The 126,633-nt window shown below is 37.6% G+C and overlaps 2 protein-coding genes and 2 pseudogenes across 3 annotated transcripts; 3 read left to right on the top strand and 1 right to left on the bottom strand.

Annotated features, from left to right (window-relative positions):
- Window positions 1–22,556: 22,556 nt before the first annotated feature.
- On the bottom strand, window positions 22,557–32,392 carry LOC111819001 (uncharacterized). Of its 2 annotated transcripts, none has more exons than XM_023724348.1 (2): window positions 32,162–32,392; window positions 22,557–26,667 (listed from the first exon to the last, which is right to left on the bottom strand). In XM_023724348.1, the coding sequence occupies exon 2, from the start codon at window positions 26,590–26,592 to the stop codon at window positions 25,558–25,560; it is 1,035 nt and encodes a 344-aa protein (XP_023580116.1). In that variant the 5' UTR covers window positions 26,593–26,667; window positions 32,162–32,392; the 3' UTR covers window positions 22,557–25,557. The 2 variants fall into 2 exon arrangements, with proteins under 2 accessions (XP_023580116.1, XP_023580115.1); XM_023724347.1 differs by lacking the exon at window positions 32,162–32,392 and adding an exon at window positions 31,944–32,095.
- Window positions 32,393–33,709: 1,317 nt separating this feature from the next.
- Window positions 33,710–35,193, top strand: LOC101359244 (protein FAM204A pseudogene; annotated as a pseudogene).
- Window positions 35,194–55,022: 19,829 nt separating this feature from the next.
- VWDE (von Willebrand factor D and EGF domains) lies at window positions 55,023–110,773 on the top strand. Its single transcript, XM_023724357.1, is given in 28 exon segments — window positions 55,023–55,089; window positions 58,578–58,762; window positions 60,550–60,781; window positions 62,143–62,202; window positions 62,858–63,105; window positions 63,871–63,960; window positions 68,975–69,119; window positions 72,696–72,913; window positions 76,940–77,148; window positions 77,299–78,266; window positions 79,505–79,641; window positions 82,984–83,019; window positions 83,021–83,140; window positions 83,323–83,427; window positions 85,484–85,598; window positions 87,764–88,014; window positions 88,839–89,090; window positions 94,366–94,480; window positions 97,743–98,309; window positions 99,657–99,752; window positions 100,023–100,118; window positions 101,136–101,231; window positions 101,758–101,853; window positions 103,489–103,584; window positions 106,971–107,066; window positions 107,161–107,256; window positions 107,796–107,891; window positions 110,661–110,773. Coding segments are annotated over 28 exon segments (5,001 nt in total).
- On the top strand, window positions 64,396–66,174 carry LOC101356690 (plastin-3 pseudogene; annotated as a pseudogene).
- Window positions 110,774–126,633: the final 15,860 nt, after the last annotated feature.

Here is a 126,633-nt window from a genome sequence, read left to right as displayed (position 1 = left end):
CCTTTGATTTTTAATAAATTTACCTCTTTGTTTCTAAGGTGTGTCTCTTGTAGACAGCATACTGATGGATCCAGTTGTTTTATCCATTCTGTCACTCTCCATCTCTTTATGGGTGCATTTAGGCCATTTACATTCAGTGTAATTATTGATAGGTGTGAGTTTATTGCTGTCATTTTGTAGTGGTTTTTTTGTGTGTGTGTGGTGCTATCGTTTCTTTGTTCCTCTTACTCTCCTGTGCTGAATTCTTTTTGTTTGTGAATGTTTTTCATTTCTTTTGTTTTTGTAGGTTTTGTTTTTACTGAGACTTTATGTTTTTTTCTTTATTTTGATGAGTAGGTTTGTTAACTTTCATTGTGGTTACCTTGAAATTTACCCTTATCTTCCTAGGTTTGAACCAGTCTATTATGACTTGGTATCACCTTGCCTTCCTTTCTATTAAAAGGTTCTATACCTACACCATTTATTCCCTGTTTTATTGTTCTGGTGCTGTTGTCAATTACAGATTAACCTCTCTTGTTCCCTGTTGTAATTCTTTTGGTGTTGCATAGTCCTTAAGTGTTCATTTCCTAGGTTGGTATCTGGCTAGTACAATCCTGTGTCCTATATTCAGCCTGTGGTCTGACGTTGTTTCGTCTCAGATTGAAGGACTCCCTATAATAAGTCTTGTAAATTTGGTTTGGTTTTTACATAGTCCCTTAATTTCTTTTATCTGTAAATGACCTAATTTCACCCATCATATTTGAACAAGAGTTTTGCAGGATATATTATTCTTGACGGGTAATTTTTCTCGTTCAAGTTTTTATATGTGTCATCCCATTGCCTTCTTGCCTGCATGGTTTCTGCCGAATAATCCGAGCTTAGTCTTATTGTTTCTCCTCTGTATGTGACTTTTTGTTTTTCTCGAGCTGCTGTCAGGATTCTTTGTCTGTCTTTGGTTTTAGCGAGTGTGATTATGATATGCCTTGGTGATTTTCTTTTGGGGTCTATCCTATATGGGGTTTGTTGAGCTTCTTGGATGCTTTCTTGGATGGCATCTTTCATGATATTGGGGAAGTTTTCTGTCAGCAATTCTTCAATGATCTTCTCTGTGTTTTCTGTTTTCTCCCCGTTCTGGAACTTTGATCACTTGCAGACTTTTGCTTTTGATTGTATCCCAGATAATTCTCAGGGTCTCTTCATTTTTCTTTGTTCTTTTTTCTGAGTTTTCCCCAGAGTTGTATCCAAGTGCTTGTCTTCAATTGTGCTGATCCTCTCTTCCATTGTTTCAAACCCGCTTCTCAGCCCTTCTATGACAATGTCCATTTCTGAAATCTTTTTTTTATCTTTTGGATTTCTAATTGTTGTTTTTGTATGATTTCTAGCTGTGAATTTATTTTAGTATTTTTTTCCTGTATTATTTTCTTGAATTGTTCTATTTTTTGTCTGTATTTTCCATGAATTCTTCTCCCTTTTCCATGAATTTGTCTATTTTTTCCTCATTTTTGTCTGCTTTTTGCTTCAACTCTTGGATAGCTCTGAATATTAGCGATTTTAATTCCCTATCAGGTAGTTCTAGTGCATTTTCTTCTATTGAAATGTCATCTGGTGTTTTCCTTTGGACTCCTACTGGAACCATCCTGTCCTGTTTTTGTACATGTTTTGATATTGTCTGCTGTCTTCGGGACATTCAGTAGTTATTTTCCTCGTTTATTGATTGTAGATTTGTTAGTTTCATCCTGCATTTTTGTTTTATTTGGTTATGTCTGAGCAGGAAGGCTTTGAGTTCTTTGTTGTTTTCTTGTCTGTGATCATGATACTTTTCACCTCCTTCTCCAATGGGCAGGGTCAGTCACTCAGGTATGGTACAGCAGGGCAAGTCCAGCTTAAGGAGAGTTGCTGTGATGGGTTCTTTGTGGCACATACTATGGCTAACAGGGTGGACCGGGAATCAGTGCAGGGCAGGTTCTGGTAGGCTGTGCCTGTGCTGTTTGGGAGTGTGACATTCAGCGCATGGTGCAGGTAGGCAGGAAGGAGGGGGTAGACTGTGATGTGTGGAGCTAAGATGGGTATGGGAAAGATGAGAGAGAGGAGAGAGGAATAGGATCCATAAATATACACACAAACAAAAAAGAGTGCTAAGGGAGCTTGCTATTGGAGTGGAGAGATAAGAGACTGAGAAATGAAGAAAAACAAACGTGAAAAAAGAAAAACAAAAAGGGTAAAAGAAAAAAATGAATAAAAAAATTAGAGGAAAAAAAGAAAGAAAGAAAAGCCCCCAGGGATCCCACCAGTGTAGCTGCTAGGTCTGGTGATGTTGCTCCCAGGCCATGAAATACAACCTGGCTAGAAGAGGTAGAGGTGTCACACAGTGTCAGGTATTCAGGAGACAGGAAGAGAAGGTAAGTATAGAGAGACGCAAAACTGAAAATGAAGAAAGAGGAAAAGGGAAAAAGAAAAAGAAGAAAACAAAACAAACAAACAAAAAAAACAAAAAAGAAAATAAAAATGCTCCCAGGTTTCACTGTGCGTCTGCGCAGAGTAAGGGAGTAACTTCCAAGCTGCATGGTACTGCCCCACTAGAAGGGGCTCCCAAGTTGAGAAAAGAAAAAGAAAACAAACAAATCAGAACAAACAAACAAACAAAAGTCCTGGGTGTCCCACCAGCTTGGCGGCACGGGCTGGGAAGCAGTTTCACAGTTGAGCGGTGTTCACAGACTTTCAGGAAGATGCAAAGATGGCACACGGAGCCAGGTATTTGAGAGAAAGGAGGAGGTGGTGAGAGGTAAGGAAGAAATCTAAAGAAGCAGAGAAAAGCAACACCAGCAGCCAACAAATGGCACTCAGGGAGCTGGCCAGTGCAGGCAGGTGGAATCCAAGCGACACCGGGGTGAAGCCAGTGCTTCCTGGCCAAGAGACTGTGGTTGCAGGAAGCAGAGGAGGCCGAGCGGGGTTGTAGAGGAGGCCGAGTGGGGGTGAAGAAGGTGGGGGGTGGGAAAGCATATATTGCTGTTTACCGGTTGTTCTGTCTCCTGCTGGAAGCTCCATGAATCTGCTTTCTCATACACCCTGTTCGCCAGTCTCTGATAGGAGTCCAAGATGGTGGATCCGTGCTGCAGTAGCTGATGGGGACCTCTGCAGGTATCTCTCCTCGCTCTCTGTTCTCTGTCAGTTTCTCATTCCATCTGGTGCTTGGCTGAGTTCTTTATCTCTTCCTTTGATGCTTAGGGTTTCAGGATTGACACGTGGCTCTATTTAACTTAGTTTTTTGGATCTTTGCTGTGGAGGGATGGCGCGGTGCTTCTGTCTATAGCGCTATGTTGCCCAGAAGTCCTCAATATATTTAAATATTAAGGAAGGAAAAAATTCACTATGTATAAGATGAGTAGGAAATAACATATACAACCTTTTAGGAATTTGTGAGGGACCAGGAAAGTATAGCCCACAAGTCAAATTTGACTGTTGTGTTTTCTGAATAAAGTTTCATTGGAACACAATCATATATATTTCTTTTTGTATTGTCTACAACTATTTTTGCTCTACAATAACAGAGTAAAGCAGTAGCAACAGAGATCATATGGCCCTCAAAGCTGAAAGTATTTGCTTTCTGGCCATTACCAAAAAAGTTTATTGAACCTGCTGCAAAACTAGATAGCACCCATATTGCAGAATGGTTCTAGCACAGTTGGGGACTATTGTTAGGTGCCAGTTGAGTTGGTTTCAACTCATAGTGACCATATGTACCACACAATGAAACACTACCTGGTCCTGTGCCATCCTCACAATCCCTTTATTTGAGCCCATTGTTGCAGCCACCGTGTCAATTCATCTCTTTGAAGGCTGTCCTCTTTTACACTGACCCTCTACTTTACCAAGTATGATGTCTTGTCCAGGGACTGGTCCCTCCTGACAGTATGTCCAAAGTACGAAGTCTCATCATCCTCCCTTTTAAGGAGCATTCTGGCTGTACTTCTTCCAAGACAGATTTGTTCATTCTTCTGGTAGTCCATGATATATTCAATATTCTTCACCAACACCATAATTCAAATGCATCAGTTCTTCTTTGGTGTTTCAGGGTTAAGTGATGACTAAGGCAGTTCCCTGTCCACTTAGATCTCATGTTCTAAATAGTATATTTACTTTGTCACAAACAATTGAATAGAATATTTCAATTATTGTGTTTGCAAATAATATCAAAAATTTCAGTCAATTGTTGAGTATTTGACAGGCGTTATGCTAACTATTGGAGCCCTGGTGTTGCAGTGATTAAAAGCTACAGCTGCTAACCAAAAGGTCGGCAGTTTGAATCCACTAGTCACTCATTGGAAACCCTATTAGGGCAGTTCTACTCTGTCCTATAGGGTTGCTATGAGTCAGAATTTACTTGATGGCAAAGAGTTTGTTTGTTTTTTTATGCTAAACATTATATATATAAATAAATACATGTATGTGTATACATACGAATAAATGTATAATTTAATTTTCATACCATCCCAATAATTACTCCTTGCTGTCGAGTCAATTGCAACTCATAGCAACCCTATAGGACAGAGTAGAACTGCCCCATAAGGTTTCCAAGACTGTTCTTTACAGAAGCAGACTGCCACATATGTCTCCCACAGAGCAGCAGGTGAGTTTGAATCTCTGACCTTTTGGTGAGCAGCTGAGTGCTAAAACATTTTTCCACCAGGGTTCCTATCCCAAAAATAGACACTGCTATATAATTTTTATTTTCCACATAGTTTAACTAACATGCGTAATGTCACATTTAAATCTGGGCATCAATGTCCAGAGCCTCAGCTCTTAAGAACAAAGTAGGGGGTCTTGGGTGCATATGATGGGAGTGGGGCTATGTCCTCAAAAGCAGAGATGTTTGCTAGAGGTGATGTATTAGCTAAATTGTAAGGAATGAATGTGAGTTAACCAGAAAAACAAGAGAGAGAGAAAGATTATTGCCATGGGAAATCTCTAAATTTCCTGATAATTTCCTATAATTTAGTCTACTTCAGACTGCGGTGAAAAGTTATGCTGAGATAATGGGGTTGCATTGACAGGCTACATAAGAAATAATACAACAACAAAAATCTCAGTCATTTGTTGAGTGTGTTCTACAAGCCATGTGTGCTAAAGTTTCACATGTATTGTTTTATTTTACCCACACAATAACTTTATTAGGCAAACACTGCTTTATGAACTCTATTTTACAGATAGAAAAACAAAGGTAAAGCATTTTGCTCAGAGCTACCTAGATGAGAAGTGGCAAGACAGGTTTTAAAACAAGATGTTCTTCTTCCATAGTGTATGGTCTTAGCCACTGCATAAACTGTCTCACATCATTCCTTCAGTATAATGCCTCCTTCAGCATAATGTGGTAGCTCTCACAGAAATAGAATTCTGGTGGCTACCTTCCCATGTTGAGAATTCAAATTCTCCAAAGGTGAGGGCATGATGGGTTCAGAGAATCAGCATGTCTCCCATGTGCCAGCATTACCATGCATCTTTCTGTGGGTCAAGTAGGGATTCTTGGGCCAACTAGCTGCAACCAGAGTAACACGTTCAAAACATTAGGAAATCACAGGGGTGAGTGTGGCACTTTACAAATCAAGAATTCAATTTTATGAGCTCTTAAGTAACTTGCACAAAGTCATCCAGCTTTTAAACGTGTCAGATTCCAAATGTTAATCAATGTCAGTTTAATCCAATAATGTTTTGTTCTTTTTTCTATATTATGATAATTCACACACATGCACAAAATTTAATTTCTTGATACTTAAAATATCAGAAAATCTAGAATTTACTTATGCATACTAAAGCCTTCGATTTTTCTTTTAATGATTTAAACTGTATTTTAAGCCTGAAGGTGTTGCTAATAGGCAAATATTATGGGGAAAAAAAAAGCCAAAAATTTCAGAAACAGTAAATTTTCATGTGCAATATTTATGATAGTTTTAGAACCTTTTAGAGGCTTTGAGACTATCTTCAAAACTTGTCATTCCTCCAATTTTACATTAACAGCAAACTTTAAGAGATTTTACTTAGCTTTATTTCATTAGTATGAAGTGAAACACGTTGACATTTTTCAGGCAATCAGGGTTGTTGTTGTTTTGACATCATAGCTAAACATATTATAACATTTTTACCAAGAAGGATTCAAAATTAAATCACAGAAGAAAACAAGAGACCTAATTTTATGATCAAACCTGTTTTTAGAGATTTTTATTTTGAAGGAAAATAAATGCAAGCTGAGAACACACATACGATAATTGAATTTCTTTTCCCTCCTAAACCAAATTTGTTTGGAAAATAGTATGGAAGTTTCTTAAAGCTAAACATAAACTTAATATATGACCCAGCAACTTCATTCTTAGATATCTACTCAAGGATAATGAATATACATACACACACAAAAACTTAGACTCAAATGTTCATAGCAGCATTATTCACAATGGCCAAAAAGTGAAAAAAATAAAATAAAATTACCATCAACTGGTTAACGGATAAACAAAATGTGATATAATGATACAATGGAAACTTATTTGGCAATAAAAAGAAATAAATGACTGATATAGCTACAACATGAATAACCTCAAAGAGTGGAAGTATCCAATCACAAAAGAATACTGTGATGGTTAATGTTATATGTCAACTTGTCCAGGCCATGATTCTCAGTATTATGTAATTATCCTCCATTTTGTGATCTGAGGTAAGGGGCGTTTCCTTGGGGGTGTGGCCTGCATCCAATATATATGGACATTCTGGCAAAGCTCACTCACTCTCAATCCCGCATCCAACTTGTCATCCATCCTCCGACCTGCGGTTCATGGGATATCAGCTTGCTGCCTTTCCTGCAGATTTTGGGATTCACTAGCTTCCGCAACCCTGTGAGCCAGCAGCCTTCAGCCTGACCTGTTGATTTTGGGTTCGTCGGTCTCTGCAACTATGTAAGTCAGGAAAAGCCTTTGGCTTGATGCCTGACCCATGGATTTGGGACTTGCCAGCCTCCACATCTGCGTGAGACATTTCCTTGAAATAAATTTCTCTCTATGTATTTATATCTATATATGCTTCACTGTTTTGGAGCCCTGGTTAGCAGTTCGAATCCACCAGCCTGTCCTTGGAAACCCTATTAGGGCAGTTCTACTCTGTCCTATAGGGTTGCTATGAGTTGGAATCAACTCCAAGGCAATGGGTTTTTTGTTTTTGTTTTTTTAGTTTCACTGGTTTTGCTCCTCTAGAGAACCCAGCCTGAGACAGTTGGTACTGAGAGTGGTTCCAGAGGAACAAAGTCTAAAGGATGAGTTTTCTGAATTTGTTCTCAAGTCTGGCTAGACCTAAATACACTGATGACTCTAATTCCAGTAGGGAAGGGGGCACTGCTAATACATAATGTGAGGTGGCAGTAGAGAAAAGTAAAATATCACCACCATTGGATCAAATATTTGTGAGAAACAAGGCTCTGGGTGACTGCACACTTGACCCTTTTCTACAATTTTGTCAGAATAAGTATAGGGAGGCTGATTGGTTGATCCTGCTTCACTAAACAAAGTGGTGAAAGAAAGAGATGAGCTCAGGGATTCAGAATCACAGCTCAAGAAAAAAGTGCCTGAAAGTTTCCATTTGTGCCCTGAAAGAAAGCCTTATTTCCTGTAGTAACAGAGCCAATATTGCCGAAAACCAAACCAAGAGTCTCATCGTAAGAGTGGCTGAATTACAACACCAGTTGAATTTCCAAGTTTGAATGGTGTCTGAAGTTAGAGTGAGGGCATTGATTGGGAAGAAATGGTATCCTGAAAATTGGGATAGGGACATATGGGCAGATAATCAGGAAGATGGGGACACTGAGACCCTAAATTCCACAGAATCACTCCTGCCAAAAGCACTAGCCCTCCTTCTCCCATCTGAAGAGATTACTCTGTCTTTGTCTGCTAAGCAACCTTCCCCAGTAAAACCATTATTCCTTTCACCTCCGTCTAATGAGATTAGCCCAGTTGAGCTATCCCCTGGGATGGCGTCTGGGGCATTGCCTGGAGCATCGCCTGAGGCAGATACTGTACAAGACATTGCTGAATGGCCCCAGGACCCACCAACCCCCACCCATTTTTGCTTCTAGACCTATAACTAGACTTAAGTTCCAATGAGCCCCGAGAGGAGAAGTACAAAGTGTGACTCAGGAGGGGGTATGCTATACTCCAAAAGAATTGCTTGATTTTTCTCATATATACAAACAGAAACCTGGGGAATATGTGTGGAAATGGCTACTAAGGGTGTGGGATAGTGATGCAAGGAACATACTGTTAGATCAGTCTGAGTTTATTGACAGGGGTCCACTAAGCACAGATTCTTCATTCAATGTTTCAGCTCGAGAGGCTAGTAAAGGATCTAATAGTTTATTTGGTTGGTTCACTGAAGCATGGATTAAGTGGTAGCTTACAATAAATCAAGTTGAAATGGAGACCTGCCCTTGTATACTATAGAAGAAGGTATCAAAAGGCTTAGGGAAATTGGCATGTTAGAGTGGATTTATCAGTTGGACCCACAGACCCAACCATAGAGTGCCCAGAGGACACACCTTTCACCACAATGCTGAGGAACAAATTTGTGAAGGGAGTTCCAGCATCCTTGAAGACTGCTGTAATTGCTATTTTATGTAAGCCAGATTTGACAGTGGGAACTGCCCTAACTGAATTAAGACACCTAATTACAAAAAGGCGGATTGGACCCCTGAGTGGTAGGGGCCAAGTCATCACCAAAGACAAGGTGAGTGTGGTTACCATAATGCACAGCAGGGTCAAAGCAGTAATCAGAATAATCTGACTTGTATGGACTTTGGCATTGGCTACTTAGTCATGGTGTCCACAGGAGTGAAATAGATCGGAAATCTACTAAATATTTACTTGATCTGTACAAGCAGAAGAATTCTAGGTCAAGTGAACAGCAGTCTAACTCAAATCGCTGGAATAGAGTGTCACAGCCACTCAGTCAATTCCCAGACTTGAGCCAGTTTAGAGACCCACAACCCTTTGAATGAAGGGGAGGTCAGGACTCCTTGAGGAAAAAATTTTTACTGTTAAATCATTCTCCCGGTCTCCCAAAGGGGAAGTTACTGTTATGAGAGTGACTGTTCACTGGGAAAAAGGAAATAATCAGACTTTTGGGGATTACTGGACATTGGCTCTGAACTGACACTTAATTCCAGGAGACCCAAAATGTCACTTTGGCCCACCAGACAGAGTGGGGGCATATGAAGGTCAGGTTATTAATGGAGTCTTAGTTCAGGTCTGTCTTACAGTGAGTCCAGTGGGTCCCTGAATTTGTCCGGTAGTGATTTCCACAGTTCCAGAATGCATAATTGGAATAGACATACTCAGTAACTGGCAGAACCCTACACTGGATCCCTGACAAGTAGCGTAAGGGCTATTAAGATAGGAAAGGTAGGAAAGGCCAATTGGAAGCCATTAGAACTGACCTTACATAGGAAAATAGTAAACCAAAAGCAATACCACATTCTTGGAAGGATTGCTGAGATTACTGCCACCATCAAGGACTTGAAGGATGCAGGGGTGGTGATTTCCACCACATCCTCATTCAACTTGCCTATTTGGCCTGTGCAAAAAACAGATGGATCTTAGAGAATGACAGTGGATTATCGTAAACTTAACCAGGTGATGACTCCAATTGCAGCTGCTTTTCTAGATGTGGTTTCATTGCTTGAGCAAATTAATACAACTGCTGGTACCTCTATGAGTCAGAATTGACCTGATGGCAACGGGTTTGGTTTTTTTTTTTTTTTTTTTTTTTTTTGCTGGTACCTGTATGCAGCTGCTGATCTGGCCAATACATTTTTCTCAATTCCAGTTTTGAAGGAACACCAGAAGCAGTTTGACTTCAGCTGTCAAGGCCAGCAATACACCTTCACTGTCCTACCTCAGCGGTGTATCAACTCCCCGGCCGTATGTCATAATTTAGTCCATAGGGATCTTGATCGCCTTTCCTTTCCACAAGACGTCACACTGGTCCATTACATTGATGACATTATGCTGACTGGACCTAGTAAGGAAGAAGTATCCGTGAATCTAGACTTATCGGTAAGACATTAATGTGCTAGAGGGAGGGAAATTAACCCGACAAAAATTCAGGTGCCTTCCCCCTCAGTGAAATTTCTAGGGGTCCTGTGGTGTGTAGCATATCAAGGTGTTACTTCTAAAGTGAAGGATAAGGTGTTGCATCTGGCCCCTCCTACAACTAAAAAGGAAGCACAATGCCTGGTGTACCTCTTTGGATTTTGGAGGCAACATATCCCTCATTTGGGTGTACTACTCTGGCTGGCCTGTTTATCAAGTGCCTTGTAAAGCTGCTAGTTTTGTGTGGGACCCAGAACAAGAGATGTTTCTGAAACAAGTTCAGGCTGCTGTGCAAACCGCTCTGCCACTTGGGCCATATGATCTGGCTGAACCAATACTCCTTGAAGTGGCAGTGGCAGATAGAGATGCTGTTCGGAGTCTTTGGCAGGCTCTGTTAGTGAATCACATTGCAGTCCCTTAGGATTTTGCAGCAAAACTCTATCATCCTCTACAGATAACTGCTCTCTTTTTAAGAAACAGCTTTTGGCTTGTTACTGAGCCTTAGTAGAGATTGAATGCTTAATCATAGACCACCAAGTCACCATGTGGCCTGAGCTTCCTATGTGAACTGGGTGTTGTCTGACCCACAGAGTCATAAAGTCGGACATGCACAGCAACATTCCATCACTAAATGGAAGTGGTATATATGAAATGGGGCTCAAGCAGGACCTGAAGGTACAAGTAAGTTGCATGAGGAAGTGGCCCAAATGCCCCTGGTCTCCACTTCTGTCATATCACCTTACTTTTCCCAGTCTGCACCTATGGCCTCATAGGGAGTTCCTTATGAAAAATTGACTAAGGAAGAAAACTTGTGCCTGGTTTACAGATGGTTCTGTGCAATATGCAGGTACCACTCGAAAGTAGACAGCGGCAGCACTGGAGTCCCTTTCTGGGACCTCCCTGAAAGACAGTGGTGAAGGGAAATTGTCCCAATGGACAGAACTCTGAGCAGGGCACCTGGTTGTTCACTTTGTTTGGGAAGGAGAAATGGCCAGATGTGCGATTGTATACTAATTATTGGGCTGTAGCCAATTGTTTGGCTGGATGGTTAGGGACTTGGAAAGAATATGATGAGAAAACTGGTGACAAGGAGATATGGATAAGAGGTGTGTGCATAGACCTCTCTGAATGGGCCAAAGAAGTGAAGATATTTGTGTCTCATATGAATGCGCACCAAAGGGTGACCTCAGAAGAGGAGGATTTTAACAATCAAGTGGATAGGAAACCAGTCATCCTCTTTCCTCAGCCACTCCTGTCATTGCCAAATGGACCCATGAACAAAGTGGCCATGATGGCAGGGATAGAGGTTATTCATGGGCTCAGCAACATGGACTTCCACTTACCAAGGCCTACTTGGCTACAGTCACTGCTGAATGTCCAATTTGCCAGCAGTAGAGACCAACAGTGGGTCCCCAATATGGCATCATTCTTCAGGTGACCAGCCAGCAACCTGGTGGCAGGTTGGTTACATTGGACCACTCCCATCATGGAAAATGCAGTGTTTATGTTCTTACTGGGATAGACACTTTGGATATGGAGTTGTCTTCCTTGCATGCAATGCTTCTGCCAAAACTACCATCCATGGACTTACAGAATGCCTTATTCACCATTGTGGTATCCTACACAGCAATTGCCTCAGATCAAGGGATTCACTTCACAGCAAATGAAGTGTGTCATGGGTCCATGCTCATGGAATTCACTGGTCTTACTATGTTCCCCATCATCCTGAAGCAGCTGGCTTGATAGAACAATGGAATGGCCTTCTAAAGACACAATTACAGCACCAGTTAGGTTGCAATACTTTGTAGGGTTGGGCAATGTTCTCCAGGAGGCTGTATATGCTCTAAACCAGTGTCCAATATATGGTGCTGTATCTCCATAGCCAGGACTCATGGGCCCAAAAACAAGGGGTGGAAATGGCAGTGGCACTACTCACTATTCTCCCTCATGACCCGCTCACAAAAATTTTGCTTCCTGTCCCTCTGACCCTATGCTTTGCAGGTCTAGAAATCTTAGTTCTAAAGGGAGGAATGTTCCCACCTGGAAACACAACACTGATTCCATTGAACTGGAAGTTAAGAATGCCACCCAACCACTTTGGGCTCCTCTGGCCTCTGGATCAACAGACGAAGGAGTTACCATATTGGGTGGTGTGATTGATCCTGATTACCAAGGGGAAATCAGATTTATATTACAAAATGGAGCTAAAGAAGAGTATGTCCGGAATACAGGAGATCCCTTAGGACATCTCACAGTACTACCATGCCCTGTGATTGAAGTCAATGGAAAACTATAGCAACCCAATTCCAACATGACTACTAATGGCACAGACCCTTTGAGAATGAAGGTTTGGGTCACCCCACGAGACAAAGAACCATGACCAGCTGAGGTGCTTGCTGAGGGTAAAGGGAATATGGAATGGGTAGTGGAAGAAGGTAGTTCTAAATACCAGTTATGACCATGTGAGCAATTGCAGAAACAAGGACTGTATTTGTTATGAGCATTTCTTCCTTGTTCTGTAATATTTGTATTTGTGCATATATATACATATACGTATATGTATATATCAAATATTTTTGTTTTCTTCATTCCCTTATCCCATTACTTACAAAATATAAGATGAAAACAGAGCCTGTGCGCTTTTTATTGTGTGCATGTTAGTTGTATCATGTTGGGTGCCAGTATGATTTTATAATTGTATTTATTTAGAAATTATGTATGGTTTAAGGACATGTGTACAGGTACCAAGGTGACAAAGGGGTGGACTGTAATGTTTATTGTTATGTGTCATTGGCTAGGCCATGATTCTCAGTATTATGTAATTATCCTCCATTTTGTGATCTGATGTAAGGGGAGTTTCACTGAGGGTGTGGCCTGCACCCAATATATACGGACTTCCTGACAAAGCTCACTTGCTCTCAATGCTACATCTCACTTGTCATCCTCTGACCTCGGTTCTTGGATGTGACCTGCAGATTTTAGGAATCTCCACCCCCCCCAAACTGCATGAGCCATTTCCTTGAAATAAATCTCTCTATATTTATATATGGAGCCCTGGTGGCACAGTGGTTGAGAGCTACAGTGAGCTATGGCTGCTAACCGAAAGGTTGGCAGTTCAAATCCACCAGTCGCTCCTTGAAAACCCTGTGGGGGCAGTTCTACTCTGTCCTACAAGGTCACTATGAGTCAGAATTGGCTTGACAGCAATGGGTTTAGTTTGTATATATACACACACACATCACTGGTTTTGCTGTAGCAAACCCAGCCTAAGACAAATACATACTTATGATTCCATTTAAATGAAATTCCAAAAGGCAAATATTTAGAGACAGAAAATAGATCAGTTGTTGCCTATGGCTGAAGATTGGAATGGGGAATGAATGTAAATTGGCATGAGGTTTCTCCTTAGAGTGATGGAAATGTTTTAAAATTAAATTGTGGTAATGTTTCTACCCTGTAAATATACCAAAATTCATTGAATTATACACTTATAAACCGGTAAATTTTGTGGTATACTAATTACATATCATTAACCAAACCCATTGCCGTTGAGTCAATTTCGACTCATAGCAACCCTATAGGACAAAGTAGAACTGCCCCATAGAGTTTCCAAGGAGTGCCTGGTGTATTCGACTGCCCACCTTTTGGTTAGCAACCATAGCACTTAACCACTATGCCCCCAAGCTGTTTGAAAAATGAGTTTGTATCTTCTAAAATATCTAGCTCACTTCACACTGAATTAGGATAACTGTTTGGGATCACCAAGGACAAAAACTAAATTCACTGATACTTATTAGACTGTTTTGTAAATCTAACAAATTATTTCCTAAATAATGACACTACTGCTCAAATATTATCAAATATTCCTCCTATAGTTATAAAATTTAACAAATTATATATTATAAGTTACATGGTTTAAATGCTTTGTGATTTAGAAAGGAATGATAATGTAAATCGCGTAAACAAAATCAGATATGTCACATTGCTTTACCACCTTCTACGACATTTTATTTAAAGCTTTCAGAAGAGTCTAAACAGAATATTCAAATATAGCCATGACAGAAAAGGAAAAATAAATAGAAATTTCATGATTAAAGACTTTGAAATATATGCAATGGAAATAAATACATAAATTACTTATCAGCCAGACACTTCAATTTCAAAGGTATTTCATAATGCATATTTCACATTAAACAGTGTTACTTGATATATATGGATGACTGTTGAAAGGAAAAAGATAAACCTTTGTTTAACTTCATTCAAAGGAACATTAGTATTCAAAGCTCCTTTTTAAATCACATTGTAGGAAATATTAAATTGAAACAAGTTATGCTCTTTATTAAAAGTTGCTTTTATTTTATAAAAATGACAGAAATAAAACATTGAAAAGTAATTTCTCAGTCTTCTGTAGCATTGGGCTATTTTTCCACATTCAAATTTTATGATAAAAAGAGTCCATTGCACTCTTACAGTACAATTCTTTCATTTTGCTGTTGAAAGCTATGCATTAATGGCAGCTATGAATTTTTTTTTCTGATAAATACATAAATTTACATTTCTACTTCTGGGCTAGCTGTGTATTAGCACTTCAACATGTCTGTTGGAGATTGTGAAAGCTCAAGTATAGTAGACAGAATGACCCTGCCAATATATGTCAATATTCTAATTCCTGGAACCTGTAAATATGTTACCTAGGTGCAGTGGTTAAGAACTCGGCTCCTACCCAAAATGTTGACAGTTCCAACCCACAAGTGGCTCCTTAGAAACCCTACAAACCCGTTCTACTCTGTCTTATAGGGTCGCTATGAGTTGGAATTGGCAACAAGTTTACAGGTAGATGATAAAGGGGCTTTGCAGATGTGATGAAGTTAAGGATCTTTAGATGTGGAGGTTATCCTGGATTATCTAGATAGGTCCAGTATAATCACAAAGGTCCTTATAGAAGAAGGCAGGAGGATCAGAGTCAGGGAGAGATGTAAGGACCTAAGCAGAGGTCAGAGAGGACAGAAGATGCTATGCTGTTGGTTTTGAAGATGCAGGGACAGGCCATGAGCCTAGGAATGCAGTAGGTCTTTAGAAGCTGGAAAAGGCAAAGAAACAAATTCTTTCCCTAGAGTCTCCAGAAGGAGATTACTGGCCTTCTGACAACTTAATTTTAGCCAAGTGAAACTGATTTTGTACTTCTGACCTCCAGACCTGTAACATAATAAGATAATAAGGTAATCAATTCATGTTGTTTTAAGTCATTAGATTTCTAGTGGGTTGTCTGGGTGGCACAAACTTTAAGTTCTCAACTACTAGCCAAAAGGTTGACAATTCGAATCCATCCAGAGGCACCTTGAAAGACACGCCTGGTGATCTGCTTCTGAAAAATCAGTGTTGAAAACCCTACTGAGCAGTTCTGTTCTGCACACGTGGAGTCATCATGAGTTGGAATCAACTTGATGGCAACTAACACGACCACCAACAGTGGGTTTGTGGTAATTTGTTAAAATAGTAATGGGAATCTAATACAATGTTTAAAGAACTAAGATTATCATAGAAGCTTCATAGACACATCCAAACTCCCTCAGGGATTGATTTACTGGGCTGAGGGATGTGGACCATGGTCTTGGAGCACATCTAGCTCAATTGGCATAACGTAGTATATAAAGAAAATGTTCCACATCTTACTTTGGTGAGTAGTGTCTGGGGTCTTAAAAGCTTGTGAGTGGCCATCTAAGATACTTTACTGGTCTCAGTCTGTCTGGAGCAAGGGACATGAAGAAAACCAAAGATACATGGGAAGATTAGTCCAAAGGACTAATGAGCCACAACTATCACAGCCTCCACCAGACTGAGTCCAGTACAACTAGATGGTGCCCAGCTACCACCGACTCTCTGACAGGGATCACAACAGAGGGTCCCGGACAGAGCTGGAGCAAAATGTAGAACAAAATTCTAACTCACAAAAAAGGATCAGACTTACTGATCTGACAGAGACTGGAGAAACCCCGAGTGAATGAACCCAGACACCCTTTTAACTCGGTACTGAGGTTACTCCTGAGGTTCACCCTTTAGCCAAAGATTAGATAGGCCCATAAAACAAACAGTAATACACGTAGCTCAACCTTGTATACGAGACTAAACGGGCACACCAGCCACCCTAGGGGCAAGAATGAGAAGACAGGAGAAGACAGGAAAACTGGACAAATGGAAATGGGGAACCCATGGTTGAGAAGGGGAGAGTGTTGACATAGCACGGGGTTGGGAACCAATGTCACAAAACAGTATGTGCATTAATTGTTTAACGAGAAGGTAATTTGCTCTGTAAACCTTCATCTAAAGCACAATTTAAAAAAAAATAAAAGAGCTGACGCCACAAGGGGGAAAGAAAAGAACGAAGATTAGTATCTAGCATAGTAAATGTACTGTGAATACTTTTTTTTTTTAACCTTAATCTAAATCAATTGTGATGTTTCAGGTGAATTATTTTAATTTCAAGTATAGAGAAACTGGACTGAGATCTCAACTACCTCTGGTAATGTGGACATTTTTTGAGTTCTATCGCTTAAAAACACTAATCATAGATCTATTCATGCCAGGGATACAGAGGTAAAGGAATGAGTCATGATCTGTTTACAGCTTACCTTCTAGAGGGGTGGGGGCAGATAACAAACAAGGATACAGATAAAATATTTAAGTTCTAAAAAAAAAAAAAAAAACAAACCCCTTGCCGTCGAGTTGATTCCGACTCATAGTGACCCTATAGGACAGAGCAGAACTGCCCCGTAGAGTTTCCAAGAAGCACCTGGTGGATTCCAATAGCGGACCTTTTGGTTGGCAGCCATAGCTCTTAACCACTATGCCACCAGGGTTTCAATTTAAGTTCTAAGAAGGACATAAATCGTGCAGTGCTAGAGAATGTCCCGTTTGTGAAAGAGTGTTCAGGAGGTGAAATTCAGCTGAGATCTGTAGGATAAGCAGTCAATCATGTCAAGGATAATGTTTGGCTTATTTTTGGAACTGTCAGCAGGTCAGTGGGTGGAGGCTGAGTAGGGATAGTAGGCTTATGGGAGGAAATAAAAACATTTATAGGTAAACAGATAAGCAAGATTCAAGTCTTGTAGATAACAGTACTACTTGTGTGTTTACCCATTATGACTGGGAGATCAGTGAAAAATTTTGGGGTAGAGACACAGTATGATTAACATTGTGAAAGCTTACTGTGGCTGTTGTATGTCAGAGATAGACATTGGATGGGGTCAGAAGCACTGAAAACAAGTACAGGCAGTCCCAGATCACGAACAAGTTCCATTCTTAAGACTGTCTTTAAATCAAATTTGTAGGTAAGTTGGAACAGTAAGGTACGGTTCGTATGTAATGTTCAGTTAGTCAAATGTTTATCTTTGTGTATTGTGTACCTTTCTATGCATAAAAAAATTGAAGAATCACTTCCAGATACACTAAAACATCTTTAACATAATACAGAAAAAATGTTTTGATGTGTGTAGCAAAGTAGTGCCCGTTTGTTATTATGAATTAATGTACGTACCTTGAATTTTTAATATAATAGGCTTTACGGAGCTTAGTTTGTAACTATGGGCTGCACAAAAGTCAGATGTTTGTAACTCAGGACTGCCTGTACGGTTTTTTTTGAAGTGATCCACATGAGCAATAGTGGTGGCTTGACCCAGGGTGGTGGCAGAGGTATACAGAGGAATAGACGGATTTGAGGTCTAGCTATCTTTTTCATGGACTGAACACAGAGGTGGAGCAGTGACTAACAGAAAGAAAGGAAGCCCAAAGCCGGCTTCCTGGTTTATAACTGGAGGGACCATGAAAAGAGGTGCTATTTACTGGGTAGGAAGACTAGGGGAGAAAATGGGGTTTAAAAGGGCTTTCCAGAAACAACTAAACAAATGGTTCACTTTATCTTCCTTTTGAAATTTACTAGGGTGTCCTAGTTCTACATTAAGTAGGTATATATATCATAGGCAAAACATATTTATAATGTTTATTTGGGTGCATCATCTTCCCAGCTATCAACTGATTTTCTTTATGAATATATTTTAATGAAACAAAGCTTGGTCACACTTCCTTCTCGTCTGGCTTGCTATGAGCCACAGCCAGAATGATTAAATAATTAAAAATAAAATAAAAGAATATAAGAAACAGTTTTAATTCTCCTGGAATCCAGACTTCTGGGCCTGTGAAGTTGGGGTGACCACTTACCCTTAGTGTCCTTTTGAACCTTAAGTCTTTAAGGAACTGGTTTTCCTGGAATCACCTTGTCTTAGTCATCTAGTGCTGCTATAACAGAAATACCACAAGTGGATGGTTTTAACAAAGAGAAGTTTATTTCCTTACAGTAAAGTAGGCTAAAAGTCCAAATTCAGGGTGTCAGCTCCAGGGGAAGGCTTTCTCTCTCTCTTGGCCTTCTCATCAGTTTTCCCAGGACTAGGAGCTTCTCGGTATAGGGACCCCAGTCCAAAGGACACGCTCTGCTCCTGGAACTGCTTTCTTGATGATATGAGGTCACCAACTCTCTTCTTGCTTCTTTTTCCTTTTATCTCTTGAGAGATAAAAGGTGGTGCAGGCCACACCCCAAGGAAACTCACTTTACATTGGATAAGGGATGTGACCTGGGTAAGGGTGGTGCTACAATCCCACCCTAAACCTCTTTAACATAAAATTACAATCACAAAATGGAGGCCAACCACACAATTCTGGGAATCATGGCCCAGTCAAATCGATACACATATTTTTTGGGGGACATAATTCAATCCATGACACACCTTCAGGTCAAACAATAGCTTAGTAAGCAGCTTCCAGAAAACTAAACCCATTGCCATCGACTCAATTCTGACTCATAGTGACCCTACAGGACAGAGTAGAACTGCCCCATATGGTTTCCAAGGAACGCCTGGTGGATTCAAACTGCCGGCCTTTTGGTTAGCAGCCGTAGCTCTTAACCACTGCACCACCAGGGTTTCCATAAGCAGCTTAGCAGAGACCATTTTGACATAGGCATTCGGCTGTTTTAGAGAATTATCAATGTGCAGCCCAGCTTTGAGAAGCAGGAACTCCAGGGTCTGACCAGAAGCACAGGGCATGTCCTTAGTGACTGTTTCTACAAATGATCTACCCTGGAATCTGGCATGTGTTTTGATGCTATCGCCTGAGAAATTAACATGACAATGACCTATATAACTCGTTCTCATTATCCCCTCTTTCACTGAGCACTTTCCCAATACTTTCAGGTTGAGGCTGCTTGACTTGGAATCAGTAATCTACTCACAATAAATAAAGTGTTACACTAATTTCTGGTGTTTTTGACAAATACTATTATTTAAAAGAAAATCAGGAATGAGAGAAAGTTCAGCCTATGAATGAGAATTAAAGATAGGATATATTTGGCAAATTTCATTTGTTGGAATTCATTGAGAAAGTTTTAATTCTCCTGTAATCCAGACTTCTGGGGTCCATGGAGTTGGGGTGATCCACCCAGACCATTTCCCTCAGATCTTCTTTTGAACCTGGAGCCTTGAGCAAACTGGTTTCTAAAAGTCATCTTTGAGCCAAATAATGGTCTAGATAAATTAGATGGAAGTCCGGTTTGCCTTAGACATTATGCTCTTTTTAATAATTATCTATGTGCAGTCAGTTCCAAGAAACAGAAATGCCAATGGTCAGAATAGAGGTGTTTTAGCATAAGTCAGTAATTATACTGTTCAAGACAATGCTGTATGAAATCCTTCCTGAACCACAAATTATTTTATCAGTTTTGTTGCAGCCCTTTTTCCATGGCAATGTTGGTAAGATAGTGTTGCCCGATTAGGGTCTGTGCCCTGGAGCAGTTGAGACAATGAAATGTACTCTAAGAAATAGAAAGTTTATTAGGAGGTGACACCAACGGGGAGTCCGACAGCAACACAGGCTGTCTTTATGGAGTCCGGAAGGCAATTTTACATTACAGCTTGTATATGGGTGTTACAAAGGTTAGAACTGTCTTTTTGGCACATAGCCCGCAGATGGCACGGCCAGATGAGTTATTCATTACAAGAGACTATCAGACTAAAGAGATACATGCTGGACATCTCCTTATGAGGCTAAAGATTTACAGACCAGACATCCGGGCTCTAATCTTTATGTGGGGGGTCATAAGTGACAGGTGGCCAGACAGAACAAAACAAAGCCATTAACAAAAGTATGTGGAAAGGAGAAGACAGGTAGAAAAAAACTTTTAGGTTCACTGTGGCATCAGTTATGTCAAGCTCTCCATTGCCCATTTTGAAAGAGAGAAAACATGTTGCAAAGTACGAGGGTCACAAGAGGGTGTAAAAATCTTTGGAGTTTCTCATCTTCGAAACCCTTTCAACTCTCTAATCGAAATGCTACTCCGATTTGCAAATCGTATATTCAATAAACTTCAATCAATTTCTATTATTGGCTTAATATGATTTTTGTTTTAACAATTGTCAGTGCATCTTATCTCTTTCCTGTATTTTCAGATACAATCTCTATAATTGATTGCGATGAAACTGTTGATCATATATAGGTAGTCACCAGACTCTTGGAAAGCAAAGCAGCTACACTGTTCTGGTCTTTCCAGCAGTGAATTATCTTGTGAAAGATATTGAGCCTATCTGCTGAATTTCTTACTCTGAAATGAGCAAACCAAACCATCTTGATTGGATAGGTTCTGCTTAGCAAACAACCGGTTTATTTTTCCCCATAAACAAAGGAATACCACACATAGATATAAATTATGACTGCATGATTTACACCTTCTTTACTAAAATAAAGTCCCTGGGTGGCCCAACTGGCTTATGCACAACTACTAACCTAAAGGTGAAACAAAAGACATACACTAAAAAAAACTCTGGGTTTTCATCCTTCCCACACTAAATTCTTCCTCCATAATTAGGCTTAAAGATGAAAATCATCTGTCCCCCACCAAAAAGTTCTATTTCGTTTTTATCCAGTAAGATCGGGTGCCTTTTCTCAGTGTAAAAGGGAGGCTACACACATATGTTGTCCAGCATCAAGACATTTTTTTCCCAGGTGGATTAATATTTTATTTTGAAAGATAAGTTTTAAACTTAGTAATTTTACTTCAAATAAAAAGTTATAAAAGTTTTAAAACTCTCGTTTATGCATTGAGCCATATTCTGCCCTCACTCATGCTTAGTTCAAGTGTTCATTCTCAAATCTGTATGAGGACCTGTGGCCTGAACCTTGTGCCCAACAGGGCTCCCAGGCTACTCTCTGTTAATCATTGTCTCTTTTCCACTCAGGGAGTGCAGTTGCTGAGGGCAACATCCCAAGTGATGGCCAAGGGGGCACCCTTATTTCCCATTGAACCTTGCAAAGCTTCCTTTGCTGAACGTCCATCTCAGCAGTTTCTAGGATTACCAAGTGTTCTCAAAACATTTATTAAGACAGTGAGACTCGAGATGCCAAACTTCATCTCCGGAGCTTGTCCCCTGGCTGTGCAACTGCAGAAATGATGTGCAAAGTGCTGGAGCCACAGCCAGGACTTAAAGGCACACCTCGGTTTCCTAGAGGCAGGCGGTTGTGGCTTTCTGACTGGCGGCAGGAGGACGGCAGGGTCGTGGAGCTGCTGCGGGAAAAGGTCCGTCATCGTGCCCAGAAAGGCCTGGCTGCTCCTCAGAGCCAAGAAATGCAGCTCCCCTGAAGGCAGAGCGGGAATAGAGGGACAAAGTTCAAAGATACGAGGGCGGAGGGGCTTAGAGGGCCCCAGGCTGAGGAAAATTCCACTGCCTCAAGCAGCTTGCTTGGCACCCTGCATAGCTTTACATTAACATCTTGGTTCCCTTGCTTGACACGCCCGCCCCATAGCTTTACATTAATATCCTGGTTGTCCTTTCCTTAACTGCTGCCCAGAACTACAGGAAATCGGTGGAAACTGGTTTAGGCGCTGTGATGGTTAATGCTGTGTCAGCTTGGCTGGGCCATGATTCTCAGTGGTTTGGCAGTTGTATGATGTTGTGATCACCTCCATAATGGGATCTGCTGTGAGCAGTCAATCAGTTGAAAAGGGAGTTTTCTTCAATATGCGCCCTGCATAGAATACAAATGGACGTTCTGACAAGGCTCGTGGGCTTTTGCTCACTCTGGATCCTGTTTGTCTGACCTCTAGTTCTTGGGACTTGAGCCGGCAGCTTACCTGCTGATCTTGAGATTCGTCGATCTTCACAGCCTGTGAGCAACAGCCCTGCTCTCTGATCTGCCCATCTTGGGTTCACCAGCCCCTGCAGCTGTGTGAATCGGGAGAAGCCTCTATCCTGACCCATGGACTTGGGACATTCCAGCCTCTACAACTGCATGAGCCATTTCCTTGGTATAAACCTCTATACATACATTTAAACACTTTACTGGCTTTGCTTCTCCAGAGAACCCAGCCAAGGACACCTATATAGCCTAAATTTTTTCGTAAATGTAAAATGCATAGGCTTTTTTTTTTTTTTTTAATGTCAGAATGCCAGTTTACTATTTTACAAAGAAACAGCCAGTTATCTAATGTTGTGCTGGGATTTTCAGCACATTTCTCCCCCAAAGTCAACTTACATGGGATGCCAGATCATAACCCACCTGCTTTTATAATTTACTGTGAGAAATTATTGTCTGGGAGACCTCATATCACCAGGAAAAGTAGTGCCAGGAGAAGAGCACATCCTTTGAACATGAGGTCCCTGCACTAAGCAGAGCAGACAGAAAGAGAAAGCCTTCCCCTGGAGCTGACACCCTGAATTTGGACTTCTAATCTGGAAAACCGTGACAGAATAAACTTCCGTTTGTTGAAGGCATCCACTTGTGGTACTTGTTGCCGCAGCACTAGATAACTAAGACAGGCACCCTGCTGACATCCTGGATAACTTTTTAGTTCATTAAGTACCTCATTCACAGTTAACTTTCCTGCCTCTGGGTAAAGTTTAACTGCCATTTTCTGAACATTTGATGCATGAAGTTATACGTAAACCCCATTGCACCTGCATATTAGGAATGTTGATGTAACTTCCTGCTTATAAACCCCTCACCCTCGCTGAGCAGTCTTGAAGGCAGCAGCTCCGACTGTTCCTTTCCTTGTGCAATGAAATAAAGGTGCCTTTCTCATCTCCCATCTCTTGCTTATTGGCTGTGACAAGTCACACTGAGTAAAACCTGGGGTTTCCACCCAGCAAGACAGCAGTGGTGACCCTATCCTCCCCCATTAGCAGTGGGGACCCTGGACGTCTTTGGCCCCTACAGCGATGAGTGGTAGCGCCTGGGCTCTGGCTCTGCTGCTTCTAGCCCTGGGAAGTCTGAGAGGTAGGGGGCTGGTAGCTGGGGCTCTGAGATACCACCTGGAGCACAGGGGGAGGGGAGGTGACTTCTCTGATGACACACAGTGCCCCTGTGCATCCTGATGGCTACATATGATATTTGGTGCTAACAGCCACCCTATCCTTCTCCTGTGTTTGCAATGGTCACTTTGTCACTCAAGCTCTTTGGTTTTCCATTGTATGCAAACAATTGCTGCTCCTTCTCTTGCTCTGATGGCTCGGTGCTGTTTTGTTGTTGGGGTAGCTGTTTGCTGTTGATATCCTGTTCCTTGAAGTCCCTGTAATTTCCTGTAAGAAACTTTGATCTGTCAGGTATACTACTGGCAAGTGGATTTGAATTATTAGAAGATTCAGTATCCAAATGCATATTGCACTATTTCTACCCTCTGCCCTGCAGAAATTATTAATTGGGGAATATTTTGTCTCTACAATAAGTCAGTAAAAGTTTTTCATGTATCTGTTAGAATCAGTTTTGCTACTGTAAGAGATCTCTGAGAGAATGGCTCACTTTCAAGTTTAGTCCTTAACAAAGAAAAGTTTAAAATACAGTGAAGTCAGGAAAAAAAAAAATAAAAGAATTTCATTAGCCTGTCCTACTTGCGTTCAACTAGGGATACTAAATAAAAGCTGACTTGTTCTTATTTTCCAAGTTTTCTGTCCTGTGTACAAGTATTTGCATCTTGGGAAAAAAAAATGTGAGCAATAGTTCTGTTTAGGATACAACGTTGTCCTTTGATCATCTTGTTGACCTTAATCTGCTTTATTAAGTTTTGCTTTCTAAAAAGTGGGAGCAAGCATCCCCTGACCTGAAATTTGCTAAATATTAAAACCCAATTTATTAGGTCATTTCCTGAAACACTACACCTTATCATCGAATCACTGATCCCTGCCTTCTTCGTCTTGCTTAGATTTAACAGGTCATCAAGAACTTTTAAGACTGCATGAATATAACACATCAAGTATTAGACAAAATGTTCTCTGAAAAATCCACCAATATTCATAAACGTGCTTCAGGGTTTACTAGGTTGCATAACCCTTTTTTGCTTCTATATGAGACTTACAATCTGTCTAAATCTGTAGGCTCTAAGGTCCTAAATTATTAACTTCTTTATGTTTAACAGAACGTGAGTGGCAAATGTTTATTCATTTTTTTTTAAAACAGCTTTATTGACAGTTCACATCCCATTTAAAGTGTACAATTCAATGGCTTTTGGTATGTTCAGATGTGCAATCACCAACTTTAGAACGTATCTATAAATCTCAAAAATAATCCTGTAAAAAAAAAAATATAAAAAATAAACCTATACCCTTAACTATCACTCTCCTACCCCATTCCCCACAGCCTGAAGCAACCACTAATCTACTTCCCCTCTCAATAGATTTACTTATTCTAGATATTAACATAAAGAGTCATATAGTAGGTGGTCTTTTGTGATTGACTTCTTGCACTAGCATGTTTTCAATGTTTGCTCATGTTACTACTTGAAGAATTTTCTTATAACGCCCTCAGAACCACCTGTACAGCTCTTGAAACATGACATATCCACATGCTCAATCTCACTATGACCAGCCCTTTTTGCGCCTCCTCATCCCAGAGTACTGAAGTACTCAATTTGAAAAATATTTACATTAACTCATCTTTGAATATATTGTTCCACTATTTAAAATTAAGAAAGCAGATTAAAAAAAGAAAAAAACTTTCTATGTCTTTGCTATTCCTCTAACTTCCTCCTGAAATGTAACTCTTCCATCCCTCACTCTTTCCAGTTTCCATAATGGAAATTTCTTATCTTCAAGGTTACCCTCCACAGCTAGTTTCAAGAAACTATTTCCTGATCTTGCCAACACACAATCCTCTGCTGAAAGCCTACAGCACCCTTTTTTGTTTCCACGTCTTACATGTCACTTAATCTCTCCCTCATATTCTAGTCATTCAAAAAATTATCATTTTACTTTTTGCTCTACTCTCTCCTCCTCACTTCCTTTCTAAATGCCTTGATGGATCCAATCTTAGTATGCCTCACAGCAGCTATTAAATTGCCTCCTACAGATTTTTTGTTTCTTTTTTGAGTTTGTATTTATTTGTTTGTTTAAGGGGGGGTTATGGTTTTTTTTTTACTAAACAAAAACTCTTAATCATCATCCATGGATGACTCTGCCTCTGTCGGTGATTGTGACACCTGGTCACTCACCTCACCAGTGATGCCTGAGGAGTATAGCGTTGCCCGCTCTTCACGTGAGATTTTGCGCTCAAAAGCACTTTTGAGTGTTGTTTCAGGGAGCCCTCCCCTAATGTGTTTCCCTGCTCTATAGTTTCGCATAGTTGGTGTTGTCTCTGCTGCATGGTACAGGGCTGCCGATGCCAGGTTTGGAAATGCTGCCGTCTTCACTTTCTGGGCTTCAGGGTGTTTGATTGCCTTGGCATAAGGAAACCATTCTCCAGTTTTTTCACGAAGTCTCTCATATGCTTCATGGAACTTGGGTATCTCCTCTTTTACTTCAGGTATTAGGATCAAGCTCGAGTCACACTCGTTAAGGAACCTTTTAATAGCATTGAGGGTAGTCATCTGTGACCATCGAGCCACCATATGGACTTGCACCATCATCTGTTCGGCTGGACCTGTGAATTTGGTACTTAAAATTCTACGCAAGACTCTATGACACCAGGGCTGAAGAGACAAGTAGATGACATAAGCAGACACATTAATAGCAGGATATGGTGTGTGCTCCATGTCTGTATTGACTGCTGCCTTGAATGCCTTGAACCTGTTTTCTGCAGTCCTCATATGGCTATTGTCCCGTGAGTCCTTGAACAATGCGACGAGAATGTTCAGCGTTGCATGGTATAACCCAAGTCTATGTTCTGGATCATCGGGAACTTCAGGGATTGACAACAGAGGGGTGCCATATAACTGCATTTGCCAAGTAACTGTTTGTCCATCAATGACAGGTTTGACCTTGACGACAGGACCTTTGAAGGTCGGGAAAACAGCAGCTAAGACAGTCATGCACAGGGTCCTAATAGTTCGTTTTCGCCTCATTTCTGGAGAGTATAACATTGCCAGGCCAAGCCGATGTCTATCAGCAGCAGGCAGAGCAACGATCCTCTTGGCCTCTCTGGAAAAAGGGTGCACAGGCACTGCATCATCATCTGAACAAGTTGCCATCTGTCGGATGCAATTAGGCTTGTAGAGGAAATCCTCTGCAGAAGTTTTATGAAAGTTTCTGAGTATTTTAACTACCTAAATTGAGAAACAAGAGTAAAATGGTTTATTAAAAAACAAAATAAAACAACACCAAAAAATTTACTATTATCACTGCTACCAAGCCCATTCTGTCGTCTGAGCAAACAAAGCAGTTCCCACTCACTCACTCTGGACTTCCTGGAACCTGAGAAGAGTGGTGGTCACTACTAGATTACCTAACAGGTAACTTAAGTACATTTTAAGGTACCTACAACACACAAAAACACTCAAAAGCTGTATGAAGACTTCAATGATCATGATTAAAAATTCTGAATTTTGTTGGCTTTTCTTATCCTTCAGTGTTGTTTTTGTTTTTAATTATTTATGGAGGGTAAGCTATAAATAAGCCCTAGTTGTGAATATAAGAAACAGTGTTCTACATTACTTTGCATTCAAAGTTTATAGCCATAACTAATAGTACTTAATCTGGTGGGACAAAAATTAACATTCCACATAGTATTTCATCCCAAATTGAAAAATTGTCTAATTCACTATCTCAATACATAGTTCACCATTATAAAATTCATCAATGATAATTTTTCTTATGGCTCTAGGGACAGTGCCTGGATCTTGGGAGATATATAGTAAGGATGACGTTATGAGTGTTGTGTGCTGCATTGGGAGTTAAGTTAGAATTCTCCTATCATTTCCTACCTTAAGTACTTTGGGCAATTTACTTTTTTCCTCATTTATAAAATTTAAAAATCCAGGCTCTTATAACTACCTACCTACTGAACATAGCCACCTAGACATCAAGTTTATGTCTCTCGAAACTTTCATGCCTAAAAGTGAGCTCTTAATCTCTCCTCTAATGCACACACCCAAACGAAGTTTTCTCCATTTCAGGAAAGGGCTGCTCCATTCTTTCAGTTGCTTCTTTTCTCTATAATCCATATCCAAGAAACAAAAAAAGGCCATCTGGCCATACCTTAAAAACACATCCAGATTGGTAAAACAGTACTTTTTCCCCCCTACCTTAGTATGGTACATTAATCCTTTTAACTATAATAATCCTTGTATTCTCAAACTCTTATTCTTGCAAAGATAAAGCTGTCACACACTCAAACTGCAATCTTCCCCAGGGTACTTCTCATAGCTTTTGTACACACTGTGCAAACTGTAACTCTGTCCTTCTATCTCTCCAGGGTCACATATCAACTTTAGCTAACCAGACAATGAGACGAGCACAGGGTACCTTCATGATTTCCACTTGTTGCCACTGCTACTTAAGTAGCCTGGAATAAAAATTGCCTCTAACACAAAATATAGCAAAGAACTGATATTCCCTCTATAGATCCCAAATAGTACTAAAAATTTTCACTCAAGAGACAGATGAATGTACTGTAATAGTAGGTGGGAAAGGGAAAATACTGGGGACAGAGGAGTGGTTTCCATTATTACTGTTTTACCATTGCCGTCCAGTCAATTCTGACTCAAGGCAACCCTATAGGACAGAGCAGAACTGCTCCACAGGGTTTCCAAGGCTGTAATCTTCATGGAAGCGGACTGCCACTCTTCCTCCAGTAAAGGGGATGGTGGGTTCAAATCTCCAACTTTTGGTTAGCAACTGAGTGCTTCAACCACTGTGCCACCAGGACTACTTAATATTAATTTTTTTTTCCTTTCAGCCTTTTGACTAAAGACAACTGACAGGAAGTTTTAACTTTAATTCCAAGGGTTTTTAGACCATAAAGAAAAGCTTAGATGCAGGGTTTTATGATGTCTGAGCAAATGAATGCAATCATTCTTTAGAGAAAAAACAATGCAGTAACACATTCTTCCTGTTTCTTGACAAGTGGGATAAGTGACACTATCTCTTTCTCTGAATTCCACATAAAGAAACTTAGAGACAGCTCCACTTTTTCCATCTTTATTATGGACTTCACTACTAACCAATCCATTCTCATACTTTCAGTTGATATGACTCCATCATAAGCATTGTCTTTATTTGAACACAAAAGCAAAGGAGGAAAAGACTTTCCTATGTCTACACAAAAAAAAAAACCTTACAGTAAACTTCAAGAAAAAAGTACACTAAAAATCATTATTAGATGTTTGTAATGATTTAATTAATTTGGAACAAATTTCAAGGAGTGTTCAAATTCTTTTTTGGAATAAGAATTATATTCTATTGAAATAACATCTAAAACAAGTAAACCATTTACTAGAGTTTAGAAGTGGTTTTCCAACAAATTATGAAATTCTGTCAGTCTTGTGGTAATTAAACGTTCAAACACTGACAAAGGTCTACACTTTCTTAGGATTTTCTGAAGAGAATCATGTAGGCTTTGTTTGCCTGAGAATAAAACAAAAACATATTCTACATTTGAAACGATTACTACTAAAGGCAAAAGTTGCTTTGGGCAGATTACAAATAAAAACAAACAAACAAACCCATAGCCGTGGAGTTGATTCCGACTCATAACAACCCTACAGGACAGAGTAGAACTGCTCCATTGGGTTTCCAAGGAGTGCCTGGTGGATTCGAACTGCCGACCTTTTGGTTAGTAGCTGCAGCTCTTAACCACTATGCCACCAGGGTTTCCAGATTATAAGCAGGTATAGTTAAATGTACTACCAGGTAATTTCAAAGTAGTATTTCTCAACCTTTTAAATTTCATGCCCCTTTGTAGTAAGTAACATTGATAATCCTTCTCACCCTCCATTCCATCCTCAGACTTCCATCCTCACAACTCAAAACACAAATCCTGCAGATTTTTCTTTCAACAGCTGGCAGTTAAAATTATGAAGATAAATTCCAAAATAGTATCTATAATTCATTAATACTAAGCAGCAGAATTTGGAACATTAATTTCAAAATTTTCAGATGACAGTGTCAAAAATAGCAAAGAGAAGTAACTATGAATTTAAAAGCCATGTAAGAAAAAGTAACTGATACCTATACAAAAAATAACCTCTGCAGGTAAGTAATACAGTAACATTGCAGTTAAGAATTCTAAGACTGAGAGGAATTTAAAAGTCGAATAATCTGACAACAAAAGCAAGCAGCAACAGACAAAATAGATAAATGGGAACTCATAAAGATTATTTTTGTTCAAAAGTGAAAAGATACCCTACAGAATGGGACAAAAATCTCTGGAACCATTTATCTGATAATGCTCTAATATCCAACATATACTTAAAAACTTCTACAATTTAACAAAAAGACAACACAATTAAAAAATGGGCAAAGGACTTGAACAGACATTTCACCAGAGAAGATACTCAAACAGCCAACAACGCATAAAAAGTTGCTCAGTATCATTAGCCATTAGAGATGCAAATCAAAACTACAACGAGATACTACCTCACCCCGCTGGAATGGCAATGATTAAAAAATAAAAAAGGAAAATAGGTGTGGCAAAACTGGAACCCTCATCCATTGCTGGTGGGGATGTAAAATGGTACAACCACTGTGGAAAAGTTGGGCAGTTCCTCAAAAAGTTGGCACAGAACTACCATGTGATCCAGCAATCCTAATCCTAGGTACATACCCAGAAGTGAAGGTTCACTGCAGCACTTTTCACAACAGCCAAAAGGCAGAAACAACTGAAATGTCCATCAACAGATGAATACTCAAAAAAAATCAAACCCACCGCAGTCAAGTCGATTCTGAATCATAGTGACCCGACAGGGTAGAGTAGAACTGGCCCAAAGGGTTTCCAAGGAGCAGCTGGTGGAGTCCAACTGCTCACCTTATGGTTAGTAGCTGAACTTAATACTGCACCACCAGGGTTCCATAAACAGATGACTAGATACACCAAATCTGGTATATACACTCTCTGCCATAAAAAGAAATGCATGCCACAACAAGGATGAACCTTCAAAACATTCCGCTGAGTGAAATAAGTCAGTTGCAAAAGGACAAGTACAGTATAATCTCATTTACAGGAAATAAGGAAATGTATATATTAATTGTTAACAGGGGAGGATGGAGAGTATAAGGGAGTTTTTGCTTAGAGGCATTGAGTTTATGTTAATGGTTATGGAATGATTTGGAAAAGAATAGAAAGAATGGGTGCACAACTTCAAAATTGTAATCAATGGTACATGTAGTAACTGTAAAAATGGCATATATTATGTACCTTATCACAATAAAAGACAAAGTTATATAATTCAATCTGCTGATTTCATTCATTTGCTGCAGTCACTCATAGAACAAACAATGCGGGAAAACTATACCACTAAATAGACAAACTTTTAAAAACTGTCGAGTGAGGAATAAAGTTGATGTTTCATTGTTGCGACTAAAAAATCTGTGTACAAGTTGTCCATGAGTTCATAACAAATGATTTATAACCTCTAAAAAAACCTATCTTCTCTTGATTTGGCTCAATTACATTAAATTCGAGCCAAACCAATACTACGGGTGGTTCAGAGGTGAATTAGCACACCCTGGTGACACACTGATCAAGAGCTCAGCTGCTAACCAAAGGTCAGCAGTTGGAATCCACCAGCCTCTCCTTGGAAACCCGATGGGGCAATTCTACTCTGTCCTATAGGGTCACTATGAGTTAGAAATACTCCATGGCAACATGTTTGGTTTTCTGGTCCCCACACTTGACCTTGGGGCCTAGCGGAATACCAACCACATGAGCTGGGTTCAGTGGGCCTTACAGCCCGGCCTCAGAGGCACCGGCTCCAGTATCTCAGTTAATGCAGGCTGCGGTGTAAGGTGCAGCCCATGGGAAGGCCTTGTGGGGAAAAGACATAGACGGCAAAGCCAAAAAGGCTCTCAGCCGGGCCTGTTTTCTATCCTTACCGAACTGCCCGATAGGTTCTGCCTCGGACACGTGTCTCATCAAAGCTAACAGACAAGCGCCAGCCTTTATCGGGTACTAGACACCCCTGCCTCCTTGCCAGATTTTCTTCTGAGCACTGTGAGTTAAATTACGTTTATTCTTGGAGAGACGCTGATTTATTAAGAGGTGTCAGACACCTTTTTCTCTTCCCTATGCTGTTTTTATCACAGTCTTAATTTACTGAAAACCAACACGGATCTCAAACTCATAATAGGAAAAATTAATAAAAATATAACACCTCTTTCTTAATAGGTGCACAAAACTCTGATTTTAGTTCTGAAAGGGCTTGAAATATAGGGAAAGCACCTTTCAAAAGCGTTTTAAACAAAACGTTGCACACGGCCTACTCGGCAAGGGTTAAAAAATAAAAATTAAAAAAAAAAAAGGAACCACGGGAAAAAAAAAAAACCACAGGGAAAAAAAAAGCTAGAGGCCTGCTGGCGGCTCATGGCGTGGCGACATGGAACCCACCCCAACGGCCCGACTTGCGCCGAACCGGGAGGCCCTCTCCAAGCGGCGCAGCCCTGCAGAGGTTAAGTCACGCGACAACTCCACCTCCGAGCACTGCTCGCCGCCCGGCCCCCGACGGCCTCCCCTCCTCCTCCTCATGATCAGGCCCAGTTCTTCCATGACGCCGCCGCTGGCCTCGCTCCAGGAGACCTGAAGGCTGCGAGTCCAGGGTCGCTCACCGGCACGCAGGGCGCTGCGCAGTCCCCGGCTGCTTCGACGCGAACAGGCCAGAAGATTGCTCACGAAATCCGCACTCCTACACTCGAGGCTGGGAGCACAGGGGCTACAGAGTGGGGCTCCAGAGTGGGGCTCCGCTGGCTCCAGGCGGGGGAGGGGCAGCATGAATACGTCATCACCTCAGGCCCACGCCTGCGCAGAACGCTCCCTAAAGATGCAGAATCGAGCACAACGCGTGCGTCCTTCGTTAGCGTTTTTTAATCCAGAGAGCGCTGCGCAAGTATTTGTGCGATTTACCTGTCTCCACAACTCCGTCTTTCTATACTTCAGAGTAAAATATTGCCACTCTAATGCTTCAAGCTTTGAAAGTAGTACCTCCTCCTTTCGTAACAGGCGGTTTCCTCTTCTATACACGCTCTCAGTTGTGCAGCCTCTGGCCCACGCTCTTGGAGTCATCCCTCACACCTGTCTCAGACGCACGTACGGCAGCCAAAAAATTCCATCTATTTTAACCTAGCACTTCTTGTCCACTAGAAAAGGGAAACTGCAAGTGAACAGCACCCCTGGTTTTTGTTTGGTTTTGCTCATGCTCTGTTTTCTTATATGCACGCAGATTAACTGCTTTAATAAACCGTATATAATAATTTCTTTATACTTTTTTGACATGCGTTAAACAGTAACTGAAAGCAAGATGGAATGGACATCAGAATCTACAATGTAAAAATACGATGTAATCACATATAAACGGTTTCTATGTGCCTTGAAATGGAAGGAAATACACAAATTGTAAACAGTTGGTTACTATAGTTTGTGAGGCTGTTTAGAAAAAAGTTAAAGTCCTCAAAATGTGGGATCAATCAAATTCCCATTTTCCCCTTCTCTCTTCAGTCTGACACCAGCTGCCACTCAGTACTTCTTTCTCGGACGTAACCACTCAGACTTAGGTCAGATCTCGCAAGTTGATAGCACACCGTCTTTTAAATTGTTAAATACGCGGGCGCCAGCCATAGGATAGGAGGTCTAGAGGACACCCTTACTTCTTCTTACCTGCTGAGCACAAATTCGGGGTTTTGCAACTAGCCCTTCAGAATGCCAGCAAGTCAGGTGCTTCCTCTGGCTTCCCCCTCACTTTTGACTTGCTGTCTCCCACTGCTCCTTTTGGTTTGATAATTCACTTGAAGGTCTCAGGAATATGCTATACTTAAATTTATGGCTTTGCTGTAGGGAAATAACTTTCACCAAAGCCTTCTGCAACAAAGAGATTTTTATTGTGACATTCCAGAAAACAAAAATGGGAAATTGACTGTAAGCACTCAGACTATAAACAGACTAAAATCCAAAGAAGTACAATCTATAAGTGCTTTCTATACATTTTTGACAGTTGCTGATTCATTATGAGTAAGAGTCTTTCAACATGCCCTTTACAATCATTGGAATATGTACCCATTAGTAAATTACTTACAGACTATGATTGGTCAAAGTAAAGACAACTAAGATGATGATTGGGTGCACTTTTCTTTTACTTTTCTAACAATTTGGTCTCTTGCCTCAGGGGTCCTATGTCTGTCATATGTCATATGTTTTATTTGTTACATGGGCTACATGTGATATTGGTGTACCTATAACTCGTTTCTTGGGGTAAATTGTTATTTAGTTTTTACATGCACATCCACAGTCCATTGAACTGGTTAGAGCACTCTGTCCTCCTCCTTTGATGTAGTTTCCTGTTGTGGAAGTCCTAAAGATTCTGACAAACAAGTTAGCCTTTTTTGGTTACAGCCTGCTGTGGTTAGGTTAACCCTTTATCACTCCCTCTTTTTGATCACTGATTACTGTAAGTACGTAGATGATCACAACATGATGCCTGGGCTTTTCTGGGCTCCTAGATGGTAGCCATGGTAGGCACTTTAAACTTACAGTCAGGTTTTCACCAGATACTATCTTCTACTTCACCAAGGTTGCTAGGTGAGGATTAAAGCTCCACTGATTGTATTCCAGATGTGGGCGGAATCAGTATACATTGTTGGTTCTAGATTTGGACACGCTCTAGGGTGCTGGCATTTATTAATTCCAGTGACCACATATTTGAACAATATATAGATTAAGCCAGTTAATATTATTATCATTAAAACGCCTTGCAGGGGAGGTCTTAAGATGGCTGCTGGATGGCTACTTCCTGACTTCAGGCCTAAAACTACCAAGCAGAGCCTCTGATGAACATGAGGTGAAGAATATTGCTTCACTAAATAAGAAAAGATGTGGAGTGCGCTTCTACCTCCTGGTCTAAATGAAAGTGTTGTTGAGTTGAATTCTGAAGATGAAGCCACATCATAAAGTTCTGGACTTCACTTACAGGGAGCTAAAAAAGATCACATGACTAGAAAAACAGAAATCTCAAATTTCCCTACAGATGGACCAAAGACTGAAACAGAGACAAATGTAAATGCATATGAAGAGTGTTCTTCCAGAATTTCCTTAAATATGTGGAATAAATTTCAAAAATTACATAAAAAACATTCTGATCAGAAAACTTCAACCTCAAGATTCAGGAGGAAAGAAAGGAAATACTCCAGGAAGGTGTTTATTTTAATTCAGGTAAATTGAAGAATGAAGAGACATGTCATAGTGAAAGATTCTCAAATGAAACCCAGTGGAAGGCACTTACTCCATATTTTGGAGTCAATAAAAGGCTTGATCCCCCTGTAAAAAAGAAAAAAAAGACAAGTCAGGTCTTAAAAAGAATATAGACTAGGCTGTGGAAGAGTTGAATATTGAGAAGGCAGAGGAAGTCAGCAATCAGCTGGCTACTTAACAGGTTAGTGTTAAAATTGCCAAAGTTATTCCTGCTACAACTTTGTAAAAGCCAAAAAGGAATCTGAAAATTCACAGGTTGTTCAGAAAAGAGAAGAAACTTGCATGGAGATTTGAAGCAAAGAAGAGATGGAAAACGAAAAGCAACATGGGAATGAAACTTCAAGATCTTTCTAGACTCCAAGTACTCGATCTACTAAAAAGATTTTCCTGTGTATGCTAAATATGTCAAGAAACTGATAGAAGTAGAAAAAACTAAGCATAAAATTTGGGGGTTGATTATCAAACCTTTTCAAACTTTTTCTAAGGAGCTTATTCTGTTGAAGTGGAGCATTCTGTTATTGGTATAAGAAAGCTAAGCATACACACAGAAAGAAATGATAAGATTCATTTATTTATTTACGTAGACCTATAGTATAAAGTCAGTTTTACTTTTTATCCCTTTGGTATAGCATAGCCAGTGAGCTCCTTGTACTTTTTTGTCTGTGCTTTGTTTAATTGCACTTACTCTGGAATTTGGTTTGTAAGATTGATATTTGTTTATGATGGATGGTCATAAGTGCTAAGGAAGTCTCACTTGATTCTTTTACCAATGACTTTAATTACCTTACTGTTATAAAAATAATTATTGACTCTTTATTGGGAGGCAGTAGATATTTCACAGTAACATGGTAAAAGCGACCGAGTAATTTTTGTGTACCTCCAGATAAACTGTTTCAATAAAAAAATCATAGACTGTAAAAAACAACAACAAAAACAAAACAAAAAATGCCTTGTAAGAACGAGTGAGCCCAAGATCCTATCCCCTGGGGGAGCCATCCAAATAAATCTAGCGTTTGTAAAAGGGGAATAGAGTAGAGCCAAAAAGCTTGCTGTCTAATTTTATGGATATTTTGTTCTACAATTCCAGAGGTATTTATGCAAGAGCAATAGGATGTATTGGCTACCACACGTACCCCTCCTTGTTGTGCCAATAAGAAGTCTAACATAATCCGATTGTCCAAGATCATCTTTGCCAGAGAACTTGTTGCCGTCAAGTCGATTCTGTGTCATGGCGACCATATAGGACAGAGTAGAACAGCCCCATAGGGTTTCCAAGGAGCGGCTGGTGGATTCAAACTGCTGACCTTTTGGTTAGCAGCCAAACACTTAACCACTGTGCCACCAGGGCTCAACAAAATGTCAGCCCACAGTGTTGGCCAGGAATTGAACCTAGATCAACTGCTTGGAAGGCAGCTGTGCTCACCACTATACTATCAATGCCATTGCTATGAGTCAGAATCAACTCGACAGTAATGGGTTTGCCAGAGAGGTTAATGATTTTTGTTGAACTGACATTCCGTTAGCAACATTATCAGCTATTTATGCCATTGTGGCAGAAGGATTTCTTAAAGATTTTTCTAATTCTACTATACCATGTGAGTGAGTTAATGCTCTTAAAAATGATCAACCCCACCCTGGCTGTTCTGCTATGGGATTTTCATATACTTTCCTTTGGGTTATTGAATTAATTTGATACAGCTCATCCAATGTTGACTAGTGCTTTTGGAATAAATGTCAAAAGGGACACCTGTTTACACTAAGGTTGATTACCCTTGCATTCTCCACCCATCTACACACGGAATAGCCCATGCATAAGGGCTATTCCTAGGAAAGGGGTTGTTTAAACCACTGTAATTAAATCCCTCACATCGGAACACATGACCATAAGGGGCACGAATGACAGTATTGGTACAAGGCTCAGGAACAGGAAAATTTACATGCGTTAGCCATGTTTTAACTAGATTGTTATTGCATATTTGAAGTCTTCCAAACTTGAGTTCTAACTTAGTGTAATTCTCAGAACAGGGGTTGTCATAAATAGTTTTATTGTATTTGTCATATTTAGAATATGGTTCATTTAAACAATTGATATCAATTCTGATATCAATGATCATAATACCTAGGTGATTCAAGATAGTATTCAATAAAATATAGTCCTAATTCACCTTCCTGTACACATGAAACTTGGGGGTTAACTACGTTTTCTCCTTTACAATCTCTAACTAGGCGTGGTATACCTGTGAGATTGTAGCAAGGAATATTTGGGTAAAATGGCATGTTAGGGGGATGCCACAATTTAATCCTATTGCTCGTTTTAGGGCAGAGCTAGAATTTGTTGGTGAAGGGATAACATAGTAGTTTAATATTGGGGAAGCTAAGGGAGCTGAATTGTTTTGTACAGATTTAGGATTATGATGACATATCCAACAAACAGTTAAATTCCCTGGACCAGCAACTGATTGAGCTAATTTTACAAATGCATTTTCTTCCCAGGCTAAAGTTAAGATACATATTGAGAAGATTAGCATTATCTTAATTAAACCCATAACAACATAGATGAATAACAGACAATGGATAAAATATAGTGACTATCAGGATTATTGCTATGATTAAACAGACTAAACCACAAACTTCAACCTAATGTATTTAATGCTTCTGTTTTCAATATACAATAATTACAATAGAAAATAAGGTAAATTAGCATAAGTCCTACTAATTCAGCCAACTCTTTTTTTCTGTTCCTTCGCTTTCCGGTATAGGTTGGAGGGAAGGTTTGGCCTTTGGTGGAGGACCATTAGTGGTGGTGTGCAGGCAGCATTTAAACTTCAATTTTAGTCTTCCTGCTGGTTCAGTAACCCAGTTAGGAACTTTGGTTTTCTTCAGCTGGGATAGAAGTATCCACGATTTTACTCCCTGTAATTTAGTAGTACAATCATTATTTGGTAGCACTAAATAAGATTTTTTCCATCAAGGTTAGAGGAAATCCTTAATCTGATGATGTCTTCAATACACATAATCTCCTGATGCAAACATATAATGTGAGGAATTGGAAATAGTGTGCTTATCTGATATGCTTGTTGCAGCTGGTAAGCATGATCTTTAGCATATTAAACTAATCCTTGACAATATTTTAGCAGATTAGTAGAAAGGAGATGTGACTGAATATTATTAACCCCATAAGGCAGAGCCAGAGGGCGGCCATTTGTAATTTCAAAAGGGGTTGTTTGTGAGGACCAAAGGGAGTTATCTTAAAGTCAGTAACACCAGAGGAAGAGCTTGAGGCCAAACTCTAGCCCTAATTGGTTCTTTACAAATATCATTGGTTCTTTCTACCAGTCCTGAGGATTGAGGATGATATGGACAGTGCAAGCGCTGTAGGATGGGAAAAATTTTGCACATAGCATTTACTACTTACCCAGTAAAATGAGTTCCTTGATCACTACAGAGAATTCCTGGAGTACTCCAAGAGAAATTATATTTTCTAAAAGCTTCTTTGCCACAAAGGTGGCAGTGGAATTCCTACAAGGAAAAACCTCTATCCAATGAGAATATCTACAAATCATGACTAAAACATATTTGTATCCCTGTGAGAAAGTTAATTGAATAAAATCCATTTGCCATTCCAACATAGGTCTGGTGGAAAAGGGTACCTGCCAACAGGGGGTCTTAGTGCTTTTGCTGGATGAAATTCAGCACAGGTTGGGCATTGTCTGACTACCTTATCTGTAGCCCTCCAAAAGTGACCTCAATAGTATTTCTTCATTATTTGCACTGCCTTATGCCATCCTAAATGATCTCTTAAATGAAAACTAGTAGCCACTGGGATGTGTAAATCTTAGGGCATACATACTGATTATTTGGTCCCATCCACAACTTGTTTGCTGGTTTATCTGGCATCCTTCAGCTTTCCATTGATCTTGTTCAGAAGAAGGGGCAGCTTTTTGATGTAATGACAGGCTATGCCATTTTTCTTCCCCCTCTTTCCCTGGATCCTCAAACCGAGGTTCAGGTAAAGGAATATTTTGTGCATTATAACAAAGCTGGCATAGGTCTCATCCAAAAAACGTATATGGGGAGTGATCTCTTTTTATTTTTAGTTCCTCCAGCCATTAACATTAGTCTAAATTCTGACACTAGTCCATTTCCTACCTCATGCAAATAACAGGCTGCTGCCTTAAAATTTCCCCAGAAACTTTGATCTAAAAAGGCAATAAGATCTTCCTTCCATATAGATTTGATTTCAAATAGGTTAACTTAGGTGGAGACCTTGCAGTATTACTGATCTGTTTCCAGGTCCCATCCATAATTGTGTGGTGGCATTTAGATAACATTCTCTTGAGACCTAACTAAGTACCTCTCTTCTGGAGCTAATTGCTGGTGTTGTTTTATTATTTGAAAACATACGTAAGTTATGGATGGTGACCGGGAGTTAACAAGAGGAGGGGGAAGACCTCTAATTCTTTGATCTTGAATTTTTGGGGATCCAGTGCTAATTCCCTTCAAATGAGTTGAGCTCCATTTTGTTCAGTTGTTGAGACTAAATATTCCTGAATGGGGGTCTGAGCAACCAGTTTAGCAGCTTTGTCAGCCAATCTATTTCCCTTTACTTCCTCTGTTTGGGCACCCCGTTTAGCTTGTATTTTTATTAATGTTATTTCAGTAGCTAATAAGAGAACTACCAGCAAATCAGCTGCTAAAGTACCATTCTTTTCAGGTTGTCCTGAGGAAGTTAAAAATCCCCTCTGGTTTCCATAACATTCTGAAATTGAAAATTTTTCCATAGACATAATGAGAATTGGTGTATATATTGACTCACTGGCCTTTTGCCAACTTACATGCTCTTGTTAAGGCTATAAGCTCGGCATTTGGGCCTATGTTACCTCAGGCAAGGGTCCACTTTCCAATACCTCTACTGCAGTAGTGACAAAGTATCCTCCTTGATATCTAGAAGTAGCAGCTTCAGGTTTTAGGTAGGAGCCATCTACAAACAGCACAAATGAAGGATTGGAGAGCGGAGTCTCTTGCAGATCTAGTCTAGGAGAGAAAAGTTGACCTGTTAAATCAAAATAGTCATGATCAATGTCATTATCATTGAGATTAGGCATGAGGGTAACTGGATTTAAGGCTCTTAGGGTGTGTAATCTAAGGTTGGGCAACAAGAAGAAGAGCTTCATATGATGTTAGTCAGCTAGCAGAGAGGTGTTGGGTTAGAGTAGAATTTAAGATGGCAGAAACTGCATATGGGACATAGATTATTTCCCAATAGTATATCAATTGATTCTACTAATTTGGCGGTGCCTGCAATCACTCAAAGACATGGAGGATAAGCTCTGGCTACTAGAGCTAATTGTGTACTGTAGTACCCTACAGGTCTCTGTCTGTCACCATACTTCTGAGTTAAGACTCCTAAGGCATTCCCTTGTCTTTCACAAAGGAAAAGAGAGACATCTAAATGATGGTTAGGGAATCCAAGAGCTGGCATGTGAGTTAGAGATTCTTTTAATTTAGTTATGGCTTCCACAGCTTCCATAGACAACTCAGAAAACAGTTTAGAGATATTACCCTTAAGATATACATAAAGAGGTTGTGCTAACTAAGAGAAATTTGAAAGCCAAGCTCTACAATATTCATATAATCCTAAAAATCCCCTTAACTGTTTCTCTGTTATAGGTACAGGGTAAAAAAAGATAGCTTCTTTTTGTTTTGGGTCGATTGAGATTCCTTCTGCTGAGATTAAATGACCAAGATATTTTATTTGTGGAAGGGCAAACTGTAATTTTGCTCTGGACATCTTATGCCTCTAAGAGCCAGATGATATAATAACAGAAGACCATCCTGTATGTTTGCTTGCTTGGTGTTAGAACAGACTACGAGACTATCAACATACTAGAGTAACACAGATTTATGTTCAAACTGTAAAGGTGACAAGTCAAGCTTGTAAAATCTGGAAAATGTAGTGGGGCTCTCAGTGAATCCTTGGGGTATAACAGTCCAAGAATATTGTTGATTATCCATATAAAGGCAAACAAAATTTGGCTCTCTAGATGAACCAGAATACTGAAAAAAGCACTACAGAGGTCAATGGCTGTAAACCACGTGGCATCTGGTGGAATCTGAGCTTATAGCAAATGTGGATTGGAACAACAGGGGTTCGAGGGATAATAATGTAATTAATAGCTCTAAGATCTTGTACAAATCACCAACTGTGGTTATTAGGTTTTCTAACAGGAAATAATGGGGTATTACAAGGGCTAGTACATGAAATGATTAATCCCTTCTGTAAAAAATCTTGGATGATAGGTTTCAGTTCTTCCTTTGCTTCAGGTTTTAAAAGGTGTTGAACTACTTTAGGTAAGGGTTTAGTGGGGTTTGTTTGGACTTTAATAGGTTCAGTCAACAAGGAAGCCCATAATTGTGATGGTATTTGATTAAGAATTTGAGTCTCTTTTTCTAACGGCAGGGTATCATTGCCCTTCGATACCAAAAGACCTTGTAATAAACAAAGAGTTTATTCCACTCAGGCATCCGGGTCTTACCTTCTTTTTCAACATCAGGGAAATTGAGTAATATATCCCCTGCGTCTGCAAACTGAATATGACATTTCCGTTTGGAAAGAAAGTCACGCCCTAACAAACTTACAGGAGTACTATCACTTAGTAAAAACGGGTGGAAGTCTGCTATTAGCCCTAAAGAAACTGATGTGGGTAAAGAATGGGTTAAAATGTGTTCCTCATTGGAAATCCTTACCATAGGAGAAGTCTGAGTACTCCAGGGAAGAAGCCTTTGCAAACTCACACCCGTGTCCACAAGGAAGGTACAAGGCTTTGCATTTACCTGGAGCATTGTTTCTCCCTGTTGGGACAAGAGGACTACTGTCAAATTCTCTACAAGATACCTGCAGCATCATCACACTGATTTTTCTAAAGGTGGATTTGAAGGAGTCACCTTTTGTTTATTCTTAAGCTTAAAACAATACATTTTAAAGTGACCAGCTTTCTTGCAATAGTTACAGACCATGGGAGCAGTATTATTGGTGAGAGAATTCCCTTGCTTTGGCTTTGCTCCCATAGGTTTCTGTAATTGGCTGCAGTTGGAGAGCCATTAAATTTTCTTTGTTTTCTTTGTTTTTTTTCTGAGTCTCTTTCTTTTGCTTTCTGTGGTTTGGTTTAATTTGTAGGCTAAAGTGGCTAATTCAGAAGTATCAGTACTTTCCCAATTTAACTGATGCCTTTTTACCATTTGGGCTAATTCAAGATTCAGTCCACCTACAAATCATGAATTAAAGGCGACCTTAGCCCCTTCATCAGTAATTTTTAACCCTGAATGTTCTATAAACATTTTAGTTAACCTATCTCTATAATTATAGATAGATTCATCTTTTTCTTGATTGCAAGCTTGTAATTTTGCCTAATTTATTTTTGGAGGTAGAACTTTGAAGAAACAGTCTATAACTTCTCCTATTTAATCTCTTGGTTTCTGTTCTAACAGTTGTACCTGAGGCACCTACATGGATACTTAAAGTTTTTTCAGGATCTACCCATTTGGCTGCTGCCATCCACTGATGGGCATCACCGGGACCTAACAACATGTTTATTAAAGTATAGATATTAGCAGGACCGACATCATATGTTTCAGCTAAATATCCTAAATTCATTAATAAAGTTGTGGGGATTTTCCCTTGGATCAGGGAATTATTTTACAGTGGCCTTAAGTTCAGCCTTAGACCATGGGTGGAAGGAGACTTCAGGGTTCCCATCTTTGGCCCTTTGCTTAACTACCAAGGGCCTGGTGGGCCCAATATCTTCTGACCTAGCAAATAACATTTCAGACAAAGCCAAATTCTCTAAGTCTGGGTAGAGATTGGAAGACAATGATTTGACTGAGTCCACTGTTGTATTATCTTCCAATCTTTTTTGCAATATTTGAATTTTTTGGCTTGCTTAGATACTACTTCCTATAGGGAGGAAAATTTGTCATGATGTTGTCATCGAGATGACTCAATATACCAATTGTAAAAAATTTCCCACTGTGGTTGCTTTACACGATACCTTTAACTTTCTAGTTTACATCTCATCTCAAATATAATATTTTAGCCAAATTAAAACTTCCCCATAGGGACCACTGTTCAGCCTCATGGTCCTTGGTGAGATTGTGCCATTTTTCTAAATGCTAACTGGCAGTGGCACCAATTTTAAACCATGTAAGACCAGGGGTCCCAGACTGGGGAGGGAGGGGATCTTGTCACTCTTGTTATTTCTATTTCCCACTTTCTTTTGTTAGCTAACAGAAAAGAACAGGAGACAAAAAAAGAGAAACACAACCATAAAATCAAGAACTACAGTTTTAGCAAAAGACCTCCAGATGGAGCTCTCAAACAAAAATCTGAAAACAAAGCTTCAAACAAAAGTTACCAAATTGTTTTTTTTTAACAAAAATATCCAGCAATAATATTTCTTATTCTGCAGAAAAGCAATAAAGTTCATATTAGATAGAGCTTATTTCAGTGGCAGAATCTCTAAAGGAGACGCAGAGTATAAGATCCGCTGTGGCACCAAGAAGCAGTCTAGGTCTCCTGGAGATCCAACGAGGAATTCACTAGTGAAGACTGTGCTTATGCTGTGCCAATCTGTTGTAGGGAAACAGCTTTCACCAAAGCCTTCTGCAACAAAGAGATTTTTATTGTGATATATCGGAAAACAAAAATGGGAAATTGGCTGCAAGCACTCAGCTGTAAACAGACCAGAACCCAAAGAAGTACAATCTATAGGTGCTTTTTATACAATTTTGACAGAAGCTGAGTCATTATGAGTAAGGATGTTTCAACAGGCCTTTTACAATCATTGGAACATGTACCTGTGAGTAATTTACTTACAGACTATGACTGGTTAAAGTAAAGACAAAGAACTAAGTTCGTGATTGGGTGAACTTTTCCTGTTTTACTTTTCTAACAATTTGGTCTCTTGGCTCAGGGGTCCTGGGTCTGTCCCATGATGATTGTTTTTTATTTGTTATGTGGGCTACGAAAGGTATTGGGTAGATCTTTAACTTGCTTCTTGGGAGTTAACTGTTATTTAGTTTTGGCATACACGTTCACAGTCCATGGAACCAGTTACAGTACTCTGTCCTACTCCTTTGAAGTAGCTTCCTATTGTTTGAAGTCTTACAGATTCTGACAAACAAGATGGTCTTTTGTGATTATGGCCTGCTGTGGTTAGGTTAACTCTTTATCAGATAATAGCAATAGGATCAAAATGAGGATCAGTATGGAGAAGTTAAGCATGGGGAGAGGGGTCTGGGAGGGTTCCCAACGCGAAGGTTGAGCATCCAAAAAAGAGGAAGCTACCCTCAAATGTTCATACATGTCTTTCACCAACCGGGGAAACGCATGGAGCAGTGTCCAGAGCTTTTACTGGCTTCATTACATAGGCATGATTGATTGAATTGCGCTTCCCTCCCCAAGGTCAGCTGGTATCAAGCCATGATGATGGTCTTCTCAGGTCAGGCCAGCCCCCACTCATTAGCATAAATCCTCAGGAGATGCCCAGAGGTTTTAAGTATAAAGGCACCATATTTGCACAGTAAATTCCAGTGGTTATCTCTTAGCAACCAAGGAAAAAGGCCAAACTGCTCTCTGTAAAGTGATTCACACAGCCAGAATCCATATGATGGCAACGGGGTTTGGGTGAGTTGAATTTTCTAATTTTTGTATAATTTAACGTGCATTATTTTTCAATGGAAAAAAGTTACTTTTTTTAATCCTAAGGCTTAACCACTTTTCTCTCAATTAACTTTATTACTTAACTTAAAACACATTGGCCAAACCATTGGAATTTACGCAGGCATAAACCTTTCTAAGAGAAAATTTCTTTAAAAAGCAGTGTAGTGCATGGTCAGGGTCACAGACTTAGGAGCCAGACTCCATGCAGATGAGCCCCAGCCCAACCAGGACTTACTAACAGAGTTAGTGGAACAGTGAGCAAAATGCTTAACTTCTTTATACAGAAATATTAATATTATCTGTAAAATGGAGATGGTAATAGTACATACCTCATAGGGTTGTACAAGTTCAGTAGCCTGACACTTGGAAGGCACTCAGTAAATATTAAATATTATTAAGACAAAATTACAGTCTATAGAGAAATGAAGTATTTTAAAGACAGATATTGAAAACTGAGTGCATTTCCTGCTGTACTCCCATTTTTCAACATTAAAGCATATTTTGAAAGAAAAAATTTTCTGAAAACTTTCCAATTGTTCGGTTAACAGCGATTTACTGAATTCTGATTTCAGTAGCAGTGTATGTGCTATCAAATATGAGGGTCATGATTTTAAGGTTGTTGGGGAAGGCATTGAAACTGAAATTTACTCCCAACCCAGAAAACCACTCCACAAAAATAAAAGAGAAAGAACAGTTTTATATTGAATAAGGATTAATTCAGAACATCATGCATCACAAGTTTGTTGAAACTAGAGCAAAAGCTAGATAGCACTCACACTGAAGAATGATTCTAGCTTAACTGGGGACCGTTGTTGCTAAGTGCCAATCAAGCAGGTTCTGACTGATAGCGACCCTATGTACTAGAGGATGAAACACTGCCTGGTCCTGCGCCATCCTCCCAATCGTTGCTATATTTGAGCCCGTTGTTGCAGCCACCATGTCAATTCATCTCATTGAGGGTCTTCGTGTTTTTTGCTAAGTCTCTGTTTTAGCAGGTATGATGTCCTTCTCCAGGGACTGGTTCCTCCTGATAACATGTCCAAAGTATGTAAGACCAAGTCTCACCATCCTCCCTTGAAAGGAGCATTCTGGCTGTACTTCTTCCAAGACAGATTTGTTTGTTCTTCTGGCAGTCCATGGTATATTTAATATCCTTCACCAACGTCATATTCAAATGCATGAATTCTTCTTTGGTGTTCCAGGCTAAGTGATGACTAAGGCAGTGTCCTTGCCCACTTAGATCTTATATTCTAATTAGTGTATTTACTTTGTCACAAACCATTGAATAGAATGTTTCAATTATTGTGACTGAAAATCATATACAAATAATATTAAAAAATCTGTCAATTATTGAATATTTGATAGGCATTATGCTGAATATTGTATATAAATAAATATATATGTATGTGTATATATACAAATATATTTATAATTTTATTTAACTTGCATGCCATCGTAACAATAACCCCTTGCCATCTCATTGATTTTGACTCATAGCGACCCTAAAGGATAGAGTAGAACTGCCCCATAAATTTTCCAAGCCTGTAATCTTTGGGGAAGCTGACTACCACATCTTTCTCCAGTGGAACGACTGGCGTATCCCAACCACCAACCTTTTGGTGAGCAGCTAAGTGCTTAACCACGTTCTACCAGGGCTCCTATCCCGAGAGTAGACACTACTATTTTTTTTATTATTTCTATTTCCCAGATAGTTTAACTAACATGCTTAATGTCACATTTAAATCCGGGCATCAATGAGCCTTAGCTCTTAAAAACAAAGTTGGGGGGTCATAGGAGCATGTGATGGGAGAGGGGCTCTTATTCATCATTCAAATGCAGGGACATTTGTTAGAGGCAGTGTATTAGCTAAATAGTAAAGAATGAATAGGAGTTAATGAGAAAAATAGGAGAGAGAGAAAGATTATTACCATAAGCAATCTCTAAATTTCCTATAATTTAGTCTACTTCTGACTGCGGTGAAAATTATGCTGAGATAATGGGGTTGCATTGACAGGCTGCATGAGAAATATTAATACAATAACAAAAACCTCAGTCATTTGTTGAACATGTTTTCCATGCCACGTATGCTAAAGTTTCACATGTATTGTTTCATTTTACCCACACAACTACTTTATTAGGCAAACACTGCTTTATGAACTCTATTTTGCAGATACAAAAACAAAGGTAAATTATCTTGCTCAGAGCTACCTAGATGAGAAGTGGCAAGCCAGTTTTCAAAACAAGGCATTCTCATTCCATGGCTCATGGCCTTTGCCACTGTACAAAACGTCTCGCATCAGTCCTTCAGTATACTGTATTTTTATGCAAATACCATGCACGCTATACGTTTTCTGCCTACCGCTCAACCCCTCTTGCTGTTTTCGTAAATGAGCTATCCTTGCGTTATACGTGTGGGCATGTTATTTATGTGGGTGCATTATTTGTGAAAAAATATGGTAATGCCTGTCATGGATTGAATCATGTCCCTCAAAAATATATGTCAACTTGGCTAGGCCATAATTCCCAGTAGTATGTAATTATCCTCTGTTTTGTTATATTATGTAAGTAACCTCCATTTTATGTGTTGAAAATCTAAAAGCCGTATGAGACAGGTTTAGGGTGGGATCTATCTTGAGTCACATCCTTCAGGTCACTGCCTTAGTCAAGTCACTGCTGTACTCAAGTCACTGTCTTACTCAAGTCACACCCTTATTCAAGTCATCACCTTACTCAAGTCATGCCCTTACTCTAGTCACACCCTTGACTGAGTCATGCTTTTTGTCTTATAAGAGATAAAAACAGAAAAGAAGTGAGCAGAAAGTCAAGGGACTTCATTACCATCAAGAAAGAAGAGCTGGGAGGGGAGGACATCCTTTGGACCTGGGGTTCCTGTGTTAAGAACTTCCTAGAGCCAGGGGAACATTGTTGCCAAGACATATGGAGATCTCCAAGGAACGCTGGACCCACAGATGTTGAAAGGAGACAAGTATCTTCCTCCAGAGCTGACAGAGAAAGCCTTCCTCTAGAACTGGCACCCTAAATTTGGACTTCTATCTTTCCAAACTGTAAGAAAATAAATTTCTGTTTATTAAAGCCACATATTCATGGTATTTCTGTTATAGCAGCACCAGATAACAAAGACAGCCTCCTTCAGTATAATGTGGTAGTTCTCACAGCAATGGAGTCCTGACAGCTGACTTCCTCGTGTCTAGAATTCAAATTCTCCTGACACAGTGGGTTCAGAGAATCAGCGCCTCTCCCATGGGACAGAATTGCCATGCAGCTTTCCTCCTGTGGATCAGGTAGGTATCCCTGGGCCAATTAGCTGCAACCAGAGTAACACATCCAAAACATTAGGAAGTCACAGGGGTGAGTGTGGCCCTTTACAAATGAAGAATTCAATTTAAAAACAAACAAACAATAACAAAAAAAAATTCACTTTTATGAGCTATTAAGTAACTTGCCCAAAGTCATCCAGCTTTTAAAACTGTCAGATCTCAAAGTTTAATCAATGTCAGTCTAGTCCAATAATGTTTTATTCTTTATTTATATCATGATAATTGACATACATGCACAAAATTTAATTTCTTGATACTTAAAATATTAGAAAATCTAGAATTTACTTAAGCAGACTAAAGCCTCCATTTTTCCTTTAATGGTGTAAACTGTATTTTAAGCCTGAAGGGGTTGCTAGTAGGCAAATATAAAAAAAAAAGCTGAAAACTTCAGAATAGTATATTTTCATGTGCAATACTCATGATAGCTTGAGAACCTTTTAGAGGCCTTGAGATTATCTTCAAAACTTGTCATTCCAATTTTATACTAACAGCAAACTTTAAGAGGTTTTACTTAGCTTTACTTCATTAGTACGAAGTGGAATGCATAGACGTTTTTCAGGCAATCAGGTTGTTGTTGTTTTTATATCATAGCTAAAGGTATAACATTTTTGCTAAGAAGGATTCAAAATTAAATCACAGATGAAAGCAACAGACCTAATTTTATGATCAAACCATTTTTGAGAGATTTTTATTTTGGAGGAAAATAAATGCAAGCTAAGAATGCTGTGAGTTGGAACCAACTTGACAACCCCTAACAACAATAGGAACACATATATGATAATCCAGTTTCTGTTCCCTCTTAAAACAAGTTTGTTTGGAACATAAAACAAGTTTGTTTGGAACATAATATGGCAGTTTCTTAAAAAGCTAAACATAAACTTAACATATGATCTGGCAATTTCACTCTTACGTATCTACCCAAGAGTAATGAACACATACACCCACATAAAAACTTAAACGGAAATGTTCATAGCAGTATTATTCACAATGGCCAAAAAGTGAAAACAAAACAAAACAAAATTCCCATCAATTGATGAATGGATAAACCGTATGTGATATATGAATACAATGGAAGCTTATTTGGCAATAAAAAGAAATAAACGACTGACATAGCTACAATATGACTTCAAAGAGTGAAAGAAGCCAATCACAAAAGATGCCATTAATATGAAATGTCCAAAAAGCAAATATTTATAGAGACAGAACATAGAGTGGTTGTTACCTATGGCTGAAGATTAGAATGAGGAGTAAAGTTGGTATGAGACTTCTCTTTAGTGTGCTGGAGATGTTCTAAAATTAGATTGTGGTAACGTTTGTACTACTCTGTAAATATAACAAAATTCGTTGAATTATACACTTAAAACCGGTAAATTTTATGGTATGCAAATTTTATCTCAATAAAGCTGTTTTAAAAATGCATTTGTATCTTCTAAAATATCTGGCTCACTTTAAATTGAATTAGGATGTTTATTAGTCTGTTTTGTAAATCTAACAACTCGTTTCCTAAATAATGAAAAACATCCACTGCCGTTGAGTTGATTCAGACTCACAGCAACTCCGTAGGATTTCCAAGGCTGTAAATCTGTATGGAAGCCGACTGCCACATCTGTCTCCGGCGAGCCACTGGTGGTTTCGAGCTGCCGACTTTTCCTTTAGCAGTCGATGGCTTTAACCACTGTGCCACCAGGACTCCTTAAATAATGATATTGCTGCTTAAATATTATCAAATATTCGTCCTATAGTTATAGAATTTAACAAATTATATATTACAAGTTACAATTACATGACTGCAATGCTATGTGATTTAGAAAGGAATGATTATGTAAATCATATAAACAAAAACAAATATGTCACATAGCTTTACCACCTGCTACAGCATTTTATTTAAAGCTTCTAGAAGAGTCTAAATAGAACATTCAAATATAGCTATGACAGAAAAGGAAAAATAAATAGAAATTTGATGATTAAAGCCTTTCGAATATGTGCAATGGGGACAAGTACATAAATTACCAGCCAGACACTTCAATTTCAAAGGCATTTCTTAATGCATATTTCACATTAAACAGTGTTTCTTGATATATATGGATGACTGTTGAAAGGAAAAACATAAACCTTTATTTAACTTCACTCACAGGAACATTAATATTCTAAGCTCATTTTTAAATCACATTGTGGAAAATATTAAAGTGAAACAAGTTATGCTCTTTACTAAAAAACTATTTTTTAACCATTTCTTTATTTCCTCTTTTTTATGGGGTCTTAGATGAAGGTTTACAGAGCAAATTAGTTTCTCATTAAACAATTAATACACATACTGTTTTATGACATTGGTTGCCACCCCCACGACATGTCAACACTTTCCCCTTCTCAACCTTGGGTTCCCCATTGCCAGCTTTCCTGTCCCCTGCTGCCTTCTGGTCCTTGCCCCTGGGCTGGTGTGGCCGTTTAGCCTCATTTTGTTTTATGGGCCTGTCTAATCTTTGGCTGAAGGGTGAACTTCAGGAGTGACTTCAGTACTGAGTTAAAAGAGTGTCTGGGGGCCATACTCTCGTAGTTTCTCCGGTCTCTGTCAGACCAGTAAATCTGGTCTTTTTGGGAGGGGGTGGTTAGAATTTTGTTCTACATTTTTCTCCAGCTCTGATCAGGACCCTCTGTTGTGATCCCTGTCAGTGCAGTCAGTGATGGTAGCCGGGCAACATCTAGTTGTGCTGGACTAGTCTGGTAGGGGCTGTAGTACTTGTGGTCCATTAGCCCTTTGGACTAATCTTTCCATTGTGTCTTTGGTTTTCTTCATTCTCCCTTGCTCCAGATGGGATGAGACCAGTGGAATTTCTTAGAGGGCCACTCACAAGCTTTTAAGACCCCAGACGCTACTCATCAAAGTAGGATGTAGAACATTTTCTTTATAAACTATGTTATGCCAATTGAGCTAGATGTTCCCCAAGACCATGGTCCCCACAGGCCTCAACCCAGTAATTTGGTTCCTTAGGGAGTTTGGATGTGTCTGTGGAGCTTCCATGACTTTGCCTTGGTTAAGTAGTGCTGGCTTGCTCAGTATTATATACTGTCTTACCTTTCACCAAAGTTACCACTTATCTATTGTCTATTTAGTATTTCCCCCCTCACCCCTCCCATCCCTCATAACCATCAAAGATTGTTTCTTTCTGTGTGTAAACCTTTTCATGAGTTTTTATAATAGTAGACTCATACAATATTTGACCTTTCATGATTGACTTATTTTACTCAGCATAATGCCCTCCAGATTCATCCGTGTTGTGAGATATTTCACAGATTAATTATTGTTCTTTATCGTTGCATAGTATTCCATTGTGTGTATGTACCAGAGTTTGTTTATCCATTCATCTGTTGATGGGCACCTAGGTTGTTTCCATCTTTTTGCTATTGTGAATAATGCTGCAATGAATATGATAATCATTTCTTAAGAGAAGATGAAGACATGACTATTGGTCTGTGTCCACCAGAGCAGGTGTGGCCCTCTTGAGTGAGGAGTCCAGAATTAACACTGTGCTTTTTGACAGAGCCCGCTGCCTTCTTCCTTCATCTCTGTGTGTCTCTCTCTTTTTTTTTTAATTGTACTTTAGATGAAGGTTTACAGAACAAATAGTTTCTCATTAAAAAAGTTAGTACACGTACTGTTTTATGACAATGGTTAACAACCCCATGACATGTCAACACTCTCCCTTCTCAACCTTGGGTTCCTTATTACCAGCTTTCCTGTCCCTTCCTGCCTTCTAGTCCTTGTCCCTGGACTGTTGTGCCCCATTAGTCTCGTTTTGTTTTACGGGTCTGTCTAATCTTTGGCTGAAGGGTGAACCTCGGGTGTGACTTCAATACTGAGTTAAAAATTATTTTTAAATGTTGCTTTTATTATATAAAAATGACAGAAATAAAACACTTGAAAAGTAATTTCTCAGCCTTCTGAAAAATATTCCGTAGCATTGGGCTATTTTTCCACATTCAAATGCTCAAATTTGATGGTAAAAAGAGTGCATTGCATTCTTATAGTACAATTCTCTCATTTTGCTGTTGAAAGCAATGCATTAATGACAGCTATGATTTTTTTTTCCTGATAAATACAATTTATGTTTCTACTTCTGGGATGGCTGTATGTTAGCACTTTAATATGTCTATTGGAGATAGATGAAATTTTGAAAGTCCAAGTATAGTAGACAGAATAATGACCCCACCAATATACGTCAATATTCTAATCCTGGAACCTGTAAATATGTTACCTTAGTTGATAAAGGGGCTTTGCAGATTTGATGAAGTTAAGGATGTTTAGATGTGGAGGTTATCCTAGATTATCTAGATGGGTCCAATATAATCACAAAGATCGTTATAGAAGAAGGCAGGAGGATCAGAGTCAGGGAGAGATGTAAGAACCTAAGAAGAGATCAGAGAGGAGAGAAGACACTATGCTGCTGGTTTTGAAGGCAGAGGAAGCAGCCATGAACCAAAGGATGTAGTAGGTCTCTAGAAGATGGAAAAGGCAAAGAAACAAATTCTTTCCCCAGAGTCTCCAAGGAGATTACTGGCCTCCGGACAACTTAATTTTAGCCCAGTGAAACTGATTTTGTACTTCTGACATCCAGAACTGAAACACAATAAGATAATAAGGTAATTGTGATCATTAAATTTGTGTGTCAACTTGGCTTGGCCATGATTCACAGTGGTGTGACAGCTGTGATATAGTTTGGCAGTTGTATAACTGTGTATAATGTGATCACTTCCAAGGTGGGATCTGCTGCGAGTAGCCAATCAGTTGAAAGGGATGCGGCCTGCATCCAATATAGGTGGACTTTCTGGTAAGGCTTATGGGCTTTTGCTTGCTCTGGACCCTGCAACTGGCTCCTGTTTGTCCGACCTTCAGTTCTTGGGACTTGAGTTAGCAGCTTACCTGCCATCTTACTTGCTGATATTGGGATTCATTGGTCTTTGCAGCCTGTGAGCCAGAACCCTGTTGTCTGACTTGTCAATCTTGGGTTTGCCAGCCCCTGTGGCTATGTGAATCAGGAGAAGCCTCCAGCCTGACCCATGGACTTGGGACATTCCAGCCTCTACAACCTCGTGAGCCATTTCCTTAATATAAATCTCTCTGTATGTATTTATACACCTTAATGGTTTTGCTTCTCTGGAGAACCCAGCCTAAGACAGTGATCAATTCATTAAAAAGACACGAAAGAAAGAAAAGACCAAAACTGATGTCAAAAGAGACTCTGACCCTTGCTCTTGAATGTTGAGTAGCTAACGCGAATGGAAGAAATGATGAAGTAAAAGAGCTGTATAGAAGATTTCAAGGGCAGCTCGAGAAGACATAGTAAAGTATTATAATGAAATGTGCAAAGACCTGGAGTTAGAAAACCAAAAGGAAAGAACATGCTCGGAATTTCTCAAGCTGAAAGAAATGAAGGAAAAATTAAAGTCTCGAGTTGCAAAACACTGCCCGGTCCTGTGTCATCCTCACAATCATCACTATGTTTGAGCCCAAGTCCAAGGAATATTGTAGAATAAAAAAAGTGGGAATGGACAAGTATGCTGCCAGAGCCATACCTACCCGAGTCCAAGGAATATTACAGAATCATCAGTATATATTAACATTAAAATGGGTAAAATCATTAAAAGCTTCACCCTTTCACAAACTGACTAAAAACTGCCAAATCACTGTGATTCTATATTTTGAATTGTCTTTCTTAATAATCATTGGTACAAGTTTCAGTGACAACAGTCGGGATGATCTTCATTGGTCCAACAAAACTTACTATTTAGTAAATGCTAATAGAAAAAGATAGCAGTAGAAAACATGTGGGTCTTTTGTACTGTTTAAGATTTGCTCACTTGAAAGTTTCCCTAAGAGATGTTTTCCAAGATTGTCCTAGCTATTATTTTTATACCTCACAGCCCAGTTGATGTGTCCTTGTGAATCCAACTCCAGCTGGGTCACATTCTTTATACTCAAGGACAGGGAATAAGGGCTCCAATTTCAACTCCTAAATCACTCCCTAGTGGAAATGTTACCCCAATTTGCAAATCATATATTCGATAAACTTCAATCAATTTCTATTACTAGTTTAATATGATTTTTGTTTTAACAATTGCCAGTGCATCTCACCTCTATCTTTCTTTTTTTAAGAAAAGTCTGGGTTTTCATCCTTCCCACATTAAATTTTCTTCCATAGTTAGGCTTAAAGATGAAGATTATCTGTTCACTCCCACCAAAAAGTTCTATTTTATTTTCACCCGACAAGATCGGTTGCTTTTTCTGGGTGTAAAAGGAAGTCCACAGAAACATTTTGTTCACCACAAGATACTCCTTTTTAAAATGCGTTAATACTTTATGTTGAAAGATAACTTTTAAACTTTTTTAAAAATTTTTATTGTACTTTAGATGAAGGTTTACAGAAAGTTTTAAACTTAGTAATTTCTCTTCAAATAAAAAAAATTATAATTTTTTTTAAAACCCTTCTTTATGCATTGAGCCATCTCCTGCCCTCACCCATGCTTAGTTCAAGTCTCAATTCTCCAAATCTATAAGAGGACCTGTGGCCTGACCCTTGTGGTGCCCAACAGGGCCCCCGGACTACCCTCTGCTGACTATTGTCTCTTTTCCACTCAGGTAAAAGAGCTGGGAATGGAGTTGCTGAGGGCAAAATCCCAGGTGATGGACACAGGGGTAGCCCTTCTTCCCACCGAACCTTGCAAAGCTTCCTTTACTGGAAGTCCATCTCAGCAGTTTCTAGGATTGCCAAGTGTTCCCAGTGTTTGTTAAGACAGCGAGAAGCGAGGTGCCAAGCTTCGTTTCCCGAGCTTGCCCCCTGGCTGTGCAGCTGCAGAAATGACATGCAAAGTGCTGCAGCCACAGCCGGAACTTAAAGGCGCACCTCGAGTTCCTAGAGGTGGGCGGTTGTAGCTTTCTGACTGGCGGCGGGAGTGAGGAGGAAGGAGTCAAGGAGCGGCTGTGGGAAAGGTCCACTGTCATACCCAGAAAGGCCTGGCTGCTCCTCAGAGCCAAGACATGCATCTCCCCTGAAGGCAGAGTGGGAACGGAGGGACGAAGTTCGAAGATAGGAGCGCGGAGGGGCTGCAGTGACCCCATTCTCCCCCACCGGCAGTGGGAACCTTGGACGTCTTTCGTCCTCACCTGTCTCCGCAGAAATGATTGGCAGAGCCTGGGCGCTGGCGCTGGTACTGATGCTCCTGGCACAGGGGGATGGTCGACAAGGTAGGCGGCTGACAGGTGGGGCTCCGGGATGCGGCTGGAGCAGGGGGTGGGGGTGGGTGGGGGGTAGGTGACTTCTCAGATGACAGGCAGAGTGTCCTTGTGCATCTTGATGACCGCATCTGATATTTGGTGCTGACCGACAGCCTCTCTATCCTGCTCCTGTGTTTGCAATGGTCTCTTCGTCGCTCGAGCTCTTTGGGTTTCCATTGTGCGCAAACAATTGCTGCTCCTTCTCTTGCTCTAACGGCTCAGTCCTGTTTTGTTGTTGGGGTGGTTGTTTTCTGTTGATATCCTGTTCCTTGAAATCCCTTTAATTTCCTGTAAGAAACTTTTGCTTGATCTGCCAGGGATCCTACTGACAAGTGGATTCGAATTTTCCAAATTCCAAACTGTACTATTTCTACCCTCTGCCCTGTAGAAATTATTAATTCGGGAACATTTTATCTCTACAATACATAATCAGTATTTTGTGTATGAAGTTTTTTTGTATATCTGTTAGAATAGGTTTTGCTACTGTAAAAGAGATCTCTATTGAGAGAATAGCCCTCTCTCAACTTCTTTAATCCTTGACGAAGAAAACATAGTTTAAAATACAGTGAAGTTAAAAAAATAAAACAAAGTAGTTTTGTTAGCCCTTCCTACTTGTGTTCAACTAGGAATACTAAATGAAAGGTGACTTGTTCTTATCTTCCAAGTTTCCTGTCGTGTGTACAACTATCTGCATCTTGGGAAAAAAAAATGTGTGCAAAATTTATAACTATTTAGGATATGATTTTGTTCTTTGAACACTTTGTTGACCTTAATCTGTTTTACTAAGGTAAGTTTTGCTTTCTAAAAACTGGGAGCAAGTATTCCCTGGCCTACAATTTGCTAAATATTAAAACCCAATTTTTTGGGTCATTTCCTGAAACAATACAACTTAACATGATATGAATGATCCCTGCCTTCCTTTTTTGCTTGCAGATTTAATGGGCCTTCATGAAGAGCTTTAAAAACATACATGTGTATAACATATGAAATACATACTATAGTTAGACAAAATGTTACCAGGAAAAAATGACCAATATTTATAAAGGGAGACACTTCAATGTTTAGTATAGATTACATAACACCCCCTCCCCCTTTTTGCCCCTATATAATCGCCTTATAATCTCTTTACTTAAGGCAAACGTTGTCCCTTACCAGGTTCTAACATCCTATCGTGATAAAGTTAATAACTTCTTTATGGTTTATAGAGTAAAAATACAAGGGGAGGTGAGTGAAAACACATTTAGTCAGCATTTTTTTTAAAGCACATTTATTGAGATAGTTCACATCCCATATGATTCATCCATTTAATCTATACAATTCAGTGGCTTTTAGAATATTCACAGATATGTGCGACATATATCCATGCTACTCTACAGTCAATTTTACAACATTTTCATTACTTGAAAAATAAACCTGTATCCTTAACTATCGTACTCCCATTTCCCTCTTCCCTCCCCACAGCCTTAGACCACCATTAATCTACTTTCTATCTCTACAGATTTGCCTATCCTGGATATTTATTATAAAAGGAATCATAAAATAGGTGGTCTTTTGTGACTGGCCTCTTTCACTTAGCATGTTTTCAAGGCTCACTCATGTTGCTGCATGAGAGTTCCCATATATTCCCTTCCTCCTGCACACTGTTTCCCCTATTATTAATATCTTGTATCCCTGTGGCACATTTGTTACAATTGAGGAACCACTATTGACATATTATTATTAACTGAAGTCCATAATCTACATTGGTGTTCATAATTTGTGTTTTGTATTCCTATGAGCTTTGACAAATGCATGACATCATGTGTCCACCAATACACTTTCATACAGACTATTTCTGCTGCCCTAAAAAGGCCAGTGGAAATGTGCTCCATTTATTCATCCCTCCCTCTGAATCCCTAGTAACCACTGATCTTTTCATTGTGTGTATATTTTGCATTTTCCAAAATATCATGCAGTTGGAATCATACAGTATGTAGCTTTTCCAGACTGATTTTTCTTTTTTCACTTAATAATACACTGTTAGGATTCCTCCATGTCTTTTCATGGTTTGGTAGCTCATTTATTTTTTATCACTGAATAATACTCTACTGTATGGTTGTACCACAATTTGTTTATCCATTCACCTATTGAAGGGCATTATGGTTGCTTTCAATTTTTGACAATTAACAACAAAGCTTCTATAAGTATTTGGGAGCTCTAGTGGCAAAGTGGTTAAGGCTCTGGCTGCTAACCAAAAGGTCAGCAGTTCGAATCCACCAGCCACTCCTTGGAATCCGTATGGGGCAGTTCTACTCTGTCCTATAGGGTCACTATGAGTTGGAATCGACTCGCCAGCCCAGAACAAAAACAATATAAACATTTGAATGCAGGTCTTTATGTGAATATATATTTTCATCTCATTTGGGTAAATACCTCGGAGCACAACTACTGGCTTGTATGGTAAGCCTACGTTTAGCTTTGTAAGAACCTGCCAGATTGTCTTCCAAAGTGACTGTACCATTTTTCATTCCCACCAGCAATGAATGAGAGTTCCTGTTGCTCCACATCCTCACCAGCATTTGGTGTTGTCAGTGTTTTGGATTTTAGTCAGTGTAATATGTACGTAGTGATATCTCATCATTATTTTGATTTGCAATTCTCTAATGGCATTTGGAGTCCCTGGGTAGTGCAAACAGTTAATGAGCTCCACTGCTAACCAAGTCCACCCAGAGACACCTCAGAATAAAGGCCTGTTGCTCTACTTCTGAAAAAGTAGCCACTAAAAACTGTATGGAGCACAGTTCTACTCTGACACGCATGGGGTCACCATGAGTCAAAATTGACTTGAGGGCAACTGGTTTTAAATACTTTTTCCTTTGCATTGGTGGTTCAGTGGTAGAATTCTCACCTTCCATGTCGGACACCTGGGTTTGATTCCCAGCAAATGCACCTCATACATAGCCACCACCTGGCTGTCATTGGAAGCTTAGGTGTTGCTATGATGCTGAACAGGTCTCAGTGAAGCTTCTAAACTAAGACAGACTAGGAAGAAAGGCCTAGTGATCTACTTCTGAAAATATGCCAGTGAAAACCCTATAGATCACAATGGTCCGATCTACAACCAATCATGGGGATGTAACGGGACTGGATAGTGTTATGTTTTGTTGTACATAGGGTTGCCATGAGTTGAGGGGTCTACTCAGTGCTAATAACAACGACAAAATCAAGAACAATTAGAGTGCTCTTGAGTGTCAAGAACTAATGCAAAAGAGTTCTTGGAGCTTAAATATTTCAGAAAAAGATAGTTAATAGTATTTATGGCAAGTGCAAGTTAAGTCACTTTTGACTTACTGAGAGGCCCTGATGATCTTTATGTTGTGTATTTATTTGCCTTTTGTTGTGGAATTACATTTTCAATGAGAACTGGAATATGTTAACTATGAAAACACATATGTAAAGATACCTATTTTGTATCCTAGCTCAGGAGTGTTCTCCGGGGGGATACCAGATTCTTCAGAGCCCTTATAGAAGTGTCCATTTTGATACAGTGCACCACCAACAGTCAGCTGTTCAAAAGCTGATATGTGACCATTCCCTCTCCCCTGGATGGTATCGTTTTCTCATCTTTGACAGACCTGCTGAGATGCCAACTAAATGTGTTGAGGTATTTCAACTCACTGAGAGCTTCATGAGTTATTTCTTATGTATTTTTTTTTAATATCAGGATTGAACTTTCTTACAACCCGTTTATTTTCACACCAAAATATTATTTTAATTTTGTATTAAGATTGAATTAATTTAAAGGAGTGTTCCCATTTTCTCAATCTAATAATAACAGTAATAGTTAATGTTATATACCATGCAATCCACTAACTGTTTTTAGCCAGAGTATTTTATGTAATCTTCACAACAGCTCTAGATAAGGAGTATCATTATTATTTCCATCTCATAATACAGAAAACATATATTGTTAAGTGTAACTGCTCTAGGGTCACCCAGCTAGCTGGTGAAAGAGCTGAGTATTGAACACAGCAGTCATTCTTCAGAGTTCATGTGATTAACCACAAGTAACCTACAAGCTAGGAGCCCTAGTGGCGCAGTGGTAAAGTGCTTGGCTGCTAACTGAACAGTCTGCAGTTTGAACCCACCAACTGTTCTGTGAGAGAATGATGTGCCAGTCTGCTTTGGTAAAGAGTACAGCCTTGGAAACCCTATGGGGTGGTTCTACTCTGTCCTACAGTGTCGCTATGAGTCGGGATCGACTCGATGGCAGTGGGCAGTGGGTAAACCTGCAAGCAGTAAGATACCATATTTTTTCAAGTACTTAAGTTCTGTTGGTTGCTGTCTGGCGCTGCCTTTGTTAACTGTGGGCTCTGATGGCTTGAAACCTAGAGACCAGCACCTCCTGTTCCAAGACTAAAGAACTCAGCCTGGCAGTGAAATTTCAAAGTAGTTCGTTGTCCCCAAGCTAAAGGCAGTGCACCAAGAGCAAATTTAATACTCATCCCAGTGAAACCTCCCTCTTAAACCTACACTGTGTGCAGCCAACATTCTCAACATATCCTTGCTTTTCTTTACAGCTGTGAACACAAGCCTGGGACTTTCAAAAAACACATTATGTTTAATTTTGTCTATTTATGAACTTCTATAAATGAAATCACACAAGATGTATTTTTCTGAAATTTAGTTTACACAGAGCTCACGCTCTTAACTACACCATATTCTGAGTCTCATCATAGCAGATTCATAGCAGTTTAGCTGAACTAGCCTGAATGCCTTCTTTCACTCAAAGAGCGTTGACTAATACATTTTCTTTCAAAATGCCTCAAAGAGAAGGATGTCGAGTGTATGCCCAAGATCGTGCAGTACTAAGTGGCTCACTTCTGTCCAAAGCCCAGTGTTGCTTCTCATTTACTCTGGTTTACTTTTCTATTTAATTTTATTTTCCATCCGGAAATGATTTGGTAAAGCTTTAACTTGATTTTTTTTCCAGATCTCTAATCAATTGCTCCATCACCAGATTCTGAGCAATCCTTTCCTTCTCCCATGATTTGTTATGCCTCCTAAACGATATATTAACTTCTTGTATGTACCATTTCCATCAGTTTTTCAAGAAGTTTCCAAAATCAGTATGTCTTTGTGCAGACAGCTTCAGATTTGAATGTGTCAGCAATTTTAGTAGATTATCAGATAACGTCCCTTGTTTACAATAATAATGATACAAATGGAATAAACATATTTATAATGTAATAAAATTACATTAATTACAAGAAATCTACTCTTAAATTGAATATGCCTTAAAGTTACTTTTCTTATATAGTACAAATTCAAATTATTAGATGGATAATTTAATATTTTTTAGGGTTGTTTAGGCAAAAATGCAAAGCTGATATGTCTATCATGCCTGAAAATAAATTGGATTTTCAATTTTTTTATCTTCTGATGCAAAAGACGAACCACTGTGGAACACAGATGCCCATCTGGTTGTCTCTGAGAGATTCAGAAACACTGCCTTCTCCTGGGGAGATCAAGCACCTGACAGTTCGTGCCACATGGAAGTTTCTGTTTACCACTACAAAAGACTGCTGTCTTTTTCAAATCCCTGTGTCTGTAAGATACTGTGGAAAATTTTTTGTGTATTTACTGCAGCCCACTCAGGGATGTATGGGATATTGTGCAGAAGGTAAGAAAACATTAATAATGTACATAAACTACTAATTATGGAACTATGTGTGTCATGTGTGCCATATTCTGGATAAATGGTATTGAGCTAATTCAGATCTCACTAAGAGACTTACTCTTCCATTTTTGCTAGAGAAAAGCTATATTTAGGGCTTAAATTGGCCAGAATATTTGTTTAGGATTCTTTATCAAAATGTTAAAATTCTCAAAAATAAGTGTTGGTGTGAAAGAATCAAAGCAGACTTGTTTTCATTTTCTCACTTAAAAATTATTCTGCTTTCCTTATTCCTGTTTATATCTTTTGAATTAAGGGATGAAGGGTGGTGAGTAAAGGTTATTGTAAAAAATACTCATTTAATTTAATTTTCCAAATATCTATCTTTATTGAATGCTTATCCTATGCCAGGAATTATTTTAGGCCTGGAGTTATAGTAGTGAACAAGACAGATGGGATATCTGCTCTCATGGAACTTACATTCTAGTGGATGACCTCGAAGAATACTCATATAAAAATTAACAGGCTATAACCCAAAGAATAAAATAAGTATCCTTGAGTTTTACTCATATAAATACGTGATTGACAGTATAAATAAATGAGGGAAAGGAGATGAACCTTCCTTAAAGAATTATAATAATATATGTAGGTACTACCCCAAGTAGAAGGTGGAGCTTAACTTCTTGCCTTTTGACTGTGGACTGGACTTAGTGACTCACTTCTAAAGAGTAGGATGTAGACAGGAAAAAGATAGTGACTTCACAGTGGAGAAACCTGGCGACACTACCTTAATCAAGTGATCAAGGTTAACACCATCAGCAACAATGCATGTTGATATAATGTACTCCTGATAACATGAAATAAAAAAGGGCACTTCACCTCTGTGGTAGGAGCCCTGGCGGCACAATGGTTAAGCGCTCATCTGCTAACCAAAAGGTCAAACACAGCAGCAGCTCCATGGAAGAAGCTGCATGGAAGAAAAGACCTGGCAATCTGCTCCCGTAAAGATTACAGCCTAGGAAACGCTATGAGGCAGTTCTACTCTGTCCTGTAGGGTCACTATGAGTAGGAATCAACTTGACGTCACACAACAACAACAACAACTTTCCTACAAAATATAACTCAAGTCTAATCGTGAGGAAATGTTGTTAGCTGCTGCCAAATCAGCACCTGATTGATGGTGAGCCCATGCACAATAGGATTGGAAGGCCATTGAACCCTGTATAGCATCACAGCAATATGCAAGCCTCTGGGAATTGTATCTGAGTCTCCTATATGGAAGGCGAGAATTCTACTTGGATATACCCAGATTTATACTTTTCTTTATGCCCACTTGGAATAATTATACGAATTTTAACCTTTTGCAGCTATTTCTGATACAAAATTACAACAATGTGGCCCTGATGAAATTGGAGGTGACTGTGTTCGTACCTATCACATTTTGTGTTTTTAATAATATTCTAAAAAACTAATAATTTCCACAGCTTCAACCCCTAAAGACAGGTAATATAACGATAAGTTTGGCAGTTTATCTCAACATCCTTAAAAATGTACATATCTTTGTATGTAGCAATTCTATTATCTTAAAGGAATACTTAAGGAATGCACAAGCACACTATTTATAGCAACATTTCTTAATAATATGAAAATAAGAAACACTAAATATACAATAAATGGTGATTGGTTCAATACTTAAGATGTATCCATAATGACAAAATACTCTGTAAACATCATTAAAATGTAGGAAAACATTCTTTGTCATTAGTCAATATTCATGGTATGTTGTAGCTTAGATATCAGATTATACAGTATAATCGCATTTTTGTTTTCTCGAAATGGTTTCATTGGTACCAAATAAGTCTTGAAAAAGAAACACCTAAAATATTAATAGTGGTTGTGATTTTTCTCCTCTTTTTAATCTGTATTCCTACTTTTCTGTCTTTGTTTAATTTGTAAATGTTATTTCAAATATTAAGAAACAGTCTTACTATAATAATTCTTAAAATAAATCATTCTGAGTTGCTTTTCTATGTCCTGTATTGAAAGATGCTCAGCTAAAAATTATACCTTTTCTCCCACCAGGTCAGCTGTCTGCCTCATTGCTACCACCACCTCCAGGAAGGCCAGAGATTGTGGTGGAATTGTTTGAGTCCAGACTTTTCTGTAGGTGTGCCTTTGATGTTTGCCCTACAAACAACTCTGTGGGATTTCTCATAACCTGGTCTAGACTTTCCTCTCAATAATTCGATGAGGAGCTGAAACAAGAGACCACAGTTCAGGCATTCTCTCTTTTAGAACTTGACGGCATAAATCTCAGACTTGGAGACAGGGTATGTTTAAAAACAATTTGATTTTCTTTTCTTCTCATAAATGTATTGCTTTTCACAAATGGATTTTTTTATATCCTAAGTATAGTTTTTCTACCCAGAATATAAAACACTAATATTTTTCTTTTTCTTTTTTCCTTGGCAATTGTGCTAATTCCAGTGATAATTGGGTAAATTAGAAATCTTCATAACTACCCAAGAGTATCTGTTTTTAGCAGTTCACTGATTATTATTGATGAATCCTTATAACTCTATGTGTTTTTATGGTTTTAAAATGATGTATTTTTATTCTACAAAAATGTGTTAAATTTTTTTCAGTGATGATATTACTTTTTATCTCTTTTTAAATACACTTTAAATATAAAGCCTGTTGTTGTTATTGGTGTTAGGGTGTCATCGAGTTGGTTCCGACTCATAGCAACCCTGTGTACAACAGAATGAAACACTACCAGGTCCTGCGCCATCCTCACAATCGTTGTTATACTTGAGCATGTTGTTGCAGCCACTGTGTCAATCCATCTCATTAGGGTCTTCATCTTTTTTGTTGCCCCTCTAATGCAAAGCCTACTACATTTTAATTTGAGGTTTGAATAAGTAATACTTTATAATGATGCAATTTTTCTTGGTTTTTAAGCAAGTTTTAGAATTATTTTAGTATGTTCTATTGTCTAATGCAGCAAGAATTGAAATTAAGTATTTAAAGATAATTTGCACACATTTCCTCCATTATTTTCTTGCTAACTGATTATTTGTTAACTGTATTCATAGATATTCTGTAGTGCTTCCATCTTTTTCTTGGAGAAACCATATGTACAAAGTTTAGCCATCGAAAGCCAAGAAATTTTTGTGGGAATTAAGGTATGTAGCAATGGGGATGGATCAGAAAGATTTTTCCTTTGTGGCTTTGTTTTCCAAACTGTGATATACGTATGATGCTGGTTGTTAGACCACATTATAGATGGAATCAAAATGTTGAGACCCAGGAGTTTATTTTTAAAGTATAACCCAGGGGGGCAGAAGTTGTGTGAGTGCGTTGGTCTGAGGCAGTGGGGCCGGACCTGGACTCTGCGACTTTACAAGGAGATGACCAAGCCTTTCTTCCTAGTCCATCTTAGTCTGGAAGCTCTGCTGAAACCTGTTCAGCATCATAGCAGCACACAAGCCTCCACTGACAGATGAATGGTGACTATGCAAGAGGCCACAGGGAAAAGTGCTAGACTTGTTTTACAAGGGAAGAAATTGAGACTCAGAGAAGTTGAAGAGGCTTCACATTATCTTCCTTAAATGGATGAGATGGCTGCCACTCAGATTTCCAAAGATGAGCTTGATGAACTCAAAGAGGCCTTTGCAAAACTTGATCTCAACAGCAATGGATTCATGCGTGACCATGAACTTTATGAACTTTTCAAGGAGGCTAATATGCCATTACCGGGATATAAAAGGTAAAAAGCAGTGATATTGCCAAAACCTTCTGTAAAGCGATCAACAGGAAGGAAGGGATTTGTGCTCTGGGAGGAACTTCAGAGTTGTCCAGTGAAGTTGTTCAGAGGAAGAAAAATATGCTTTCCTTAACTGGATAAACAAAGCTTTGGAAAATGATCCTGATTGTAGGCATGTTATACCAATGAACCTAAATACCGATGATCTGTTCAAAGCTGTTGGTGATGGAATTGTTCTCTGTAAAATGATTAACCTTTCTGTTCCTGATATGATTGATGAAAGAGCAATCAACAAGAAGAAATTCACACCCTTTATCATTCAGGAAAACTTGAACTTGGCACTGAACTCTGCTTCTGCCATTGGGCGTCACGTTGTGAACATTAGTGCAGAGGATTTGCGGGCTGGGAAACCTCATCTGGTTTTGGGGCTGCTTTGGCAGATCATTAAGATCGGTTTGTTCACTGATATTGAATTAAGCAGGAATGAAGCCTTGGCTGCTTTACTTCGAGATGGTGAGACTTTGGAGGAGCTTATGAAATTGTCTCCGGAAGAGCTTCTGCTTCGATGGGCAAACTTTCATTTGGAAAACTCAGGCTGGCAAAAAATCAACAACTTCAGTGCGGACATCAAGAATTCCAAAGCCTATTTCCATCTTCTCAATCAAATTGCATGAAAAGGACAAAAGGAAGGTGAACCACAGTAGGTATTAACATGTCAGGTTTCAACGAAACAGATGATTTGAAGAGAGCTGAGAGTATGCTTCAACAAGCAGACAAATTAGGTCGCAGACAGTTTGTTACCCCTGCTGACGTTGTCAGTGGAAATCCCAAACTGAACTTGGCCTTTGTGGCTAACCTGTTTAATAAATACCTGGCACTAACTAAGCCAGAGAACCAGGATATTGACTGGACTCTATTAGAAGGTGAAACTCGTGAAGAAAGAACCTTCCGTAACTGGATGAACTCTCTGGGTGTTAATCCCCATGTAAACCATCTCTATGCTGACCTGCAAAATGCCCTGGTAATCTTACAGTTGTATGAATGAATTAAAGTTCCTGTTGACTGGAGTAAAGTTAATAAACCTCCATACCTGAAACTTGGAGCCAACATGAAAAAGCTAGAAAACTGCAACTATGCTGTTGAATTAGGGAAGCGTCCTGCCAAATTCTCACTGGTTGGCATTGGAGGGCAAGACTTGAATGATGGAAACCAAACCCTGACTTTAGCTTTAGTTTGGCAGCTGATGAGAAGATATACCCTCAATGTCCTGGAAGGTCTTGGAGAGGGTCAAAAAGCTAACGACGACATCATTGTAAACTGGGTGAACAGAACATTGAGGGAAGCTGGAAAATCAACTTCCATTCAGAGATTTAAGGACAAGACGATCAGCTCCAGTTTGGCAGTTGTAGATTTCATTGATGCCATCCAGCCAGGTTGTATTAACTATGACCTCGTTAAGAGTGGCAATCTAACAGAAGATGACAAGCACAATAATGTCAAGTATGCCGTGTCAATGGCTAGAAGAATTGGAGCCAGAGTGGACGCTCTCCCGGAAGATCTTGTGGTAGTAAAGCCCAAAATGGTCATGACCGTGTTTGCATGCTTGAAGGGCAGGGGAATGAAGAGAGTGTAGAATAACCGATCTGAATAAAAACAACCTTGCTCCCAGGTGCATGATTAGCAGGTCAGCTATTTCCAAGTTGAAGTGCCCATGGCTTAAGAATGTTGGTCATTTAAAGGACTTTGTAGTTTTGATTAACAAGACAAGATCATCAAATCCCTCAGGGGAAAGAGTTTCAATAAAAACAAGTGTTCTTTCCCATAGTCAGCATTGGATTTGTCAGGCACACCTGAAATGTGCTCATAGCCAAACCATTTTACTCTCTCCTCCTAGATTGCTGCCATTGACATTTCCTGTTGCTGTATGTTATTTCTCTCTATGTATCTTTTTCCCTCTTAGAGTGTCCACCTCTTGAGACTTGCTTAGATGATTGGATATGAATATTTTAGATAGGAATTTTCCTTTCCATCCAGTGTGCTAGTTCTTATTGGAGAACTCTGGTCAGAGGGTATTTGGATATGAGTATCCTTTGCTTATCTTTATAGTACTGGAAATTTGCAGAAGTAACTGGCTGCGCAGGATGTAATAGAAGCTTTTCATATTCTTTTATTCTTAAAAATCAGTATCTTTTTACAGTATTCTTTCTACATGATCCTTTTTTATACATTTAAGAATATTTTGATTACATTAAACAAGACTGCTGATTTTGCTACTTTTTTTAAGGGGTCTTCAAGTAAGTAAAATAAAAAACACATTTTAGGTAGAGGAAAAATGTACCTTAAATTTGCATCTTCCCACCACCTAAGCTGTAAACAATTGGTATATTTTGTCTTAAAATACTTGGTTCAATACATGCTTCTTTTTGTTAAACCTGTATTATCAAGCTCTCTCTTTAAATTTAAAATGCTGTTGAATATGGCACTTTTCAGGAAAGAGAGTACTCAGAAGTTAGCCAGGATGCAGTAGGCCAAGTATGCTAAGTGTACAAAGTTTTTGTAATTTTACACCTAAAACAAGGAGATGTGGTCACTAAAAAATAAAAGTATATATGTAGAACTTAATGTACTCTTCCTCTGTCAAGCTTTTTGCTATAGTTTTCAAGATCATAATGTTACTCTAACTCTGAAAAGTGATGTAATCGGGTAGCAATGTATTAGTTCAAATAAAGGCATTTAGATAAGAAAAAAGTATAACCCAGATAACCTTAAGGCACACAAAGTCTGAATGCCCGTGTTAATAAACTAAAGTTGAAATATACTTGGATTATTTCAGAAATATCTTGAATTAGAAGCATACAAAAGCTCTATTCCTATAATTCGTTCTGTCATGCAACTGAAAGTTAGAGTATTAATATATATTTGTTGCACATTTGGGAAAACAAGTACCAAGCCGTGTACTAGAGCCTCTCACTAGGGTAAAATTGACACAGAGGGATGGGCTGTAAGGACTGCAGAGATTAAGCTAACTAAACAAAACACCAGAAATCCGAGAACTGATGAGCTGTTCCAATGGATGAGTAGAGATGACAGGGAATCCAGGAGTGATGGAAGGAGTGGGGCAGTACTAAGAGGTCCAGGCAGGCAGGGACTGTGCCCTGAGAATTCTCAGCCACATGACCAGTTTGTCCTGACTCATCCCTTACCCAAGGACAAGATGGGATATTGGATAGATTGCAAGGCTGTGATTTGAGAATAGAACAAAACCTGTTTCTGGGTCAAGTTCATGTCTACACAGTAGGGACCAGGGAAAGGAGTGAGAAAAGTGGACTACATTGTCAGAATAGTGTAGCCACAGTGGGGATGTGGGGAAGCTGAGCTCAGACCTTGAGAACACAGGAACCCTTTGACCTACGTTGGTAAGCGCTTGGTTAGCAAACTATGCCAGGGCCAATAGTGAACCACCAGGTACTTAGTATTTCTGTGTGCTGAAAGACTGGGCTGTATTACCCAATAAGCAAGGTACACAGTGGTCCAATTATGCCTTCCCATCAATCTGCAGTGCACAATTTCACCTGTCCCCCACCACGTCAAAGATGTGGTGAAACTCATGTGAAATCGCTCACCAAAGATTAGCAAGTAAATACAATTAAGCCCAAGCGTACCTTGCTCAATGCAAGCCAGTGCTACTGTGTTTACCGGTTCATCTGTCCCTGCTAAGAGGAAGAGAATACTCAGTTCTAAAACAGCTGTATTGAAGGCCAGCTCGGAACCGAGAATGCATAAAAACTTCCTGCCTTGAATTAGGATTGGCCTGTGAACTGGGATAGTGTCTGTCCTAGGGCGCAGTACTTGGTAAACCCACCTGTGGAAAACAGAGGCTAGGAAATAAGCTGAAGGTTGAGATATTTCAGGTGACAACAATAAATTGATTTATAATCCAAAAAATACTTCAATTTCTAATTGAGTTGATGAGTACTGTTGTTAGGTGCCGTGGAGTCAGTTCTGGACTCAGGGCCACCATATGTACTAATCCCTAAGAATAAACAGACTCTTGTGGTGTGAGTCGGTAAACTTTAGCACAACAAATGAAAGAATTAAAGAATCTGTCTGTCTCCTCCTTTGTCCACTGCCCACCATGGAACCAGAACCACTAAAGCAGGCTCCGATGAGACTACCCCAGCGTGTGTTAGGGAACCAAGTTGGGTCGAAACTCAGAGCAGAGCAGCCGCTCCATGTACTCTGTGCATTGCTCATATTTCTATAGGTTTGATTTTTAATTTGTCTTGTTTAATTAAAAAATTCCAGTGTTTAAGTGATTACCAACAACTCGTTTAACAAAAGATGAATTGTTGAAAAAATTCCCTTTCAAAATAATTATACCTAAAAATTAGTTATATTTTAACCTGATTGCTCTACATAGTTTCTTATACTAGTTGCAGCCTGAACTGAGCACTATAGCAGAAGATGGGAAAGAATACCAATTGAGGATGGAGAGCACACTTCCTATCGTTTGTTCTGAATTTGGTGAACTCGATCAGGACTGCAAAATCTCACTAAAACTGAAAACTGTAGATCAAGGTAATATACTAAATTCATTTAATTGTACGATTAGATCTAAAATAAAAACGAAAGCTCTTTTCCCTCTAGAAAATGTCACTGGAATATACATATATAATTAATTCTGTTGCGTGTTTATATCAAATTATAGCTGAATCATATTAATACTATTGTGCTAAATTTATGATTGTCAAAGCAATTCACATTTATCCATCCTGGGTTCAATGTATAAATAAAAAATAATAATAATTCAAAGGAGCCCTGGTGGTACAAATGTTAAGCACTCAGTCATTAACCGAAAGGTCAGTGGTTCAAATTCACTAGTTGCTCTGCGGGAGAAAACCTGGTGATCTGCACCCATAAAGATTAAACCCGTTGCCATCGAGACAGTTCCAACTCATAGTGATCCTATAGGACAGAGTAGAACTGTCCCATAGGGTTTCCAAAGAGCAGCTGGTGGATTCAAACTGCCCACCTTTTGATTGGCAGCCAAGCTCTTAACTACTGCACCATCAGGGCTCCCCCATAAAGATTACAGTCTAGAAAACCCTATGAGCTGGAATTGATTCAATGACACACAACAACAATAATTCCGTGAACACCCTCCTCTTTCTCCCTCCCCAGCTTCTCCCCCTTTTCCTCCTCCTTATTCTTCTCTTTTTTGTTTTCATAGATTGAGGCACAAACTACTCCTCCAGAATTTCCAAATCATTCTCACTAAGGGCAGTATAATAAGTATATTAAAATTTTCAGTGTATGCAACATGAATCTTATAATTCATTCTTCACATTTGTCTCCCTAATGCAAGCTTATGTTTGGGATCTTTTATTTTAGAATTCTTCTATTTAAATTAATAATTACATAGATGTTATGTGCATGGCCGCATTTACTTCACTGACCCAGACATATAGAACTAAACTCCTCACACAGAACATGGTAGAATATGAGAAGACAAACAGTGTTTGGCAGTGATTGTGTTAATTGAGTTTTTTTTTTCCCCCTCCTAAGCCTCTGACTTAAAGACCAAACCAAATAAGAGATACATTGATTAAAATATAACCTTTAAGGAAATGAAGTTTCTATTCACCTACCTTTTCACCGTACGGCATAAAATTTTATTTAGTAGTAAATAAATCGAACAGAATGTTTTTCCTTTCTATTTTTTTATTGTTGTAATTAAATGAAGTTTACATTTCAAGTTAGTCTCCCATACAAAAATTTTTACATACATTGTTATGAGACCCTAATTGCTCACCCCATTCTGCGACAGCACACTCCTTTTTTCCGCCCCTGATTCCCCATGACCATTCAACCAGCTCCTAACTCTCTCTGCCTTCCCAGCTCAGTTCTGGACAGAAGCTGCCCCTTTGGTCTCTTGTATCTACTTGACTAAGAGGCACACTCTTCACGAGTTCAAACACAATGTTTAAAGGTCTTTGTGTCTATATTATACCCAGTTAAATCAGAGAAACAAAAATATGAAAAATGTTAGGAAAGAGGAAGAGTCTCCTGGGAATTATGCAACAGGAAAAGAGATGAATAAGGATATAGAAAGAGAAATTAAGATATGCTGTCCTGAGATATGGAGCCCTGATGGCACAGCGGTTAGGAGTTCGGCTGCTAACCAGAAGGCTGGCAGTTTGAATCTACCAACCGTTCCTTGGAAACCCAATGGGGCAGTTCTACTCTGTCCTATAGGGTCACTATAAGTTGGAATTGATTCTATGGCAATGGGTTTGGTTTTTTTTTTTTTTTTTTTTAAATCCTAAAATATTTGGCAGTAAGCAGCCTAAGATAAAATCTAACTACTTGCTCAGATTTTAGCAGCATCATGAGCAACTTTGAAATGAAATTAGACCCTTTCTCTCAGACTGTTTGACACATTCTGCTTAACCTACCTCTAAAATGGATATTATGCATAATGCACTACAGTTTACAGGATAAATAGGGAAGAGGAAGATGTTATTGATATTTGTAAAAATCATGAGAGGCAGAGATGGCCGTCAGTTATAAACGTACTTAAAATAGAATCACATGGTCTCAGTTCTTTCAACAATGCAAAGATTGCTATAATATAACATCCTAAATATATTCCTACATTTTGGGAATTTGCGTGTTCTTGTTTTTGGTCAAATAAAAGAATTTTTTTTTTTTCTGGAGAAAAATCTCTGGATTTCATTCTGGGTATTCCTTATGTCATGTTCCTTAAGTATATTGCCTTTAAGTCTCTACTTTAGTAGAGAACCAATTGGTATCTTTTAGTGTATCTCTAAAAGACTATGTTACTTTTGAACAGGTTTCAAAGAAAAGAATTACTGGCCCTCATACCATATACAGAGGAAACGATGTCAGGGGCTAGTTCGAGGCCAGATATATTCCATATTCACCTTAAGGAGCTGCTTAATAGCGTGGAGGTTTCTGTTATTTTTCATGTGCATAAGAAAAGTATATATTTTTAGAAAAAACGTATTTTTTCAGGAATTTTAAATCTAGTATAGTGTACGTATAATTGATAACTGACCACTATAATTTTACACCTGAAAAAGATGTGTGGGAGAGAAGGAGATAGAAAGCTTTTAAAGATTTTTTTCTTTTTCCTTGTTTCTCAGAAGGACTTTGTAATGATTAACTGGATGTGATAGCAGAATATACACACATACACACACTTCCTTTGGGGACAATTTTGCAGTCATGGGGTGGGGGATCTGTTCTTTTTGTTTAAGCTTTAATTACTTTCTCCAGCTTTTTGAAGTTATACAAAAACATGGAGTTCCCTCCTCCTCTTTTGTTATCATTTTCTTAGCAAATTATTCTATTGTTCTTTTTTCCCTGGGAGAGGTAGGATCTGAGGTTCTGAATATATTAGAACATTTGGGAAGTGAAAGAAGATAGATTACTTATTACTGGTACGGAATCACCTGAAGTTGTTTTAAGTTTTCTAGTTTTAAGGCGCCTTGGTGGCATAGTGGTTAAGAGCTCAGCTACTAACCAAAAGGATGGCGGTTTGAATCCACCAGCTGCTCCTCGGAAAGCCTATGGTCAGTTCTACTCTGTTCTATTGGGTTGCTATGAGTTGGAATCGACTTGATGACAACAGGTTTAGTTTGGTTTATATTAATAATTATTAATTAATAATAAATGACATTGGTATAATTCAACAATGGATAAAACAGAAATACATACCCTAGGAAATATCTGGGCCTAGGGAAAATCTTAGGCAGAAAAAAAATCAAATTATGATGTTCCTTGGTGCTAGAATTAGTGTTTTGTTGTTGTTGTTGTTTACAGTAACAGGATGCATTTTGTTTTTACTTTTGAATTTTACGCAGTTGTATATGGACTTATAAACGTAAAGAAAATGGCAATTTTCTGTATATATGCATACATTGAAGTTGATTAATTATTTGCAAAGATCACATAGAGTTCAATAATTTTTATTTTAGTTAGACAAAAATTGCAACCATATTTTTTTAAGTAGGAGAAAATAATTTAAGAATAATCTCTCAATTCAGTATTCGATTGTTGATTCAGCTATTACGTGCTTTGGTTAGTTTATTTCCTTAGGAAAAAATTTAATGCAGTTTTTTATTAAAATAGGTAAAGAACAGCTAGGCTTAAATTTGGCACTTTCTTCCTGTCACGTGGACCTTCATCAGACATCATCCTGTGATAATGGAACCTGTAGCCGTGCTTTTGTGTACTACACTGCTGTAACAGATTTTTTTCAAGATGGAGATAGCGTTACAAACATTTTGGTGGAGCCTATAGTCAGTGAAGATTTCCTCTGGAACAGCTACATTCCAGACAGCATCCAGGTTGACAAATTATAAAAACATCTTAATAAATGAAGCTTCAAAAAGATACATATATTTTATCAGTATATCTTGTAAAATTTATATTTTAAAATTATTTGATAAAAATTACTCTCGTTTTTACATGATTCAATTTTCAATAACTGGTAAAATGATAATTAAAATATATTGAGATTGCTGTACTATTTATTGTCTATCACTAAATAATAATTAATAGTAATATTTACTGAAAATTTCTTTGCTTTTAAGATCAGAGTAAAAGATGTCCCAACTGCTTACTGCTATTCATTTACTGACCCTCATATAATTACATTTGATGGCAGGTAATTTTCTCAAAATTTTTTCTGTTAGTAGTTTTTGTTTTGGTCTTGGTTGTTGTTTTGTGTTAAACACCTATTCACTGAAAAATCACAAAGTAAAGGCATGTATGGTTATCACTGGCTTGTTTCCAAATACTAGTTTATTTGTATAGAAGTTTTTGCCTTCAAATTTATTTCTTAGTAAAAATATGGACTAGTTGTGAGGCTGGATTTATAAAAAACATGATTATTGCAAATGCAGATGACCACCTTTGCTTGACCATTTATTCATTTTTGATAATGATTAGGTTATTTGCTTCAGAGATCTTTACTGCGTTTTGTTTCTACATGACGTTACAGTAAGCTTTAAGGTTTAGGCAAGAAGATTAAGCTAATACATTAGAATTGATTAAATAAAACTTCCAGTTGCCGTGTTGAATTGATTCCGACTTCTGGCAACTCCATGTATGTCAGAGTAGAACAGTGCTCCGGAAGGTTTTCAGTGGCAAATGTCAGAAGTATATCACTAGACCTTTCTTCTGAGGTACCTCTGGTGGACTCCAGGCTCCAACTTCTTGGTTAGCAACTGAGAGCATTAACCATTTGCTCCTCCTAGGGATGTGGAGATTAATTTAATGCGATTCAGTTAAACAAGGTCAATTGTGCAACAACTAAGTGATACACCATGTTCTGAGTGCTGGGGTATGGCCGTGAATAAAACAGACAGACATTTTCTGACCTTAACTTTCAATAGGTGAAAAGAGATATAAAGATAATTAATAAGTAAATATATAGTGTACCTGATGAAGATATATGCTATGAGGAAAACTGAAGCAGAGGTGGAAAAGGGAATGCTGGAATTTGGAGTTGCAAGTTATATTAAAATAGGGTGGTTAGAGAAAGCCATTTGGGCATTTGGCAAAGACTTGAAGTAAAGTGAGGGAGACAGCCATGCGCACATGGGGAAAGGCATTCAGCAAGCCTGCCCTCCTCGAGGAGACCAGGAAATGGAGGGAAAGAGTAGTGGGAGAGATTTAGGTGTTTATCACTACTTTTTTAAATCATTTCCATACAAATAAATGCTCATAATACATAAAGCTATTGGAAATTTAAATATTTCATTCTTCCATCAAAATATTTTAAATGCCTATAAATATATTTAATAATAAGTATTTTCGGTTGCTAACCTATTGTGATATTTACACCTATTCTTGATGCAATTGACTTTTGTTAATGATAAAGATTATGATAATTTCAAGACTGGGACATTTGTGCTTTATAAGAGTATGTCTTGAGATTTTGAAGTCCACGTATGTCAACGGGACTGCAGAAGCCTTTACTATCCTGTGTCATGTAACTGTGGATTTGTTGCCAAGGAAGCAGGTCATGTAGTTACTTTTGATATGTGCAGTGGCCAGCTACATGAATCACAGCCATATTTATTTGTAAAGAGCCAAGATGTAACCAGCAATCTCAAGATAAGTAAAGCTTACTTAGGAAAAAAAGTGACGATATGTATGATTCTTTACTATTAAAAGTATTTCTCCTTTTTCTCTACAGTTAAAATCTGAATGGCTATTCATCTCTATTAAATTAGTAGCTATTCTTTTCCAGTATCAGTTTTTCAGGAAAATAGCATTTAGACTTAACTCTGATCTTAGAAGATACATGTTTTTTTCACCTACCACACAAATAGACACAACGTAGTTAAACGTGGTCAAAAGCTGAACTGCCTTATTTAAGATTCCAATATGACAGCTTGGTGTATTATTCATAAAAATTACTTTTGAGCATGTCTAATAAATGGTATATTAGACAGAAATGAAACATAATAATAAATACTCAAGAATAGCCAACCAATATTTAAAATAAATACAGTATAGTACTGCTTCAGGAATAGACTGATAGATAAGTGGAAGAGAATAGGAAGTCCAGAAATAGACCAAAGACAATATATTCATTAATATTTTTAAAAGATGGCATTTCATATCTGTGAGCTAATTATTTGTATCCCTGTTATCTTCCAGAAATGTAAATTCCAGGTGAAAAAATTTAAATTTAAATGAAAGTACTAGGAAAGTGGAGATGAATATTTTTATAACATTGAGGTGAACAGGAATTTTTAAAGATAACATTATACATGTAAATATATATTTTGTAAAAGTCCATGATCAAAAACCAAAATGCAAATAAAAAATTGGGAAAATATTTGCTACATAGAAAGCATATGATCAATATAGAAAACATGCTTATACATAACTAATGTATAAGTCAGCACTCCAAGTAAAATGAGCAAATAATATAAATGGTGAAATCACAAAAGAAATAAAACTGACAAATGTCCAAAAAATATAAATAACAAAAAAAGTGAAAATTATTCAACGTCATAAGTAATTAATGTAGATCAAAACAATGATTGTATTTCCACCTAAAATCTGGCTAACATTTATAATTCTCAGTTTTGGTGACAGTGCAGGGTTACAAATCTCTCATACTATATTAGCAAGAGTAGAAATCATTAGTCTTTCCAGAGTGCATTATGGAATATGCAGTGTATATATATATATAGAGAGAGAGACAGACAGAGATAGAGAGAGAGACAGAGAGAGAGTGCCTATGCATGTTATTTTACCAAGAAATTTTACTTCTGGGAATTTATTGTAAGAAATAATTAAGGATGTGTATAAACCCAGATATGTGCAATGCATCTCTTCTTGTAAGAGGAAAAAGTTATAATTAATGAGTGATCAGTAAAAGTGTTGAACAAATACCCTGTGCATAATGATAGGTCACATAACAAAACACTTTGTGGTCATTAAAATGAAGGAGTAGATGTGTATTTATTGACAGGCAAAGATATTCATGAAACATAGGAGAGGTTTTTGAAGGATTTGCACCACAATCTTAACAATAGCTACCTCAAGTTGGGTGGGAATGTAAGGTTTGCTTGTTTGCTGTAAAAATAAATTTCTATGATGAACACTTGGCATGTTTGTAAAAAAAAACAACAACACTATTTTTAAATGAAAAAATTAGAAAGAGGAGTCTAGGGTGCAAACACAGGTGGCGGTGTATCTTCAGTGGTTTTTGGAAGAAAGAATTTCCCTATAGGTCAATCCAAGTCCCTGGCCGAGGGGAGATGATATTCCTGTAGTGGGTGAGGCGTATGTTAGGTGACAGAGGCTTTTAGGATTATCCAACAAGCTCCCTTTGCTCTGCTTCCACATCTACCAAGCAATTTTCTGGTCATAATTTGACTTCTGATTCTATTTGCCTATTGGCAGCAAGAGAATGCTGATTAGCCACAGGGATATTGACTTTTCTGGAATTATATTTCTGTATATATGGACAGTCTAGTTCTATATTAAATAATTATAAAAAACATTACTTGGTAAACATTACCCTCTAGACTTATAGCTGTTTTAATTGTATAAAATATCTCACGTTTGTTAAAATTAAAGAATGGAGTTGTAAACAATATAATCAATAGAAGGTTGAACAATGAGGTTAGATTTCAAGCTAGCAAAATACAGACATCCATTATTTTGGCACAGAGTCTTAAAAGAAAATTTATAGGCCCAGGAAAATCACTATTTTATTCTCTCTTTATACCAAAGAAATAAATAGGTCTCTTTCTTATTTCTTAAATAATAGAATAGTATTTTATTAACCTATACTGAATATTGTTGAAACATCTTTTACTTTTGTGTTGGTTATTTCTGTATTTCAGATTTGGTTTACTTCTGGAGCATTTATCCGTGCTGATCTTAGTGAATGGGGCATGAGTTTAACAGTCAGGGCCCCTAGTTCAGATTATAGAAACACGTTGGGACTTTGCGGCACCTTTGATGGAAATCCAGAAAATGATTTCCATGATAAAAATGGGATCAAAATTGATCAAAATTTTAATAATTTTGTTGCTTTTATTAATGAACGGAGGTAAGAAAGTGAATTATTTTTAATTAGTGATTGTATTAATATTAAAGACTTAAAATGGATGGCAAATTAATTCTCTGCTTTTTTGCAACATATTACTCAGAAAAAAGTTCTTGTCCAAATGACTCTTCCTTTCTGTTTTCCCCCTGGAAGAATTTTACCAGGAAAAAGCATGTTTGATATAATGCCGATTTCTCTGACATCACCTGGGAAAATATTCTATTGTAGCTGTTCAGCGGACACTGCTTCATTGCGTCTGTCTTCTAATTTTCCGGACAATGTTTCTCAATCAGGAATTGTTTCTGGTTGCAAAGATATCAAACATGTCAGATTCTCTTCTTTGATACCAGAACTAGATGCTACCTCTGAATATATTAATTCAGAAGCCCCTTTCAGAGGTATGAGCAAGCATATATCTGAAAAAGAAAATCATTTGCATTCCTTTCCTTCAGAAAATAAGCATGTAAACCTAAGCAAACTGGACTTCGATTTACAAACAAATCCTGGGAATGAAACACAAGATACAACAACAGCTTTGGACAATGGGAGCCACTTACAGGACCAGGGAAGCCACATCCAAGAAATGAGGTGGAACCCACAAAATAGATGGAAGCAGCAAAACTTTCATGAGTTTCTTCCTTTGTTTGCTTTCCAAAGTCTCAGCCTAATTGACCGAGAAGAGTTTAGCTATTTTTTCCCTGAGGACCATGCTGATGATGTCCAACAAAAGTTTGTCCTTTCCTGGCCCACGCCCTCAGGTCTCACCAAACACAACACCTTGGAGCTCTGTCAGCAGACTCTAGCCAACTCCAGCGTAGGAAGACACTGTCTTGCTTTTCTTGGCAAGAGATTAGACAATGTTATAGATATGTGTGTTAAGGATGTACAGTTAAAAGATGATCTTAGCTGGGCAGAAGCAGATGTGGCCCTTTTAGAAAATGAATGTGAAAAGAGGATTTTGGAAGAGGGAAAATACAACACGGAAGAATATGGCAAGTTGATTGAAGACATTCTCCCAGTATTAAAATGCCCCAGTTTATGCAGTGGCCATGGGCAGTGTATGGAACGGGGATGTGCATGTTTCCCAGGCTTTAGTTCCTATGATTGCAGTGATGTGTATGGTGAGTAACCACTCTCAGACTATGATATTGTGCGCACTATTTGATTATGGAAACTTTTTTTTCTTCTTCAATATCATAGGGTTTATTCAGATTATATAGGATAAATCTATTTATTAGTAAGTTAATAGCTTTCCAAAAACTTATGTTATTTATGGTACAAGCTGAAGTCCTTTTAATAGCCTAGAAGGCACAATGTGATCTTGCATGTAATACATCTCTAAACTCATCCCCTACTACTGTTGCTCTCGCTTACTCCACTCCAGACACTTTGGCCTCCATGCTGTTCCTGGAAAGTACCTGGTTCTCTTTACTTCAGGGCCTTTGTGCATGTTGGCCCCTCTACCTGGAACACTGTTCCCTCAAATATCCCTATAGCTCTTATCTTTTTCAAGTCTGTAGTCATATGTCACCTCAGTGAGGCCTTTCCAGTCACCATAATTATCCATATCTAACAAGTCATATGTTTTACTTGTTTATTTTTATTATTGTCTCTCTCCCCGCTAGAATGCAAATTCCATGAGAGCAGGGAATTTTGTATGTTTGCTCAGTTCTGTTTCTCCAGCAACACAGCAGTGACTGCTACATAATAGGTGATCAAAAATCATAGATGAATAAATGAAAATGAATGAAGTATTTTATCTTTATTATTTGCTATTTGTTCTTGTATATGTTTCATTAAGAAATGTTAAGTGAGTAATAGATGTTTTTTGTTGTTTTTCCCATCTTGAAAAATGTATCTGGGCCCCGCTTCCCTCTCAGCTATAGCCCATTTTTCTGCTCAACTTTGCACAAAATTTCACTAAAACATTTGAATGACAACAAACATAAATTTTGAAAACTTTTTCTAAAATTTAAATTAGGAATTTAAAAATTTATTTTACAAAATTATCTCTCCAACAACTCAACTATATGGCATTAACCAGAATGTAGCCCATTCTAGTAATAATTGCTTAATACTTGTCTTTTATCAATATCAAAATATTATTAAAACATTAATGAAACCTCATTTAGGCACTGGTAGTGCCTGTATGCTATTTTTATTGGTTTAATAGGGGATAACACTTCTTTTAATACCAAATTACTCTTAACATTTAATGATTTAATTAATGTAGTAAATAATATTTAGGGCATACTTTAAAATATTATTTTGCATATGCTTTCAATTTAGGCCTTAAAATTAATTAGTTTTTTCCTGTAATTAAAAAAATGCTCTATTTTGTCACTTTTTTCCCCCAAAGAGAAAGCTCCTGAAATTACAGAGCTTGAAAATGCTGAATTTTGTGATATTCAAAAATATAATTGTATGATGGTGAGAGCTTTCGGTCTAGGTTTCAAAGAATCATCTTCAATTAAATGTGAAGTTGCTAAACTGCAGGTATGTGAGTTATGGAGTTGATAAACAAATTTTGTAAATAATCTCAATTAATTTTAACTTTGATTAATTTGGTTTATCAATTAGCAACATAATCCTAAAGGATGAACACGATTTGACAGAGACCTGAACAGGAAAACGATTAAGTTGCTTAACCTTAAAGTTCCTCTATCAGTTAACTCTATTAAAGTCTTTAAAATAATTTTTGAGGTATTGATCCACTACTTTAAGTCAGCAAGAAATTAAAAGAATATCAAGCCTGATACGTAAACTTCTATATTTCTTAAAAAACAAAAATACAAAAGACTAGAGATTGTTCTTTGTTAGCCAAGATACCCAGCAATGAATTTTAGGTTATAGAGTTATGAATGTTTTCCTTTTACAAACCAAAAATGTAAAGATTTATCGATCTCATCTATTTCCCTTAATGTGAAGTCCATACTGAAAAATTACAAAGCAGAAAGAAATTAGTGTTTTTTTCTTTCTTGAAGTCACAAAAGACAGCCAAGATCACTCAGTTTGAATAATGGTGTATTAAATTATGCCTTATATTTGATGATTATTCATATGATCTGTCTTTTCTTTATTCAAGTGGAGTTTTAAGGAAAACTCTTTGAATTTAGAAAACATTTACATGGGTAAGCTGATAATTTAAATTAGCAAATCATTATCTTATTTTTTTCTCTGAATTAATGAAGCCAAATGTGATTATGAGATTGAGACTTTACAGGAAGAAAACATTTTTATCAAATATTTATTCACAAGGAGTATGCTTATTTAGAGATTTTTAAGGATAGAGCCTTTGTAAATGAACCATGAACTATTTTAATCCCAATGAAATAATGAGGCACACAATAGAAAATGTAATATATACAATTTGATTCACTCCAATATTACCCAAGAGAGTGCACATTATATTGGTATTGGCAGAATGAATCATATGACATTGCGCTGCAATTAAGTGATTTGCGAAAAGAGAAATTTATAGATTTATGTTCGCTTAGAAGGTACATTTTGTTCTTACTTTCATATACATTATTTGCTGTGATATTTCTTATCATACTACTTCCCTCTTCCAAACATCTTATAAATAAAAAGTAACTATGGAGCTCTGGTGGCAAAGTGATTAAAGAGCTTGACTGCTAACCAAAAGGTCAGCAGTTCGAATTTACCAACCACACCTTCGAAACCTATGGGCCAGTTCTACTCTGTCCTTTAGGATAGCTATGAGTTCGAATTTGGTATGGAGCCACACATTATAAAAAGAAACAGATATATTCTCTTGACAAAACCAAGATTAGAATCTAGTATTCATTTTATATTACGCCGAAGGTTAACTCAGTCTCTCTTAACCTCAAACTCACTTAATGCTGAGTTTTAAAGGCTCTTCTATCTTTTGATCCCTTGAGTCAACACTGTTTAATTTGGCATTGTTTTAGAATCTTCAGCCTCACCTGCATGGGGCCTACATAAGGTCTTGAACCTGGTTTGTTTGGAATGAGACCTTAAGTATTCGCTTGCGCACTAAGCTGGTAACCTTGTTACATTTCCAGTCAACATAAGTGGATTTCTCCCTCCTTTTCTAGTTTGCACCCCAGTTTTGTGTACCGATTGGGCTTCTCTTAAAAATCTAGCTTCTTGGATATCAGATCATGCGTAATCTGTCATGATTGCTGTAGCATGAAAGAGTAATTTAAAAAATTTTTATTTTGGAATAATTTGAGACTTGCAGAAAAGTTGCAAAAATAATACAGGAAGTTGCCAATTATCCTTCATCCAGCTTCTCCTAAAATTAACATTCTGTGTATTCATAAAATAATTATTAAAACCAGGAAATTAACCATGATACAATACTATTGACTAATCTACAGATCTGATTCAAATTTTGCCAATTGTCCAACTAATGGTCCTTTTTCTGGCTCAGGATCCTGTCCAGGATTTCATATTGCATTTGGTTGTCATGTATCTTTAGTCTCCTCCAAACCATGACACTTCCTCAGATTTTGTTTGTCTTTCAAGTACTTGGAACTTTTGAAGAGTACTGGCCAGTCAGTTTGTAGAATGTCCCTTAATTTGAGTTTGCCTGATGTTTTCTCGTGATTAAATGAAGTTATAAATTTTTGGCAAAGGACCACAAACTGATGGTGTGTCATTCTCAGAGCATCCTCTCAGGTACTACATGGTGTTGATATATCTTATTACTGATGATGTAGATTTTAATCACTTGCTTAAGATGGTGTCTTCGTGTTTCTCTGCTGTAAAGGTACTTTCTGTCTGTAACTAGTAAGCATCTACTATGGGGGCACCTTCTAGATTATGAAAATATGTATTTTTTCTCTTATTGTTACCCACTAATTTTAGCATGCATCTAAAATTTTTGCCTGCAAGAAGTATCACTGTGGTATTTCAATAATGATGATTTTCTATTTCCATTATTTCCTATATATATGAAATTTTATCATTATCTATCTACTTATCTCTCCCTCTCTCTTTCTATCTATGAATTCTATTAAAAGGCAGCATCTGCCCTTTCTCCCCAGTCTATTTATTTGATTATTTATTTATATCAGTATGGACTAATGAATGTTTTATTTCAAGAGTTACCATTCAGCACTATCAATATTTATTTCACTGGTTAAATTGTCCCAGCTTTGACCATTGCAGACTTGAACCTCTGGCTTCTGCTCTATTAAAATCCACGCTGCTTTATACATCCTTGTCTTTTCACATGCTATTCTCTCCAGTCATATGGAATCTCACTCCCTCTATTTCTGCTCCAAGGGTCCAAATGGCAAACTCATTTTTTTGCTTTCAGGAATAGAAGTATCATCTTATTTTGAAGTTTACCTTGACTCTGCTGGTAGACTTGGTGGCTTCTTTCTCAGTCATTGCACCTTATTTGAATCTGTTACAGCAATAATAAAACTACGTTTATGTGTCTGTCCTTTCCTTTGTAATCTCTTTTCATTGGAAAACACCCTGCACATAGTAGATACGCACAAAATATTTATGAATAGAAAAAAATCAGAGCCCTGTTTCTTCAACCTTCTGGGTAGGTCAAAAGTCATTATGTAGTGATTGATTCTATATGGTCCATATTGGTAAACTTCTTTAATTTGAGCCCTTAAGAAATTCTTCAGTCAGAAGAAGCAATTTATGTCAAGATACATAACTCTTTCGTTATTCTGAGTAAAACTTAGTATCAATGTGACTTTTGTTTTTTCATTATACATTCTATTATACCAGACATGTATTTTAATATTTATAATTTGATTATGGGTAATTCACAAGCAAAATATTTTCATAATTTAACAGAGGTTAGTTGCTTACTCGTTATGCCTTCAGTATAACAGCAGTGCATGGGTCTTTCAAGAACCCATGTTATGTCCATGCTGTTTTTCAAAACAGCAGAATTGTTGATTGTCAGCTGCCCACTGATAGCCAGCAGTCTGATACCATGGATCTGATGGGTGAGACACCAATCATGAAGTTGGAAGCAAAGGTAAAAAACCCCACAAAACTATATATATATGTATGTACGTATGTATGTGTGTGCGTGTGTGTGTATATGTATATAGTTTATATACAAAAAACCAAGTGAATATTTATAAATTAAAATTTCATAATAAATTTATAAGGCTACATTTAGAACAAATTATCTTATTATAAAACTACATCTTACAGGTATCTAATGATGGTTATAGATTCAGTAATCCCAAAATAATTATCATATATGATGGTGCTTGTCAAGTTTGTGGTCTCTATGAAAATGACTCATGTACTATAAAGGTATGCACCTGTTCACTTATTTTCACATTTACATGATAAGTATTTTCATTTCCCATGCTGCTGGCATATTACTTGTGGTTTTTCCAGTTGCTTATCAGAAATGCTAATAGAGAAAAACTTTTCTCAAGTTTATATAATTTAAAACTATATATAATCTTCAGAAAAGCTTTTCTCTGTTAGAAACTATTACTCTGCATAAGTCTTCTCGCAATGGCAAGGGAGCATTTCTGCCTTTAATGTTTTGAAGTGGTGGGTTGTTTATTCCTAAAAAATCAAGAGGAGATTCAGATTGAATTATTCACTGTTTCACTCTTACGTACATTCTTTTACCAGTAGTAATAATAATTTTCCAGTAAGATATCTCCTCTTGGATATCTAGTCCTCTTTGTGGTGACCTTACACATTTGGGTAGAGTTTGTCAAATGCATAAGGTTGGTGCTTTTTTTTTTATAAATTATTGTCCTTTAGATGAAGGTTTATAGAACAAACTAGCTTCTCATTAAACAATTAGTTTAAATATATTATTCTGTGACATTGGTTACCACCCTATGACATGTCAACACTCTCCCTTCTCGACCTTGGGTTCCCTATCACCAGCCTTCGTATCCCCTTCTGCCTTCTAGGCCTTACCCCTGGGCTGGCGTGCACCTTTAGTCTCATTTTGTTTTATGGGCCTGTCTAATCTTTGGCTGAAGGGTGAACCTCAGGAGTGACTTCATTAAAGTTACTGCTTTTAAGAGGAGTGTCCCCCCCTCCCTGAAACTAAATTTGTTGGACCATGCAGATATGTGCCACTTAATGGATTACAGAAGAACGGGACAGCCTGAGCTGAGTCCTCATGGTAATACCCTTTTCTTAATCTATATCTAGACTAATGGGTTTGCCAACAGGCTTCTTACATATGATCTGCTGATTTAACATACATTCTTGATCTCACAAGGAGCCCTGATGGTGCAGCAGTTAAGCTCTCTGGCTGCCAACCAAAGGTCGGTGGTTCGAACCCACCAGCCTATCCGTGGGAGAAAGGTGTGGCAGTCTGCTTCCATAATGATTTACAGCCTTGGAAGTCCTATAGGGTCGCTATGAGTTAGAAGCAACTCAACAGCAATGGATTTGGTTTTGGTTTTTGATTGACTTCATATCACTTGGCTCTTTAAAACTGAGGAGCATATCAGATAATATTTATGTATGTGGACCAGAAAGTATTTTTTCTCAATTTTAACTCTGACTTTCTTGAATAGCAATCAGATCATCAGAATAAGAAGTTTCTGTTTTTCCAAAGTTGCCTGATTTTTATTTTCTCCCAAATATTCCATTCTATATGTCCTACAATAAGTCTTCTAAAATGTTGTTAAAGATTATTTTATTCTCTTGGGACTATTTTGTTCTTAGTTTTGTACAATGTTCTGGATGTTGTTAAAGGAAATATTGTAAAATGAGCAATATTCATACATCATGAACAAAATTTGGTCTTTTCCCACACTGAAAGTGATTGCTACATTTAACAAGCATTATTTCTGTGTGTGTCAGCTTCCTTTTCAACTGTTTTGTGTAATGATATTCATTAGCAAGTGTGGATAATTATGCCATGGCTCTGACCCAGCTTGGCTGTGATTACAGGGTACAGTGGGCTGCTAGAAGAAGTGAGGATAGCTATGAACCCATGTGAGTCTTTAAGATGTGCAGGGGAAAAACAAAGTTTTATTACCTTATAAATAAATAATTTACAGCATGAGTTTAGCTGAAATAAAATGGAGGTTTTCTTTCATGTTATTTTAAGTCCAGTAATTCTGAACAGGGATACAACTTTTTCTATTCCCTCCAGATTGATCGGCTTCATAGGCATTTACACACAGGGGAAATAATTTGTTTTCTAGCATGCATTTATGATTATGAGGTATGAAAAAATACTTCCTAATCAAAACAGATTTATAATTCAATTTTATTGGAATCATTAAGATATATGCAACTATCCTCTTATGTAGTTTTTTTCCCCCCTACATACCAAGTATGGTTGTATGTTCATTGGTGTTTTCTTTTTTTTTAATTCTCTTAGGAAAAATTTTGCTTTATTGATGGACTCTGCTATGTTGAAGGGGATAAGAATCCTACCAGCCCTTGTTCGATATGCAGACCTAACATTTTGAAATTCTCTTGGTCTTTTTTAGAAAGTAAGTTATTCTTTATTAATCTGTATATTTCCTATACAAGATATTTTTAAAGTAGTTTTAAACCATGACTTAAATTATTTTGTTTAAGACGGATGAGCACTGTATTCAGTTTAGCGTCACTCCTAAATGCATAATTGACTTTGCTGGAAGAAAATATAAGATTACTTCTTTTTATAATTTCTGTTATACTTCATACGGTATGGAATTTTTATTTTAATATTTGATAAGGAAAACCAATGTGAATTATTAATGGGAGAAATGGAAATGGATAATTTAGGTACACACAATTTGTGCAAGTCCAAATACCTACTAGCAAAATGGCCTGTCAAACACTTTATACAAAAAAAACTATCAACAAATATCAGTGTGTTTAGTGGAAAGAGAATATTAGTTTGAAAGCAAGGGCCTAAATCCTATTCTTAGCCTTACCACTGTTCAGCTTTTTGACAAAGCTTTTGACCATTTAACCTCCCAAGGCTAGAGGTTCATCTTTTGTTCAATAAAATATCTGCACTCGATAATCTATGAAATGCCTTACAGCACTACCATTTTGTGATTCTGAGTATAATATTGGGTATGGTTAATTACTAGACACTTTGTTCTACCCAAACAATACACAAATTCTAGTTATATACCATATAATTTTCACTTTCCCAAATAGAATTGTATATGACTCCATGTGTGTGCCCCTCAATTTCTTTTCCCTCGGTGGGAATGCAAAGGCATCATTAGATACAATAAGTTACAATTACTCCCCAACCTCATGTAATTTTATCTAATGGAGTAATAAAACCTTATATTTACACAGTGTTTTGTGATATCATTATATGGGTTTGGACATTATTGCGTTAGACTATCTGCCACATGACTCACTGCTTAAATATAAAGACTCATGGAATATTTTGAGATAACAATGGAAATACGGGGATGAATTTAGTGCAAGAGACAAAGGAAGTAGAACATAACTTCTGAATCCGTGTCCATTTATATTTTTCATGGCTATACATGATTGAGTCATCATAGAGTCACAGTGTCAAAAGATACAAGGGATCTTAAAATACTACCTGTTCCAATTCCTTCATATTGAGGATGAGGAAACTAATTATCAATAAATTAAGCTGCTGTGTAAGGATATACAGGGCAAAACTAGAAACAGAACTGCAAGTCTGTTGGCATCAATGCTTCCTTGATGCAAGCAGAATTTTGTACCCAGTGTAACAGAATGAGGCTGTTCTTTCCATCTACTAAGCCAGTGAGTAAGTCTTTTATATAAGACAGTATAAAAAGATTTGTTAAATCACTTCATGAACATAAAGGACCTGTCTCTGTCCCCTGAAATAGCCACCATACAAATGTGTAAGCTCAGCCACTAAAAGGATCTCTGAGGAACAGAAGATTGGCACGACTATGTTGTTAGTTTTCATTGCGTCGATTCTGACTCACGGCGATCCATCTGTGCAGAGTAGAACTGCTATGTAGGCTTTTCAAGGCTGTGATTTTTCCAAAGCAGATCACTAGGCCTGTCTTTTGAGGCGCCTCTGGGTGGGTTTGAACCGCCAACCTTTTGGCTCATAGTCAAGCGCTTAACCATTTGTGCCATCCACAATACTTCTTGATTGGAATCGTTACTGATTCACAAATATTATAACTGGAGAGATAGATATAGCAAGGAAAGGTTAGGGGAGAGAAATGAACAATCCAGTCTTGGATGGTAAGGGAGAAATAAATAGAGAAAGTAAGGACTAGAGGGTGGAAGTGAGGATGAAAGGGACAGATGGTGAAGGAGAGACAGTGAGAGAGCCAGCAGTGAGATGGCAAACATTGAGAAGTAATTTCAGATAACAGAGGAGCTGCATCCAGCCTGGGCAATGAAAATGTGTTTATTTATTTTATGTTACAGTCAAAATGTTTTTGTTTTCTCATAGCAAAGCTTGAAGTCTTGCACCTGTCCGTTACTTTTACATTTCAAAGAATGGAATTGAATTTATTCAAAATGTAAAAAAAAAAAAAATAAAGGAGGAGCGGATGGTGGTTGGGGAAGGCAGCTAATAGAAATTTTAGCATAGTTCAAACTGTATGAAATGCCAGTGTCAGTGGGAGCTCTCCGCATCACACTTCTTTCCTTTTCTACTCAGGTACAAAAGTAAATGTTTTCCTTGTTACAGACAACCAACCCCCAGTGATTCAAGCACTACAAGACACGTTGCAGGCATTTTATGGGGAAAACTTTGTGTACTAGTTCATGGCGTTCAATCCAGAAAGCTCTGACATCCATTTTACCTTAGACTCTGGTCCTGAAGGAGCAAGAGTTTCCCCCACAGGACTGCTTATGTGGAAAGCAGAGTCACAAACCCTCCAGCTTTTCCCTCTACACCTTAGCAATGACTGCAATGCTGAAACTAGAGTCACACTTGAGGTAATATTTGTCATGATAAATATCACTTAATTTTTAACAAGAGTAATAACTACATAATTTTTTTTAATTTATTATTCCTTGTAAGAATTTAAAACCTGAGGAGAGAGTTTCAGTCACAGCAAACATGGATCAAATCACTAATTCCTAGACCACTTTCTTCTGAACTCAACTATGCTAAGGATACAGAATTCATGCATTAAAGATCTGTCTTCACCTATGATTAACTTATGCTCTTTTCCGTCAAGTGATGGTTATTTTAGAATCTCAGATGTTGAATTAGAAATCAAGATTATAAATATAACACTTGAAATAATAAATTAGCAACTATGGTTCTATGTTTTTAATTTACTTTCTTTATGTCAGTCATGAGCTCTTAACGGTTATAAACCGCTTTTGTGCCCTATGCGCACATGAATCTTGGGACACACTTTTTATAGAAACAATATCATAATGGACAATTAGGTTCTATATCATGTTAACTCAGTCATTTAAGTGATGGTTTGGGAACTGACCCAGGTATCTAACTGCTTTCTACTTTTTTTTTTTCCAGTTGTTCTGCTTGTATTATGGAAATTGATTTTGTAACATTTAAAAAATGATCCCTAGCATCTGTATTCTGGCTATGCTATGGTATAATTGCCTTATTAAACCATTTTTTAAATGGTTTTACCATGCTATTAAATATATTTTTAAAAATTGTTTGCAAAAATGTGTGATTTGGTCCTACTTGTACATAAACATGCACGCCTATCATGATTCCAGGGGCATAAACTGAAGAAAATTTTATTGCAAAGTAAAGCATTTACTTTTTGTTTCTCTTGTAGGTGACTGTGAAGTCTTGTGATTGCTTGAATGGTGGATCATGTGTGTCTGACATTAACTTTCCACCAGGAAGTGGAGTGTACCTGTGTGTCTGCTTGCCTGGCTTTCAGGGTGGTCTTTGTGAAGTAGACATCAGTGAGTGCCAATCTAGCCCCTGTGGCCGTGGCCAATGTATTAGTGGTTTTCACAATTATTCCTGTGATTGTCCATCTGAGCTCAAAGGTAAGTTCTGGTTTCTTATGAACCAAATCAGAGTGTGAACAAATTAGAAAGGAAAATGCCTTGGAAATTTCATCTATAGATTTCTCAAGCATGTGTGTGGTCCTAAAGATTTTGATAAACGTTTTTAAAATTCTAATAAAAAATCATCAAAAATGTATTTACTATCCATATTCCTTGGTTTTGTATTGCTTACATGTACCGTTGTAATTTTGCTTACTTTTCTAGTTTTAATAGCAATATTGTATGTCTATACTGCCTTTTGCAAGTTTATAAGCATTCCTGTTTATAGTTGGGATGTAGAAATATATTTAAATATATTGTTTTAGTCATCTAGGGCTGCTATAACAGAAATACCACAAGAGGATGGTTTTAAGGAAGAGAAGTTTATTTCCTCACAGTTAAAGTAGGCTAAAAGTCCAAATTCAGGGCATCAGCTCCAGGGGAAGGCTTTTTCTCTCTGTGGGCCTTCTTCTCTTCAGTGTTCCCCCGGACTAGGAGCTTCTCTGCGCAGGGACCCTGGTCCAAAGGACGCACTCTGCTCCTGGCACTGCTTTCTTGATGGTGTGAGGTTCCCCTGTCTCACTGCTCACTTTTGTCTTTTATATGTCAAGAGATTGCCTCAGGACACAATCCGGTCTTGTAGATCAGGTCCTGCCTTATGAACACAACTGCCACCCATCCTCCCTCGTTAACATCATAGAGGCAGGATTTACAATATATAAGAAAATCACACAATACCAGGAATCATGGCCCAGCCAAACTGATACACACATTTTTGGGGGGACATAATTCAAACCATGACATTGTTATTAGAATATAATATGGAAAAATATAAAAAATTATGACTATAGCAACATAAAATAATCACCAAAGAGGTTTTATCTATAATTCATTAATTTAGAAATATTGTGGTATGAAGTTAGATAGAAATGAAATGAACTTTTATCGTATTTGCTAACTTCTTTATTGTCCTAAAATGCTTGATTCCAGTAATCCCAAGTAAGCATATAACTGATGATCTTTAAATTTCAAGACTTTAAAAAATACATACCAATATTTAATTTAATTTAAATAGATGTAAATGTTAAGTAAGTAAATATGCAATAATTTAGTGATATTTTTCTTGAAGACACCTATTTTAACATTATAACAGAACTAAGCAGAATATTTAAGTGTCTTCTAATTTTCCTCAGCATTTTAAAATAAAAATTTCATCATTTGGGACTATGAATATAGGTACCTTTTATTTTCTTCTATCATATTGTGCTATAGACATTTGAAAGAATTCAAATTTTCCCCCATTGATACGTCATAGATTTTTCTATAATATTGGTTACCATTAATGACTATGAATTTATTCATTCAAAGAAGCTGTTAAGTATTCCAAAAAGCATCACTTTATCTCAAAAATTTTTATTGAAATCCCAAGGCTGAATTTTCTAACACAGTGTAAAATTTTCATGGAATTTCACAGCCAGCACCATAACTGGCTGACCAAAATGTCCTTAAGCTAAGAAGGAAACTGTTCCAAATACCTTTTTTTTTAAATCACTGAGTTTCTAAACAACGTAGAAATTGCTACCATAATATGGTAATTTTATGCCTTAAAAATATTAGTGGACTTCCTAAATCATCTTAGTTCTAGGGAAAATCTCATGTACTGAAGAATCTGGTGGATTGTTAAATGGAATTAACTAATAACTCTATATTTAATATATAATATATTGTAACTGCAGCATCATTCTCCCTTCATAATGTATTTGACCACTTTTTTCACGTTAGAATGGCATACATAAAGAGTAGAGGAAATCAAGAAAAACAGGAGAGGAAGCGAATAACCCGTATAAGAAATGCGATGGGTGATATCACAGCAGAGCCAACTGAAATTAAAAGAATCATAACAGAATACTATGAAAAATTGTACTCTAACAAATTTGAAAACCTAGAAGAAATGGACAAATTTCTAGAAACTCACAACCTACCTAAACTAACACAAACACAGGTAGAACAACTAAATAATCCCTTAAGAAAAAAGAGACTGAAAAGATAATTTAAAAACTCCCAACAAAAAAAAAGCCCTGGCCTGGATGGCTTCACTGGAGAATTCTACCAAACTTTCAGCAAAGAGTTAACACCACTACTACTAAAGGTATTTCAGAGCATAGAAAAGCATGGAATACTCCCAAACTCATTCTATGAAACCAGCATAACCCTGATACCAAAACCAGGTAAAGACACCACAAACAAAGAAAATTACAGACCTATATCCCTCATGAACATTGACGCAAAAATCCTCAACAAAATTCTAGCCAATGGAATTCAGCAGCATATCAAAAAAATAATTCACCATGATCAAGTGGCATTTATACCAAGTATGCAGGGACGGTTCAACATTAGAAAAAATCAATGTAGTCCATCACATAAATAAAACAAAAGACAAGAACCACATGAATTTATCAATTGATGCAGAAAAGGCATTTGACAAAGTCCAACACCCATTCATGGTAAAAACCTCAACAAAATAGGAATAGAAGGGAAATTCCTCAATATAATTAAGGGCATTTATACAAAGCCAACAGCCAACATCATCCTAAATGGGGAGACTTTGAAAGCATTCCCCTTGAGAATGGGAAGCAGACAAGGATGCCCTTTATCACCACTTTTATTCAACATTGTGCTGGAGGTCTTAGCCAGAGCAATTAGGCTAGAAAAATAAATAAACGGCATCCAGATTGTAAGGGAAGAAGTCAAAGTGTCTCTATTTGCAGATGATATGATCTTATATACAGAAATCCCCAAGGAATCCATAAGAAAACTACTGGAACTAATAGAAGATTTCAGCAAAGTTTCAGGATACTAGATAAATATACAAAAATCAGTTGAATTCTTTTACACCAACAAAGAGAACCTCAAAGAGGAAATCACCAAATCAATACCATTTACAGTAGCCCCCAAGAAGATAAAATACTTAGGAATAAATCTAACCAGAGGCGTAAAAGACCTATACAATGAAACCACTAGACACTACTGCAAGAAACACAAAGAGACCTGCATAAGTGGGAAAACATACCTTGCTCATGGATAGGAAGACTCAACATTGTGAAACCAAAGCGATCTACAGATACGATGCAATCCCCATCCAAATTCCAATGGCATTTTTTAATGAGATGGAGAAACAAATCACCAACTTTGTATGGAAAGGGTAGAGGCCCCAGATAAATAAAGCATTACTGAAGAAAAAGAACAAAGTGGGATGCCTCACACTACCTGATTTTAGAACCTATTAAACTACCACAGTAATCAAAACAACCTGGTACTGGTACAACAACAGATATGTAGACCAATGGAACAGAATTAAGAATTCAGACATAAATTCATCCACTTATGAGCAGCTGATATTTGACACAGGCCCAAATTCCATTAATTGGGGAAAAGACAGTCTCTTTAACAAATGGTGCTGGCATAACTGGATATCCGTCTACAAAACACTGAAACAAAACCCATACCTCACACCATGCACAAAAACTAACTCAAAATGGATCAAAGACTTAAATATAAAATTGAAAATGATAAAGATCATGGAAGAAAAAATAGGGACAATGCTAGGAGCACTAATACATGGCATAAACTCATATGAACCGTAAGTAACAATGCACAAGCACTAGAAAAGAAACTAGATAACTGAAAGCTCCTAAAAATCAAACACTTATGCTCATCAAAAGACTTCACCAAAAGAGTTAAAAGACAACCTACAGACTGGGAAAAAATTTTTGGCTATGACAAATCTGATCAGCATCTAATCTCTAAAATCTACAAGATATTGCAAAACCTCAACAACAAAAAGACAAATAGCCCAATTAAAAAATGGGCAAAGGATATGAACAGGCACTTCGCCAAAGAAGATATTCAGGCGGCTAACAGACACTCCTTGGAATATATCCTAGAGAAACAAAAGCCGTCACACGAATAGATATATGCACACCCATGTTCATTGCATCACTGTTCACAATAGCAAAAAGATGGAAACAACCTATGTGCCCATCAATGGACGAATGGATAAAAAAATTATGGCATATCCACACAATGGAATACTACGCAATGATAAAGAACAACGATGAAGCCATGAAACATCTTATAACATGGAGGGATCTGGAGGGCATTACACTGAGTGATTTTAGTCGGTCACAGAAGGACAAATATTGTATAAGAACTCAAGAAAAGGTTTAAACACAGAAGAAAACATTCTTTGATGGTTACAAGGGTGGGGAGGGAGGGTGAGGGTTATTTACTAACTAAATAGTAGATAAGAATTATCTTAGGTGAAGGGAAGGACAGCACACACTACAGGAGAAGTCAGCACAACTGGACTAAACCAAAGCTAAGAAGTTTCCTGAATATAATCAAACACTTTGAGGGACAGAGTTGTGGGGTAGAGGTCTAGGGACCATGCTTTCAGGGGACATCTAGGTCAACTGACATAACAAAGCTTATTAAGAAAATGTTCTGCATCCTACTTTGGTGAGTGGCGTCTGGGGTCTTAAAAGCTTGCAAGCGGCCATGTAAGATGCATCAATTGGTCTCAACCACCTGGAGTAAAGGAGAATGAAGAACACCAAAGACACAAGGAAAGTATTAGCCCAAGAGACAGAAAGGGCCACATAAACCAGAGACTTCATCAGCCTGAGATCAAAAGAACTAGATGGTGTCTGGCTACTACCAATGACCGCCCTGACAGGGAACACAACAGAGAGTCCCTGATGGAGCAGGAGAAAGGTGGGGTGCAGAACTCAAATTCTAGTAAGAAGACCAGACTTAATGGTCTGAATGAGGCTGGAGGAACCCCGGAAAGCATGGCTCCCAGAGTCTCTATCAGCCCAGAATGAAAACCATTTCCGAGGCCAACTCTTCAGACAGGGATTGGACTGGACTGTGAGACATAAAGTGATAGTCATGAGAAGTGTGTCTCTTGGCTCAAGTAGATACAAAAGACTAAACGGCAGCTTCTGTCCGGAGGTGAGATGGGAAAGCAGAGTGGGTTAGGAGCTGGTTGAATGGACATGGGGAATCAGGTGGAAAGGAGGAGTGTGCTGTCACAGTATGGGGAGAGCAGTTAGGGTCACAAAACAATGTATGTATAAATTTTTGTATGACAGACTAACTTGAAATGTAAATTTCATTTAAACTACAACAATAAACAAACAAACAAACAAAAAAAAAGAGTACGGGAAATCAAATAATGAGCACCTGATTGGACATCTAATATTTTTAAATTAAATAACTTGAACTCTTGATCTATATTTTGTTTAGGCAAAAATTGCCAGGAAGATGTTGATGAGTGAATTCAGTCCTTGCTTTCCAGGAGTAGAGTGCCTCAACACCTTTGGTTCCTATCATTGTGGTTCATGTCCAAAAGGACTTTATGGTGATGGAAACATGTGTCATGGTTAATGTCCCTATTTTCTGCCATGAGAGTTTCTTTGTTGCATTTAATTAATTTAAATCACTGTTATATTTACTCTTTCTCTCGTTCACTCATTCAGTATATATGCATTGTGTCCTGCAACAAGCTAGATCCAGATGATGCAGAAATAAATAAGACATATCCTCTGACTTAATAGGTTAGAATGTGATAGCAGGGAGTATGGCATGTAATTTAAAAAAGCACAATACAGTATTCTTTGTATTTTGATTAAAGTTCCTACAGGGAACAGTAGAAACACTACCCAAGGAATCACATCTGCCTGAAAGGGTAAAGAAAAGGAAGTATCACTAGGGCTGAATCTGAGGTATCAGATGTTCTAGGGTAAAAACATCACAAAGTTTAGTAAAGAAAAAAGAGAAATTTTATTAGGCATATATTCAAAAAGGCAAGAGTGGGAAGCGGACAAGCATGCTGCCAGAACTAAGGTCTGCCCGAATCTGAGGAACGTTTACAGAATCATCAGTATATATTAACATCACAAATGGGTAAAATCATTGAAAGCTTCACCTTTTCACTGACTGACATAAAACTACTAAATCAAAGTGATTCTGCATTTTGAATCATCTTAATAATCATTGGTACAGGTTTCAGTAACAGTCAGGAGGGCTTCATTGGTCCAATGAATTTTCTATTGACTAAATGCTAATAGAAAAAGATAAGAGCGGAAAGTCTTTTGTGTTCTGTTTGATTGGTTTATGTGAGAAGTTCCCTAGAAGATATTTTCCAAGATTGTCCCAGCTATTGTCTTTATATTTCAGGGCCCAGTTGATGTGTCCTTGTGAGTCCAGCTCCAGCTGGGTCACATTCTCTGTGCTCAAGGACAGGGAATAGTGGCTCCAATATTATCTCCTTAATCAAGACTAGGAGAGAGAAGGGATTCTAGGAAGAAGAAACAGCATGAGAAAATGTACAGAGGCAAGTTACATCACAGCACACCTTTAGCACTGTGAATAATTCAGTGTTTCTAGAGCATAGGAGGTAAGGGTGTAGCTCTGTAAGAGCTGAAGCTAGAAAGGTAGCTTGTGGCCACATCACTGACAAGACTTGGGGTCACTTTTTAAATAGGATTTTGAAGTAGATTTTGAAGTAGAAGAGGAACATGATAAGGTTTACATCTGAGAAAGTTCATTTAAGGAGTAGTCTGAAGAATGGCCCATTTTTAGGGAAGGAGCTGGGTAAGTCCAAAAGTGAGAAGAAGAGCTAAGACATTATTGAAATATATAGCAACACTTGAAGATGTTTTGACCTAAGGTAAGGTGAGACTGGATGAAAGAGATGCTAAAAAAGTAAATTGACAGTAAGTAGACTTAGAATGGTGAGGGAAAAAGAGCAATTAAGAGCGATTAAGTTTCAAGTTTAGGAGAATGGGAGTGCAGAATTGGCAGTCACATGCAATATGAAAAAAAAAGAATTTGGAGGGGGAAGATAATGGACACATAGAGACTGAGGACTATACAAGTGGAGCTCAGGAAAGAGGACTGAGTTAAAGATACAATTCTCTAGGTCATCAGCCATGGGATGAAATTGCCCAGGGGGAACACTGAATTAAAAAAGAGGACAAAAAATATTGGTGGACATTAACATTTCAAAAGATTTAAGTAGAAATATAAGTTATAGAAGACAGTATTAAAGAACAATACCTTTAGTGTACTTAAGCTAATGGGATCCTATTCTGATGAAAAGCATATGTTAATGAGGTAATACCACCTTGTGCTTCAAATTGGTGTGAGCCTGTCTAGCGCTGGAGGTAACAAAAATGATGAGCACAGTGCAGTATGGCAAGGGGAATTCTCTGCTATTTCAGCAACTCGCATTTCTCCTTCAATATCCAGTGCCTAGTACTCAACACCATCACACGTTCCACTCTATGCACTTAAGTGATTTAACATCCCTCTTTTCCAGTCAAAGAGGTCCATTCCCTCAGTAAAACCTTTCACAACTGGGATTAAAAAGGAAAGCAAGTGGAACCAAATTCCATGGTGCATGAATAACTAACAAATCTCTTCATTTTGTCATAAGTATTCTGTATTTTAGGAAGATACTTATTAATCCAAAGAATTTCTTTTCTAGTTTTTTTTTTATTGTACTTTAGATGAAAGTTTACAGAGCAAAATAGTTTCTCGTTAAACAATTAATACACATATTGTTTTGTGACAATGGTGCCAACCCCGTGACAATGTCAACAAATCCAAAGAATTTTTGATTATTGTTGGTGTTTAGTGAGTTTTGTGTTAGGCACCAGAGTCAATGCATATAAAAATAAGTAAAGCACAGTTGTTATTCTTGAGATTATTACTAACTAGTAGAGGAAAGGGACACGTAAGAGTTAATATCATGAAGAACACAGTTCTGTGAGAGCATAGAGTTGGAAGAAATTGATTGGGTGGATGAATGGGACTGAGGACAGGTGACATTTTAAACTAGTTCTCTAATCTCATTTGCAATGTGTTTAATTCAAGTGACATTTGAATTGTATGTTCTTACTCATGATGCTTTGATTTAATAATACTTTCACTCTGGCGGTCATTTCTAATTTTTAATAAAATCATTAATTATTGTTCTTTAACTTTTATGCTGTCCAACATTCCAAGTGATCTTTTGTACCCAAATAGGTTATAAATTTCTTGAAGGCAAGAACAAGTTCATGACTTATTATAGCCCAGTTCCTATAGTGTTATAAACCCAAAACAAAACCCATTGCCATGGAGTTGATTCTGACTCAGAGAGATCCTATAGGATCCTATAGAACTTCCCCATATGGTTTCCAAGGCTGTGATCTTTACAGAAGCAGATTGCCACATCTTTCTGCCATGGAGTGGCTGGTAGGTTCAAATCTCTGTCCTTTAGGTTAGCAGTCGAGTGCTTAGCCACTGTGTCACCAGGGATCCTTGTTACACACACTAAAAAAAAAAAAAAAAAAAAAAAAAACCTAACCCGATGCTGTCAAGTGGATTCTGACTCAGCAACCCTATAGGAGAGAGTAAAACTGCCCCATAGGGTTTCCAAGAAGTGGGTGGTAGATTCAAACTGCCAGACCTTTTGGTTAGCAGCCAAGCTGTTAACCACTGTGCCACCAAGACCCTGTTATACACATAGTAGACACTAAATAAAGAAATGAATTACTCACTACCAAACTGTGAGTAAAGCAGAGCATTAATAAATGTTATTGACTAACATTTCTGTTTGTTTTTCTGTTGTTTAGATATAGATTCTCATCCATCATCAACTGAGAATTCACCAATTGGTACAGGCTTTACCCATAGTCCTCCTACTATCAAAAAGTTCTTGGACACAACTAACCATATCTTGCACTTATTAAAATCAGTTACAACTCAAATGAATAATTCAAAGAAGTTTATTTCCTATCATATATCAGGTTTTGAACACGTGGATCATGCTGTCAGCACAAATATCAGTCTGGATGAGTTGGAAGTTTCTATGAACAACCTTAGTTCTTTAAGCATCAACCCAAAAAGCTCCCGTGGCAAAGCAAAGGATGTTTTTCAGAGCACCATCCAAACAGAGGCAGGAGAGTATAATTCTCAAGTTTACAGGTCTTGCCAAGGCCACACACAGTATAAGGATGGGTTTGCATCATCAGTTACTAGAGCAATCACTGTCTCACCAGAAAAGCCTGGATCGACCAAAATATCAACTTGTGCTGATTCACCTCGTTTTCTTGGTGTTTCCTGTGTGCCAACCACAGATGGTCATTTCAAATGTGGATGCTGTCCATTTGGGTATTATGGAGATGGTATCAGTTGCAGAGGTAGTATAAAAACTCTTTGGAAGACTCAAAGAAAATTATCTAGTTCAAATTTAAGCAATTAAGAAATGCTTTTCTATTTATTCATATCTATTGATTCCATTTATTTATTTCTAATTTCTTCATTTTCTGTATATCCTTTAATAGAAGAAAAAACTTTTTTTCTGTTTTTAAAATAATGTTAATATTATATAGTATTGCAACTATATAATATATATTATAAATGTAATATTTGTTGCATACCTACCTACTGTGTTTCAGGGTCTATGGAAATATTCTGTACCAATAATGTCATATAATCCACAAAAACCCCACAGAGTAGGTGTTATTTTTCCCACTTTGCAGATGAGGAAGAAGAACCTTGGAGGGCTAATTGACTCCCCTGATGTGAAGCAGCTAAGGAGATAAAATGAGGATGTGGATATAGGCCTGATTAACATTGTGGTTTGGATTCTTTTCAACTCACAGTGGGCATTTGCCATTTCAGGTTACTAATTCTGACACATTTACTCACTTGCATAAACTAGGTTTCTTGTAATTCTTCCTGTTCTTCTGGGGATAAAAGAAGTGCATGGCTTTAATTTTGAAAGAAATGTTTACATCTTTTCACAATCATCAGTATTGTTTTATGTGATACAAATCAAATCTTTGGCATTCACAACGTAGAAGTTATTTTTTTTGTTATTGTTTTGTTTGTGTTTTGGCCTATTTGAAAGCAAATTTAAGCAAGAGAGCTGTTGGAGAATTCCTTTCATTCTTACTGTTACCTAGAGGAAATTTTGTTTTTCTCTTTTTTGTGGGAATGATAATAATAAAAATGTCACTAGCTAAGTGTTGATAAAAGAAAACTCCTTTTTATTTAGGAATAAAACAAAATAACCTCATGCATTTCAGCCACTTCACAAAGTGTTAAGTGCCAACTAGTTAGAAGATATCAGGCAGATAGAAGAAGTTTAAGGAATAAGCTTAAAATTTTCCTGGCATCTTGATCTTGAAATTATGATTATCCCTGGCATTCACCAGCATTTGATTAGTATCTGAAACGTCTTCATTTTCCCCTGAAAAAGACTCATCCCATTTACGGTTAGCCGCCAATCCTGATCAGGTTCTGCTATGGGAGTAAATACCACCTGTGATGCTTCTTTTTTACCTTTAAATGTTTTCCTCAGTCATTATAGTAGTAAAATAAATATCAGGGAAAATAATGATATAGGTAAATATAGTGGTTATTGTTTAATAATAGTATGAATGTTTTCAAATTTCAGATAATTTTGCTTTCACTATAACTAAGTCTATGGGCAAAATGTATACTATATTGACAATTAACTCTTTTTTCCTTGACTTTTACAGCCATGTGTAGACACCCATGTGGAAAAAGCAGGGAGTCCGTTGCCCCAGATATATGCAAATGTAAACCTGGTTACACTGTTTCTAACTGCCAAACTGGTAGGTACAAATTTCATTAGTTTATGTAATGAATTTAATTAATAATATTCTAAACCAGGAGCTCTGGTGGCACAGTGGTTAAGAGGTATTGTGAGCTACAGCTGCTAACCAAAATGTCAGCAGTTCAAATCCACCAGCTGCTCCTTGGAAGCTGTATGGAGCAGTTCTCCTCTGTCCTATAGGGTCACTATGAGTTGGAATTGACTTGATGGCAATGGGTTTGGTTTTGGTTTTTTGGTTATTCTAAACCATGGTTTTTCTTTTATACAGCGGTATGTCACCCTGACTGGAAAAACCATGGAAAATATATGAACCCTAACATTTGTGAATGTCCTCCAGGACACGATGGAGCAACCTGTGATGAAGGTGATAATTCAAATAAAAAATCAAGTAGAAGAGCCAAAATAAAGTACTTCATTTTTCCTTTAAAATCTTTTCTAAAGAGGATTCCGTTTTACTGTGTCTATATTAATACTTATTTATTAATGTTGCTGAGGGGCTATGAGTTTTCTAAACGTTTATTGAAAGTAATTTTATTTGTAGATTTTAAAAACTTAAAGTTTCCAAAATCAGAGCTCCTACAGCAGAAACTTTTTTTGTCTTTGGCGAAATTATCTCCTGAAATAATTTCTTGAGATTTAGTTATAAGGTGCCAATTTACCCCTACAGATACTTTAGCATCAAGCAAAGGACACCTAATTATTGAATGACTTGTCAAATATATTGTTCCAAGGAAATGTTAATCGCCAAATAGAAGATAGCAGGTAGTAAGAAGAAACCCAAAAAGATCTTTTAAGGATGTCTATAGCCTTGCAATTTCATTGTTTTGGTTTAAATCTAAAATGGAGAATTTATTAAATGGCATTTCTAAAATGTATGATATTTTAAAGAAATAAATTTGTTGCTTATTTTTAAAAATAATATTATAAAAGAATATACTTTGGTAAATGGTCCATACAGTTATTAATAAGTTGTGAGTGACCTTAAGTATTTTCATGACCAGGTAAGGTACAAATTAACAAATTAAAGTAAATTTAGGATGAATGAATGGAAATATTTAATGTAAATATCATATGAAAATAACTAAGGAAATATAGAAATGTTTATTCATTTATAGGGTAGGGATACATAAATTCTAAGTCTCACTTTTCAAAAGAAACTTTAGGTCAGTTATGCATCAATTTAAGCAAACGTTTTCTAAACGAAAGCATGCTGACGACGTGTGCGTGTTAACCCATATAGTCAGTCCCATAGAGCTAATCTTCACAGTAAAAGGGAGCTCATTGTAAGTTGCTCTTACCACAAGGTTTAATTGTGGCTGTGCATCGTAATTACAAACTAACTTGTTAAGACCTGACTTAATAACATAATCTGTGTCTGCAGAACATTGTAACCCACCTTGTGGACATAGTGGCACGTGCTTGGCTGGCAATCTTTGCACTTGTCCTTACGGTTTTGTAGGACGAAGATGTGAAACAAGTAAGCAAAACTCTCTTGCAGTCTGTTATAATGATACTGCTCCTTTGACTCATTGATGGCTAAACTAAATGAGATGAACACAAACCCTAAGTAAAGAGCACACATTCATGATTAGTTACCAATGTCGTTTCCATCCTACATATCACCTGGAGCAGCTACAGAGGAGCAGTACTAAGATAAAGAAGTTTGTTCTTTGAGACAGCAGCAATTTCTATTTATTATTTGCATATAAGTTTATCACATTTAATTTATACTTGTGACTGCTTTCATCAGCAACTAATAGTTTTCCCAAATACCCAACGCTTATTTACCACTCAGTGTTTTTTTCTTTTTCCATTTTATTAGCAAAAAACAACTGAGTTTGAGAATTGAATGGCTTTCAAAGCCAAAGTATAAATTATATTTTATTTTTCTCTCTGATATTAGCAGATGTGATTGGCAGTTATGAGTTGGGTAGGTAATAGCCAACAATATGATCATCCCAAGTCTCATTGACCTTTCTTCTATTCTTATTTCATGATCTTAGTGATTTGTAACAGGCACTGTGAAAATGGAGGTGAATGTCTTACACCAGATGTTTGCCAGTGCAAACCTGGCTGGTATGGACCCACCTGTAGTACAGGTAAAATCAGAAATATTTTCAATGACTATGTCTGTTAAAAGAAACTTAAAATGTGGCCATGTCCTAAAGACTTTGCACCTAGGAAACATAAAACTGATCTGACAAGACTGGTATGGGCTGAGGTTGTTATTTCAGATGGATTTTTCAAACAGCCAATTGCCACTGAATTGATTCCAACTCATTGTGACCCCATGTGTATCTGAGTAGAACTATGTTCCATAGAGTTTTCAATGGCTGATTTTTTGGAAATAGATCACCAGGTCTTTCTTCCAAGGTGCCTCTGTGTGGACTCTTAACTTCCAACGTTTGGCTTAACAGCTGAGTGTGTTAACTGTTTACAACACCCATGGACTCCTGATTTTTTAAAACCCTATCTCTAATCTTCATTTTTTTCTTCTTATATTAGACTACACAGTGTTTTACTGCCCTCCTCTAATCCTATCCAACTAATTTTTTTGACTTTATATTTCTCTCACTCTACCTGCCTGGGTCATGGTGGAGAGAAACAGAACTTTGTTGCATCTTCTATGTTAAGTTTTTTGACCACAGTACACACATTATATTTCATTAAATATCCATGCAATTCTGAATGAAGTAGACGCCCATCATGTTAGTACTAATGTAATTCCATTTATTTATCACAGTTTCAGGTTTGCTTACTTGGCAGCAGTGTTTGTGTTTATCCATGCTTAATCTAATGTCCTTTGGGATTTTCTCAGTGTCAACTCAATTAAGCATTTATGACCTACCAACTATGTGTGAGGTGTGATGTAATGAGAGACTAGGATCAATGTAATTTTGTCGTGATTTCAAGTAACATATTATTAGTGAAGGAGACATGAGTTAGAGTTATAAAAAATAATTACCATGTAAGTTGGGTTGTGATAAGTAACATAAAATGGTGCACAGTTCTTCGGAAACAGAGAAGAGAGAAATTAATTCCAGCAAATGGAGGTGGGAAGAAAATAGTGTTTGAGGTAGTATTTGGAATGGGTACACTCTAGGTCGAAAAATGGGATTGGGGGTGCCTTTCTAAGTGGAGCAAAGGTAAAGAAGCAAAAGCAGAGAATGTTTTGAATGTACTAGGACTTGCGTGCAGTGTTCCTGTTTGAATGGGGGTGACTTAAAGAATTACACATGGCCAAATGTATTTGAGCAGATTAGAAGCCATCCAGTTAGTGCTGTTGACTTGTGTTTTCTTGACTTCCTGTCATTTCTTCAGTTTACCAAGGCCTTGTTATTATTTGTAAACGTAATGAACATACATTCAAAGCTATCACCCAGTTATTTCATTCCTCTTCTTTTACGGTGACACAGTGGTTAATGCACTCGGCTACTAGCCAAGAGGTTGGCAGTTCAAACCGACCAGTCACTCCACAGAAAAACGATGTGGCAGTCTGCTTCAGTAAAGATTTACGGCCTTGGAAGCCCTATGAGGCAGTTCTACTCTGTCCTATAGGGTTGCTATGAGTCAGAATCGACTTGATGGCAGTGGGTTTGGTTTTAGGTTTTTGAGTTTTACTTGAAGTAAAAATGAAATATTTCATTATGCACTGTTTTGTACTTTTGTGAAGCTTTCAGTTTTTTATTAAATAGTAAAACTTTTACGGTCTGTTTCCCTCCTGTTTTCATTAGCTTTGTGTGACCCCGTTTGCCTCAATGGTGGTTCTTGTAATAAGCCAAACACTTGCCTCTGTCCAAATGGATTCTTTGGTGCACAATGTCAGAATGGTAACGATCTTTTGTTTATAAAAGTCAAAGGAAACGTTATTAATAAATAGAACTTTGAGTAAAAATGAGACAGTTTCTAAGGGGAAGATGCTATTTATTTCAGTGCTCTATTCAGATATTGCAGATTTGGCCACTAAATGACCAGTTCATAGAAATTTACCAGAGTTATCATATAAAAGGGTTATATTTACCCAACACATGCTTGACTTGCAACCTTGTCACTTGTCTATATGGTTTCATAGGACTAAGTTATAAAAATCAAATAAGCAAAGTTCTCTTGCAGTCCATTATAATGAAATGGTGTCATTTTTGCTGCCTTCACAGAAAAAAATGGTTGATTTATGGTCAATCTAATGCCCACTACTATCCCATGATCTCTCTTGACTTTAGTTTCATTAAACATTTATGAATCCTATGCACAACACTGTGCAAAATGATGTGGGAAATAAAGAGCCATCATTTTCCCCCTTCATGGCCTGCTGTTTGTGACTCCTTCTGTAACATAATTAATGCTGTAGGTTTCATCAGAATAATGTGAATGCTCTGAGGCTGACAGTGCAGACATGAATTAATTTCAATAAATGATATTTAAGATATATTTTCTGCATCTTTATATTTATTGAATTTCTACAAAATGTAGAGATTTTTTATATAGAACATGTCATAATTTAACTTATAAAATCTACACTTTCCTTGCAGTATTATACTTTAATTTATAATCCTATGCTTTTATTTGGAGTTTTTGCTAGGATTCTCAAGATGACATTGAGGCAGAAAAGAAATCTTCACTTGGTTTCACAGTGGTTAAGAGCTTAGGCTGCTAACCAAAAAGTCAGCAGTTCAAATCCAGCAGCTGCTCCTTGGAAACCCTATAGGGCAGTTCTACTCTGTCCTATATGGTCGCCATGAGTCAGAATTGACTCAGTGGCAATGGGTTGGGTTAATATGAAATATATGGGCGTAGGAAATGAGCTCCTTTAATTCAGATTTCCTTGAGAAACTACTTTGAAAAATGAAAAGAAGTGAAGACTAAATTAAGACATATGTTGAAAACTAGGATACTGTGACTAAACCCCTGCCAAAGAGTTATAGATGTGGCTCTGAGCGACGAATGTAAGAAGGGAAACAGAGATGCTTACGTTTCTCATGCTACTTGCAATCGATGGAAACTATAGTGAGGAAATTCTCTTTCTCCAAAACTTGTATGCCAGCCTATGTAACTGGAAAAAGGAAGACATGTCTAAATTATTAAGTTGAATTAAAAATTATCTGTTGAGCATATGCCATGTGCTTAGAGCCTGGGAAACAGGTTCCTGTAGTGGGAGTAAAGCAGGTTTGGGAGTTTGCTAGTTTCTGCAACTAACAATCATGGACTTTGGAAATTCCCTTAAACTTTCTGGCCTCAGACTTAGTTTGATCTAGACAGTTGCTGCAAGGTGTAAACTAGACACGCAGTGGACTACCTGCACCTACAGTGGCCGATCAGCACATGGTTGGCCACCATAAGTGGTCTTATTATTGTCATTAAGACATGCCATGAAAGATGCAGGGGAAAAACTAAAACAAAAGAACATGACATTTATTCTTGTGAGGCCAAATGGTGGAAGGGAAGATGGCACATACACACCAAAAGCAATTGAATACAATCAGGTAGAATATGGCTAAAAATAAACATGAGGAGCATATGCTGTGTGTGCTATAGAATTTCAAAAGAGGAAGAGAGAAATTGAGGTAGAAACATCAGCAAAGGCCTAAACGACTTTATTAATAAGGAAGGTTAAAATGGCTGGTTGGAGAGATTATTTTAAATATATCTTCCGATTTTCTTAGCCTCTTGGATGCCATAAGCCCATTCCTCATGGAAGGTGAGCCCCCATTATTTGGCTCACTTTGGGGTCTGATGGGAGATTCATCGGAGGCCAATAAAATCCCCAAATAAATGTGTGAGGATAGATTTTCCAATAAACTTTCTTTTTCCTAAAATGGGATTGTGGTGGGCATGACCAAGTTTAATATTTATGCCTTTTATCAAATATTATTTTCAATTGTATGTGTATTTTTGCATAAATATGGTCTTTATCACTACATTCAAGTCTTTGTGGATGTTTATCCATTATAGCAAGTCTTATAATCAGTTTTTTTTTTTTTTACTTTAACATTTCTAATCATTGGCATTTCCTTTGGTACTTTTGCCGTCTAATTAATTTTCCCTAATAAATAGAAAATAATCTCAAATTACATAAAATGGAAGAGCATTTCTAGATTAATAAAAAGTACTAGTATAACACTACATGAGAGAAAGTGACTCAGGCATGAACCAGAAAAGATTCAGCCTAAAAGAGTGGAAATTATCCACTTACTAAAAGCATTCAGTTACATTGTTTTATAGCTAAAATACTACATTATTTTCATTTGTACAACTCTTTGATGTCAGAGGAATTGTCCTTACAGTGTTTGGAAATAAAGAATGCTGCTATTTAAGAAAGCTCTCATGCAAACTGGGAGGCAGCCTACGCCAGCACTGTTACCAAAATCAGTTAATTGAACATCCATTTGTAAAAGAGTAAACTAATTCCTAAGCCTGAATGGTACCCAAGATTTTGGAAAGTTATTAATCTATTTAATTAGCATTTTGAGAAAGATTAAATGTTTTTTACAAACTCCAGGCCGGTTTGCCTGGATATTATTTTAAAAATAACTATTTGATTTTCATATTTGAAAGAAACATGAAGCGATAATAATAATTTCATAAAAGATGATCTCAGTCTCTGAATTGCATAGAACAGAATTATATACACAGATGATACTAGTAAAAAGTATTCAAGATTATCCAATAAATTATTCCTAACAAAACCAAGGATTTACTGTTGAGATTTGTACCAACCCTTCACAGGAATATGTTACATATAAAGTTCCACCTTCATTACCTTGGTAGGTATTCAAAAGTCTATTTTAAAATATTTTTAATTATCACATGCTAGGTTGTTGAAATCCTTCTAATTTCCACAAAAACACGTACATTCTTATTTTGAGCTTGGTTCTGACTTGTTTTCTTGGGTTTTGACCTGACCATTTCATTCTTTAATTCTAAGTATGGTGGAACAGAAGTTTCATAATATGTGGACTATAATACTATAGACTTCATTCGTTATGGACATTTCAGCAATACATTTCAACTTGTGCTAAGCCACTGGCAGCGTATAGCTACAAGCGTTGGATTTTATGATTTAGAAGGGACAGTTTAATGGCTTGCAGTTGTGATCTTTTATTTTAATAGCATATCCCTCTGCCTTGTGGCCTTGTAGATAACAAGTACACGATGCCATATGTAGTATATGAAAATTCAACATGTAATAATCACAGATTGCTGCCTTGTGTTCTTTCAGCTATCTGTCACCCTCCCTGTAAGAATGGTGGCCACTGCATGAGAAGTAACATGTGTGCCTGTCGTGAAGGATATGCTGGCAGGAGATGCCAAAAAAGTAAGACACTCCTAAATGTATTTGCCAATTACAGGTGAAGCATTCACAAAATGGTTTCTACATAAGGGCTGATATTTCATGCTTTTATCTTAAGGCGTCTGTGATCCTATGTGCATGAATGGAGGAAAATGTGTGGGACCAAACATTTGCTCTTGTCCTTCTGGTTGGAAACGGAAACGATGCAACACACGTAAGAGGAATACTCTTCAAATGCTAAGCCTTCATCCTTCGTGGGAACATAGGGAATTCAAAACAAAGACCATTTTCCTTGTTTTTGTTTGTTTGTTCATTTTTGTTTGCACTTATTTATTTGCTCCTGTTTTAGGAGATACCACTTTAAAGTAGAAAGAGTAAAATGCAAAGCCCTATTAACTCATTCTTTCAGAGTATCAGAGGAAAAAAATTTTCCTTTCTATGAAATTACTATTTAAAATCAGCAGCTATTGCAGTGTATTTGTGGAAGTGAAAACTGGGAGGCATCATAAACTTCCAACAATTGGAGACAATCTAATCATGATGCATGTAAACAATGGAACACTGTACATTCATTAAAATCATGTTTTCTAAGGACGTGTAATGACATTGGGAAATGTTCTTAACAAAATATTAAGGCAAGAGATCCTTTAATTATTTGACTTTTAACCATCATCTGTTTTCTTTGTTTCAATTTTTGTTGTTTTTAATAGGATTAGACTAGTAGTTAAATTTTCAACTTGTTTATATTTGCAGCTATCTGCTTTCAGAAATGTAAAAATGGCGGTGAATGTATTGCTCCAAGCATGTGCCATCGTCCAGCTACCTGGGAGGGAATGCAGTGCCAAATACGGAAGACTACAGGATTTGTTTCCTCCTAAACAGTATGAGCCTAAATCTGTTGTAACTGAACAAAGCATAGCCATGGGGGTTGGGGGGTAGGGGAGAGAAGACCCAGATGCTAATACTTTTTTTTAAAGTTTGGTTTTAGAAATAAAAAGGTTCGTCTACTTTATACCCATTTAAAAGAAAAAAGTATGGTATAATGTATCAATACTTTGTACAGCATAAACCAAAAAAACAAACCCACTGCCATCGAGTCAATTCCGACTCATACTGATCCTATAGGACAGAGCAGAACTGCCCCATAGGGTTTCCAAGCTGTAAATCTTTAGGGAAACAGTGCCACATCTTTCTCCCGTGGAGGGGCTGGTGGGTTCAACTCGCTGACATTTTGGTTAGCAGCCAACGCTATAACCACTGCACCACCAGTGCTCTTAAAAAAGAGCATAGCTAGTCTCAAATGTGGTTTTTGGGTCTTCCGTGAAGTTCCTTCTGGTGAACCAAAAACCAAAAAACCCCAAACCTGTTGCCGTCCAGTCAATTCCGACTCATACTGACCCTAAGGACTGAGTAGAACTGCCCCATAGGGTTTCCAAGGAGCGGCTGGTGGATTTCAACTGCCGACCTTTTGGTTAGCAGCCAAAAATGCTAGGAAGAAGAGTTAGCAATTACGATTTGCATTGTTTGTTCTGGAAAGAGTACTGTGTGAATCATGAGAGAGAATGTTAAAAAGATGTTAAAAGCACATTAAGGTAGAAATATGCCCGGTGGTTGTAGATGGAGGTGCCCTGAAAGGCACAGCCATGGTTTGTGGACCCTGAAGCACCTTTGTATGGATTAGGAAAAGTTCCCATTCCTCAAAACGTTTTATGACTGTCCTAATACAGTGGTGCAGTGGTTAAGAGCTCAGGCTGCTAACCAAAAGGTCAGCAGTTCTAATCCACCAGCCACTCCTTAGAAACTCTATGGGGCAGTCCTACTTTGTCCTATAGGGTCGCTGTGAGTCGGCATCGACTGGAGAGCAATGGGTTTGGTTTGGTTTTTTAATACAGTGATGATATTATTTGAACAGGAGCCCTGGTGGCGCAGCAGTTAAGCGTTTGGGTGCTAACCAAAAAGTCGGCAGTTTCAATCCACCACTCGACCGTGGAAACCTTATAGGGCAGTTCTACTCGGTCCTATAGAGTAGCTATGAGTCCGAATGGACTCCAAGGCAACGCGTTTGGTTTTTGTTTTGTTTTGTTTTGTTTTGTTTTGTTTTGGTATTATTTGAACAAGATGTGTTACTGCCGTCTGCTGGCGAGCTTTTGTAATAAAGATTCAAATCTATGAAGTCCACAATGTAAGTGGTGCTTCCTTAGCTGTGGAGTCCTTGTGCCTTATACAAACTGCCTAACTGTATACAGCAGCCTTGTGGAAAATACACTCCTTCAAATGGTATAAAACCAGATAGAACATGTTCTTGAAAAATGCAAGCTTTCAATATGAGATACTGAAACAGTACCTCTCCCCTAAAAAAATGACTATATGCTATATAATTTTATATTCTGCTTATTTTCACCCAATATTACTTAAAAGCATTTATTGTATCCTTAAAAATGTAATTTTAAACTATATATCAAATTCCATTATGTAAATACCATAATTCACTTAACCTTTCTTCTTATGTTAAATATTCTAATTACTTTCAAGTTACTGCTATTGTGGAATTGTATTGATATTAAAAACAAATATTTTACTTTTATTTCAAGAAGGCTTTTCTTTTCCATGAACGTAAAAGTTCCTGACCCAAACTTAATCCACCAGCCGTTTTTTATTTTCTCGCTCTCACCCAAAATGGCTGTTCCAAAGGGCAGACCATAACAAAACCATTAACCTGTGATTAAATGAGAAAGACTTGGGCTTCTTCAATTTGAATTTCTTGAGGTCTTGGGACTGCAGGTGGGTGGAGGGGCGAATCTTCCATGTAGTTGCCTTTTTAATGTTACCTCAGTAGCCATTAAATATGTCCTCACCAGGGAAATCTCTATACTTTAAGCAAAAGTTATTTAAGTCTGTGAATTCTCCATTCTCTAGAAGGGGCTTCCTCTTGTATTAGGGAACATTTCTCCAATTTGCAAATTGTTTATTAAATCATAGAGCAATCAAATATTGTGTTATTATTTTAAATTAATACATGATTGTATTTTTAACACTATTATAAGTGTTATAAACATTGTCTCCATATGTAGATATATAGGTAGATATAGATTTTTTTAATTTCCTTGGGAGAGATTTCAAGAGAGAAATTTCTAGCACAGTGTGCAAATCTTTAAGAAGTTTCCAATAGAGTTGTTTTACACTAAACTACTAATGATTGTATATGAAATTGTCTGTTTTTTATACATTGGCTAGCATTGCATTCTTTCTTTTTTGAATTCTTGCTAAATTGTTAAAAAGCAAATTATAAACATTATTTTCTGTTATTGATTTGGCTCCCCTCCCTTTAAAAAAAAGACAGAGTACTTTAAAATGTAGCCAGTGTAAATTTCTGTTTGCTCTAATAACATCTTTATAGAATTGTAAAAGTGTTTAGAGATTTGACTATTTTGTTTCTCCTTATGTGTTTGTGTGTATGTGTGTCTTCCGTTTCCAGGAAGATGGGAGTGCAATCAGCCATTCATAGCTTCTTTTGACCCCCTTTAGAGGACCAGTTAGTAAATAGCTTCAGATACTGGAATACAGTATGTCACAAGCATTCCATGTTAAAAGGTAATTGTCAACATTTGTGTATTACAGCAATTTGCAATCCAAAGTGTCTTTATGGAGGCAGATGCATATTTCCCAATGTGTGTTCTTGCCGCACTGGATATTCCGGAGTCAGATGTGAAAAGAAAATTCCGGTATTTTAAATAAGTATTTGCTATTAGCATCTGCATATCTATCCAGATATTCAGTTTGGCAATTGTCACCTATCTGTTAATGCTTTATTTTCTTTTATTTCCAAACGAGAGGAAAAGAAAAAACATACAAAGGGTGACTATTTGCCTCTAAAACTGAAAAGTACTATTATTTTAGTGTCATTATAGAATTTTCTATACAAAATTCTAATGTGCATTTGAGGAATTTCAATGTGTAGATAAAACAGTCAAATGTAATGCAGTATTTCATGGCACTGGAGCTGAAAGAGAGCAAATATTCCCCAATTTGTATTTAAGACACCACTATTTATACTTTGGTCAAATACTAGATCAAGAGAAGCCTTCATATCTTAAAAAATAAATCTTATCACTCTTAAATCCATGAATCACTATGTCATTGACTTGGGGTAGCCCTAAATAGTTTTCAGTGGGGCATGTTTCTATAATCATTTCTGTGTTTTTAAAGCTTAAACGGCTTTTTGTATGATCTCTAATCTTAAATTTCCAAATATCAACTGCCAAGATATTTTTCAGCCCTAGGGTTTATATGAGTCGGAACCTGCTCGACGGCGCCTAACAATAACACAAAAGAATACAGCAGTACTCTCAAAAATTTCTTAAAGTTAATCTGTATTAGTTTCAATATCAGTGTTCGCTGGAGTGCTGTGATTTTAAAAAGTGTAAGAAAGTTTCTTCTTGAAGTTTGATACTGGATCAGTCTGTCTTAAGTGTAAAGTGGGTGGAGATATATATATGCTTTTCTCCTGGGATCGATGTTCATCCTGGAAGAACATGGTTCCTATTCTGAAAATAATAACAGCATAATTAGGACTATGGTTTCAAACACTGAAAATAAAAGTCATTAAGTACTTATTTGATTAGCTATTGTTCAAAAAAATAAAAAGTTTGAGTTCCCTGGATTTGAGGGCCACTTTAATAAATATTTTATTTTATTTAGAAAACCCTATGATCTCAAAAGTTTTCAACTCCACCTTGACAGTGTGAATCTGAGTACTTCTCTATATTTCTATCTTTATGTATTCATTTACCACCTGAGTCTTTCCTTATATGATCAATAGCATATCATCTTCATCCCCATTAATGTTGCTTCCAGGACTGCATCTGGAACCATATTAAGGAAAGGGAAGAAAAAAGAAAAATATATATAAAGATCAGCTCAAGGACCAAGTGTATTTCCTGCTTTACTCTAACCTGCCCTCTTAACTTCAGTTCCCACCCTGGATTTATTCTGTTGCTCACTGGTGCCATCATTTTTGTTTGTTTTTGGTATTTCATTGGTTCCTAAACACAGAGTACAAAGGGAATTTTCTTTAGTTAGAAAACAGCAACAACTGGAATCTTCACTAACTCCTCCCTGCTCCTCTTCTCCATATCTGCCCCAAAGTAGAGTCCAGGCTTACTGAGTTCCCTCTTGGCCCTTTTTGGGCATCCTGAGTTAATGGGTGAGAGAAAGGAGTGGAGGGTACTGATTGGATTGCTGTGATTTCACTGAAAAGGACAGAGAATGACTGGGTAGAGACAGAAGACACAGAGAAAGGGGAAATTGGCAAGGGAGGAAAGAGACATTAAAGAGGGTCTTGTTGTTGTTGAGTCGATGCTGACTCATGGAACGACTCCATGTGACCCCATGTATGCAGAGTAGAACTTTGAGAAGCAGATCACCAGGCTTGTCTCCCAGGTGCCTCCAGGTAGGTTTGAACCACTGACATTTCAGCAAGTAGTTGAGCGCTTAAATGTTTGTGCCACCCAGGGACTCCTACTAAAGAGGATGGGTTGATAAAAAGCTTTGAGAGTCAGCATAACCTGCTGCCAAGCTGCCCGATGCACTCATCCCTGGCCCTTCCACGTCTTCTTTCTGTGACCTTCGGCAAGTTATTTAACCCCTCTGAGCCTCAGATTTCTCATCTGTAATGCAGAGCTAATACTGCAGCTAATCATAGGGTTGTTGTAAGGATTAAATATGTTAATACATGTAAAGTACCTAGAACAGTGCCTGGTATATAGTAATCACTGTGCAAGAGCGTGTTAATAGAGAAATAGAGAGAGGCGGAGGAGGAGAAAGATGAGAAAAGAAATTTGAGAGAAATGTTGCAATTCTCTATGAATATAAATCATCTGTTCCTGAAGGATATTAGACAAAAACGTAATTGGTTTTGTTCGGCTTAAATGTTTCTTGAATGTAACCCTTTGCCAAGAAGGGGTCATGCAGTATCCAAGTTCCATTTAGTTGCAACTGCTTTGTTCTTTAAATTTGATCTTGATTAGACCTCAATTTTATAAAAGCTATACTGAATCTCTAGTAGCAAACATAGAACCAAAAGAGCTTTATACATCATGGTAAAGGAAAGGAGACAGCAAATAATGATTAAGGATTAACATGATTTTCTACAATTCATTTAAACTTGCTTTCCCTCTTCCTACTACAGGTAAAACACCGCTGAGTAACATCAAGTATGTGAATTGCAAGCATATGTCATAAGAAGTGAAACTTTTTATTCAGAGTAGTGAAGATAACTACTTGCAGTTTATCTGAACATCATTTCAAAAATATTTTAAAGACTATAGAAACTAATAAAAATAAAGTTATCTTTGTTATCATTGTTAGAGAAAAGCAAAAAAGAAATCCAGGTTATCTGTATTTGACTTTGAAATGTGATTAGATATTTGCATTTTGAGCTGAGGTATCTGACATTCCAGTCATTTACAATATTTAATAAACCAAAAATCTTCCCAGTCTTTACTGTGACTATGTCTGTGTATCAGGGACCAGTCAGCATAACAGAAGCATAACACTTGATGTGTTCCAGGTACAGAATTTGGGACTTAACAGGACTGTTGGAAGAGTTGGGGTGGGGTCGGGGAGGCAGAGGTCATGGAAGGGCCACTGAAAGTCAGAGAGGTTGATATTGAAGGTTTAAGCCTGAAGCTCTAGGCGGGGCTTTTCAGAAGCTTTCCTGGAGCTACTGCAATACTCGAGAATCTTAAAAAATGACCTCTGAAGATCTCAGGAAAAGTGTGTGATTCTCAAAAATTTGCTGGAAGCAACTGAAAATCTTTCATCTGCCCAAGCATCTAGCTACAAAGACTTCTCAAGAATAATGGCTTCCTCTGCATTTTCATCTTCCAGTCCTCAGGCAAGTTCTTCTCATTGGCAAGCTCTAAACTCAGGACCAAAAAGGAGCCCTGGTGGTGCAGTGGTCAAGCACTCGGCTGCTAATGCAGTTCAAACCCAGCTCCGCCAGAGAAAGAAATGGCAGTCTGCTTCTGTAACGATTTGCAGCCTTGGAAACCATATGGGGAGTTTTACTCTGTCCTATAGGGTCACTGTGAGTTGGAATTGATTAGACGGCAACGGGTTTGGTTTTTAGGTTTTGGAACCCAGAACCACACAGGGAAGAGGATTCTGGAAAGTGTAGTTCCCAGCCTTAGAAGGGAGGGCGGTTATGCCAAATGGACAACAGTGAGCTAACAGAGAAATGCTAGACGTTTTGCATCTTATTGCTTTTGCCTGTATTTAGGAGATGAAAGCCATCGCTTTTCAGCAATAAAAGCCACCATATTTAGTTTTGTCAATTATTCCCCGCCAGTCTTTCTACTTCTCTGGCCTATACCATTCCAGGCAAGTGGGAAGAAATAATGAAATTTTTTTATTTTAAAGGACTTACTTGATCATTGTATTTATGTGTAAAGAGAAGCTCAAAATGCTATCTTCATCTTTCCATTCTTTCAGTACCATGATCCATTTTGGTGTAGAAGTCAAGAGAGAGATGATCACAAAACCAAATGCTCCTACAGATGTCAAAAGTGAAGTGGATGCTTAATAAAAGCAAAATTAGATTAAATGAAAATGGGTCATGTTAACAACGAATAAACACGTAACTCAAAGATTTGTCTCAGAGATGCAAGTAATTGGAAGTTCAAAACCAAAAAATGAAACCCATTGTTGTCCAGTCAATCCCGCCTCATATGACCCTATAGAACGACTCCATAGGGTTTCCAAGGCCGCAATCTTTATGGAAGCAGACTGCCACATCTTCCTCCCGTGGGAGCGGGCTGGTGGGTTCAAACCACCAACCCCTGCACCACGAGGGCCCCTAATTGCAGGTTAGCCAGTACCGTAAATCTTCCTTTTCTTTACTATCTCATGTTGTCGTTGTTGTTGTGTGCTGTTGAGTCGATTGCAAATCGTACTGACCCTATATGAGAGTAGAACTCTACCATAGGGTTTCCTGGGCTTTAATCTTTACAGGAACACATTGCCAGGTCTTTTCTCTCACAGAATGGCTGGTAGGTTCCCACTGCTGACCGTTTGGTTAGCAGCTGAGGCTTACCTGTGTGCCATCAGGGCTCCTCTACTAGCTCATATTTGACCTAAAACTTTTCATTCAGCTTTCAAAAATTTGTTTATTTTAATTTGAACATACTCATATTAAATCTTATGGACTTAAATACAAAACTTATTTTATCTTTTAAGTAGAAAGACTGAGCTTTCCTAAGTGATGCCTAAACTATAAATAAAGCAAGACATTATTAAAATAAAATTATTGCTAGCTTTGCTAAGGATCTTTTAAGTAACAGCATCCAATGTCAGAATTAAAGAGATTTTATCATTTCATATTTGCTGAAAGATATTTTTAAAGAATGATTTAAGGTAATATAAAATGTTATATTAATGTTTTGTTTTATATTACTCAAATTCAGAAATAAAAATGCAAATTAAGCTTTTAGACACTTATTGTGTACTTAAATTTTTAAATTCTTGTGAAAAGATGAGAAGTAGGAAGAAAAAGTGGAGCTCTGGTGATGCAATGGTTAAGTGCTTGGCTGCTAACCAAAAGATCAGTGATTGGAACCCACCAGTTGCCCCGAGGCAGAAAAGACCCAGGGATCTGTTCCTGTAAAGATTACAGCATAGGAAACCCTATGAGGCAGTTCTACTCTATCCCACGGTGTCACTAAGAATCGGATTTGACTTGACGGCACGCAACAACAACAGCAAGAAAAGAGTACTCTAGATAAAAATGATCATTTTTTAAAAGTTTATAATGGAAATTGAAATACTACTGTGAAAATACATATAATTTTTACATCAGTCTCTTTGTCAGTTTTGCTCAGTGTCTTTGTCATCTAGTGCTGCTATAACAGAAATACCGCAAGGGTATAGCTTCAACAAAGAGAAATTTATTCTCTCACAGTCTAGTAGGTTACAAGTCCAAATTCAGGGCATTAGCTCCAGGGGAAGGCTTTGTCTGTTGGCCGTGGAGGAAGGTCCTTGTCATCAGTCTTCCCTTGGTCTGGGAGCATCTCAGTGCAGGAACCTCAGGTCCGAAGGACCTACTCTGCTCTTGGCACTGCTTTCTTGGTGGTATGAGGTCCCCAATTCTCTGCTTGCTTCCCTTTCCTTTTATCTCTTGTAAGATAAAAGGTAGTGCAGGCCACACCCTAGGGAAACTCCTTTTACGTTGGATCAGTGATGTGACCTTAATACAAGTGTTATACAATCTCTCTCTAATCCTCTTTAACATAAAATTACAATCACAAAATGGAGGACAATCACACAATACTGGGAATCATGCCCCAGCCAAACATTTTTGGGAGATATAATTCAATCCATGACACTCAGTATAGAAATAGCAATTTTATCATTGATTTTCAATGTGTACTTTTTATAGTTAAAAAGTTTTAATTGCTCAAGGATTCATCTATTCTGAAATGCCTAAACTAATACATTCAACTTTTTATAAACATTTTCTAGTTCCACACCAAAAATTCTAAGATACATTTAAAATATTAATCAGTAGACTATCCATTTAAAATAGATTTAATGGACCTGTGTATACTAATAATGCAGAAATGCTATGGTTTACAGATTTTATATAAAAATACTCCTTATGAAAGCTAATGACTCATACAAATGGAAGCAATTTCTTAAAAATATAACGTGAGTTTAGAAAAGTAAGTAACTTGATAAGTTTATAGAGAAAAAAATTTAATTTTTGGCTTATTGCTCGGTGATATTTTCACATCAACTACCCTAATGAAAAATTTAATCAAAGTCTATTTGGAAAATACTTTGAAGATAATGAATGTTTGAGAATTTAAGTAAAGGCACTTACAAATATGTAACTTTCAATGTTCACGTTATGAATTATTTCCCAAAAAGAATTCAGATCATAGACTGTTGCAGCGGCGACAGTTGTCAGGGCGGCAGAGACAATAACCAATGCCACGACTCTTACAGAGAAGTGGGACCAGGAGGGTCACTCTAAGGAGTCGAACCCCCGCTTCAGTCCCAGGAGTTTATTTTATAGTCAGTACAGCAAGCAGTGAAGCAAATAACAGAACAATAGGCTTTAGGTGAGTAACAATAAGTTTCAGGCAAGGGAGAAGGAATTCAGGTAAACAAGCCAATCAGTATACAGCATAGAGGCCTGTGGGCTGCAGTTGTCAATAGTGCAGCTATGTTTAAATGGCATATATCCCCACAATAGACCTTGTTTGATGTGCTTTGCTGTTTTGTGTTTACTCATGTTAACACTGAAATGAAATGTTTGAGTTGTCAGACACTGTTATCCTTTCTCTGACCCTGTACTTAAAGCACAGCACTTCTCTAAACTTTAAAATATGCCTATTAGCCCTTATTCTAAAATATTGAAACATCACAATCTTTGTTATAAAATGAATTATAAATTTATTTAATTTTCATATTCAGAAGTTTAAAAAAACATATCACAGCATAGAAGATAAAATTTTAAATTTTAAATTAAAGCTGTTTGGGACTATTTGGAGCCTATAATATAAACGTAGATATATTGTATGTATTATTTCAACTTTATAAAACACAATTATGTAATTTTTAACAAGTATCTGTATTCTAGATTTTAAACCATGTGTATCTATATTAAATAAAATTAATACAATTTAATTTTGCCTTTCTTTTTACTAATCATTTGTTTATTACTTACGATACATGCCAGTTACTTATAAAATGAGACTGAAGTGTATGTTAAACAGAAGAGTGGGGGGAACAGTAACTACAGAGACCTAAAAGGAGAAACACTGTCTTGTGTATCTACAATCTATTAACTTTGGATAAGAAGTAAATAATAGGGTAGAGATGGAAGGTTTTTTTTTGAGAAATAGCCATTTGTTCATAGAAAGCAAAGTAAGAAATCTAAGTGGATGTATTAACTGTTCATTACATAAGCGGCATTGAATAGCACTGTAGATGATATTTTCTCAATTACTATTTGCAAATGATACTGAAAATATCAACTCAATTCTTGTTTATAAGAAAAAATTCTGACCTTAAGTTCCTCAAAGATTGTGCAAGTCTTAATCACATTTTCCTTGTCTGATGAAGTGGATGAAATGGTATATTTGTAAATAGTGATAAGACAGAGTTGTGCTGAAAAAGCTAATATTTAATGTTGAATAAGAAATTTATCCTATAAAACTTGTTCCCAGACGCCTTTCATCTTTCAAAGCACTTGGCTCTTAATCCTAGAAAACAGGCTGAAAATACACAGTGTTGATTAGTTTTTCCCCCAGTTTCCAATTTTCCTCACAAGGACAACCTTATTTTACACTTTAAACCTTTTCCTGATGTTAAAAACTATGGACTAGGATCCTTGACACCCTACTTCCTCTAATCAATCATGTTAACAATGGACTGGATTGATCTAGAGTTTGCCAAGTACCTTGGAATGCTACCTATCCCTGAGGCTGAAGAGTGGGAAAGTGCCCCCGTTTCACTCATTTCTTATCCCTATCCAACAAGTTCATTTTCTGCAGCAAGTCCACTTTCTCCATCAAGTTGAAGCTTTTGTTTGATTTGACTCAATAAAAATAATAGTTTATTAAAAGGATACAGGGAAATTTCACAGAGCCCAAGGGCAAGAAACAAAGCTGGGTTTAGAGGGAACCAGGAAGCAATCAAGAAAAGAGATCCACTCTTTTCTCTTTCTGGAGCTGCAGGGTCCATCCTATTTCTGCTTCTCTGTAAGTCTCTGGTCCCCTCTGCCCATTGCTGTCCTTTACTGATCTTACTCAGGACCCAATGTTGCCACCAGATCTATATGGTGAACTTTTGGTTCCAATGGTTGCTACCCATTGGCTAGAAAACATGTCATTTAGTTCCAAAGTCTTGAGTAAGAAAAATCTCATAGGGTAATGACCAGTGAATAAATTGTGTGGGCTGGTTATGCCATGCATGTTAAGATATTTTAATTTATTGATAGAAATATTTTGAAAGGAACATTTTCCAAGAAGAATTCCTGAACTAAGAGCCTGTTTTATTTTAGCTATGGGTTATGCATCCACACCTTGGGAGGTGCTAGATGTTAGATGAAGAACACCTTGCAGAAATAGACCTGGAGGCAGGAAAGCAGCCTGGCACACTGGGCTGAGGCTTTAGAGTCATTGCACCGGGGCTTGAATTTAGCCCCAAATCCTGACTTTATCTCTTCCCAGTTACCGACTTTTGTGGTGTGCTTCACATCTCTCTACACTTCGACTCTTTTATTTGTAAAATAGGAATTGCTAGTTGCCCTTGAGTCTGCTCCGGCTCATAGTGACCTTCTGTAGAACAGAACGAAAAGTTGCCGGGTCCTGTACCGTCTTCACAATTGTTGACATGGTTGAGTTCGTTGTTGTAGCTGTCGTGTCGGTCCACCTTATTGAGGATTTCCCTCATTTTTGTTGGAATAAATAATACCTATTTTATAGGATTAGCGGGTAGTTTAAAATTTAAATGGAGGTGTATAAATAACTTTTCATAACGACTGTCATCTGATAAATTCTCAATATATGGGTGTTATTGCATGTTTCTCATTGCTAAAAATGACTCTGTGAAACTAGCTGAGGAAGTGATGTAGGTAGACGCTATTTGGGTCTTAGGTTTTACAATGACTGCTGTATATTGGTTTACTTTTTTAAAAGTATTAATTAAACAACATGTGAGTTAAAAACAAAATAAAACAAGTGAAATATATGTTAAACTAACTACGGCAAACATTCGGTAAGAACCAGACTAAAAGGACTAAAAGCAGCTAACACGCGAAGACTAAGATTTGGGGGCTGAATATGTTCCACACTCTGTTCTAAGTGGTTCACATGGATTAAGCTGATTAACAGTCACGACTCACCTGTGAGGAGAATGCTTTGTAGTCCCATTTTAAAGAGGAGTAAATAGGCACAGAACAGTTAAGTGACTTGCCTGCCAAAAAGTGGTGAACGGAGATATGAATTGAAAAAACCTGGCCCTAGAATCTGTTCTTAATCATTACACTATGACTTCCTCTATACTACACAGGTTCTGGGTACGAGGACAACCACACCCTTTCTAGAGCATGTTTCACCATGTTAAATAGTATAACAATATTTTGGAAACCCTGCTGTACAAAATCATGCATAGCGTCTCCATTTAATCAAAACTTACCTAGCTCTTCAACAAAATCATGCATAGCATCTCCAGTTTTGCATAATACCTTAGGTAGCTCTTCAACATTAAGCAATCAGCCTGCAAATAAGACTGTATTATCACCTTTGTGGGCCAGATACATGCCCTTTCCTCCATTTAAAAATATTAAAATTATATTTTAGCACTGTGTTGGAATAAAGACAAATATATTATCTATTAAAATCTTTTCTTTGACCTAAATGTTCACTTTCTTTCTTTTGATTTTAAAAGAAATTCAAACACTTTCCCGGGCCCTTAGAGATAGTGTGGGCCTGCGGCATTGAGTCTCCAGTGCCTAATGGAGAACGTGGCCCTGCCTGCAGGTGTGGGATAATTTACATACCAATGCATAGGCCGCTTTACATAGCCACTGTGGCTGCTCTGGGAGAAGGAAAGAAAGTCAAATGAGATGTCATTTAAACTTATCTTTTCACTGTCTAGAATAGCCTTCTCCATCATTGCTGAAACAACTTTAACGTCTTTTGTAAAGCACTTGTAAAATTGTTTCTACTGCCAGATGAAATTAGCAAATTTTGCCTGCAGATGGCGCCAGATACTCAGTTCCCGGTTAACACACCATAAATGCAAAATAACCACTTCGGTAAGGCAGTATTAAATATTTAATGCGAACGTGACATTTTTCAAAAATAAAATTCTTCATTACCATGACACCAGTCTTTCCTGTGTGTCTAGAACATCTTTGCGATACTTAGTGGTTACTCATTAATTTAGGCACTTGCCTGAGGATAGTTAACAATTCTCATTGTGCTAGTAAGGGATATTACTTTCGTTTAAAAATTTGGTGACTTGCTAAATCCATCTGAGATTAAAACTGCTCTGAGTAATAGTAGGTGAAGTAGAAAAAATTTTTCCTGTATACACTGAATTTGAAAAGTCAAGTTATTAAAATAGGCAGTACTTTCAGATATTTCAAGATTACCATACTTACTTCCCTGTCTTTGAGAAATAATCATATAAAAATAAATATATATCAATTATATACTGTATATATATACGCATGCACAAACATACATATCAATCTTAAATCTTCCTCACCCAAGAAATTGGCGATGATCTTTGCCTACTGTGGCCAAGAGATACTGCTGTGGTCTAGTTTGGACTCTTCTCAGATCTCAGAACCACCATCAGCATTTCCCTCACTGTTTTGGTTCAGCGCTGCCTGAGCTGAGTTGTCCTTTTCTTGGTTCAGGCTTCTGACTACTTTCAAAGGAAATTCTTACTTTCTTACTCCACTCCCCAGGTTGTCTTTTTAGGCATCAAAAAAACCAAACCAAACCAGCTGCAGTCAAGTTGATTCCAACTCATGGTGACCCCATGTATTGCAGAGTGGAACTGTGCTCCATAGGGGTTTTAAGGCTGTGATCTTTCGGAAGGAGATTGCCAAGCCCTTTTCCAAGGCACCTCGGAGTGAGTTTAAATCATCAACTTTTCAGTTAGTTGCTGAGTGCTTAACCTTTTGCACCACCCAAGGACTTCTTTGGGCACTAAAACCTAGTGTTTGATTTCTACTGAAGACTGATGGCTGTGTTCTATATTAATGAAGATGGGGCTGCATGATGCTGCATCCCTCTAATCTGACTGCCCTTTGCCACATCACCGTTCTCTGCTGATGCATTCTCACTGATGATTGACACTTTCTAAGGACTGTGAGGATGAACACGATTTTTTTCAAACTCCTTTTTGTGTCAATAGCCAATTCCTTCTTTGGATTTGACCTGAAAACCTGTCTCCCCATATCAAAGGGTCAACCCACCTCCAGAGTAATGCCACACAGATGCGACTATTGTAGCATTACAGACACTTTAACAGTCTGACTACTTCCTTTCCAGTAGTATATAGCCTACACAAGAAGAGTAGAAGGAGACTGCCTGGTTCAATCCAGGAATAAATTGCAATGCAGCAACCAAGCTTGTTGAAAAATATGGGCACATTCACAGAGAAAATAAGTCACATGAGTCACAAATATTTTGAAAAAATATTTTAGTTTTCATTTACTCCCCATAAAAGAAAAAATGACTGTAGGAAATTTGCACTTCCAGAACATAAAGCCTGAATTGCTCACTTTGAGGCCGCCATACGGCTGTGTGCCTGGCTCTGTAGAGCAAGAGCGGGATTTTTCTTGAGCCATATGGCGGAATCAAGAAGGGCAATGAGATAGAGAGGACAGAAGGCAGTTTACAGTTAATGCTAAAGTCCTGATGCCTAATAAATTCTCAAAAAGCCTCCAATTGTAGACTCTCATTAGAAAGGAAGATGCTGCCAAGAAATACTTAGAAGTTTTTTTCTCCTGATATGAAAACAAAAATCCCAGATAGAGTATTACTTGTCAGCTCTGCTTAGATGGTCTAATGTTCTAATTACTGTTAAACAAAACAGTTAAGAGAAAACTTTTATTTCTAAGGGTTTTGAATATCATTATAGTCTTCCAAGTAAATACATATTGAGTCCCCACTAAAAAACAAAGATCCATTACCAATCCATGGGAGGAGGCAGATTCCAGCATCTGTCGGTCCCCATTACTACACAACCGTGAAGTAACTTGCTAGAAAGAGAAAACTGTTGGGCTCCCTAGCCTTCACCCAGTTTCCATCAAGTCAACTCAGACTCATGGCGATTCCTTGTGTGTCAGAGTAGAACTATAGGGTTTTCAATGGCTAATTTTTTGAAGGTAGATCACCAGGACTTTGTTTTGAGGTACCTCTGGGTGGACTCAAATTTCTCACCTTTTGGCTAGTAGCTGAGTGAGTTAACTGTTTGCAATACCCAGTGATTCCCCACCATCCTTCAGGGAATACTAAAATGACAAACATGGTTGAAACTTGAATCAATAACAGTTTGTAACTTCTGATAAAACACTCACGCTGAAAATATCCATGTGAGATTTTAACTAATTAGGCCCCAAGCTCTTTGTAAAAGCCACATTGCACTTAATTAAAATGTTACTCGTTACTTAAATAAAAAACAAAGTGAATTCTTTATTACATCTAGAAAACTGTCACAGAAAGGTAAGCACACTTACACCCCTATATTAGTTTTTATGCTACAATAGATATAATATTTATGAGACCAACTTTGTTATTTTTCAGCATTCATTTGAGTTGAAATCTGCAGACTGTTGTGAATACTTCAGTTAATACTTAATAATAATTAAATTAACAAAAAATTAAAATAAAAATTTGTAATCCTTTATTGTGATCTTTTCATATGGCCTTTGAGGATCAGAGTAAATAAAAATTTTAAATAGTATCAAAATTTTAACTCTTACCACTTGATATGTCAGTTATTCCTCTAATAATTTATCTTACAGAGATACTTCTCCGTCAAGGTATTTATTAGAACACAATTTCCAATAATAAAGAAAAATAAATAAGTAAAATTTTTAAATTACTATGAATAGGAAAATAAATTATTCTATATAAAGCCATGGGATTCTATACAGCCAATTAAAACATTAACACTGTACTATATCTAATAACACGTAAATATGGATATGTTACTGTCATGGACTGAACTGTGTCCCCCCAAAATGTGTGTCAGCTTGGCTAGGCCATGATTCCCAGTATTGTGTGGTTGTCCACCATTTTGTGGTCTGATGTGATTTTCCTATGTGTTGTAAATCCTACCTCTAAGATGTCAATGAGGCAGGATTAGAGACAGTAATGTTAATGAGGCAGTCCTCAAGGTACCGGGTTAGGTTGTATGTTGAGTCAATCTCTTTTGAGATATAAAAGAGAGAATCAAGCAGAGAGGAAGGGGACCTCATGCCACCAAGAAAGAAACACCGGGAGTGGAGCATGTCCTTTGGACACGGGGTCCCTACACTGAGAAGCTCCTAGACCAGGGGAAGATTGATGACAAGTACCTTCCCCCAGAACCAACAGAGAGAGAAAGCATACCCTGGGAGCTGGCATCCTGAATTCGGACTTGTAGCCCCCTAGACTGTGAAAGAATAAATTTCCTTTTGTTAAAGCCATTCACTTGTGGTATTTCTGTTACAGCCACACTAGATAATTAAGACAGTTATATTAGATGAAAAATGTGAAAAGTTAAAATTATAGTACAATCTCATTTTAAAATGTATGTTTTTGCATGTGTAAAAACATATATATTTTTAATGTCATAGAAAATGTCTAAAAAGACAGGTACCAAACTTTTAAAATTCATTACCTCAGAAGAGTGGGATTAGGGGGTGAAGGGTGAGTTTAGGTAGATTTTACTTAGTACTTCATATATATTTGTACTACTTAAAAGGTTTTATAATGATCTTGAATTACTTTCTTTTTTTTTTTTTTTTTAAGAAACCCCAAGTCTCAAACAATGCAGCTTTCCAGAAATACCAATTTAGGCACATTCAGAATAATATGAGCTGAAAATCAAAGAACCACTGCATTCTTTATCTTATTTGAAAAGGAGGAAGAATGTAATAAAATTAATAAAGAAGTTAATCTGTTAATTTTAGACATGGTACTTATATAATTACACTTTTCAGAGTAAAAGATTTTGCAATCTCATTACTGAATATGTATTAAAGTTGGAGATTCTTGCATTTAAATTAAGGGGAATGGTTTATAGTCTCATGAGTGTTATCATAAGATTAAAATTAACTACTCAGAATCTTCATGTGAGGCCAAACTGGACAGGCAATCAGTCATAAGCTAATGTTATTAGTTTGATTCATGTTACCAAAGTATGTATCTGATAGTAGTAGGCGGGGAGTGGTGATGGTGCAGGAGAGACCTACAGTACATATCAAAATGATGAAACCAAGTTCTGTTTGCATTAGTTCTAAGATTTAGAGTTCACACCCAAAGCAAAGAGTTGAGTTTATTACCTAAATAATTCAAGCAAAAAGCTTACCTTTGTCTAAATTTATGGGAGCACATATACTACAAAATAATATTTTCTACTGATAAGTTGGTAGAATGCATTTTACGTGAAAATGTTTAAGACATTTAAAGGACACTGAATTAATGGTACTTCAAAATGAATTAATGGATCTTTCACTTTAAAGATAGAATTAACATGCAATATTCATTTCATATATAGATAATCTGAGATGTGCTGGAATGAAGTGACCTCCCAAGCACTCATAAATCAGATTGTTAAGGGTCAGTCTTGAGTAAGTAAAGGCTTGTTTAGTTACAGAAATGGCTGCTGTTTTTCTTTTCCTCTAAATTTTATTTTTTAATTGTTGTTGAGAATATATACAGCAAAACATATACCAATTAAACAGTTTCTACATGTACAGTTTAGTGACATTTATTCTTCGAGTTGTACAACCATTCTCACCTTCCTTTTCTGAGTTGTTCCTCTGCCATTAACATAATCTCACTGCTCCCTAAGGTTCCTATCTAATCTTTCAAGTTCCTGTTGTCAATTTGATCCCATAAAGATAGTTCTTAAAAGAGCATAATGCTCAAGACAGACATTTTTTACTAGTTCAGCTAAACTATTGTTTGATTTCAAGAAGACTTTAGCGAATATTTTTGGTGTAAGGTTTAAAGATTATCTCAGGGCAATAGTTTCAGGGGTTCATCCACCCTCCATGGCTCCAGAAAGTCTAAAGTCGATGAGAATTTGAAGTTTTATTCTGCATTTTCCCACTTTTGATCAGGATTCTTCTATAGGATCTTTGATCAAAATGTTCAGTGATGGTACCCAGGCACCATTCGGTTCTTCTGGTCTCATGACAAAGGAGGCAGTTGTTCATGGAGGCAATGAACCAAACATTCCATATCCTCCTCCTGTTCTTGACTCTCATTCTTACTCAGTTGCTTGAGGTGAATTGAGACCAATTATTGTGCCTTGGATGGCCACCTGCAAACTTTTAAGATCCCAGGCAATAAACTAGGAGATAGAACAGAAGCACTAAACACACTATTAGGCCAATTAACTGGGATGTCCCATGAAACCATGACCCTAAATCTCCAAACCAAGGAACCAAATCCCATGAGGTGTTTGGTTGTATATAAGTAATCTCAGCAGCTACTTTTTTTTTTTTGTCGTTGTTATAAATATATATGTCACACAACTTTTGCCAATTCAACTTTTTACATGTGTACAACTTCCTGACAAACTACTATCTTCTTGAAAAATTTGATATTTTATACATATAAAAGAAAATAGTATCATAAATCTAAAATTAGAAAGGATAACAAAATGAACACCCATGATACCATCATCCAATCTCAGAAATATGCCAATGACAACACTATTGCACCTACTTCTATATTCCTCTTTCATAATACTGCTTACCCCTACCCAAACGACTATTCTGTATAACCTGTGTTAGGCACCTCTAAGATGCTGTTGTTGTCATGTGCCACTGAGTCTATTTCATTGAGTAGAA

The sequence above is a fragment of the Trichechus manatus genome, unplaced genomic scaffold, assembly GCF_000243295.1.
Source record: "Trichechus manatus latirostris isolate Lorelei unplaced genomic scaffold, TriManLat1.0 scaffold00242, whole genome shotgun sequence".
NCBI lineage: Eukaryota > Metazoa > Chordata > Mammalia > Sirenia > Trichechidae > Trichechus > Trichechus manatus.
Note: the sequence above shows the minus strand (reverse complement) of the source record. Positions and strands in the feature narration are given on the sequence as shown.

Bases quoted from the DNA above. Each gene is read 5' to 3' on its own strand.
- LOC111819001 (XM_023724347.1), bottom strand. From the start codon at position 32,081: ATGAGGAGGAGGAGGGGAGGCCGTCGGGGGCCGGGCGGCGAGCAGTGC. The intron at 26,668-31,943 runs GTGGGTTCCATG...TTCTCAATTTAG, and splicing joins GCGCAAGTCGGGCCGTTGGG to GTAGTTAAAATACTCAGAAA.